We start from the raw sequence: 141,827 nt of genomic DNA on the forward strand, positions 1-141,827 counted from the left end.
TCTCTCTGTAGCGCAGTTTCCAGCCTATGGATCTGGCTGGCACAGAGAAGCAGCAGGAGAAAGGCTGTGATGGGTTGTTGGTGGCTCTCAGAACCACGTTGCCTTCTCTCTGTGTCAGGAGTAGCTTCTGGTTCAGAGAGAGAGCCTTGCTGTGGACGGAGCTTGCTCCCCTTGAACATGCTGAGTCTTGCTGAGTCCCCTTGAGTCTTAGGCCCCCAGAATTCTGCTCCGTGTGGACCGGACCTCAGGGACTGAGGACTCATGTACCGTGTGTGCCCCCTCTGCTCACCCACACCCTCCACTGCCCCACGGACTTCACTTACAAAACACAAGTTCAAAGATGATTCCACATGTCGAGATGGCAACGACAGCAGAGCATTGATCCAGGGTGTGATCACAAGGGGTCCCCACCCCTGAAGCCCCTCCTCCTTGAGCAAAAGCCTCAGACTCCAGGGCATTAAAGGGCGTGGATGCTCATTCCAAGGGCCAGGCTCTGGGGCCAAGGTGGGTATAATCACTATTCCCAATTTACAGATGAGCAAACAAAGACCCTGCAGGTTGTCTTGCTTAAGGCCCCACCTTCAAGAGGGATGAGCTTTCTCTGGTGGCTCAGTGGTAAAGAATCCGCCTGTAATGCAGGAGACATGAGTTCAATCCCTGGGTTGGGAAATGGCAACCCTGGAGAAGGAAATGGCAACGCACTCCGGTATTCTTGCCTGGAGAATCCCCAGGGACAGAGGAGCCTGGCAGGTTATCGTCCATGGGGTCAGAAGAGTCAGACACGACTGAGCGACTTTCACTCACTTAAGAGGGATAGAAACTGAACTGGAACCACTTGTGTCCAGAGGCCTCACCGCACTCCCCTGGCCCCCTTCTTCACACCTGAGGTGCCATCTTGAAAGGCCCGAGGTCAGAAGATATGCCTCCTCCCTCCCTCTCTCCCCAGCTTCCTCCTTCTCTTGCTTCCTTCTTTCTCGGGTCAGGACCTGGTGGGGCTATAAGGGGAGGGAGCAGAGCGATACCACAAGCGGCCTCAGCCATCCTGTCCCCAGGGACCCACTGACTCGTGTTTGCATGGCCCTGGGTTCACTCCTCCAGGCCTGGTTTTGCATCTCCTTTTCTCCTGCACCTCCTGTATGTGGGTGAGAGGCTTAAAGTGGAGCCTCACCCACTGTGTCACGTATGTTTAGTTGCTCAGTCGTGTCCGACTTTTTGTGACCGTTTGGACTATATAGCCCATCAGGCTCCTCTGTCCTTTGGGATTTTTTTAGGCAAGAATACTGGAGTGGGTTGCCATTTCTTCCTCCAGGGCATCTTCCTAACCCAGGGATCGAACTCGAATCTCCTGTGTCTTCTGCATTGCAAATGAATTCTTTACCCGCTGAGCCATCAGGGAACCTCAGCCCCTCCCCTCTACTAGCTCCCCAGGGACTCTTGCTGCCCTTGTCTGAGGAAGGGGCAGAGCCTGCAGGACGAACCTTAGGGCCCCGTACCTCCCCCATCTGCCTGGACCCCTCCCATGTATCACCCAGCTCAGAAGAGGCTGAGGCTTGAGCTCCCAGGAAACAAGCCCAGAGAGGTTACACCCTCGGTAGGCTGTGCCCAGCAAACTGGCTATGGACCCCCAAGTCAGTGCTCACTCCCAACCCCATGGCACCCCCTGCCACTTCTGTGGCTGCCCTCTGGGGTGAATATGATAAACTGGGCCTGCCTCAGCCTTTCACCTCCATAACGAGCTCCCGTGGACACAGATTCTGTTTCCACTCAACAGAGCGGGGAGCTGAGATCCAGAGAGTGAAGTCCGGTCCAGAAGCTCACAGCCGGGAAGTGGTAACGGGAGGCTCCAAACCGCTCCCTGTCAACAGAGGTGCACGGATCCACTTTCTTTTCTACACCGCATGCTGCTCCTACTTTTCCTGACTTGAAAAGTCCTAAAATCCTGTTGTCACAATTTCCCGTTGGCTGTTCCTTTTGCTCATCTGTTTTGAGGCTGTGTTAGAAAAAGAAATCCTTTTCATCAAAGGACTGCTATCCAGAATGCATATAAAGAAATTGAGCCAATAAGAAAAAGTCAACCAATTTGGGAGAAAATGGGCACAATATTTGGACACATGCTTCACCACAGAAGATACACAATTGACCAGAGTTAACAGCCCCTGTTCCCTTCTGTGGAGCAGGGAGCTGGCTTCTGGGACACCCATCATGTGGTGGGCCCCAAGATAGGGACCCACACACTTGACACACTTGGTTTAAGGCTCAGCTGCTACTGTCTTGAAGTTCTAAATAATTTTTGAGCAAGGCCCCCACTGTTTCATTTTGCACTGAGCTCTGCAAACTCGGTAGCTGTAGGTGTGGCAAGTTGTCTACAGTGGGAAAGACCTCCGTTCCTATCTGTGTAGGGAACGGCCCCAGGAATAATGATCTCTGCCTCTGACCAGGTCATAACAACTTCCATCTATTGGATTCACCACCTACCAGGCCCTGTGCCAACAGTCCTACAAATTCAATCGCTGCATTCTCACAACACCTCTGGGATAGATGGTATCCCTACTTATAGGTCAGGAAACTGAGTCTAGGTGGGGTGAGTAACTTGCCCAAGGTCACAAGGCCCAAGAGGTAGCAGGCAAGATTGGAACTTAGGTCTGGTTCAAATACAACAGGATTTAGGGTTTGTATTCCATCACACCATCAACACTCCTGATGAGATACTGAAAATTAAAAAACAGGACACATGGTGCAGGAATTAGAAAAGGAGTCCAGTGAGAGTGGGGAGGCAATCCCTGGAAGCCTGATCAAGCCATTCCTGAACTCCCACCCACACAAGTTATGCCTAGGAGGCTCCCCAGTCTTATTCCTCAGAAAAATTGCTCCCAGGCTCTCACAAAGGAAGCTGGCAGGGACAGATGAGTAACTTATCATGTCGGCTGGCACATGCTGGGCTCGGCCTCAAGCTCAACCCAGAGCCCAGGGCTCATGCCTTTATTTGGGGAGCACAGGGGAGAATTGCATAGAAGGCCAGAGCCTGGATCTGAAGCTGGCATAATCAGGGTTTGCATTTTGGCTTTAGACTCAAGTCTGTGGCTTGGGAAAGTTCCTTTACCTCTCGGAACTTCAGCTTCTTCATCTATAAAATTCACTCAGTCTTCCCTCGTGGATCCTTTGGGGAGATGAAAAGATTACAAACAAAGCTCTCAGCTCCTGTCTACCAAATTCGGATCATTCAATCCTATGCAAGTGCCCCCTGGGCCGTGGGAGCCACATTATTCTCATAGGAGCTGTCGGGGGCAAAGTTTCTCAAAATGGGAATGTGACACACCACATCCCTGATGACTGACAGCACTTTCCTGCTGACAGAAAAGATCAATTCAAGGCTCCAGGTGGCTCCTTACTCATTAGGATTCTTTTGTTTTTCTCTGCTGAGGAATATTTCACTTTTCCTTCTCTCTCCTGGGGGCAAACCCACTTCCCTCTCCACATCACAGGCCACAAAACAGGAGGGAAGAGAGAAGCATGCCTGGTCCTGAGGGGTCTGCTGTAAACGCATGATTTAATTATCTCCAGTTGATAACTAGCAAGCTGTCCAGGATTTTCCTGCACAGACTGCCTGGCGGTTTCCTTTGCTGAATGTTAATGATGTTATGGGAAACCTTTAAGCAATGCTCCCAAGGAGAAAATGTCTCCATGTGGAGGTCAGAGAAGAGGAGAGGGCTCCCTGGACAATGATGGCTGCAGGCACCATTATGGGGTTTACGCCCTGACCCTGGCTGAGCACTCATTGCCTGCAAGGCCCTCTCTCTGCTCCTGTCCCAAGCACCTTCCCACCCCAGGGCTTTTGCATGCGCTGTTCACATGGATACCGCACTCCGTCTCCAGATGTTCTCAGAGAAATTCATCGTCACCTCCTTGGGGAAGCCTTTCCCAAGCACCCTCTCTAATGATGACTCCCCTGGCCCCACCAACATGTTTGCTTATTTGTTTCCTGCAAAGCACTTAGCTCAACCCGCAACGATTGCACGTGCTTGACCTGTTTCTCTGTCTCATCTGCTAGACAGTAAGTCCATGAGGTCAGGGCAGGGTATTGGCCTCACTCCAGGCCCCTGAGGCCCAGCATAGTGCCCAGGTGGCAGCAGGTCCCCAGTGAATGAATGAAGGTTGAATGAACGAATAGAGGGGCTCAGTGTTTGGGAAAGGGAGCCAGGAGGCCAGGAGAGATTGGGTCCCATCTCCAGACCTCAGTGTCCCCTGGGCTCACCTGCTTTGAGCCCATGACTAGATTCCACACCAGCGTCCCCTGTTCCTGCATCAAACATCCTCACCCCCCTCTCCCCAGAGTGTGGTTGGATGGGCAGTTGGGTGGATCTGGGGAGGGGCAGGGGCACCTGAGTGGATACTGGCTGCCCCTTTCTGGACTTGGCTTTCACTGGAGGAGCTGGGTACCTCTGAGCCCAGGACAGTCACACAGCAGACTTCTCCCGACCCTCAGCAGCAGCCCACGCTCCCTCCCCTCCTCACTGCAGCCCTGCTCTTACCAGGACATGCTTTTACCCTCATTGTTTCCTTGCTGTGATTTAATGTCAGTATCTCCTCCAGGAGAATTTCACTTGCCTGGGCTGAGCCCCAGATAGCTCAGCTGGGAAGGGCTGCCTCTGGGCTTCCCTGCTGGAGCTGGGCAGAAATGAGCATTGTCAGGCCTCCAGGCCCTGTGAGGCCGTCCCTTGGTTACTGGTTCTCACTTCTCTCAGGTCAGAAACCCAGAGACGGTTTTCCTCTTCTAAGTGCTCAGTTGTGTCCGACTCTTTTGTGACCCCATGGAGTATAGCCCTCCAGGTTCCTCTGTCTGTGGAATTTTCCAGGCAAGAATACTGGGGTGGGTTGCCATTCCCTTCTCCAGGGGATCTTTCTGAACCAGGGCTTGAAAAAAAGTGCGTACTTGCTCAGTCGTGTCTGACTCTTTATGATGCCATGAACTGTAGCCTGCCAGGCTCCTCTGTCCATGGGATACAGGCAAGCACAATTTCTGAGAGAGCAGTCTGACTGTGGGCAGGGCTCAGTGATGTGACTTTGGGCTGTGAAGGTCTCTTTGGGAAGCTGTGAGTGAAGCTAGCTTCCCAGCTGAGTTATGCCTCAGTGTGAACTCTTTCTCCTAGGTTTTGTTCTCATCTTTGCAAAAACGTTGAGGTTTTTCTCTTTCCTGTTACAATCAAATAAAACCTTGGCTTCTGTTTTGCATTTTATGCATCTGATCTCCTGCACTCGGTCACTTTCTTCAAGCTTATGTCAGCTGCAAGGGAACTAGCAGGGACGAGGCCGGCATTCCCCCTCTGTGGCGTTACACTCAAGAGTCATGGATCCACAGGTGGTACCCACAGGGACCCCAGGAGAGGGGCTTTGCTGCCTCTGAGAAAGCACTTGGAGCCCCAGAACAGTGCCATGCGTGTGCTCAGCAGTATGCCCTTTCCAATCTGCTATCCCTGTCAACTCAGCTGCATCTCACTGCAGCCTGGGGAGAGAGGAGGGACATTACACGTGAGGGACACCTGGGGGCTGGAGGACAGGCAGGAAGCATTTACATCTGCTGTGCGCTGGCCCACCATGCCTCCGCACCTTTGTGGAGTTGTTTGTTCCTCTCGTCACCAAGCCTTCACGAAGCATCAGTTGTGCTCCCAGCCTGCCTGCCTGGTGCCGAGAACGTAGCGGTGAGCAGAGCAGACAAGACGAGAGTCCCACCCTGTGAGTATTCAGTCTCCAAAGGTAAACAAACCAGGAACAATACGAGGAGTTCCAGCAAATCAACAAAAATAAAGAAAAAAAATTCCGATGGGAAAACAGACAAAAGATGTGAACAGGCAATTTATAGAAAAGGAGACTCAAAAGCTGATAAGCACAGGAAGAGATATTTAAATTCATTAGCTATGAGAGCTCTGCAGATGAAAGCAAGGTCTGAGGAGAATTTACCAGGCAGCCAAGGGCTGGAGGGGCACGCAGAGAGGCCCCGGGGCACAGGGTGTCTGATACACTTGCTGGCATTTCAGCAATTCTGGATGTAAACACCAAAGAAATGCCCACCAAAGTCAGAGAATGGGTTTTTCATCACTGGGTCGGTGCGGGGACCCTGCTGACCAGCTGACATCCTTCTTGAAGGATGAAACCCCCGAACAGATAGGAAGCATTTAGAAGCATCAGCCTGGATGCACACATAACAACATGGACGGGCTTTAAAATAGGACGGTGAGAAAGAAAAGAAATTGTGGGACCTATAAGGCTTCTGTCATCTCCACGAAATAAAACACACAGAACAGCAAAGGACACACATCAACATTGAATGGCTACAGGAGGGGTAGGTTGGGAGCGTGGACTAACGGAAATAAAGAGAGAATGACAAAGATGTGAGTTGCTGTTGCACATGCACTCAGAGCTGGTCCAGGGCGTCAACTCACCTGTCTCCAAGGGGTGGGATTTCTAGAAAACCTTGACTTTAATGAGGAGAAATTGAGGTGGCAGGGGGCATTCTCCCCACCTCAGCCAGGCTTTGAGGGCCTGCACTGGGAGCCTTGGGGAAAGAAGAGAAGCCCCCTCTGCTTCCCATCCAGCGTGACCCACCTGATGGCAGCAAGTCCCCAAGCATCTTTCCTCGGTCCCCTCCTCTGTTCCATCTTTCCTCTTTCCTCAGGCCCTGGCATGCTGGAGTGGTGCATGAAATCGTATGCGTGGACCAGCTGGGCCTGGAGTCAAATGGTCCCTGAGCCTCCTGCCTCAGACTCGAATCATCACCTCCCTGCTCTGCCATTCAGACACGGGGTCTCGTCTCCCATCACCAGCTGTGGGGGCCCCATGGTGTCTCCGTTTCCCCTTTGGCGCCTCTCTTCCTTCCTTCTCCACTGATCAAGGGCTGAGTCACTGTCCCATCAGGCTCTGTCTCCACTTCATCCTCACATGGCCCGCACTCACTGAGCCCTGCTCTGTACCCCAGAAGCCTTACACTCGGCCGGCTGCCCCCACTCTGGGAGGTTCTTGCATAATGATGCCCACTTGGCAGATGAGAAACTGGGGTCAGGGGAGTACAGAAACAACCCCAGTTCACACAGCTGTGCAGAGGGGAGGCACAGCCTCTGTCATCTTCTGCTGTAGGCTACCAGGGGAGGGAATTTGTGGGGCCAGTGTGGAACTTTCCAGAAAAGCAGTCTCTTCTTCAAAGCAACGACCTGACAGAGCAACTCTGTCCTTTCCTGGCATCCCCTCCACCACCCTCTATGACTGATTCCATGTCTGAGCCACAAAAGCCAGTTCACATTCAGAGGATCTGAGGTTTTCCAAACACCCCTCTGGCCAGGAACTCCTTAAAGACCAGCCTGTGTCTCATTTCCCTTCTTGTCTCCCCACAGACAGGCCTGAGCAGAGGCAGGTGTCCGGCTTGGAGTCAGACAGACTGGGTTGAAATCCGCCCCCAGGCTGTGTGACGTGGAGCAGGCCCCCTCACCTCTCTGAGCCTCCCGGGTCATGGGAGTCATAACCTCTGCTACTTGCCTGCCCCCAGCTGGTGCCCATGTTGCACTTGTCAGTACAGATTGGACGTCACTCTGGAAGGTATCTGCAGATGTTTATTCATCCTGGACCAACAGCCTCTTGGGGAAAGGAAGGGAAGGGGAGGAGTGACATCTTGCGCACTGGCTGGGGTCCTTGGGGCCTGTGGTCTCAGTGAACTGGCAGGGCAATGCCCTCGAGGAGGGAGGGTGAAGCCAGGAAGGGGGCATGATGGTCCAGGGAAGAGAAATCCTAATTACAGCAGGCGCCATAGACCCGGTGAACGTCTCTCTTCTCCCAGTGACCCAGGCCCTCTCTGCAACCTTCAGTTTCTTTTAATTAGTCAGATTATTTCTACCACCAGCCCTGGAGGTCAGGAGAACTGAATTCCTATCACCACAGGCCCGGAGGGATGAGGTCCAGTCTGGCTGGAGTCACACAGCATGAGCAGAGCAGAAGCCAGGCCCCCAAGTTCAGCTCGGCCCAGCACCCTGCAGGCCCCATGCCCACAACCCCGAACTCCGGAGATGAGTTCGGCCAGTGCTGACCAAAAACCTGGCACCATGAAGAGCTGTGGGGCCAGGTAGACAGAGAATCAGGAGAGGGGCTCCCTGCCCTCACCCTCTCAGTCCAAGGTTGAGCAAGAGGATGACTGATGATTAAGAAGCCTGCTTAGTTGTAAGAGGAGGGAGTCTTCCAAGAAGGAGATCCTGGAGTGAGGGGAGATTTGAGGCCCAGACTATGAGAAGGCAACAGACAGAGAGAGGTGGAGGAGAGCACTCCAGGCAGAGAGAGCAGCAAGTGCAAAGGCCCTGGGGTGGGTGGGCCCAACTTGCTGAGAGAAGGGAAGGAGTCTGGCATGGGGGAACATGAGTGACGAGTGGGGAATGTGCTGTTTGAGAGAAGGTCCACAGGGACCAATCACACAGACCTCCCAAGCTGCAAGGAGGAATTTGTATTTACCCCCAAGTGCCCTTGGAAGCCACTGGAGGATCGCAAGCCCAGCTGCAACATGGTGTGAGTTTCCAAGGACCAGAGTGTGAGCTGTGCCAACCCAGGATGGAGACCACTCTCCCCCTAGGCTCTACACATCCATCCCCCCACCCCCAACTAGGGTCCCAGATAAGCCAGAGATGAGTCAGCCGGGTTCCAGGGCCTTCAGCTCACAGCTGGGATGGTGGGCTGAAGATTTGGGCATTTTTATCTTGTCCAGCCTCTTCTTCACTGCCCCCATAGGACTTTCAGCTCATCATAAACTCTGAAGGCCATTCCTGTTCCATGTTCAGTTCAGTAATAACTCCAGTTCCTCAGCTGCTTTGTGGGCCCTGAGAGGCTCAAATGAAATACTGGATGATGATAATGATAATGGTGATGTTGATGATGGTAGTGATGATGGTCTTGGAGGTGGTGGTTATGATGATGATGGTGGTGATGGTGACGGTGGTGGTGGTAATGATGGTGATGGTGGTGGTAATGATGATGATGGTAGTGGTGGTTGCGGTGGTGGTAATGGTGGTGATAGTGGTGATAGTGGTGGTAGTGGTGATGATGGTGGTGATGGTGGTCGTGATGATGATGGTAGTGGTGGTTGTGATGGTGATGGTAGTGATGATGGCAGTGGTGATGGTGATGGTGGTGGTGATGATGGTGGTAGTGGTGACGATGGTGGTGATAGTGGTGGTAGTGGTGATGATGGTGATGGTGGTGGTGATAATGGTGGTAGTGGTGGTGATGGTGGTGGTAGTGATGATGATGGTGATGGTGGTAGTGGTGGTGATGGTGGTGGTGGCAGTGGAGGTGATGGTGGTGGTAGTGGTGATGATGGTGATGGTGGTAGTGGAGGTGATGGTAGTGGTAGTGGCGATGATGGTGATGGTGGTGATGATGATGGTAGTGGTGGTTGTGGTGATGGTGATGGTAGTGATGATGGCAGTGGTGATGGTGATGGTGGTGGTGATGGTGGTGATGGTGGTGGTAGTGGTGACGATGGCGGTGATGGTGGTGGTGATAATGGTGGTAGTGGTGGTGATGGTGGTGGTAGTGGTGACAATGGTGGTGGTGGTGATGGTGATGGTAGTGGTGGTTGTGGTGATGGTAGTGATGATGGTGGTGGTGGTGGTAGTGGTGATGGTAGTGGTGGTGGTGGTGGTAGTGGTGACGATGGTGGTGATGGTGGTGGTAGTGGTAGTGATGGTGACGGTGGTAGTGGTGGTGATGGTGGTGGTAGTGGTGGTGATGGTGGTGGTAGTGGTGACGGTGGTGGTGGTGATGATGATGGTAGTGATGATGGCAGTGGTGATGGTGATGGTGGTGGTGATGATGGTGGTGGTGGTGGTAGTGGAGGTGATGGTGGTGGTGATGGTGATGATGGTGGTGGTGGTGATGGTGATGGTCGTGGTGGTTGTGGTGATGGTGATGGTAGTGATGATGGTAGTGGTGATGGTGGTGGTGATGCTGGTGGTGGTGGTGGTAGTGGTGACGATGGTGGTGATGGTGGTGGTAGTGGTGGTGATGGTGGTAGTGGTGACGATGGTGGTGATGGTGGTGGTGATGATGGTAGTGGTTGTTGTGGTGATGGTGATGGTAGTGATGATGGCAGTGGTGATGGTGATGGTGGTGGTGATGGTGGTGATGGTGGTGGTAGTGGTGACGATGGCGGTGATGGTGGTGGTGATAATGGTGATGATAATGGTGGTAGTGGTGGTGATGGTGGTGGTAGTGGTGACAATGGTGGTGGTGGTGACGGTGATGGTAGTGGTGGTGGTGGTGATGGTAGTGATGATGGTGGTGGTGGTGGTGGTGATGGTGATGGTAGTGATGATGGCAGTGGTGATGGTGATGGTGGTGGTAGTGGTGACGATGGTGGTGATGGTGGTGGTACTGGTGGTGATGGTGGTGGTAGTGGTTACGGTGGTGGTGGTGATGGTGGTAGTAGTGGTGGTGATGGTGGTAGTAGTGTTGATGATGGTGATGGTGGTGGTGGTGGTGATGCAATGATGGTGAAGATGGTGATGATGGTGAAGGTGGTGATGCTGGTTGCAACAATAATGATGATGGGAGTTTCAGTGTGGTGGCTATTCCTCTGCCCTGACCCCCATCACTGACTAGGGGCATCCACTCCCTGCTTCTGTGTGTAGATGCTGGCTCTTAATCATTCCCAGTTAATTCCCATTTCTGAAGTGACACCTTTCAAAGGGGCCAGAAATCTGAGACCAAAATCTGACTGACATTACTCCTTTGCCTCAGGGGAGCCAGCCCTGTTGCGCAATACACTCCAGGTTCCCTGGGGGATCCAGCTGAGGCTGGACTCAAGCTGAGACCACACCCATGCTCAGCAACTTCCCCACCATCCTACAGCACTCTCCTCCTTTCCTCAGAGAGCAGCCCAAGTCCTATCTCAGGACCTGCTTCTGGGACCTGGGCCTGAAACAAACTCAGTAGAACATGAACGCTTATCATCTCACAAAACATGTCCCAGAATGGGAGTCCTCAGGCTTGGAAAAAGCCTCTGCTTCCTCTGCCTGCCCATCTCTGTGGGTAGGTGATCAGGTGCAGCCATCGGAGAAGGCCTGCTGACCAGCTGAGACCAAGTGGCCCATGAAGCCTAAATAGTCACTGTCTGGCTTTCAGTGGAAAGTGATGGCTGATCCCCTGCTGCATACCCACACCTTCCCAGCTCTCTGATGAGGGAGGGAAAGGGGCAAAGGGTAGTGACTGAGGACCTACTGTACCTGGAGACTTTCATCAATGCTTTAATCCCCACACAGTTTCATGGAGGAGGCAATAATATTATCCTCATTTTATAAATGAGCAAAGTGAGTCTCAAGAGTCAGGATCTGAGCACAGGACTCTCGGGCTAGAAAATCTTTAAGGTTCTCTCACTTGACTGAGCAGATCATGGCAACAGGAGGCTGACTTTCACTTCAGGAGCCTCAGGGAGAGACACCCCACCCTACTCTCCCAGCCTTGGGAGAGGCCCTCTGCAAACTCTTGCCTGGGGTGGATGACTCATTTTTTAATCATGAAAACAGACTGGGTGTAAGGCATTTGTCTGGGTCCAGCAGCACCCTGGGGGAGGGGCAGGGCAAGGAGAGGGTGATGCCCTTGGGGCCTGAGGCAAGGGTCCTGGCCTGGCTGCTCTGTCCCCCTGCATCCTGCCACCCAGGCACCACTTCCCTCCCACCCAGACAGCCAGAGAGGTTTCTTCTCCAGGGTTTTCTGGTCCTTGGAGCAAAGCTTGCCGAGAGAAGCTCCTCAACATCATGAGCCTTGGCCAACCAGGGAGAGTTCCCACCTGGCTTCCCGCTGCGCTGGTCCACTCCAACTGCATGCCCATGGCGGCCACCTGATCTTTCCAACGCGTGGCCTGGGTCGTGCTGCTCCCAGCTTCTACCCCTGGGTCTGAGAATAAATTCCTTGTGTAGTCTGTAAGGCTCTACACATAGGATTGCTAGATAAACTACCCGATATCCTGTTTAATTAGAATTTCAGATAAATAATGAATATTTTTTAGTACAAGCTTGTCGCACACAATGGGGCTTCCCAGGTGATGCTATGGGTAGAGAACTTGCCTGCCAATGCAGGAGAAGTAAGAGACACAGATTTGATCCCTGGGTCGGTAAGATCCCCTGGAGAACGGCATGGCAACCCACTCCAGTATTCTCACCTGAAGAATCATAGGGCCGCAAAGAGTAAGACACAACTGAAGCAACTTAGCCTGCACTATCTCATGTTCCATACAATATTTGGGATATACTTATATTTTTAAAAAGTATTTGGCATTTATCTGAAATTCAAAGGTATCTGTGCATCTTCTAGTTTTACTTGCTAAGTCTCAACCATATTGCACACATCTCTAACAAATCCTCCCAAACCCCTGCAGCATCTCTCCCCACCCCAACCCCATATCTGTTCTGGAACTTACCGTGCTCCGCCCACCACCTGTGCACAGGCTGGTCCAGCCTCCCCCCACTTGGCTTCACTCTTGTTAAATTCCACTCATCCTTCAGATTTCAGCTGAAATGTTACTTCCCCAGAGCAGTCCAGCAGCCTTCCCGAGCAAATCAAGTCCCTGTCTTCTGCACACACATAACTCTGCGGTCTATCCACACCCTTTGCACATCTGTGCTTTATACATGGGGATGTGATGCTTGAACTCATGCCCAGATTTCTGACCAGACGTCCATCTGTACAGACAGGATCATGTTGGCCTTGTTTGCGGCTGTCACGCTGGCATCTAGCATAGTGACAGACACTCAGTGAAAAGTGTGCAAAACACAAATGAACCAGGTGGAGGAGGTCAAGTGAAAGCCCACCCAGGTTCAGTGTCAGATTCTGTTGTCACCTTATCCTGCACAGGCACCACGGTTTTATGCCAGCAGGCAGCCCAACCCCCTTCTTTGTGTGGACAGTATCTCTGGGGCAGCAAGCGTCTACGTAGCAGAGCTGGTTTGGGGAAATAGAAGGTGAAAATTCTGAATTATAACAAATTATGAATTACAACAAATTATGAATTACTGCAATGCATCATTTTTAAGTTTTCTTTTTCTGGCAGGAAAGAAAGATGCCTTTCCCAGAGTTTATTTGGAGGAACTGACGGGGCTTGAAAAACTGGCCAGCACCAACTTTGTGTTCTTCTTCAAGAGCAACAGAGAGATGCTTGTGAAAATAACCATGAGAACAACCTTGGCCATGGCACTGTAAAAACACATGTTTTCTCGTTTATCCAATGGTCCTGTATTGTAAGGCTCACAGATGAGGAAACCCCCCGAGACATGAAGCTAGGAAGTCTGAGAACTGGTGAGAATCCAGTGCTGGAAACATGCTCTCTTCTAAGAAGCAGGTAGGAGAGAAAGGACCCTGACATTCAACCTGGTGCCAGGGACCAGAGCCCAGCTCTGCACCTCCAAACAGGACAAACCCAGAGGCACGGTCTACACTGCAGCCTCCTGAGCATCAGGGGGCTGGTCCTCCCCTGAGGCTGCACATTCACACCTTGCTCGGCTTCTCCTCCTGCCTGTTCTTCTGTCCCCACTCATCACAGTCCCTCCTGGGAGCACTTTCCTAATAAATCACGTCCCTCCCACCTAACCCAGGTAGACGAAATGAAAGGTCAAGAACCTCCCTCTGCAATGCGGTCATCACTAGGCACATGTGGCTATTCACGCTTACATATAAATGACTCAGCATTGCATGAAACTAAATCTTGGGTTCTCAGCTGCACTACTGTGTGTGTGTGTATGTGTGTGTGTGTGTGTGTGTGTTTTAGCTACTCAGTCATGTCCAACTCTTTGAGACTTTATGGGCTATAGCTGGCTAGTCTCCTCTGTCCGTAGGATTCTCCAGGTAAGAACACTGGAGTGGGTAGCCATTTCCTTCTCCAGGGGATCTTCCCAAACCAGGGACTGAACCCAAGTCTCCTGCCTTGCAGGTGGATTCTTTACCATCTGAGCCACCAGGGAAGCCCCCAGCTGCACTACTGCAAGCCCTCAGTAGCCCCCCTGGCTGGTAGCAAGAGTGTCAGAGAAGAAAGAAGCGTTTCACTGTCAGAAGGTTCTATTGGGCAGCATCAGTCTAGCACTCAGGAAAGACGTCATGGCTGGGAGCGGGGAGGGGGTGCTCAGCAGGATCTGTAGATGGAGAATGAAGCCAAAGAGACAGCCTGAGTTCCCACATGAGCACAGCAAAGCACTGGTTGTCCCTGGTCATTCTGGATGCCCCATCCATCCACAGCACACCTTTCTCTCTGTGTGAGCTTGGAACTCCTGCTTGTTGCCAAGATAAAACAGACCACCGGATGCTCCGTGGAGAACCAGGAGGAAAGATGTATCATTTCCCCCTTCAGTCTGTCAGTCACATCATTAATATAGATGCGATGAATGAAGGCAACCTCTTTCTTGTTGTCTGTGAACTGCTCAAGAGCACACCCGCAAGCTGACAAGCAAGTGATCGCCCCCCACCCCATCTACATCCTGCTGATGCTGTCAATCATCACCCAGTCACAGTTCCAGCTGACGGATGACGGGCCAAGAGCTGGAGTCTCAGTGCTTGCTGATCTGTATCCAGCGGCAGTTAGAAGCCCAGGGCTGGAGTTTAAGGCAAACTGGACACAGGTCAGCAGCTACGATGTCGTGGGCTGATCACCTGAAGCCTTTGGGATTCTGTTTCTACTTCCCAATAGGGGAGAGGGGGTAGTTCTAAAAATCCCTGTGAGGATGATGAGATGAGATGAGGCAGGGAAAATGGTCTCAGTGCCTCCTGCAACGCAAGCCCTTAAACAGTCACTGTTGTCGATATTGTTTAAATAAGGCAGATGCTCCACACATGGCCTCCACACATCCCCTCCCAATCCCCCGAAATTAGAAATATAACAATGTTACTTCGAATCAACACGTTCAAATCTTGTAGATTTTCCCTCTACCCACTAGTTGCCAGTAGTGTCCTCTGTTCAGTTGTGATGATCAAAACTGTCTCCAGACATTGTCCAATGTCCCCTGGAGGCCAAACAACCCCTCGTTGAGGAGCACTGTTGTAGACAATAAAAAGAAAGAAGGACAGAAGCTCAGAAGGGAGGGAGAAGGTGCAATACTACATTCAAACACAAAACACATCTCCAAACCATTGTGTTGAGTAAAAAAAGAAGAAAAAAAAAAAGCTAGACACAAAAAAAGTGCCCAGAAGGCATGTGGTTCCACACACATGAAGTTCAAGAACAGGCAAAATCAACCAGTGGTGATCCCATCAGAGCAGTCGTTATCTAGGGAAAGGTTGCTGCCAGATGGATTCTGGAAGCTGCTTATACAGTGGACACACATGTACAAATTCATCAAGCTGTACAAATAAGAGTAATTAAGTTTACTCTAGGTTTGTTAGATCTCAGCTGGAAAGTATTTAAAAAATAGATGAGGAAGCCGTAGCCATCTGTCTCCTGGGGCCTCCTTGCCCTTCCCGACCCCACCACCTCGCAGAAAACCTAAGCATCAGCACCATCACTCGTCTCTGCTGCTCCTCCTCTTCCCCTTCCTCACTCCCATCTCCATCCAGACACAGCAGCTCAGGGCTCCCACAGACACGGGTCTCGCAGCAGAGAGTGGATCACTCTCTGGTCCACTCGAATTGCAACTCAGGCTGCAATTCTCTCCCAAGAACCTAACAATCTCTATAGAGCCCACCTTGGGCCTCCAGTTCCAATCTGCCCTCCTTTTTCATGTCTAGAGTTTTGTTGTTGTTTTTTTTTTTTTTTTTTCCTTTTTTTACTCAACACAACTCTTTGGAGATGTGTTTTGTGTTTGCATGTAGTATTGCAAATGCTACTTTGAATCAACATGTTCAAGAGTAATTTCTCCTCTCATTTCATAGTTCCAGACCAGTCCACAGCTGACTCTGACCCTGGTGGGATCCAGCAGTGTTGGCAAAGCCCCAAGCTGTGACCTGGGGGTTGGCAAGCAAGATGGGCCCTTTGTTTAAGGTCCTCTCGCAGAGTCTGGGATGAAGGGCAGACGGCTCTGTAACGACTCATCCTCCCTGGAACGTGAAGGGATCCAACCACTGTGCTTGGACGCCTGGAGTCACAGGAAGCTGTGTATCCACAGGAGCCTGGGGTGGACAGAGTACCAAGAAGAGCCCCAGTTTACACTTCCATCATTTGGGTTTCCCTGGTGGCTCAGTAATAAAGAATCCGCCTGCCAGTGCAGGAGATGTACGAGATGTAGGTTCAATCCTTGGGTTGATCCCTGGGTCCGGGAGATCCCCTGGAGGAGGAAATGGAAACCCACTCCAGTATTCCTTGCCTGGAAAATTTCATAGACAGAGGAGCCTGGAAGGCTACAGTCCACAGGGTCACAAAGAGTGGGACATGACTGAGTGACTGAGCACGCACACACCCTTCATTCAGCTGAGAGGTGTGGAGTCTGAGTCCATACCAGTCTCTGTAGGAGGCAGTGTGAATGCAAAATCAGGACCCTCTCCAAGGTTGGGATGCAAATAGCCAATGAGCACATGAAAAGATGCTCCATGTCGTTAGTCATTAGGTTAATGCAAATCAAAACCACAGTGAAATACCACTTTAATCCCACTGCTGCTGCTGCTAAGTAGCTTCAGTCGTGTCCGACTCTGTGCAACCCCGTAAACGGCAGCCTACCAGGCTCCCCCATCCCTGGGATTCTCCAGGCAAGAACACTGGAGTGGGTTGCCATTTCCTTCTCCAATGCATGAAAGTGAAAAGTGAAAGTGAAGTCGCTCAGTCGTGTCTGACTCTTCAAGACCCTGTGGACTGCAGCCTACCAGGCTCCTCCATCCATGGGGTTTTCCAGGCAAGAGTACTGGAGTGGGGTGCCATCACCTTCTCCCAGTAGGATGGCTAAAATCAGAAAAATGGACAAGAATATGTGTTAGTGACCATGTGGAAAAATCAGAACTCATATGCAGCACTGGTGGGAATGGAAAATAGTTCAACTGGTATGAAAAACAGCATGGCGATTCCTTAAAAAGTTAGACATAGAATTGCCACAGGATCCAGGAACTCCACTCCTAAGTATGTATCCAAAAGAATTGAAACAGGGACTCAAACACAGATGTGTACACCCACATTTATAACTGCATTATTCATGATAGCCAAAGGGTGGAAACAGCCTAAATGTCCATCAGAACAGAGAAGCAAAACATGGTGAATATACACAATGGAATATTCTTCAGCCACAGAAAAACTATGAAATACCGACCCAGGCTACATATGGAAGATCCTCAAGCACATCATGCCAAGTCAAAAAGCCAGCCACTAAAGACCACGTCGTGTGATTCCATGGATATGTCCTTGTGTTCAGTCACTCAGTCATGTCCAACTCTTTGCGACCCAGTGGACTGTAGCCCGCCAGGCTCCTCTGTCTGTGGGGATTCTCCAGGCAAGGATACTGGAGTGGGTTGCCATGCCCTCCTCCAGGGGATCTTCCCAACCCTGGAATCGAACCCAGGTGTCCCACATTGCAGGCAGATTCTTTACTGTCTGAGCCACCAGGGAAGCCTTCCATTGATATGAAATGCCCCAAACTGGCAAATCCATAGTGACAGAAAGTAGATTAGTGGTGGCCAAGGGCTGGGGCGGGGAGAGGGAGAAATGGGGAGCGAGTGTCTTCATTTGGGAGTGATGAGAATATCTGGGAATGTATTAGAGGCGGTGGTTATACAACATTGGGAATGTATGAAATGCTGCTGACTTGTAGGATTAAAATGGTTAATGTTATATTATGTTTATTTTGCCTCTGTTTTTAAAAATCAATGAGATAATCCTTGTTCTGAGAAATCCCAGAGGAGGCCTACTATTTGGACGGCAAGGACACATAAAAGCACATTATTCTGATTATTTATTGCTGAATAGCAAATTCTCCAAAATCCAGAGACTTCAACCCACTTTACTTTGCTATCAATTTATGGGTCAGAAACTTGGACAGGGCACAGCGGAGATTAATTGTCTCTGCTCCACTATGTCCTGGGAGTCCACTGAGAAGACTCAGACAGCCAGAGAGTCTTCTGGATGCCTCTTTACGCACCTGTCTGGGACCTGTGTGTGCATGCTCAGTCACTCAGTCGTGTCCAGTGACTTTATGGACTGTAGCCTGCCAGCCTTCTCTGTTCATGGGATTCTCCAGGCAAGAATGCTGGAGTGGTTTGTCATTTCCTTCTCCAGGGGATCTTTCCAACCCAGGAATCAAACCCATGTCTCCTGCGGCTTCTGCATTGGCAAGTAGATTCTTTACCACTGAGCCACTTGGGAAGTCTGGCACGCAGGCCAGAGTGATTTGTAGGTTGCGCTCAGCAGGGACCCAGAACACCATCACTGGACCATTCTATGTGACTTGGGCTTCCTCCCAGCATGGCAGCCTCAGAGCCTGGGCAAACCAGCCAGAAACACTCTAGACACTTTTAACCCCCATGTTGTCAGATAGAATCACTCCTGCCATACACTATTGGCTGAGGCAGTTACAAACCCACCCACCTTCGAGGGAGGGAAAGTGAAAGTGAAGTCGCTCAGTCGTGTCCAACTCTTTGCAAACCCATGCACTGTAGCCTATCAATCTCCTCCATCCATGGGATTTTCCAGGCAAGAATGCTGGGTTGGATTGCCATTTCCTTCTCCAGGGGATCTTCCGACCCAGGAATTGAACCCAGGTCTCCCACATTGCAGGCAGACGCTTTACTGTCTGAGCCACCAGGGAAGCTCTAGATCTTATCTCTCAGTGAGAGGAATGGCAGAGAATTTAGGGATGTGCATTGAAACCTCCACACCCATCACTATGGTGTTAAATAACTCATGCTCATCTATATAATGAAATCTGGCTTCCGTGGTGACTCAGTTGGGAAAGAATCCACTTGCAATTCAGTAGACCCAGGTTCTATCCAGGAGTTGGTGATGGACAGGGAGGCTTGGCGTGCTGTGGTTCATGGGATCGCAAAGAGTCGGACATGACTGAGCGACTGAACTGAACTGAACTGATCCCTGGGTTGGGAAGATCGTCTGGAGAAGGAAATGGCAACCCATTCCAGTATTCTTGCCTGGGAAATCCCATGGACAGAGGAGCCTGGTGGGCTACAGTGCAAGGGATCGCAAGAGTCAAACACGACTTAACGACTAAACCACCACCACCACATAATGGGATACTAAGCACCTGTCAGAAAGAATGAGGCAGCTGCATGATGCACTGATAGGCATGCTCATTTGAGGTACAGATTCAAGTGAAAATAGGCAAAGGGTAGAGAAGAGTGCAAAGAAAGGGGGAATGTGGTTATAGTAACGGCTTATACACGCACAGACTGTGAGGATGCACAGGAAATTAGTAACAGGCTTGTTTCTGGGGAGGCGAAATGGGGGCTGGGGACGCTGTCAGGAAATGGAGACATATCATTTCACTTTCTATCATTTTGCACAATTTTTTTTCACTATGTGTCTATATCACCGATTCAAGGGAAATATTTATAAAAATTGAAAATAAAGGAATAAGTTAGACAAGCACTGGTGTGGAAAGATGCCAAGGCATTGTTTTGAAATTCACTTGTTTTGCTTCATATGCATAGTACAATCACATTTATAGACAAAAGAAAGGGATACACATATACACACTCACAATCACCCTCGTGAAGGTCAGGAAAGACTCATACAAAACTGGAAGGAGAGACATAGGATTAGGCGGGGGTAAGACTGCTTCTTTTTACTCCCTTTGCTTCTGGATCTCTTTTATCTTTTATAATAAGAATGTTTGAAAACTATGAAGATGTTCTAAGTTTACAACTTTAGACAAGAGACTTCACCATACAGCATAATGTGTGTGAAGAAGGGAGCCAAGAACAGTAAAAGGATATAGGAGGGCAGCTGAAAGGATCTGGCAGTCAGGGAAGGCTTCCTGGAGAAGGAGGCATCTGAGCTCTCAGAGCCTATTGTCTCTCCCTGAATCAATGGATGAACAGTCCTAGAGAGAGCCCTTCTTCTTGGTCTCACCTCCTTCTTGGTTTCTTCTTGGTCTCACCTGCTTAATCCAAGAGGAATAAGTCCTGGTAGAACCTGCCTCACCCTCCTCTGTTCAATGCCATGAGCAAGTGCTGGGCCAAGACAGAATAACTATAAGTGTGGGAGCCCCTGCTTCTCTTTTCTCTCTTTTCCCTGAATTTTAAACTCAAGATCAATTGATTAATAATCACCACTTTGAGCCAGTTATTGCTGAAACACTTTGTCTTAACTTAGAGAGGAGTACTATGATGATCAGGGTTCCAGTTTTACAGATAAGAAAATGGAGGCTCAGAGGGGTTAAGTGACTTGCCCAAGGTCACACAGCTGGAAAGTGGTGAACTATGATTCTGAACTCCCAAAGTTTGGCTCCTCAATCCAGACCCTTATCCTCTCACTGGGCTGCCTGGCCTTTCGGGTGCTCTCTCTGCCCTCAGTAGCCCCCAAGTCCCTCTTCATCCAGTAGGTTTCTCCCTCTCTCCTTTCCTCTGCCCCCATCTCCCTTCCCTCATTTCTGCAGCCAGAGTGGCCTTAAGGAAGGTCAGCTTCCTTCAAAGACACAGTGCATTTCAGCCAGCTCCCATTGCTGAAGGCACCTCCTAAACTCTTTAAAATTTATTTATCTAATTAAAAACCTCTCAGCAGCCCAACACACTGGAAGATTTCATTTTTAACCAACACACAGTCAACCCAACCTGTCTGGGCAGGGCAGTCCCATCCCAGGAGCATCACCCCCACCGGGCCTTGGGAGGCCAGGGTGACCAGAACAGCCATCCCCGCCCACAGAGTCAGCGCCAGCCAGCTGCGTTTCCGGCCAGTGAACCTGCCACTCAAAGCCCCCTTTTTAATTAGCTCCATATCTCAGGCGGCCGGAGCACGTGGGCAAACTTCTGTCTGACTTCACTGCGAAGCCCAAGCACATCCCAGTTTGCTTTCTAAGAATAGAAGCGGGGCTGGGGGAGGGAGGAGGCTGGGATCTAAAAATGAATTTGCAACCCAGAGCAAAACAACCCAGCCGAGGAGAGGGGAGAGAAAGCAACACACATGCCCGCAGCCCGGCCGGGTGGGGGCTGTCTGCTGCCATCCCGGGTGTGAATCGCGGGCCTGGCAGTCTGCCCAACTGTCTGGCAGGGACGGGGGTGGGGGGCGGTGCGGCTCATGCCAGGAGCAGGCAGCTGGGGACACCCATGGGAGTCTGGATGTTTTCTGGGCTGCTTGGTTTTCCCCAGTAGACAGCAGTGACTCACAGGCTTGCAGGCTGGGCTCGAGGGTTCAGGAGAGCCCCAGATGTTGCATGAGGTTTCAGGCACCCAGGGGCCAGATGCCTGGGGGGCAAGGGGTGAGATTCCACCCTCACCCCGGTTAGGCTCCACTTAGGAATTGATGGAGGTGGCAAACTTACCTGCTAAACATAACAAAATCAGGAACAACAAGAATAATTATAACAGCTCCTGTTTATTGAGGTTTCACCCTGCCCATCACTGCTTTAAACACTTAGCCTGAAAAAGCCGATCTGAGCCTCATGACAACCGTGTTGGGGATGAGCTACTCTTGACCCCCTTCTACTGATGAAGAAACTGAGGCCTGGGAGTTTGTCTCATGTCCAAGGTTGGTCACATGCTCAGGAAAAGGTACCCAAGGATCGGAACCCAGGTGAGCCTCAGGAGTGGCCTGGGCCCTTCACGTCTCAGCAACAGCATCTCATTCCTACCCTGAGCGATGCCGCCCCAGCCCAGAGGGCACTGCTGTAGGCCAAGGACCACCAGAGGCCGACTACTGTCAGGGAGATGCTGCTGAGATGTGAAGGGCCCAGGCCACGCCTGAGGCTCACCTGGGTTCCGATCCTTGGGTACCTTTTCCTGAGCATGTGACCTTGGACGTGGAACAAACCCCCAGACCTCAGTTTCTTCATCAGTAGAAGGGGGTCAAGAGTAGCTCATCCCCAGTGAGGCTGTCAGGGGTCCCTGGACCCAGCATCAAGTAAAAGACTACACAGAGAGGGCTCTTCCCTTTCCATTGTCTCTCATCTTTTCTAGTGAGATCCGTTACGGACACACTCTCCGTGGGGTGTTAGCTTGTGGCTTGTCCTGAACACCACCCCCACTCAGCCCTTACTAGGCTCCCTCCGGGACAAAGAGAGCAGACTAGCACCCCCTAGATGTTGATGACGCTTTGTTTTCTTTGTATTTCTTTTTCCATCTTTACAAAGAGTGACCCCAAATTTCCTTTTAAGGTCTTGATACTGAAGTTCGCTTTTAAGATAAACTCAGTTTTGAAAGCAAGTCCAGTGTTTTAGAGACAGATACTGAAATATTTATGGATGAAATGACATGATGTCTAGGATTCGCTTCAAAATAACTGGGCATGAGGGTAGACTCTGAGTAAAGGTACATAAAGATTGGCCATGAGCTGAAGTTTTTTGATGCTAAGCTATTGGGTAGAATAGTATATTAAGTATAATTCTAAATATGTTTTATATATAATTTTAGATAAAATGTATTAAAAAGTTAATATACTAAAAGTTGGTAAAGAAACTGCCTGCAATGCAGGAGACTCCAGTTTGATTCCTGGGTCGGGAAGATCCGCTGGAGAAAGGATAGACAACCCACTCCAGATTTATAATAATATAATATTTATAGTACGCTAATATATTTATTATAACATCAGATCAGATCAGTCACTCAGTCGTGTCCGACTCTTTGGGACCCCATGAATCGCAGCACGCCAGGCCTCCCTGTCCATCACCAACTCCCGGAGTTCACTCAGACTCACGTCCATCAAGTCAGTGATGCCATCCAGCCATCTCATCCTCTGTCGTCCCCTTCTCCTCCTGCCCCCAATCCCTCCCAGCATCAGAGTCTTTTCCAATGAGTCAACTCTTCATATGAGGTGGCCAAAGTACTGGAGTTTCAGCTTTAGCATCATTCCTTCCAAAGAAATCCCAGGGCTGATCTCCTTCAGAATGGACTGGTTGGATCTCCTTGCAGTCCAAGGGACTCTCAAGAGTCTTCTCCAACACCACAGTTCAAAAGCATCAATTCTTCAGTGCTTAGCCTTCTTCACAGTCCAAACTCTCACATCCATACATGATCACAGGAAAAACCATAGCCTTGACTAGACGGACCTTGGTTGGCAAAGTAATGTCTCTGCTTTTTAATATGCTATCTAGGTTGGTCTTAACTTTCCTTCCAAGGAGTAAGCGTCTTTTAATTTCATGGCTTCAGTCACCATCTGCAGTGATTTTGGAGCCCCCAAAAATAAAGTCTGACACTGTTTCCACTGTTTCCTCATCTGTTTCCCATGAAGTGATGGGACCGGATGCCATGATCTTCGTTTTCTGAATGTTGGGCTTTTAGCCAACTTTTTCACTCTCCACTTTCACTTTCATCAAGAGGCTTTTTAGTTCCTCTTCACTTTCTGTCATAAGGGTGGTGTCATCTGCATATCTGAAGTTACTGATATTTCTCCCGGCAATCTTGATTCCAGCTTGTGTTTCTTCCAGTCCAGCGTTTCTCATGATGTACTCCGCATATAAGTTAAATAAACAGGGTGACAATATACAGCCTTGACGAACTCCTTTTCCTATTTGGAACCAGTCTGTTGTTCCATGTCCAGTTCTAACTGTTGCTTCCTGACCTGCATACAAATTTCTCAAGAGGCAGATCAGGTGGTCTGGTATTCCCATCTCTTTCAGAATTTTCCACAGTTTATTGTGATCCACACAGTCAAAGGCTTTGGCATAGTCAATAAAGCAGAAATAGATGCTTTTCTGGAACTCTCTTGCTTTTTCCATGATCCAGCGGATGTTGGCAATTTGATCTCTGGTTCCTCTGCCTTTTCTAAAACCAGCTTGAACATCAGGAAGTTCACGGTTCATGTATTGCTGAAGCCTGGCTTGGAGAATTTTGAGCATTACTTTACTAGCGTGTGAGATGAGTGCAATTGTGTGGTAGTTTGAGCATTCTTTGGCATTGCCTTTCTTTGGGATTGGAATGAAAACTGATCTTTTCCAGTCCTGTGGCCACTGCTGAGTTTTCCAAATTTGCTGGCATATTGAGTGCAGCACTTTCACAGCATCATCTTTCAGGATTTGGAATAACTCAACTGGAATTCCGTCACCTCCACTAGCTTTGTTCATAGTGATGCTTTCTAAGGCCCACTTGACTTCACATTCCAGGATGTCTGGCTCTAGGTCAGTGATCACACCATCGTGATTATCTGGGTCATGGAGATCTTTTTTGTACAGTTCTTCTGTGTATTCTTGCCATCTCTTCTTAATATCTTCTGCTTCTGTTAGGTCCATATCATTTCTGTCCTTTATCCAGCCCATCTTTGCATGATATGTTCCTTTGGTATCTCTGATTTTCCTGAAGAGATCCCTAGTCTTTCCCATTCTGTTGTTTTCCTCTATTTCTTTGCATTGATCGCTGAAGAAGGCTTTCTAATTTCTTCTTGCTATTCTTTGGAACTCTGCATTCAGATGTTTATATCTTTCCTTTTCTCCTTTGCTTTTCACTTCTCTTCTTTTCACAGCTATTTGTAAAGCCTCCCCAGACAGCCATTTTGCTTTTTTGCATTTCTTTTCCATGGGAATGGTCTTGATCCCTGTATCCTGTACAATGTCACGAACCTCATTCCATAGTTCATCAAGCACTCTGTCTATCAGATCTAGGCCCTTAAATCTATTATTTCTCACTTCCACTGTATAATCATAAGGGATTTGATTTAGGTCATACCTGAATGGTCTAGTGGTTTTCCCTACTTTCTTCAATTTCAGTCTGAATTTGGCAATAAGGAGTTCATGGTCTGAGCCACAGTCAGCTCCTGGTCTTGTTTTTGTTGACTGTATAGAGCTTCTCCATCTTTGGCTGCAAAGAATATAATCAATCTGATTTCGGTATTGACCATCTGGTGATGTCCATGTGTAGAGTCTTCTCTTGTGTTGTTGGAAGAGGGTGTTTGTTATGACCAGTGTGTTTTCTTGGCAAAACTCTATTAGTCTTTGCCCTGCTTCATTCCGTATTCCAAGGCCAAATTTGCCTGTTACTCCAGGTGTTTCTTGACTTCCTACTTTTGCATTCCAGTCCCCTATAATGAAAAGGACATCTTTTTGGGGTGTTAGTTCTAAAAGGTCTTGTAGGTCTTCATAGAACCGTTCAACTTCAGCTTCTTCAGCATTACTGGTTGGGGCATAGACTTGGATTACTGTGATATTGAATGGTCTGCCCTGGAAACGAACAGAGATCATTCTGTCGTTTTTGAGATTGCATCCAAGTACTGCATTTCGGACTCTGTTGTTGACCATGATGGCCACTCCATTTCTTCTGAGGGATTCCTGCCCACAGTAGTAGATATAATGGTCATCTGAGTTAAATTCACCCATTCCCGTCCATTTCAGTTCGCTGATTCCTAGAATGTTGACATTCACTCTTGCCATCTCTTGTTTAACCACTTCCAATTTGCCTTGATTCATGGACCTGACATTCCAGGTTCCTATGCAATATTGCTCTTTACAGCATCGGACCTTGCTTCTATCACCAGTCACATCCACAGCTGGGTATTCTTTTTGCTTTGGCTCCATCCCTTCATTCTTTCTGGAGTTATTTCTCCACTGATCTCCAGTAGCATATTGGGCACCTACTGACCTGGGGAGTTTCTCTTTCAGTATCCTATCATTTTTGCCTTTTCATACTGTTCACGGGGTTCTCAAGGCAAGAATACTGAAGTGGTTTGCCATTCCCTTCTCCAGTGGACCACATTCTGTCAGATCTCTCCACCATGACCTGCTCGTCTTGGGTTGCCCCACCGGCATGGCTTAGTTTCATTGAGTTAGACAAGGCTGTGGTCCTAGTGTGATTAGATTGACTAGTTTTCTGTGAGTATGGTTTCAGTGTGTTTGCCCTCTGATGCCCTCTTGCAACACCTACCGTCTTACTTGGGGTTCTCTTACCTTGGGCGTGGGGTATCTCTTGACCGCTGCTCCAGCAAAGCACAGCCATTGCTCCTTACCTTGGACGAGGGGTATCTCCTCACTGCCGCCCTTCCTGACCTTCAACGTGAGATAGCTCTTCTAGGCCCTCCTGCGCCCGCGCAGCCACGGCTCCTTGGACGTGGGGTTGGTCCCCCCGGCCACCGCCCCTGGCCTCGGGCCTGGGGTTGCTCCTCCCGGCCGCCACCCCTGGCCTCAGGCGAGGGGCGTGGGGCATCTCCTCCCGGCCACCGCCCCTGACCTCAGACGCGGGGTAACTCCTCTCGTTGCCGCCCCTGACCTCGGACGCTGGGTATCTCCTCTCGGCCGCCCCCACTGACCTCGGACGCGGGGTAGCTCCTCTCGGCCGTTCCTGCGCCGTCACAGTCTGGTACTCTCGGCCGCTGCCCCTGACCTCGGACGTGGGGTAATTCCTCTTGGCCGCCGCCCTTCAGGCATGGGGTCCTCCCGGCTTCTGCTCCTGACCTCAGATGTGGGGTGACTCCTCTTGGCCATGCTTTAGTGCGCCCATCGCAGCCGCCTGCACTTTACATTATAAATTACATATAAAACATTGAGTTATGTTATTGATTATATAATTAATAATTGTATTATATAACTGTGCCAAGTCACTTCAGTTATGTCAGACTCTGTGATCCCATGGACTATAGCCCGCCAGGCTCCTCTGTTCATGTGATTTTCCAGGCAAGAATACTGGAATGCATAGCCATTTCATTTTCCAGGTATATAAAAGTATTCATTTTATATAATATGTTATGTTACGTATGGTTTGTGTTTTATGCATTATATATTATGGGTATCTTATACAATGTTGTTCAGGCTACTCTTATAAGTATTTAAAATTTTCCACAAATACAAATGATTTTTTAATACTATATAAAAATGTTTTTAACTAAGTTGTTTTAAAGAAGAAGTTAAGTAAGAGCTACCCAGAGATAGGACTTCCTAGGTCACACTAGTGGTCAAGAACACCCCTGCCAGTTCAGGAGACTTGAGACGTGGGTTCGATCCCTGGGTGGGAAAGATCCCCTGGAGGAGGACATGGCAACCCACTCCAGTATTGCCTGGAGAATCCCATGGACAGAGGAGCCTGGTGGGCTACAGTTTGTAGGGTTGCAAAGAGTAGGACACAACTGAAAGCAATTTGGCATGCACTCAGAACTCTTGCCTGGAAAATCCCATGGACGGAGGAGCCTAGTAGGCTACAGTCCATGGGGTCTCGAAGAGTCGCACACAACTGAGTGACTTCTCTTTCACTTTTCACTTTCATGCGTTGGAGAAGGAAATGGCAACCCACTCCAGTATTCTTGCCTGGAGAATCCCAGGGACAGAGGAGCCTGGTGGGCTGCTGTCTATGGGATCACACAGAGTCGGACACGATGGAAGCGACTTAGCAGCAGCAGGAGCACTAAGAAATGACAAAAACTTTGACCAGGAAGAGCAAATGAGCAAGGTGTGAAGAACACTGGCACATGACTTATTGCTAATGTGAACAAGTTTATTTTCCTTCCCAGGAAATGGGGAGAGGGGGTGTACTCCTCCCCATCTCCCAGGACTTTCTCCTTCTGGCTGCAGACTCGTGGGCTCCTGGTGAGGCTGGTGGTCCAATGTCATCTTTGCAGATCTTGAGAGAAAGGGCAGGAAGGAAAGCACTGCCTTTTTTAATCTTTCCCTTTAAACAATATAAAAGTGCAATATTGCTAAAATGATCCCATCTGGAAATCCAAACACATTAGAAGCAAACAGGCCTGGCCCAGGGAGGAGGAGTGTGACGGGGCTCTGTGCCGAGGGCATTCACAGGCCATGCTGCAGGCCCCACCCAGAGGACCTCGGCTCAAAGCTCGAGGGGAACAGGCTGTCTGGGCCACCCAGAGCCTTGCCCCAGGGAGGGTACACCCCCTCAGCAGAGCCAGCCAGACCCTGAGCAGCTCTGGGCTCTGCAATTTGGCCCAGAGGGATCTCACAGAGCAGAGATTGTGAGCCCAACAGACAAAAGTAGGAGAGGCCATCCAGCCAACTTGTGGCTCATTCCTTTAAAGTGTGTAAAGGAAAAGTATTTGTTGTGTAGTCGTGTTCAACATTTTGTGACCCCATGAACTATAGCCCACCTGTCTCCTCTGTCCATGGAATTCTCCAGGCAAGAATACTGGAGTGGGCTGTCATTCCCTTTTCCAGGGGGTCTTCCCAACCCAGATATTGAACCTGGGTCTCCTGCATTGCAGGTAGATTTTTCACTGTCTGAGCCACCAGGGAAACCCACTCATTCCTTGGGTAAAGGGAAATGAAGAGGCTTAATTGGGAGCAGTTTATGATAGGCAGGAAGATTATTCAGGCACTTAAGAGGTTATTAACACCTTTTATGAACCTCATTGTTTAAAAGCCAGCCATGCTTAATCATTTTAGCACCGTTAAATCAGTATTAACAACAACCCCACGACTTGCTTTCCGAAATATCACCGTTTGATAACACTCATGAAACACAATGCTGTGGGAAATCTGGGCAGAACAGGTGAGTACTCAGCTTGCCTGTGAACTGTATCTTCAGTTTGGTAGACCCCAAGCTAAACGAGGGTGCCCCTGCTACTCAGGCACTTAGAATCTGTCCCCAGCCCAGCTGCTTCCCAGTCTTTCTTCCCATCTCGCGAGCAGGCCTGGGATCCTTCCCAGAGACCTCCCCAGTAGTCATACATGAGCCCCACTCAGAAGAAAACCCTGGGAGCTAGGAGAGAGCCTGAGATGCAGAGGGTACCTGATAGGAATTGTGTGAATTAAGTCACATTTTTGTCTTTTCCCTGCTTGCCCAGCGATATATACTTATGTAAAATAAGAAGTGTTTATCCTTCTCCCCCACACTTGAATCCCAGCTCTGCTACTCAAGTCCCTGATGCCCAGCAGTAAAGAAAGTGCCTGCAATGCAGGAGACAAGAGTTTAATCCCTGGGTCAGGAAGATCCCCTGGAGGAGGAAATGGCAACCCATTCCAGAATTCCTGCCTGGGAAGTCCCACAGACAGAGGACCCTGGTGGGCTACAGTCCATGGGGTCACAAAGAGTTGGACACGACTGAGCAACTAAGCATGCTACTGGAGAGCTGTGTGACCTTGGGCAAGCAACTTCACCTCTCTGTGCCTTCATTTCCTCATCTGTAAAAAGGGCGTCAGGATAGCCCCTACCTCCTAGTCTTGTAAGATTAAGTGAGAGACTCTTTGCCTTCAGCATAGTGCTTAGCACCTAGTTAACACTCAGTAAAGTACACAACCTCTTAAATTCCAGAGGTAACATTGTCAGTAGATAGGGATATCTCCTTTCAGACTTTTGTGCACCTATAAAATACTGATGCATGCCCTGCCCCGTGCTGTGCTCAGTTGTGACCGACTCTCTGTGACCCCAAGGACTGTAGCCTGCCAGGCTCCTCCGTTCATGGGGATTCTCCAGGCAAGAATACTGGAGTGGTTTGCTATGCCCTCCTCCAAGGAATCTTCCCAACCCAGGGACTGAACCCAAGTCTCCCACATTGCAGCTGGATTCTTTACCGTCTGAGCCACCAGGGAAGCCCACACATGTATGCATGTTTCTATAATTTTTGTTGTTTCATTGTTCTTTCACTCTTCTTTACAGAGTTAAAATCATTCTATTTATGCTGTGGTGCATCTTAGTTCAGGGCTTCCCGGGCGGCACTAGTGGTAAAGAACCCACCCGCCAAAGCAGGAGATATACGAGATGCAGGTTCCATCCTTGGGTCGGGAAGATCCCCTAGAGGAGGGCACAGCAATCCACTCCAGTATTCTTGCCTGGAGAGTCCTATGGACAGAGGAGCCTAGCGGGCTACAGTCCATAGGGTCACAAAGAGTAGGATATGACTGAAGTGACTTAACATGCATGAATGCACACATCTCAGTTTAGGTATTTTTCTCATATGACAGTAAGTCCTGGAGAGACTTCCACCTTGTTTTTGATTTTTTTTTTTTTTAATGTAGCAAAGTTTTTCTGAAAAATGGTCGAATAGTAAATATTGTAGGTTTTGCAGGCCATGTGGTCTCCATGGCAACTACTCAACTCCGCTATTACAGCTTGAAAGCTGTCATAGACAATATGTAAATAAATGGCGTGTTCCAATAAAACTTTATTTACAAAAACAGGAAGTTCACCATCCTTGGCCCTAGGGCTGTAATGAGCAGAGCCTGGCTTCAGCCTCACCCTTGTGGATAGTTCCCTCCACAGTATCCAGGTATCCCAGAGTGGCTGTACTGTTACATACTCAGTTCCTTTTTATAGGGAATTTAGGTCATTTCCAAGTCTCACTCCCAGATCCCTGCGGCACCTGTAGCTGGAGGCTGCATTCCTCCCACTGGGAATGCTGGGTGATGGAGGAGGTGTTCCTTGAATGTTACCAAGTACAGGTAGCATTTTAAATGCATGAAGCACACCCTTGGACTGCAAGCACATCAGGGGATCAATTGTTCCCACTCTATTGTTTTCTGAACAAAACTAGGGCTATTCTAAAAACATGGCTTCTTCAAGGTCACCAAGCAAGATGATGGGGAGTTAGATGATAGGAATCACCTGTCATGAGAAGGAATGGCCTGTGCTGCTGCACACAGCCCCCTCCTGGAGCTCTCACTCAGATAATTATGACTGACTCTAAGAATCCCACAAGGTAGGAACCGGTGTTGTCTGCTAAGAGCATGTGTTTCCTCCCTCCTGGTGCTCCAGAGCAGGCCTCTCCAGTTTCTCAAACTCACCAAGGTCTTGCCCTTACATGGGCCTGAGGGTTCCTGGCAACTCCAGCCTCTTTTCAAAAGGAAGTCCTTCTTATCTGGTCTTTCTGACCTCAGCACGGAGGTCTCATCCCCGGGGAGGCCCTCCCAGACCTGCAGATCCCAAAGCAGGCCCCTGGCTCCTCCTGCTCCCTTCTCATTCCCCCAGGAGTACCAGAATCTGCCATCATTCAGGGTCATTCGCTTGTTTGCTCCTTTACTCCCTGTCTCCTCCCATGTCTCCCACCCTCCAGATATTCAGCCACTCAGCACAGAGTCAGGATTTGAACACAGGTTCCTCCAACCACAGCAGTTCTCCTTTCTAATCCCAAGCACGCCCCTCCAGCATCAAGGTAGTGATGGAGGCTCCAGAACCACGCCACTGTGGAGTCCCAGTTAGTTCATCTTCCCCCGACTGTCAATGGGCGCTGGCACCCAGGTCCTGGGCTCCTCTGGGTATTAGATAAGTTCTTAAGGAGGTTCGAACAGTGGGCTATGCAGGAAACACCCACAGTGTCAGCTGTCAGTATGGCACTATGATTCGCCACTTCTAGGAAAGTGCCAACGTCCCCAGAATACCTTTCCAGGAGGAAATCCAAGGTGGTCCTGGCTTCCCCGAGGGGCCAGCCAACACAAGTCCTCAGTACTCTTCAACTCATGGACCCCTCCCAGCAGCTCCAGGAGCTTTAGATGTTGTTTAGTCATGCCTCTTTGCTACTTCATTGCCTGCAGCACACCAGGCTTCCCTGTCTTTCACTATATCCCAGAGTTTTCTCAAATTCGTGTCCATTGAGTCGGTGATGGCATCCAACCATCTCATCCTCTGTCACTGCCTTCCCCTCCTACTCTCAATCTTTCCCAGCATCAGGGTCTTTTCCTGTGAGTCAGCTCTTCACATCAGGTGGCCAAAGTATTGGAGCTTCAGCTTCAGCATCAGTCCTTCCAATGAATATTCAGGGTTGATTTCCTTTAGAATTGACTGGTTTGATTTCCTTGCAGTCCAAGGGACTCTCAAGAGTCTTTTCCAGCACCACAGTTTGAAAGTTATAACATTCAGTTATAATTCCCATTTTAGAGATGAGGAAACAGAGGCACCGAGAGGTTAAGGAACATGATCCAGATAAAATGGTTGGTGAGGGGGAGAGTGCAGATTTACCCTCATGCCCTCGATTCCAGGACCCATTGTTATAATCACACATACACAAGGCACTCCCTCTTCTGAATACAAACACCCTCTTCCAACAACATAAGAGAAGACTCTACACATGGACATCACCAGATGGTCAACACAGAAATCAGATTGATTATATTCTTTGCAACCAAAGACGGAGAAGCTCCATACAGTCAGCAAAAACAAGACCAGGAGCTGACTGTGGCTCAGATCATGAACTCCTTATTGCCAAATTCGGACTTAAACTGAAGAAAGTAGGGAAAACCACTAGACCATTCAGGTATGACCTAAATCAAATCCCTTATGACTATACAGTGGAAGTGAGAAATAGATTCAAGGGATTAGATGCAACAGACAGAGTGCCTGAAGAACTATGGACACAGGTTCGTGACATTGTACAGGAGGCAGGGATCAAGACCATCCCTAAGAAAAAGAAATGCCAAAAGGCAAAATGGTTGTCTGAGGAGGCCTTACAAACAGCTATGAAAAGAAGAGAAGTGAAAGGCAAAGGAGAAAAGGAAAGATACACCCATCTGAATGCAGAGCTCCAAAGAATAGCAAGGAGAGATAAGAAAGACTTCCTCAGTTATCAATGCAAAGAAATAGAGGAAAACAACAGAATGGGAAAGACTAGAGATCTCTTCAAGAAAATTATAGATACCAAAGGAACATTTCATGCAAAGATGGGCACAATAAAGGACAGAAGTGGTATGGACCTAACAGAAGCAGAAGATATTAGGAAGAGGTGGCAAGAATACACAGAAGAACTGTACAAAAAAGATCTCCATGACCCAGATAATCACGATGGTGTGATCACTGACCTAGAGCCAGACATCCTGGAATGTGAAGTCAAGTGGGCCTTAGGAAGCATCACTATGAACAAAGCTAGTGGAAGTGATGGAATTCCAGTTGAGCTATTTCAAATCCTAAAAGATGATGGTGTGAAAGTGCTGCACTCAATATGCCAGCAAGTTTTGGAAAACTCAGCAGTGGACACAGGACTGGAAAAGGTCAGTTTTCATTTCAATCCCAAAGAAAGGCAATGCCAAAGAATGCTCAAACTACCGCCCAGTGGCACTCATCTCACACGCTAGCAAACAAATGCTCAAAATTCTCCAAGTCAGACTTCAACAGTATGTGGACCATGAACTTCCCAATGTTCAAGCTCAATTTAGAAAAGGCAGAGGAACCAGAGATCAAATTGCCAACATCTGTTGGATCATCAAAAAGCTAGAGAGTTTCAGAAAAACATCTACTTCTGCTTTATTGACTATGCCAAAACCTTTGACTGTGTGGATCACAACAAACTGTGGGAAATTCTGAAAGAGATGGGAATACCAGACCACCTGATCTGCCTCCTGAGAAATCTGTATGCAGGTCAGGAAGCAACAGTTAGAACGGAACATGGAACAACAGACTGTTTCCAAATAGGGAAAGGAGTACGTCAAGGCTGTATATTGTCACTGTGCTTATTTAACTTATATGCAGAGTACATCATGAGAAATGCTGGACTGGATGAAGCACAAGCTGGAATCAAGATTGCCGGGTGAAATATCAATACCTCAGATATGCAGATGACACCACACTTATGGCAGAAATCAAAGAAGAACTAAAGAGCCTCTTGATGAAAGTGAAAGAGGAGCGTGAAAAAGTTGCTTAAAACTCAACATTCAGAAAACTAAGATTATGGATCCGGTCCTATCACTTCATGCCAAATAGATAGGGAAACAATGGAAGCAGTGACAGGCTTTATTTTTGGGGGCTCCAAAGTCACTGCAGATGGTGACTGCAGCCATGAAATTAAAAGACGCTTGCTCCTTGGAGGAAAAGTTATGACCAAGCTAGATAGCATATTCAAAAGCAGAGACATTACTTTGCCAACAAAAGTCCATCTAGTCAAAGCTATGGTTTTTCCAGTAGTCATGTATGGATGTGAGAGTTGGACTATAAAAAGTTTGAGCGCCAAAGAATTGATGCTTTTGAACTGTGGTGTAGGAGAAGACTCTTGAGAGTCCCTTGGACTGCAAGGAGATCCAACCAATCCATCCTAAAGAAAATCAGTCCTGAATATTCATTGGAAGGACTGATGCTGAAGCTGAAACTCCAATACTTTGGCCACCTGATGCAAAGAACTGACTCATTTGAAAAGACTCTGATGCTGGGAAAGATTGAAGGCTGGAGGAGAACAGAATGAAAGAGAATGAGATGGCTGGATGGCATCACCAACTCAATGGACATGAGTTTGAGTAAACTCCAGTAGTGGGTGATGGACAGGGAAGCCTGGCGTAGTACAGTCCATGGGGTCACAAAGAGTCGGACATGACTGAGCAACTGAACTGAACTGAACTTCTGAATACCCTTCAAGGCAGCAATTTCATGGGTGGGGAGTTATCCTGAGACAAGAATCAGATGACTACACAGAGGACAATGTTTTCTGCAGCATCAGGTACACAGTAATAATAATTAAAAAAAAAAAAAAAAAAACAGAAGCAACTTAAATGTCCATCCACTGGGGATTGCTCAAATCACATATAATGCACCCAAGCCTGGATGCTCTGCTGCCATGCAAGATGATGAGAAATCTATGTTCATTAGCATGGAAAGCTGTGACAGCTAAGTAGAAAAAAGCAAGCCACTCAAGAGCACTCGTAATGCGAGTCTATTTTTGCTTCAATATATATTTAAGTATATATTAAATATATATATGTGTGTGTGTGTGTGTGTGTGCAAATATGCATAGAAATGAGATTGGAAGAAAATGCATCAAGACGTTCGAAGTAGTGTTTCTGGGCAGTAAGATTCTGGACTCTTTCCACTTTCTTTCTCCTTATAATTTTCTGTTTTCCCTATTTTCTGCCATGAGCATGTATTGCTTTTATAATTGGGGGCGGGTGGAGATGTAAAACCCGATTTAGCTCTTTTTCATTTGGAAAAATGTACAACTTGCTTTCTGTACTTCAAGATAAATCGTGTGGGCACCTCTCTGGACCCACAGATAGAAATGAAAGCCTTCTTTATGACTACTGCATTTGCTCTGGAGTATGGAGGGGTTGCTACTTACTCAACCCTTCCCATTGGGACAGTCAGTGGATGGGGTATCAGCCCTGTGATGGCACGTGGCAAAGCTGAGGGCGTGTTACTGCCATACTTACCTTGTGCTCTGAGCACAGTCTTGCTATAATACCAGACTCCCTCCAAATGCTTGGTTCCCTCACTGTCTTTGAAGAAGCAAACAGCTCTGGGTAACATAGTCACAAAGGAATCGGTTCCACCAACAGCCTGAAGGAGCCCCGAAGCTGATTCTTTCCCAGTCTCAACCCTTGATTTCAGGTGAGACCGCAGCCCCAGTCAATACCTTGATCTCAGCCAGATGAGAACCTGACACAGAGTCCTGCTAAACCGTACCTGACTCCTGACACAGAGAGACCGTGAGATGATGAATGAGGATTGTTTTTTAAAGTATAGCTGATTTACAATAGTCTATGAATTAGTTTCAGGAGTACAACATTGTGCTTCAGTATTCTTACAGATTATCCTCCATTGAACATTCTTGCAAGATGATGGCTGTCGTTCCCTGTGCTGTACAGTGCATCCTTGTTATGTATCCATTTTATACACGGTAGTGTGAATGCGAATTGTTCTGTGCTGCTGTTTATGGGAAAATGTTATGCAGTAAAAGAGAACTAAAACAAACCGGGTAATTCACTCACCCTACTCAGCTCTGCTAGACAGGGTTGTCTGCTTTTAGCAAACAAAACATGGGATGCCCAGTCAAATTTGGATTTCAGTTAAACAATGAAGAATTCTGTGCTATGAGTTTGTCTTCTGTCATATTGGGGGCAGATGTACACTAATAAATTATTCACTGTTGAACTGAAATGCAAATTTGCTGAATGTCCTTTCCTTTATCTGGCACCCCTACCGCAGACCCCAACAGTGGACAGCTGGGTGTATACTCTTATCTTCTGCTGGAAAGGCCTGCACAGCAAACCCAGGAACACTCTGAGAATAGCCCTAAAAGATCAGACAGGTAAAGACAAGAACCTAACCCCAAGTTCCTCTTTTGTAACCCCAGATGTTCAATGTCACATTGATGTTCCTAAAGTGAAGCGCCCCTGTGTGTCTGCATGTCAGTTCTCCCCAGCCAGAACATACCTGGAACGTGCCTCCAGGGCTCCCAGCCACAACCACGAGGGCTGGTGTTTCACATGCAATGCCCTCCTGGGCAGTGGGGATAGCCCAACCCCCATATAACATGACTGAGGGTCTGTGACTCTTGGCACCAAGTTACAAAGGTAAGTAAGATATAGTCCTACCCCTCAAGAGGGTTGTGGCCTAAGAGGCAGAGGGGAAGAGAGAAAAAAAGAGGCAGGGAAAGAGAGGAGGAAGGGAGGAAGGAGGAAGGGGGCAGGAAGGGAAGGAGGGAGGAAAGGGATTCACATGAGCAAAGCTGGACGCAGATGCATCGTTCATAATGGCTGATTGCTGGAAACAGCCCCACGTGCTTCACAAGAGAAGGGACACTCACTGTGGTGTATTCACACGCTAGAGGGCTACTCAGCAATAGAAGGAACAAACTGCTGACACAAGACAAGGATGGAGGCTTTGATCATAATGTCGACTGAGAAAGCCAGAGACACAGGAAAGAACATCTTGTAGGATCCATTCACATGAAGCTCCAGGACCATCAGCTTATCTATGTGTCAGGAACAGGCTGGGACCCCCTGGATGGGAGGCAGGGGTCTTCCAGGCTGCTGCTCCTATTCTGTTTCTCCATCTGGGTGTTAGCTGCACAGGCGTGTTCACTGTGAAAATGTACTCATCTGGTCAAGTAGGATGTGTTACACTTTTCTGTATGTATTCTGTGCTGTGCTGTGCTCGGTCACTTCAGTGGTGTCTGACTCTTTGCAACCTGCAGACCGCAGCCCGCCAGGTTCCTAGGTCCATGGGATTCTCCAGGCAAGAATACTGGAGTGGGTTGCCGTGTCCTCCTCCAGGAGATCTTCCCAACCCAGGAATTGAACCCGTATCTCTGGTGTCTCCTGCATTGCAGACAGGTTCTTTACCCACTGAGCCACCTGAGAAGCCCCATATATATGTTATACATCAGTAAATAATCTCATTGTAAGAAAAGACGTAGGTTGATCAGCAGGTGAATGGAGCTCAGTCTGTCCACTTGATGGAATTTTACCCAGAAAGAAAAAGCAGTGAACTATCGCTCCACACAGCGACATGCATGAATCTCGGGCTAATTCTGTTGAGTGAAAAAAGCCAGACCCAAAAAAGCACATACTGTATGATTCTGTTTATATAAAACTCTAGAAAAATGCAAAGTAATCTATGGTGGTAGAAGCAGATCAGTGGCCGTAGAGCAGGAAGAGGGTAAGAAAGATAACCAGGAACTTCTCAGAGGGACAGAAATGTCTGGTCTCGACTGTGATGATGGTGTCACCAAGGGGTCCCTGGGTCAAAAGGGGTCAAGCTGCACATTTCAAATACTTGGAGTCTATTGTTTGTCAACAACGACTCAGTAAAGCTACTGTTTAGAATAGAGGTAGAAACCCAGGATTTCCCATAGACTGGAGGTGGGGATAAGGGACGAGACGGAGGTGTCAGAGTGACCCCAGACTTGTGGATCTGGAATGGGGGAGGTGAAGCTCCCCAGGACAAACAGTTTTCTGGCCCCAAATGTCAACAGTGACAGACCCCAGTCTAGAGGTAGACCTCTGTGTGAGTGTGTGTGTGTGACTGCTAAATCACTTCAGTCGTGTCTGACTCTGTGCAACCCTATGGACTCTAGCCCGCCAGGCTCCTCTGTCCATGGGATTCTCCAAGCAAGAATACTGGAGTGGGTTTCCATGTCCTCCTCCAGGGGATCTTCCTGACCCCAGGATCAAACCCATGTCTTTTATGTCTCATGCTTTGGCAGGCAGTACTTTACCACCAGTGCCACCTGGGAAGTCCCCTAGGGGTTGAAATTCTGGATCTGCCCCTTCAGAGTGAGAAGAGACAACAGAGGGAGACCTGGGTCAGCTTGTGCCTCCCCTGGGAAGCTCAGAAACCAGGAAAAGAGAGCACGCCTGCCCCCTCAACCCCAAAAGAACAGGCACATTGTCACGTGCCCTGAACGTGTGTGGCTGCCGGTCAAGCTTGTCAGGAGGGTGTGTAACATGATACACAGGGGTCTAAAAATAAATAAATAACTGGAGAGGCCCGAATTAGCCGTCTGATGGTTTTAGCATGGAGATTTGGTACAGCTTGCTCCAAGCATCCTGGTTTCCTTGGATACGTTGGCCACGCATTAGCTGTCTCAGGCCAAAAATAAAAGATTTGCGAGAAAGAAGCCACGGGACATTGTCGCTGCCACTGCTGCTGTCAGGATCACTCGTCATCTTAAAAGACATGACACCCCAGGCTCCAGGGACAGACAAGTGCCTCATTCTCTCTTTGTCCTGATGGCAGGACAGTGTAGCAGCTAACGAGGCTGGACGGGTCGGAATTCCAATCCTGACCCCAGGACAGATTTTAAGTGCACTATCTGACCTCCCTGAGCCCCTGAGAAGTTGCCTTCTCTGCTCAGCAAAAGGGAAGATGCTCCCATCTCATAAGGTGGCATGGGGTGTTGGCACAGAGCGAGGCCCCAAATCTAGAAACTGCTTGCGTCATCTCCAGAGTATCCAGGCATCAGCGGCCAGCACACAGACTGGGCGCCATTAAACGTGCTGTTGGCCAGCCAAGGAGACACATCCTGAACCAGTACACCCCCATGCCCACCCTGGCTGAAGCCAAGGGAGCTGCCCCTTAGATGGCCCTGCCATCCCCCGCTGCCCCAGGGCCCAGACTCTCCCGGGCAGCTGGTGCTGATCACAATTATTTGTGCAATAACTCAGGTAGAGACCTGAGAACAGTGCTCAGCACGTAGCAGGAACACAGACTGAATTCATAGTTGCTATTGTTGAGACTATAAGCCAGCCCGTCCAACTGCAGACCCCATACTCTTTCCACAATGCCATCTGCCCTTCTCTCTCTCTCCCTCCCAAGTCCATGTGACCAAAGGATGTCAGGACCCACAGGCCAGAGCAACAGACTGTCCTTGGCCATGAACCGAGGAGCACTGACTGGCCCTGTGGGCAGACACAGTACGGCTTCTACACTGACCAACTAAGACCTTCCCCAAAAGGAACCAGACCCTCCAGGAAAAGGAAGCCTGGGCTGCCTGCCTGTGCAGAACCAAAGGAAAAAAAAGCCCCCAATTGTCAAACCAAGAAGCAGTTTTTCTGCTGGTTGGATTCTAGACTTAGAAGCCTTCCAGGACTAATGGGCAAGGCTGGTTCCCTGCTGACCTCAGACAGGTGTTTCCCATCCCCCTACACAAGCTCCCCCAGTCATTTGAACCCTGGGACCTCACCAAAGTGGCCACAGCAAATGGCATTCCAAACAGGATGACCCATCCCCACAGGAAAAGGCAGCAGGCTCAGACATCCCCTCCGAGGCCAGTTTGCCTCCTCTCGAGTTCAGCTGACACACAGTCATTTGGCAGCTCTGCTTGGCCTTCTCCGTGCCGGGCAGGAAGCTGGGATCATGCAGCATGCAAGGCTGACAGGTCCCTTACAGTGGGCTTATGGTGTGAGGCAAAGATATGAACAGCAAAGACACACATCAACACTCAGGGATTCTTGCTGGTGGTCCAAGGGAAAGAAACAGGGTGATGGGGTAGGACATAACCAGAGGCCAGGGGAAAGCTTCCAAGAGGAGATGATGTTTGAGCTGCACCCCTGAATGACAAGAAGGAGCTGGCCATGAGAAGGCCATGCTCATCAGAGGGGACACAAGAGCCAAGACCTCGGGTTGGGGTGGGGCTTTGGGGGTCATGTCCAAGGTCACATAGCTGTGGATACTCAGCAAGAAGCAGCAGGAGGAAACCAGGCAGGGCAGGTGATGGGGCAGGTCACAGGCAGCTTGAGTGCCCAGCTCTGGATGCAGACTTTGTAGAAATGCGAGAAGAAGCGTCTAAACACTGCAGCGGCCTCTCCCAAGTGACTCCTCACCTGGTGCTCCTGGAGGCCCCTGGCAGACAGGAGGCTTCATCTGTCCCCAAGATTCAACCTGGGGTGGGAGAAAGGTGATCTTCTCATCCACAGGCAATGCGTTTGGAATCTGATTGCATTGTCTGGCTTTGGGTGAGGAGGAAAGGGTGTAAGATTTGAAATCTGGTCCAGAATGGGCATTTGTGTTTTTGTGTTTCCCTGACATCTGCTCTCGGAGGCATTAGCAGAGTCGGGGGAACTCAGGAGTCCTTTCTGATCGCTGGACCGTGGGTTGCATGAGGTCAGAGACTGCATCTGCTCCATTCAGAACCAAATCAGCAGAGACCCGGACATGGATGAACAAACGAAGGGAGGAACAGTGGATTCTGGTGTCTGCTGTGGCCGTGCAGGTGGTCTGCAAAACAAACTCAGAGGCTTTCCCACGGAGCGAGCTACATGCCAGGAATCCAAGAACACCTTCTCCAGCAAAGGGAGCCCTGCATGACAGTGCATAGCCACGGCAACTTGTGTTCCATTTCAGAAACCAAGGGCTAGTCTCTTAAGAGAAGGGGGTGGTACCAGGTTGAATGGTGGCCCCAAATTCATGTCCACCTGCAATCTCAGAATGTGACCAAATTTGGAAACATGGTCTTTTCAGATCTTGTTAGCTAAGATGAAGTCCTACTAGATTAGGAAAGATTATGAGCTCAGTTGTGTCCGACTCTTTGTGACCCCATGTACTATAGACCACCAGGCCTCTCTGCCCATGGGATTCTCCAGGCAAGAATATTGGAGTGGGTTGCCATTCCCCTCTCCAGGGGATCTTCCCGACCCAGGTTAGGGTGAGTCCTAAATCAGATGACTGGTGTCCTTATAAGGCCACTTTGGGACTTCCCTTGTGGGCCAGCGGTTAAGGCTCCCCACATCCACTGCCTTGGGCACAGGTTCAATCCCTGGCCAGCAAATAAATAAATACTCAGATAACATTTTTTTTAATCCTTTAAAAAAAAAGAAGAGAAGTCCACCTGAAGACAGCAGAGATTGGCGTGGCTTCTATAAACGAAGGACGCCAAGGGGTGTCGGCAATCACTGGAAGCCAGGATAAAGGCCCCTGAGCCCCAGAAGCACTCTGCTGCTGATGCCCTAATCTTGATCTTCTGGCCTCCAAAGCCATGAGAAAATATATTTCGGTTGCTTTCAGTCCCCAGAAGCAAGGACTCTTTTGCATGCCCTCACTCCTGCCCACAGTGGCTGATGAAATACAGAGGTGTGTGGTCCAGCATTGGAAAAACAGCATTCCAAACCTTTCGCATTCATTTCCCGGGGCTGCCCGAACAAATTATCACAAATTTGGTGGCTTCCAGTAAGAGAAATTCTTCCTCTCACTGCCCTGGGGACCAGAAGTCTGAAATCAGTAAGTATCACAGGGATGAAACCAAAGTGTCCTGGGGGCTGGGCTCCCTCCAGAGCCTTGGGCAAATGGGTTCCTGCCCTTCCAGCTTCTGGTTGCCATGCTGTGCTGCAGCTTGTTTCTGAATCACTCCAATCTCTACCTCTGAGGTCACATGCATTCTCTCTGAGTGTCACCTCTCCCTCTGCCTCTTGTGACACCTGTGATTATGCTGGGCCTACCTGGATAACCCACACTAACTATCCCATCTCGAGATCCTTAACTTCCTCATATCTGCAAAGAGTGGATGGTTAAGTGACATGATTTCCAACAAGGTGCATGGCTGGCATCCCTTAATCAGATGACCATCCTGGAATCCCCCACAGCCACATTCTAGGACAGATCTGTGAGGGGCCCTACCCCAAAGGCCTAGGAAGAAAAAGTGATTCCTGGGAGCCAGCAAAGGTCCACTTGGAATAGAGAGCTCACTGCCATCTTCCACCAGGAGACCTGATGGGCCTTGGGAATGTGGGGAGTGGGGAACACGAGGCAAGCTAGGCGTCTTCGCCCCTAGGACACAGCACCAGCTCAGCTCTTACCCAGGATGGTCTCATCTTTTGATTTATCAGGAACAGTCAGAAATGCAGGTTTGTTAAGGTGAAATATCCTCATTGTTAAATAAGTAACTAACTTAAAAAAATTTAAAGCGTCTGTAAATCAAGCAAGACACATCCAATAGGTAGCACCAGTTCCCAACGTCTCGTGTTGACTGGGTCTATTAGAACCCAGCCAGCATTTAGGAAGGTCATCTCTGGAGCAGTCCAGGAGGAGAGTTAACAGCTGAGGCCTTGGCGACAGATGGACTCAGGTTCAAATCCATCTTTCACCAGCTGTGTGAACCTCAGGCAAGCTACAATTTCCAAGCCTCAGTGTTCTTATCCATAATATGGGGTGATAAAATGAACCTCCCCAGGATTGGGATTAACATATACTCACTACTATATATAAAATAAGTAACTAATAAGGGCCTACTAGGTAGCACAGGCAAAGAAGGAAATGGCACCCCACTCCAGTACTCTTGCCTGGAAAATCCCATGGACGGAGGAGCCTGGTGGGCTGCAGTCATGGGGTCGCTAAGAGTCGGACACAACTGAGCGACTTCACTTTCACTTTTCACTTACATGCATTGGAGAAAAAAATGACAACCCACTCCAGTGTTCTTGCCTGGAGAATCCCAGGGACGGGGGAGCCTGGTGGGTTGCTGTCTATGGGGTCGCATAGAGTCGGACACGACTGAAGCGACTTAGCAGCAGCAGGGAACTCTACTCAATACTCTGTAATGGCCTATATAGGGAAAGAATCTTAAAAAAAGAGTTGATATAATTTTATGTACAATTGATTCACTTTGCTGTACAGCAGAAGCTAACACAACATTGCAAAGCAGCTATACTCCAATAAAAAAGTTTTTAATTAAAACAATTAAAATTAATTAAAAAATAAAATCAACCTCCCTGGGCTGTTGGAAAGCTCACATTGATATGGTACAGGTATAAAGCCCCCAGCACAGGGCCTCCCACAGTGAATGTGCTATAAGGGTTAGGAGTAATTGTTGTTGTGTTTCTGAGATGCATTCTTTTGCATATTTTAATCATTCATAGCCTGGGTCAGGAAGATCCCCTGGAGGAGGAAATGGCAACCTGCTCCAGTATTCTTGCCTGGGAAATCCCATGGACTGTGGAGCCTGGCGGGCTACAGTCCAGCGGGTGGCAAAGAGTAGGACACAACTGAGCAACTGAGCACACACACAATCATTCACACATTTGGCTGCAACCTACAATCACTGTGTACATTTAAAATCTGATCTGAACCCCTCCACTCCCTCAAAGATGTTCTTCAATAGTTTGTGTGACTTTAAAAAGATCGGATACCTTCCTGTTCAAGATGTGGAAATGAAGATCATGTTAGGAGAGATCAAGGACTTAAGACCCAGCTGGGGAGACGAGTGTCCAGGAAGAAGCTGGGGCTTTCCCTGCTCTGAGATCTGTCCTGTTCAGAGTCTCAACAGTCACTCAGATGAAGTTCATGCTTGTGAAATCTGCAAGTGATCCCAAGGGGGAGGGGAGCTCTGGGACGGGTGTGTGAACGTCCAGGGTTCAATGTCAGTGGTCAGAAAGGAACAGCAACTGTGAGTTCTGGCACTCAACTTCCTTAGGTCAGTTCCAAAAGTCAAGCGTGACGTCACTAGGAGAGTGCAATTAAAACAGCGGCAATGTGGAGTGTCGGCGTGGCTGTGAAATCCCGGCAAGACTCATGTGACTGCTTCTGGGAGTACACATTGGTACAACCAGCTCAGGAGACTGTTTGGCAATAAACACAGGCCCACCTCTGACCCACATCCCCACTCATGGCAATGACCCCAGGTTAATGAGTGCATGTATGCGGTGAGCACACGGAGACGGTTCCAGTTCCCCACAGCAGCCCTGCCTGTAATGCCAACAGCTGAAAACAACCAAAATGAACAGGAGAATCAACATGAGAACCGTGGTGTGTTACAACTGCTACAGAGCAATGAAAAGAAACAAACCACGATTACACCAATGAGGATGAGGCTCCCAGACTTAATGGTGAGTGAAAAGGTCAGACACAAAAGAGTGTGTACTGAAGGATCCTGTTTATATGATGTCTGAAAACAAGTGAAGCATATCCTCAGAGGAAGAAGGTAGAATGACCGCTACCCCTGCAAGGGAGTGGGGTGGGTGGTAACCAGGATGGGACTGAAGGGAACTTTTTGAACTGGTGGGTGGTGGTTACATGAATGTGCATGCTCAGTCTCTAAGTCGAGTCCAACTCTTTGCGATCCCTTGGACTAGAGCCCACCAAGCTCTTCTGTCCACGGAATTTCCCAGGCACGAATAATAGAGTGGGTTGCCATGCCTGGGTTGCCGTGCCCTCCTCCAGGGGATCATCTCAGACCAGGGGTTGAACTCCCGTCTCCTACAGATTCTTTACCACTGGGCCACTGGGGAAGAAGTGTTTACGTAGGTGTACACAACATAAAAGGTCATTCAGCTATAGACTTTGGATCTGTGCACTTTGCTCTAGATATATGTTCTATCATAACAGACAAAAAGTTAAGTGTGGAGAGCCAGCAGATAGATGTAGAGCACGCAGCTGGGTAGGATCTGTGAACCAGAACTCCCAAGGAAGTATAGACCATGCCTGTCGGTGCCTTCCCCTGGGTGCAGCTGGAAACTCTTCTTACTCTGTCCTGCAATAGGAGGCAGACCTCCTATTGCAACATGCAGATCTGCAGGACATTACAGGACTGGGGACCACCCATGGGAGCAGGGCCCACTCCATGGGGTGTGTAGGAGTGCAGTTAGAAGGAATTTTTGAACTCTGCAGTCATCCCCTTGACACTCTCACTAAGTTTTGAACCAGGGGCACTACATTTTTAGTTTGCACTGGGCTCCACAAATTATGTAACACATCTTGAATGGGAAGCTGTTATGTGTATCTGGGTCCTTGATTTCTGAAGGGCTGTTCCATGGAAAGAGAAGCACACATTTGGTGTCAGGAGTATGAAGTTAAGGAAGTTATAGAGCAACTGAGACTCGGCTAGATGTAAGGAAGAACTTCCTGCCAGTGCCAGTGCCTCCTAAAGAAAGATCAGCAGCCTGTTTGATGAACACCGACTGAGTGCCAAGCATCTTCCCTGCATCATCTGACTCTTCACAATAACCCTGTGATCAGGGACTATTGTTATCCCCATTTTGCAGAAGAGGAAACAGAAGCAGGTTGTTATGGTTGAGCAACACTCAGTGGTTGGCAGTGAAGCTGGGATTCAAATCCAGGGTTAACTAAGCCAGCGTTGGCATTCACTGCCAGAGTTTTCAGAAATTCCAGCTGAGGGCTGCACAACCTCAGGAGCCAGTGGAGGGCCTTTCAGCTTTGGGAGGTGCAGAACTTCAGGGCTCAAGGTGGAAATTCCCACCTGAGTGCCAGCCGAGGGAGACTGGTCTTCAGGTGCTGGGCCTCATCTGGGGCCTGCCTTCATGGTTAAACAAGGGGCTAGAGACTCAGATGCTGGTAGGGACATGTTAATAAAGGCAGACACATGTGATACAATATAGAGGGGTGGACACCGTGGCAATTTAGAAAATTTTAGAAAAATTGTAACAAACATTAGGCAGGCAAAACCTAAAGCACTTCTGCAGGCTGCCCACAGATCACCATTTAGTGGTTGCTGGTTTAGACTACCAGCCCCATGAGGGTCTGTCATCAATGTACCCATGGCCCAGCCCAGCACAGGGCCTGACATGCCCCAAAGGCAGCCTCTCTGTTCACCCCTCTCTGACCTCTGCTACACAGCAAAGCTGGGCTATTCTGCACAGGGCAGGATGCCAGCTCACCTGGCTATGCCACGCACACCTGATTGCTACTTCCTCCCTTTTCTCTGGATTCCCAGGAGCACAGGGATGATTTACGAGAATTTTCTTAGGAAAGAAAGACAAGTACTGGATAAATACTGGGATGGCACAGTGGTTAAGATCAGGGCCTCTTGAATCTAACCCTATCACCACCTAGCTATAGGATCTTAGAAAATACCTGGCCTCCCATTGCTTTGGTTTTCCATATCTGTAGAATGGGAATAATAATAGTACTTAACCTACTTTTTTTATGACATAAGACATGTAATTTTGTAACCATTAAATGAATAATACATAGCTAGTGCCCAGAACGCATTTAATAGTCATTTAATCAATGATAAAATCAATTGTTCTTTATTCCGCAAATAGCTACCATTTGTCAAACCGACTACGTGGCAAGCACTGTGCCAAAAACTGGTCTTTGAAGTAATTATTCCACAAGTACAGACTGAACATGAACGTGGGGCGAACACTTCACAAGGCACAGGGTATCTCCTCATCACTCACTGTCCCGTGAAGCTCACATCTTCTTAGAGGAACAGAGTAAGAGCTATGGAGAAGAGCAGCATGGAGGTAGCGATAAACCACTTGCTGGAAATTACACAGAAGCGTGGATTTTTTGGGTGTCTCTCATGGGCCCTGCCTGGCAACACGGTAGATGGTAGCAAACATCAGTCCAGTGAACGAATACCACTGGATACTCACAAGATCCTATAAGGTACCTGCTGATACAAACAGCTGCGGTGAGGCTGAGCACCAGGCCCACGTCGCAGGAGGCATGGAGGGTGGCACCCATGCACACCCTCCAGGGTAGAGCGCTCTCTCCCCTAAGGCTCAGTCGCTGCCACCGCCCTTCCCTTGTGCCACCACGTGGATTTAAAACCCACGCGGCCACCCGGCTCCTGCCCCTCTTCCGCCATTGGGCAAGGCCGCCCGCACTTGTGTCCAATCGAATAGGGGCCCCCAGAATGCAAACTTGGGATTGGCTCGTCCGCTGTGTCATTTCGTGCTGCTTCTGACGTCAGCGGTGTCTGGCACCCCCGCCTCTTCCGCGTCTTAACTGGAGTTAAAGGAGCCGCACGGGAGAAGACGTGCATGTTGCTTCAGAGGCACTTTCAAGTAACCTTTAAATGTTTTTTTAAAAATAACGTTAATTGTAAAAAATACAGCAAACCATATAAGAGAAATGTTAATTTCACTTAATCCATTACATAAAACTAGCTGCTGTTAACATTTTGGCATGTATCATTTAGTCTTTTTTCCTAATAATATAATTTTATTTGTACAAAACTGGGATCAGTTTTGAAGCCCATTTTAAAATTTACTTTAAAAGAAGTCCAAGAAGGGCTTCTTTCTATATTGTCAAATAATCTTTGAAAGCATGTTTTAAACAGTTGTGTTATATTTGATCTTCCTGATTCAACCAATCCCTTATATTTTTTTCTTAATTTCATTGAATTTTGCTTTTCCAAATGAAAATAAATAGGATCAAGTTCTCTGATTATTTCCTTAAAATATGTTGTAGAAATGGAATCAGAGGGTGAGGACATTCATCCTTTAAGGCCTGATGCATATTGCAAAATTGTCTTGCATACATTCATTCAGCAGGTATGTACTGAGCCATCATACCTGCCAGTTCCTGCTGTGGATACAGCAAAGAACAAGACATACGTAACCCATACCTCTTTCAAAAGTACTGTGCCAGTTTCATCACCTCTGAAGCCAGCATTGTGTTCCTAAGCCATGTGTCTGAGCCCAGGGCTCCCTGTGCAGAGGGGAAGAGGTTCTGTCTCCAGCTCCAGCACAGGGTCTGCAAACGGAAGGTTTAGAGCATTTTCTGGGTGCCACATCCTTGGGTGGTGGGGGCCTGTTGGGGTATAATGATGCCCCATTCCTCTGGATTCCAACGGTTCCTGTCTGGTGTTCTGGAGGTCTTGGGGACCTCTGAGTGTCCCTTCCTGGGACCAAACATGGAGGACGTGCAGGGACAGTCCAGCGAGAGACACTGAACAAAGCAACTCACAAATTCATTTAAAAATTACAATTTGGGCTAACTTCTCCAAAGGGAAGGAGGGTATTCTAGGGTTCACTGGGGTTTTGTATGGAACAGGGAGTTCCTGCAGCGCAGAGCATGAAGTAATAACAACAATTAACTTTGGGGGACTTCCCTGGCAGTCCAGGGGTTAAGACTTTGCCTTCCAATGCAAGGGGTATGGGTATGATCCCTGGTTGGGGAGCTAAGATCCCACATGCCTCATGGCCAACCCCCCCCCCCCACCCTCCAAATCATAAAACAGAAGCAATATTGTAAGAAAATCTCAATAAAGACAAAAAAATGGCCCACATTAAAAAAATAATAATAAACTTTTTTCAAGAGCCTCTTCCCAGCCAAGCCTGGGAGTTTTCATATTTAATCCTCCCAATAGTGTTATAAGTTCCTTGATGGTCTCCATTTTAAAGGTGAGGAAACTGACGCCTGGATTCATTAAGTAATGTTCCCAATCAAGGCCTTGCAGTTAGCAGCGGTGGCCTATACCTAATGTGACCCCAGTTTGGGCATGCAGAGTTCAGTCCTTGGGGAATGAATCACTGAATGATTGAGCCCCCAGAGGGTGAACTCTGCCCAGGCAGAGCCTGGCTTGCCATGGGCACCTTGTGGCATGGTCTCTGTGTGCCAGGTAGGGTGCCCATCGTCAGCCCAGCCCAGCCAGGCAGACACAGTCTTCCTGGCACCCTCTGCAACTAGCCTGGCCGATACCCTCACATCTGCTTCCTTCTTCACCAGCCCCCACCCCCCAAACCCAGCAGCAGAATGCCACCACCCAACCTGGCACAAAGGCCTTTTATGCCACCAAGCATCACAGGTTTACATTATTAATCACTCCTGACAACAGTGAAATGTATGGCTCTTGAGAACAGAGACACAGAACATTTCTGCTCCGGTATTTCTGGTCCATGAAATCAACTTGAATGACAAACAGTTCTTTCTGAAAGTGTTTCAGACATGAGTTGAACATCTGGAATCTTCCAAACCCCTCTCAGGCACAGCCTGCAGCAGGGAAGTCGATATACTAAGCTATTTAAGGTAACCAAAGGTTCTGCAGGGCTGGGAGTTGGGAGCAGGATGCTGGCTCAACCTGGCCTTGCTCCAGCAGCTTGCCCTTAGCCAAGTCATGTCCCTGCCTGGGCCTCAGTTTACCCACCTATCAGAAGACACAATGTAACTCAAATGTTTCCTTCTGTCCTTTCCTTCAAGCCCACACCTCATCTCCTTGCCTTGGTCCCAAAGCCCTGCCTTCTCTATGGAAACTAGTTCCCTGTGGGAAATGAGAAACTGGACCGAAGAGAAAGACTCCTCTAGTTGCATCTGTGACCAATTTAGCAGGGCTCCTTTGGCTTGTTGCTTGAGAGCTCAATGATGTGACATCTGTCCAGGAGCTGAACTCCTGTATCAGCAGCTAAGCACACAAACCACAACAAAACATACAATACACACACCCATCCTAGCACGAGTATGCACAGGGATACACCCCACACATGTGCAACAAATACAAACATGCACAACACACAAACCACACAGATACACACACACCCTCCTCACATCTTTTTTTTCTTAAATCTTTATTTTTTTATTTGACTGTATTTAGTCTTAATTGTGGCATGCAGGATCTTCTCTGAGACATGGGGCTTGTCTCTAGTTGTAGTGCACGGCCTCCAGAGCATGCAGACTCAGCAGTTATGACATTCAGGCTTAGTTGCCTTGTGGAATGTGGAGTCTTAGTTTCCCACCCAGGGATCGAACCCGTGCCCCCTCATTGGAAGGCAGTCCCTTAACCACTGGACCACCAAGGAAGTCCCTTCACATCTTTATGGTTACCACATCAGGCTCTGGTACCAGGCAAGCACTCTTTCTTGGTAGGCGCAGACCAGGTTTCTGGCTTCCGGATGCTAAGTTAGAAGCTTGCAGTAGGTGGGCAAAAGGAGACTGGGAGTGGAGTGGGTGAGCAACCTGAGGAGATAGCCTGTCAGGAAGGGGGCCTCACATGTGACTTATCTGTTTACATATGCAGGTGCCTGCATGCGAGCTAAGTCGATTCAGTCATGTCTGACTCTTTGTGACACTATGGACTGTGGCCCTCCAGGCTCCTCTGTCCATGGGATTCTCCAGGCAAGAATATTGGAGTGGGTTGCCATGCCTTCCTCCAGGGGATCTTTCTGACTCAGGGATCAAACCCGAGTCTAGTCTCCTGCATTGGCAGGTGGGTTCTTTACCTAGTGCCACCTGGGAAGCCCCACAGGTGCAGATACTGCTCATTTACTCTGCAGAGATTTGCTAGCTGCCCACTGCATGCCAGACCCTGACCAATGGACTCACCGGAGTCACATGGGGGACAAGCCAGAATGCCCTGCCCATGTGGCATTGCCAGTGAACAGTAAGCAGTTGCCAAACAGTGAACATGCAAACACATGTCCGATGTTACTGGTCACTGTGCTGAGACCTTGAAACACTCCCCAGACCCCTATCCTATGAAATCCTGTTCCTGCCCTGCTTAAGGGCAGATGAAACGTGGCTTCAGTGAGGAGATGTGGGCTGCAAAGTTCATCCAAGTGGGATTTCGGCAGCAGGCAAAGGAAGCCTGTATGAAGCCCAGGGAGCAGTGGTGACCCAGTCCAGTGGGAAAGGCAGGGCAGACCCAGGCAGAGGTAATGAGGATGGGGCAGGGGAGCAGAAACACTACCTGCTGAGGTCAGTCCACAGGCTGTGGGCCAAAGTCCCTGAATTCACATTCCGCTCCACCTCCCTCCTAGGTCCACTAGCCTCAGTGTCCCCACCCACCCAATGGGAATGCCATTAACTTATACTTCACGGGACTGCTGTGGGGATCCAGAGGACTGAGTCCTGGCTCCCTGTAGGATTCTGATGCATATTTGTCGAGTGATTAAATGGACAAATATGAAGTGCCCAGAAGAGGTCCTGGCACACAGGCAGTTTCCAATAAATGCTCTTATTAGTGTTTAAAAGCAAAACAAGACCAAAAAAATCATAAAAATACAAAGTCCCAAAATACTAATTTGGGAACATCAATAGGCCCCTTAAACCACCAGCAGGACTAACGGGTAGGGAGCTGGGGGAAAAAGTGACTCAGCCGGAAGGGGTTTCCAAAGGTGGTAAGTTGGGAGTAGAAGTGGTTAAACCACTTCAGGCCGTTGGAGACTGCTTCTGAAAAGGCAGCTCTGTCCCACAGGCCTGGGGGTAGCAGGAGGTGAGAGGGCAGAGCTGGACCGCAGAGGCTGGGATCTGCCTTGTCCCCTCTGTCCGCTGTCAAAGCAGGCCCCAGCAAGCACAGTCAGGACACGGCCAGCCACCCTCAGCCACAGCCAAAACCCACGCTGGCTTCCGTGGTCCCCGACTGGCTGCCAACCTGGGCTTGGCACCTAAGCAGGACGTCTGCAGGATTTGCTGGGCCCTTTGTTCAAAAATGATCAGTTATGAAGAATTTCAAGATGGTGACAATAGAACATCAAACCAAGCACGGGCCCTTCTGAGCATAAGACACTGGCACCTGGCTGGGTTGCACACCCGTGAAGCTGTGTGCACGAAGCCCAGCCCTGTAGTGGGAGTGAGGCGTCCTTACTGGCCTGGACCACACGGTTTCTATCTGAAAACCTCCTTGTGGCGGATCCAGCCCCTGCTCAGGGCAGACAGCAGCATGTGCTGTTTGGAGGCCCTGAAACACCTGTGCCCAGCGGCTGTCTGGGAACACACACCCATTTCACAACCCCACCACCTGTAACTGGGTTGGGAAATGTGTTCTAAGTCCCAGATTTCCTTTAGTTCCTCTTCCACCAAGAACTTTGGCCTGGGCACTTGCTGTCCCCAGCCTGGGGTTCCTTCCCTGCTGTCCCACTCTGCTGAGGGGCCATCTGACCCCTTGGGATCCAGCTGCATCCAGGATGAGTCCTTTTGTTCCTTTCCGACTCTTGTCCCTCTGAAACCATTGCCTGGACTTATATGTTTACAAATCTGTTGTCTGTCTCACCTGCAAGCATCTGAGCCTCAGGAGGCCCCTAGGAAGATGCTCCATAAAGATGAGTTGAATGAAACTCCGCCTCCTCTGAGTGGGCTACTCTGATTACTAACCCGGCCTCTATCTCACTGTTACCATGTCTGATGTAACTTAGTTTAGCTATGGGTTTGCATGCCTGTCTATAGTCTCTCTTGCTCACCGCCCCCCACACCCACAATGTCACATGAGAGTGGGGAGTTTGTTTTTCTATTTTTTTATTTATGGCCATGCTGGGTCTTTGTAGCTATGTGAGCTTTTCTCTACTTGGGGCGAGTAGGGGCTACTCTTAGTTGCGCTGTGCAGGCTTCTCATTGTGGTGGCTTCTCTTGTTATGGAGCACAGCCTCAAGGATAAGTAGGGTCAATAGTTTCGGCTCCCAGGCTTTAGAGCACAGGCTCAATAATTGTGGTGCTCAGGCTCAGTTGCTCCATGGCATGTGGGATCTTCCCAGACCAGGGATTGAACCAGAGGCCCTTACATTGCAAGGTGGAGTCTTTAACCCCAAGCCACCTGGGAAGCCCCGGGAGTTTGTTTGGGTAGCTGCCCTGTGTCTACTAGACCCAGTACAGTGCCTGGCACTGAAGAGGGGCACAAAGGAAGGAAATTCTTTCCCCAGCTTTCAGTCTTCTTCCCACGGACTCAGGCTGGTCCCACAGAGGTGGGCCACCTCCCGCTTCCAAGAGGGCAAGTTCTCCCACCCTGCCCACATCACCTCATCCCCTGACTGGTCCAGTAGTGGGCTCTGCCCTTCCTCATCACTGAATTCCCAGCATTACGTAGGGCTGTGCCTGGCACACATAGGGTTGCCAGATTTAGCAAATAAAAACACAAGCCATCCAGTTAAATTTAAATTTCAGATAAGCAACACATAAATGTTTAGTGTAAGTATGTCCCAAATACTGCACAAGATACACTTATACAACAAGCTGTTCATGGTTTGTCTGACATTCACATTGATCTATCTGGCAGCCCCACGCACACAAGAACTTCCGTGAGTGTGGGTAGTCAGGTGCTTGCTTCTTCCAGAGCACCTCTGTCCCTGCCTGCTTCCTACTCAGCCAGGGGCCCTGTCATTGTGGGAAGACTTTCCAGTTGTCAATGCCCTCATCTGTAAAAGAGAAAATAATATCATACCAGTTCCTCCCCTCCCAAGATTCTATGAGGATTAACTAGCCTAACTGCTAATATATACATTGCTGGTGGCTCAGACAGTAAAGAATCTGCCTGCAGTGCAGGAGACCTGGGTTCGATCCGTGGATTGGGAAGATCCCCTGGAGAAGGAAATGGCTACTCACTCTAGTATTCTTGCCTGGAGAATCCCATGGACAGAGGAGCCTGGCGGGCTACAGTCCATGGGGTTGCAAAGAGTCAGACATGACTGAAGTGACTGAGCATGCATGCATGCTAATATATATTCAACCCTCTTCTTACCAACTTCCAAGCCACTGCCTCCTTCACCTCTTTGGATCACCCCAGGCAAAGACACTATTAGCATTCCCATTTTGAAGAGAAGGAAACTGAGGTCGGAGAGATGAAGGTACTCACCGAGGTCACATGACTGTGTCCCACTCATCTTTGGAGGTGCAGTTGCCACCATCACACTGACATCCTGCATTAAGGCCTCCAGGCAAAACTCACTTTGCAAACAGGACGGAGACCAATAACTCGTCCCCGGTGACACCATCAAAACAGCATGTCCACAGTGTAGGTGCTCATTAAATGTTCCCGTGCTGTTGTCCCAGACAGATCAACCAGAGGTTGGTATTGTGGATTTGTTTTTTTCATCCACTGAATTAACTGGTTATTTTTGCCAGCCAGAGGTTTAACCTGGATTGTATAAAATGCTGCCCCATTTCCAAGACAATCAACCTGTGTGATTCTTGTGGTCGGACAGATCAGCTGCAAGACTTCAGGAGAGTAGAGACAGCCGCTCCTGGCCTCAGCCAATTCCTGGCACTCAGGGCTCGCTACAGCTCAGGGAATGTCTGTTGTTTGAATGACTCAAGGAATGGCTTAAAGGAGGGGAAATGCTGGTGACCCCCTGTGGCCTGACACGTGAATGGGGCTCAAGGTCATTCCCAGGCCCTGACAACATTCTCACTACCTCCCCCCATAAGCCCTGTCTCCAAGGAATGCTCAAGACTCTCCTGTTTTTCCTCTAAACTGCTGAAGTTAAACTGCAGCAAGACCTTCCCCCTCCTTCCTTAGACGTGTTGGTGAGACCTGCCTCTTCTTTAAGGGAGGGGCTGAGACTGCCATGAGTCTGTGACACGGGTGCCCTCCATGGTAAGTCCTGAGCAGGCCCTCCCTTCCAGGGCCCTGGGCTTGGCTTCCTCACCAGCAAGTCACCCTGAGCTTGAACCCTCTAGAAAAAGCTTCCAGCTTGTGCTAAGAAAGCAAGAGGCATCACTGTGCCCAGTTGCAGAACAGAGCTCACCACTTCCTGGGCTGGCTTTCTCTGAGTTCTGCGAGATACAGCTATGGTTCCATAACTTTTAAGCCTCCCCCCACCAAGCTGCCCGCCTGGTCCCTGCCCGCCCTCGCCTCCCCCACCCCCCACCCCCGGGCCAATGCAAAAGTTGTCTCTGCCTATTAAAAAAATTCCAGGCAGTACAGGGATATGTGGAGGATATTTCAAGAACTAAAAATATCTGGGGTAGGGGGTCTGACCTGGGTTCAGCTTAGAACTCCTCCATTGTGTGACACCCCCACCCCGCCAGTTTCCGTGTCTGTAAAATGGGAACAATAATATACCTGCCCCTCAGAGTAGGTGTCTGATTGCCTTCTTGTTTGGTAAGTTTCTGGCACAAGGTAGTAAGTACTTGTTAAATAAATAGAGACTCAGGGCAGGGTCTAGGAGAGGATACACCGAATTGTTGAGAGGATGGAGGTGTGCCAGGCAGGGGGGCCTCTTACATAATATTTTAATATCTTTTTAATTCCAGGAGACTGTGTTCTTGCAGCACTTGTGTAATTAAAACTTGAAATAAAAGTACACCCCCACACTTCCTCCCCCGTCTTTAGAACTCGGGAGCCGCTTCTTCCCCATCGCCCACCACAGGCCAGTGGCCCTTTGGGCAGCAGACGTAGGGTGTGGATTCGCCCCGGGCCTCGCTGGCCGGGACCGTGCAAGTCCCCAACACGTATTTACATGACAAGGGTTCCCGGGCGTTTCTCGGAGCAGTCCGGGGCGTGTCTACAGGAGTTCTAGTTTTCCCCAGTCGACCTCCTCTAGGTCGAGATAAATTGCGCGGGGGGCGCAGTGGGCTTGGGGCCTCTTGGAGCTGCAGATCTGGAATCGGGGAGTTGACTGCGAAATCAGGTAACGGATGATCTGAAGGGCTCCCCGCCTTTCCCTAATTTCCCTTGACCTGAGTCCGAGGGACCTCGTGCTCCTCTGAAGGGGGACAAGCTTCCCCCCAAAGCCTCGGTCAAGGACCCCGAGGTCCGGGTTGTGGGGAACGCACCCACAAAGGCTGGGACCCAATCCTGCTCTCCCGGGCCTGGCCTGAGAGGGTCAGAGCTTCCAAACTGACCGCCGTTTGGGAGGGGACGCTGCACCCTTCTTTCGCTTCGCGGGTCCCGGGTCTACGCGGACCGCCCTGCTCTGGCCCTTTAAGAGCCCGCCCCCTTCCCCGTCACCCCGCCCCGCGGCCCGGGGAGGGGGTGCGGGAGAACCTCGGCGGGGATTGGCGCAGCGCGCGCCCCCTCCCCGGCCCCCGCGCGGTGGGAACCGGCAGCCCCGTCTAGCGCTGACGTCAGACCGTCTGCCTGCCTCCGACCGCGGTCTCGGAGCGAAACCCGATCTCCTTGGACTTGAATGAGGAGGAGGAGGCGGCGGCGGCGGAGGCGCTCGGCTGGGGGAAGCTAGCAGCAGAGGCTCAGCCCCGCCGGCAGCGCGCGCCCCGGCTGCCAGCCCATTTCCCGGACGCCACCCGCGGGCACTGCGGACGCCCCCGGGGCTGCGGAGGGGCAGCCGGGGGAGCGCAGAGGAGCGCGGCCCCGAGCACTGAGTCCCACGGCGCCCCGGTAACTTGGCAGAGCCCGGAGCCCGGCTAGCCGGGGCGCGCCTTCCCCGCCGCGCGCCTCCTGCATGCGGGGCCCGAGCGCCGGGCGCCGGCCGGAGCCCCCCCCGGCCGCCCCCGAGCCCCCTGCGCCCCGCGCCGCTCCGCCGCGCCGTCCATGCACCGCTTGATGGGGGTCAACAGCACCGCCGCCGCCGCCGCCGCCGCTGGGCAGCCCAATGTCTCCTGCACGTGCAACTGCAAACGCTCTTTGTTCCAGAGCATGGAGATCAGTGAGTGACCCCGCGCCCCCTTCCCCGGAGGCCCCGTCAGGTTCGGACCCCGAATCGAGATGCAGATGCGGGGCGGGGGCCCGGGCCGTGCGCGCCCCCTCGGGCTGTGCGCCCTGCGCCCCGGCTGCGCCCGCCGCGCCCCGGGCGCGCCCTCCCGGCTCGCGGCAGCTGGCGGCCGGCCCGGCTTTGTCCCGCGGCGCTGAGAGCCTGGCACGGCCCCCGCTGCCCGCGCCCCGCCCGCCGGGACTCGGACCCGAGGCCGAGCAGCGCAGAGGGCGGCAGGGCGCCGTGCGCGGGAGGGCTGGGGCGGGTGGATCCGTGAAGTTTCCATTTTATTTCCCTAAGGGGCAGTCGCAATGGAGCAATTAGGCCGGCTCTTTATCAACTTTGGCTTGGGGGCAGCGGGGGAGTCCGGCGTGTGAGACACTGTCTGGCCTGCGCGGTGTCTGGAGCTCCGGGTGTGTGTCTGGAGTGTGCGTGGCGCTGTGGGTCTCGGTCTATGGGAGTGGGTTTCCGTGCCGTCCGTGGAGTGTGCTGTGACTGTGTGTCTCTGTCTGGGTCTCGGCTTCCCTCTCTGTGTGTCTGGCTGCCCCAGGAGTGTGTGCCCGAGTCTTCTTGGTCTCTGAGTCCCTCTGTGTCCGGGTCTGGGTACCTCTTTTGAGTGTGTGCGTCTCTCTGAGGGTCTGGGGACCATTTGTGTCCAGGTTTCCGAGTCCAGGGCTCAGCGCTGGCGAGACGTGGATCCTGAGTGTGTGTCATTGTGTGAGTGTCTGTGTCCCCGACGCACCTATAAATAGCCTCTGTCTGGACAGCTTGGCTCAGTCTGGCTGGGACGGTGGTTACAAATGAGTCAAAGTTTGGGGCTGTCTGTATTTGGGACTGCCTTGCTCCGAAAGGGGGAGGTAGACTTAGGGTGGGGAGGGGAGTGTTTGAAGCTTGATGCTGACTGGCCCTGCACTCGGAGGAGTTGAGAGGGGAATAAGCCTGGAGTCCCAACATCCGTAGCCCACCCATGTGGGCTTTGGTCTAGGTGGTGAATTGACTGCCACTGCCAGGGGACTGCCTTCTAGCCTATACTCCCTACCCCTGCCCATCCTTTTGGGGACCTCTTGCCTCTCTGAGCTTCAGATTCCCAGTCTTTGCCCCCAGTCACTCCAGGCGGGGGTGGCACACAGCCCTTCCCTGCAAGGGCCAGCCTTCCAGCTGGGACCAGGAGTCCAGAGTCAGCCGCCACCAAGGCGAGGGCAGTCACTGGGTGACTCATAAGCCAGTTTCCGCAGGCGGCTGCCACAGTTTTCGGCCCCTGAGCCTGTACAGTGAAGCGCAAGAGGTAAAAATAACCCGTGACCGGCCAGGCTGGGGCAGGCTGGCTGGCTTTGGTGGTAGGTCCTTCCATCTGCCCGTGCCCCCCTTCCCCGCCCTCCAGTCCTGGAATTGAAAGCCTTGCTCCGCCCCCCCCACCCCTCCCAGCTGCCCCACGCCAGGCCAGCGAGATGCCAGGAGAACCTGCCCAGAGCCAGCGTTTGCGGAATTGAGTTGCACTAAACCACATTGCTTCCAAAGGCCCTTTGTGAACTTGGGAGGCTAATGAAATGCACGAGGATATTATTAAAATATGTTCGCACACGTTTGGAGAGCTTCGTCCCTCTGTGGTGCTTTATTTCTCCCCCTCCTGTAAAGCTGCCTTAGGGAGCTCCCCCTGCCCCACCAGGGGTCGGCGGTGTCAGCCAGAACTTATCCATTATGAGGGCTGGGCACAGTCAGACATTCCACTCTTCTTCCTTTGTGTTCAGGACTTTTTAAAAAATTCATTTTTATTTCTGTGCCTTCTTGGGCTAACTAGCCCTGACAGTATCTTGGCTGACACGGAGGGGCTGTTAAGTCCGTTGCCTGTTGTGACTGCTGTGCATCGGCATCCGAGAGGGACCCTTGAGGTTAGTGCGCCTGGAACCCGGGCCTGCTCCAGCTGGCCCCGAGGTGGCCCATTAGTCACCATATTCCGTGTATTTTTTACACATGGCCCCTGCTTCCTGGAAGAAAGCCCAGGGCAGGGAGGGAAGCGGTCTCTAAAGCGCAGGTATAATATAATAGTTTGTTGCAAGTGCTAATCAGGTTTCCCGGAAATGGTCTGATGAGGAAGCCTTTAAGGCCTGGAGTTTCTTTATACAAAAAGAAAGAAGGAAGGATGAAAGGAAGGAAAGAAATGGACAGTGGCCACTGTGCATTTCCCGTGGCCTGAGTTGGGGGTTCAAGTAGGTCAGAGTTGGATTTGGAAGTGGGCTGAAGGGCAGTGTCCAGGTGGCTCCTCTTCTAGAGATGAAGAGATGTCCCTTGGCAGTCCCTTAAGTTCTCTGGGCCTCAGCTCTCTCATCTGAAAAAGGAGACCATGATGGTTGAAAAAACAAACAAACTCTACCATCTTTTAAGATGAGACCTCTCCCCTCCAAAGTCTGGCTTGAATAGTGCTGGGCCCTGGTGTGGACGTCAGTGGCACCAGATTTCACAACCGGGGTTCATACCCTCAATTTAGAGATGCAGGGAAGTGACAATGAAAAGCTTTGCCCAGGCCCCCAGTCAACGCTTAGACGTAGGTGCTCGTGGAATGCACACACCATCTTGATTATGGAATGGGGGCCCCAGAGTAGGGGTCCACCTTCACCTTGTGGGCTGGAGATCAGCAGCATCTCCTTTGCCCCCGGGAGACTGGGAATTGGGTGGGCTCTGAGGATCATCTTGACTTTGACAAGACACTGCCCAGACTCTCCAGGGGCCCCCATCTTTTCTGAGCCTTGAGGGGTGAGGGCTGCTGTCTGATGGGAATTCACTGTTCCCAGAACACACCCCTTGAAAAAATACACCCGTTTTGTAAATGAGCCAGGGGTCTTAGAATCAGACACAGCCAGCTCGAGTGACAGCCCACTGGAGATGATCGCTGAGGAGTCGGATGCACTGACTTTTGAGGAAAGGATTCCTCCTGGTATACGTTTGCATTTTTCTTGGCATTCTTTGACCTCTTTTTAGTTCTTCTGCGCCTGTTAGAAATCACCCCCTTTCTCCTCCAGCTTCTGCTTGAGACTTTTGGGGGCAGCCAGGTGCCCACTCTGCTTTCTGGACAGGCTGAATTGTGGGGCCAGACAATAACCAACTGTTGGTTCTGGTGGCAGTATTTCAGGAGGATCCTGGGAGGTGCCCCTGCCCTAACCCTGCCCTGCATCTCTGCAGCAGTGTCTAATGTGGGAGCGTTTATTTTTTAAACACTGGCATCATAAGTCCCTGATTCCTCTTCTCTGACCTCTCCTCCGATCCCGAAAATCTTCTTCAGCACTAGAGACTCAGAAGCTCACAGGACAGCCCAGTTTTCTGGCAGTTTGTGTGGCACGTGTGCTATGCATGTGTAACACTTGAATGCCGGGGAATGTCAACCCGGGCTCTAGGATGCCTGGGCCAGACAGTTCCTTGCTGGGACGAAGGGGACGGTTGTCTTGGGTGTTGGCGTTTTACTCAGCATCCTGGCCTCTACCCTTTAGAGATCAGGAATAGGATTGTCCTTCCCCCACCAAGTTGTAACAACCAAGAATGTCTCCAGACTTTGGCAGGTGCCCTCTGAGAGGCACATTGTCCCTGGCTGACAACTACTGTTATAATCAGTTACTGGCTTTTCCAAGGGGACTGGGTGGGGGAAGAGGACAGAGATGATCATCAGTTCCCTTCCGAAATCAGTCCCTGTGAAGCCCAAGTTGGCATCTGCCACTCATCCACGTAGCCTTTATTGAGCACCTGTTGTGTGCCACACAGGGAAGATTGGAGCTCCTTCTTGATGAAATTTCCGGTTTTCGCCTTAAATTTGCTTTTACCACCAGGAAAGACGCAGGCACCCATGAAAACAGATATTTCAGGTTTCTGGTTAAACTATTGATTCAACATCAGCTTTTACACCCGTGGGCCCTCTCAGTTGGGACTTCTAACCCACATGTTTTCTGCCTGGGTTTTAGGTTGAGGTGCTGTAAGAGGCTGAGTTTTGACTGGATCTCAGGTCAGGCCCTTGGCCATGGCCTCCCAGGAGGCCTGGGTCAAGCCAGCTACATCGCTTAGTGTGATCTGAGGTCAGGGGTGAGCTTAGTGTTTGTCCAAACACAGAACCACTAGTGGCTCTTGTGCACACATGCATACACAAGCACACACGTGCGTGTCCACACACACCCCTCGGCATGCAAACACACACGCACACATATGGGTTCACATAGTCAGCTGCTAGCCCTTTCTGCCTTTCCTACCAGCTTCTCTTGGTGTTGGGAATGGTTACAGCTTCTTCTGGGCATGTGAGAAAAATAAAAAGGAAAAAAAGTGCACACACACTTCCTCCCTGATGAGTTGTGCAAATATATGCACTCTCCCTTCGAAAGAGAAGGGAGATGGAGCTGTGGGTGAGGCTGCAGAGGAGAGGAGGCTGGAGGCAGGGAGTGGGGCAGGCACTTCTTACGTTTGGGACTGCAAGATGCGAAAGATCCATTTGCACCCCAGTAATCCCAGAGCAACCAGCTCAGGTGTGCCTAAGTACCCGCCTCCATGTACCTGCCCCACCTCATCTAGCCCAGGGCCAGGGTTTTTAAACGCTTATGGGTCTGGCAATTGTCAAATCATAAGAAAGTGTTGGAGAGGAGGGTGCTGGTGGTGGACCCCCACCAGGAAGGCCTGCGTGGCATTGTCTCCTCTGGTGTTATCACCCAGAGAGAAGTTGGCAGGCAGCTGGGCACCTGGGATCCTGAACAAAGAGAAGGAGCTCTGACAGGTTGAGTGTTGGAAGCTATACTCCTGCCGGCCTTGGGCACTTTGGTGCACGTGCTGAGTAGCAGATCAAGGCTGAGGACCCATTCTGTGCTTTTTAAAAGGTGTTGTATGCACGTGTGCCTGTGTGTGCGTGTGAGGTACCCTTGGTTGGGGTAGGGCTGGGTGCTGTGTGTGCCGCATGCCCGTTCATCTTTGTGAGCCCGTGGAGCAGAAAGGATGTACCCGCTGCTTGGGGGCTTCCCGAGGCCCGAAGAGGACAGCTCAGGGTGGCAAACTTGTTGTCCTCGGGGTGGGGGGGGCGGAGCTGCAGAGAACCAAGGGCAGAAGTGCCCCATGAGGCCAGATCTCCCAGTTTCAGGGGACCGAGCTAGATTTTGTTGTAAAACTCCTGGATTTTAAGTACAAGCTATTTCTTGTTTTCTCACCTGCTTGCAGACCCTTTCCAGCCCGAGGACCACAGTGCGTTCAGAGCCAGAGGGATGGAAGCTCCGCCCCCGTATCAGCATGCTGGCTATGTCCCATGTCCCTCGGCCCATCTGTCAGGCTGGGTGACAACAGCTCCCGTGTGCTGGGGTGTTGTGAGGATTCTCGAGGAGTCTGGCCTGCTGTTTGCACTGTGTGTTTCTGGGGGTCGGCAGTGACAGTGGGTGGACTTGGCCTGATGACCTACTTGTCCTGTCCCCAGCAGTCACACTCTGGCCCATCACCTGTTGAGAAGACCTTCAGAAGAGGGTTTCCCCACTCTGAGCCTGGGGTGCCAGAATTGGCTGGGAATGTTGGAATGAACAGGCCCGTGCGGGATCATGACCTTGAGAGTGGAGGTGACTGAATATTTGTGTGTGTCATTGTCCCTGGCTGGCAAACCCCCAGCACATCCGCCCTTGGTCTAGAAGCTCCAGACATCTCTTAGGGTCCCCTGCTGGGTTCCTGGAGCCCACAGCCCACTTTGGAGGCAGAAGCTGGGCTCTGGGGCTGTGTGCAGCCCTGAAGTCAGCACCACCCTGACCTCAGATACCCACTGGATCCATTCCTTAAGATGGGAGCTCACAGCCCAGAGACTCAGAATGTGGGTGTGAGGCTCTTGTTTTGAAAATTCATTTCCATTTTTAACAAGTGACTGTATGGGGGTCGGGGGGTGGCCATCATATAGATACTCCATTCTTCTTTTCCGGGGGGTGGGGGTTGTCTCAAGTCTCAGCCTCTGAGCCACCAGCATCTGAAGTCATGTCAACTTCTCTTTCTTTTGGGTGACACCACAAAGCCAAACCCTGACACCGCAGGGTCTCGCCAGGGCCTCCTCAGGCATCCGTGAGGTGTCTGTCGGCAAGCTGGGAAAGGGCCCGGAATGGCTTGCCAACAGGAGCTGGGGCTTCAGCACCCCAGGAGAGGCCGAGAAAGGTTTGGGGCATCCCCAGGCTTTCCCAGAGCCACAGAGCAGCTTCTGTCTTCTGTTTCCAGGGTGACTGATGGAGTTTTGTTTCCACTCCCTTTCCTAGCTGGATATGGAGAGCTTATTGTGTGCCAGGCACTAGTGACGCATTTTTCTCCATCTTCAAAACAACTCTGGAAGAGAGCTGTTGCTGTCACCAATTTGCAGATACAAATAGTGGGAATCAGAGAGGGTAAGACACTTGCTCCAGGTCACACAGCCAGGAACTGATGTTCTGCTGGGATTTCACATCTCAGTGCCCTGACCCTGCAGCCCATGCTCCTGTGATTTCTTCCCCATGACACCACAGCAACTCCCATTCATTAGGGAGAAGCACCAACAAATCTCAGGCCACAAAGTTGTGTCCTTTTCACTCTAGCAGTGCGCTGGCTGACTGTTCATTGGAAAGGTCTGCATCAAACATGTATCTTGCATCAGGCTGTCGCTGTCTCCAGCTCCTTCCCCCACCTCCAAACTACCACCATCTGATCTGGTGTCAGGGGCTTGGAAAGTCACCCAGGACTGTCCCTGGAGGGGCCATATCTTTACTTTTCCAGGATTTCCAGGTCGTCCGGGGTCTGGGCATGCCAGCCTTCTGGCCTGGTGAAATGATGATTATCTAGACTTTACAGGGGACCTGCGTGGAGCAGAGCATCCCAGACTAGTCATTCCTGTTTGGGCTCTGCGAGCCCTCTCTGGGTCTCTCCTTCCAGACCTATCCATAGTGTTGAATGTTGTGTAATGAGTTGTGTCATCTCTCTCTCTTCTGGTTGCCAAGTGCCAAGAGGTTGGAGATAGTATCAGTTTTGTTCATTATATTCTGAACCTGGTTGGTACTTTGTATATGAAGGGGGATGGAAGGGAAGGACAGGCAGACTCCTAAGAGATTCCAGGCAGGACAGGATGTGGTCAGGATGTAGATCTGCAAGACCATCCTTTTGGGGTTCCATCCTGGGCCTCCGCTTGCCCCTCTGCAGAACAGCGGGGAGGTTAACACCCACTTCAGAAATTGTCAAGACAGTCTCCCAGCAATCAAAAGCACCTCTAGCACAAAATGCCGTTTTGAATACTAGAGACATTTCCACTGTTTGGGGCAGGAAGCTGTGTGCCCTCCCATCCTCCTCCCACCATCTCTCCTGAAGACCTCAGAGCCCTACGTGAGGGCGGGTGCAGAAGCCCACGCAGACACGCCCCTGCCACCGCCGTCTCGCCCAGGGAGGTTGGGGGTCGTGAGGGCAGGTGCAGAAGCCCACGCAGACACTCCTCTGCCACCGCCGTCTCGCCCAGGGAGGTTGGGGGTCTCTCAGTGTCACTTTAGTGCCACTAGGCTTCCCAGGTGGCGCAGTGGTAAAGAATCCGCCTGCCAGTGCAGGAGACTCAAGTTCAATCCTTGGGTCAGGAAGATCCCCTGGAGAAGGAAATGGCAACACACTCCAGTATTCTTGCCTGGAGAATCCCATGAACAGAGGAGCCTGGCAGGCTACAGTTCATGGGGTCACAAGAGTTGGACATGACTGAGCACACACACAAGAGCTTAGAAGTGACAAAGGCACATCACCAGGACCTGCCCCACATCCCCAGAAGGAGGATTTCTAGGGTAACTCTTTTCTGCACACACTTGCTTTGGTTGCCCTTTCCGTTTGGCATTGGCTCCAACGTAACTGTGAGACCCGTAGATTGGAAGGGGTGAGGCAGCTACTGTGAGGTTCCAGGTAGTGAGTGGATCTTCCTAATTTTCCCGCACAGTCTGATAATGCATTTGTTTTGGGGTAGGGGTGGAAGGAAGAAGGGGTAAGTCTCTGGACTTATTGTCGGAGCCTCTGCAGTGCACTTGCTCCGATGTCGAAAGCTTCGGGAAATGTGGAGTCTGATTTCTCTTCTTTCCCTTCAGATGTATTTATGGAAAGAAAAAGTGAAAGTGTTTGTCACTCAGTCATGTCTGACTCTTTTGTGACCCCATGCACTGTAGCCCACCAGGCTCCTCTGTCCATGGGATTCTCCAGGCAAGAATGCTGGAGTGGGTTACCATTCCCTTCTCCAGAGATCTTCCTGACCCAGGGATCAAATCTGGGTCTCCTGCATTGCAGGCGGTTTTTTTTTTTTTACCATCTAAGCCACCAGGGAAGCCCTCAGATATATTCGTAACTACAGTCATGCACTGTTGTATCAGTGGGCTTGGGAAACGGCTCTCCTGGCCCAAAAGAGAGCTTTACTTATTTAGTAATGAGTGTAAAATCTGAGTGACTCTGACCTCCACAAGCCAGCTCTTAATGTCCCACTGTCCACTGTCCTCTAGAAACACCTCCTGGTGCTCCATGCGTGGCGCCAGGGCTCGGCTCCCCGGGGCTGGACAGATACAACTGAACCGTTAAGCAGTCACGTGGGTTTGAGACACCAGCTTCCCTTCGATGTTTGGAGAAGTGGTCCCATATCTTTTGTCCCTGATATGGCCTTTGGTGGTGATGGGGGCTGGCAGCAGTGCCACATTCTACTTGGGATGGATACCACTTCTGTGTGATACTGGCACAGAGTAGATGTTCAATAAATAATGAAACAGTGGGTGAAAGAGTGGATTATGGTGTTCCTTCATTGCCCCCAGGGCTGCTGGGAGCCCACAGTGAGGTTTTGTAAACTCCGGGCCCTTGGCCTGCCTGCCAACCTTGACCATACAGATGGGGAAACACGTGCAGGTCACGTTGGGCTTTAGGGACAGGAGAGTCTCTGTTGGTCCTTAAGGTCTATAGGAGCTGGTGTTTCCATGCCTGGCTTTGCAGGTGGGGACAAAGTGACACATTCAGCCATGAATCTGTTTGGGTGTCAGTGGTTAAGGATACAAAAATATATGCTTTAATATATAAAACCATGTTCATGCACGTGTGCTCAGTTGCTTCAGTTGTTTCTGACACTTTTTGGCCCTGTGGACAGTAGCTATCCAGGCTCCTCTGTTCGTGGTATTCTCCAGGCAAGAATACTGGAGTTGGTTGCCATGCCCTCTTCCAGGGAATCTTCCTGATCCAGGGATCAAATCCACATCTCCTATGTGTCTTTCATTGTAGGCAGATTCTTTACCAATGAACTACCAGGGAAGCCCATAAAACCATGTATCACTGGATATAAGAAATATACATACATGTATTGATAGTATAAAACATGCAGAAAATTTTAAGATGGGTACATTCCACCCAAGACTAGGAGACATCTCTGAGATCCCTCTACTCAAGGCCATGGGAGGACCTCCCCACCTCTGCCTGCAGGCGTGCTAGGACTGAACCTGAGGCTTTCCTTGGCTTTACCCTGGGCTCCCTTGCAGATGAAACCTTCGGAAGCAATAGAAATGGGTGCTGAGTCCGTTTTCCTGCACATGTGTGGCAAAGAAACCGCCCTTTCTCTGAAGAGGTTTTCTCAGCCCCACTCGTCTTGGGTACCTGGTTGCCAACTGCTCATCCAGAGTGGATTTGGCAGGACGGCCCCGCTGCCCCCTTGTTCTGCATTGCCCGAGTTGGTCCAGGCAGCTGCTGGTAAGACAGGCTGCCGCTGAGAGTATCAGCCAGGGGTGAGCTCAGATTTGTTCTCACTCATGGGACTTTGCCCACCAGAGTCAGACATTGCTGAGGGGGATGCTTTCTGCTGTGCTCAAGCTACCCCATAAGGTTCAGATGCCTGGCCCACAAGTGTCAAGTCACAGGTTCGATCCCTGGGTCAGGAAGATCCCCTGGAGAAGGAAATGGCCACCCACTCCAGTATTCTTGCCTGGAGAATCCCATGGACAGAGGAGCATGGCAGGGAGCCACAGTCCATGGGGTCGGAAAACAGTCAGACATAACTTAGCAACTAAAGAACAACAACAACAAAAGGTTCAGATGCCTGGTCAACAAACATCAACCCAAGCCCTGTGGGGTGGTCGGTCCCAGAGGCCACACTTCCACTGGCGAAGCTCAGAATTTGCACGTGGCCACCACAAACTGTTTCTGAATCAACCTAAATTTTATACCAGGTAGAGTAGCTGATATTCCTCCAGTGGATGTCAGTTGAGAAGTGACAGAAGAGTTTGGTGACTGTAGGTCATGTGTTTCAAAACCCTGATCAGGGAAAGGAGAATCTGTATGGTCTGTTGTGGTTGCTACGCTTAGATAAATGAAATAAACGTTAATACCAAGACATTTGGTAAGACTCAGTGCATATGTGCTTACATCCAGACACTGCTCATGTGGCTATACATTTTAAGGTCTTAAATAAATGTCCAAAAGAAAGTAGAAAGTGAAGCGGGGGCATGGAGGCTCCTTTCAGCCTGGAGAGCCCTGCAGGAATTTGGTGACTGCCAGGGCCCCCATTTTGCAAATTCCCAAGTCTGAGAATTCAGGCTGGTCATAGGTCTAATTGCCTTCCTGAAAACAGTTTAGTCGGTAATAATTCTGTAAACCTATGAATCAACTTTGCGCAAACACCCTGAGTAATTTCTTTGTTCTTTTCTTTCTCCTTTGTAATTGGTGTCTGTAAAAGCCAAAGGTTTGGTCCTGGGGAAGGCATGATTCATTTATTGGTGTCTGTGTCGCCCCGTTATCGTGCAGTCATTTCAGAATGCCGTCGCGGTGAGCCCAGGCTGATTCATAAGGGGCTGAACTGAACAGCCAACGGGGGTCACGGCCATAGGGAAATGATTTTTCCTCATCTGTTTATGATATGGGAGAGGGAGGTGGCTGTATCGTAGTGATGGGAAGGGTGTCAATTACATTGGTGAGTATAACCGATTAAATAACGCCGGCCAGCCCTTTGAGCATCCCTGCATTTGCTACTGTTGATGGTCCTTGATGGACCACAGCTAAATGCACTCCTATCTCGGGTGTATCTCTCCCACATTTATGGTTGCCTATCTCTGAGCAGGCTGACATGTAAGGACACCCCCATCAAGCCTCAAGCAGAGTTTTCAACCCAAAAGCCACAAAGGCAGAGAATGTTGCCTTTTTAAAAAGTCTCTGCACTGGGTCCACCATGGAACAGTTTAAATATCCAGGCTTAAGGGGCTTCCTACATGGCTCAAGTGGTAAAGAATCTGCCTGCCAGTGTAAGAGAGGCAAGCTCAGTCCCTGGGTCAGGAAGAGCCCCTGGAGAAGGAAATGGTAACCCATTCCAGTATTCTTGCCTGGAGAATCCCATGGACAGAGGAGCCTGACAGGCTACAGTCCATGGGATCTCCAAGAGTCAGACACAACTTAGTGACTGAATACACACAATACACATTCAAGGGCCAGGGGCCACGCCTATCCCCTCTCCATTTCTCTAACAAGGATAGTTACTAGCTGTTTGCGGTTGTCAAGGCTTTGCATTAACCTTAAGTATTTGGAGACTTACATGTGGAGCCACTATTTTGTCTAGTTTTATTAGTTACTTTTGGCCCTAAATAAAAATATCACTGTCCTCCCATCTGGAGAGTGATTAGAGTCACCTGCTACTTGGCCTAGAGGTACAATTAAGATTCCAACCTCCAATCGTCCACATAAATCTAGGCCCTGGCTGCTAGTGCATAATCCAGAAGTTGGTCTATTGAGATAAGGAATATTTCTTCCTGCAGCCCTTTCTCCCGATGTCCTCTTGTCCGGTTTCTTCTGTCCGTGTGACTTGCTCCATTGTTTCCTGTCCTCTGCATCAGCTCAGGTATCTGTGGATTCCCAGCTCCTCTATGTCTTTAACACAGTTAGAAGAGAATCTAGCTGGTACTTACTGAGCTGCTTTGCGACTTTCACCGTGTGGATCAAGAATGAGTACATGGCATTTGAGGCAGCACTCCGCTTGTTGCCCGTGGCAGACATTGCTAATCAGTCCCAGCACGGGGAAGCATCAAGGGCTGCGGAAATCCTGGAAGAGGAGGAATCAGTCCTGCACGCAGCCACCGAGACTCCCCATCTGCTCAGCATGTTACATGGAGGCCCTTGGGCTGCCTGACAAGTCAGGAACCGTCCCTACTGTCAGATCTAAGGCTGTGCCGCCACCTCGATGTGACCCAAATCCCAGCTTCAGCTGTCAGGCCTGGGTTCCTCACAGTTCTCTGGACTTGTTCCTGATGAGATCTGGAATAAGACCCCTACCCATGTTACTCTTGCCCCCCCAGACAGTACTTCAGTTGTCTTTCTTTACAGTCGGGGTCACCAACTCAAACGTCACAGAAACCTCTGTTTTCCCCTTGAATGTGCGTTGTGGCATTCCTTTACACTCTAGTGAGAATGAGCTCTGGATGGGGATGGGGTTAAAAAAAAAGAGCAGGAGAGGAGAGAAGCTGGACAGTCAGTATCTGGGGGCTGAGCCCCCAGTGACTTTGTTTGTTTTATTTTCTTGGCGATCTCCTTAGTGGTTTTGTGGCTCTCAGATGCTCACCAAGCATCATGCACGCCCTTGTGGCAGCCTCATTGGCATGGAGGAGGCGGAGCCAGGGCATGTGCCAGGGTGCAGAGATCGCCAGCCAGGAGCAGAGCAGGACTTGATCTTGGGCCGCAGGGCTCCAGAGTCTCTCCCCCCAGCTTCATAACCACCTGTCACCCGTGTGCTGGTGTGGCTGACTCCAGGCCTCCTGCCTTTGCCCTCCGGCTTTTGCAGCTGGCCTGGCGTCCTGTTCCTCCCTCCTCTGCGCACTCTCCTTCTTGGAATGGTCATGGGCAGTCATCCCGGGGCTCGGGGCCAGCGGGAGCAGAGCTCTGTCCTGGGTCGGATTGCCGTTGACAGGAGAAAGGAGTCATGATGACCTGTGGGGTACTGGGCTTCTGGCGAGGTTGCTTGGCAGAGGGGTGAGAAGAGGGTCCGGAGACCATTCCACTGAGGATCCTCTCCAGTCCCCTTCTCAACCCTGCCCTTCTCCATTCTGCTGACCGTGGAAGCCACAGCCACAGTACCTCTGCAACCCTGACCCTCAGACGCACCCCAGGGTGCGAGCGGAGCTTCTTTAAACTTCCCAGGGAATTCCAGGGTGCAGCAAATCCCGCTGGGCTGGCCCCCACCCGGCAGTGCTTGCAGATAGAGAAACTGAGATCCAGTTGAGGAAGTACAGGAAACCTGGGCACGAAACCCTTCTGTGGCTGATGGGAGCACTGCCACTAATAATGTCATCACCGTGAGGACAGCGGGCTGGCGGGACTCTGCGCGAGCCAGGCTGGAGCAACGCTTGCAAGCTGCACCGTGAGTCGGGCAGCCGGGCCCATGGGGCCCGGGCCTCGCCTTCCAGCACCCGTCTGACGTTCTGGGCCAGGTGCTTGAACAGGCGGGCAACACCTGAGGCCTCTGCCCGCCATGGTGCAGGGGGATGGTCTGGGGCCTGGTGGCTGGAGTGGTAGCCAGGGGCTGTATGTTATTGTCTATTGGGTAATGGTGGGGCACCTGGTTTCGCCAGGATGAGGACAAGCACCTGGTGTCCTGGCTTCCTCTTCTGCTTCCTGTGGCTGCCAGCCACGGCCTGAAACCTGGCCTTCGACTGGATCTGCCCTCTCCTTTTGCCTCCGGCATTCTTGGTTTGCCTCTGTGTGGCTTTCTGCTTCACTGGGGGTGGCACCTTGCTTCTTGAAGGGACATCACTCACACAGGGCACTGGTGGGCTTGTAGCCAAAGGCAGAATGTTCCAGACTTAAGGCTTTCCCATCACTGAAGCCCCCGATGAGCCCTGCTCCTACCTCTGTCCCCTACCATCTCTCCCCATCTCCTTCCTTCTTAATTTTGTTCTCTGTAAAACAGGCTTAATTGAAACCCGGGGTTCTTGTGAGAAGGAAGATACTGCAAAGGCCCAGTCAGATCTCACCAGCTGCCCCTTCTCTTCCCTTCAGTTGTTAAACATCCTTTTGGAATCTGTGTTTTCCCCTGCTGTGATGTGTTTATTGAGGTATAATTTATACGCACAAAGTGCACAGACGTAAGTGTACACTGTGATGAGTTTTGGTAAGTGTCTGTGTCTGTGACAACCATCCAGGTCAAGAGGAAGGTCCTTCCGGCTCCCCACAAGCCCCTCTGCCCCTTGCCCCTCCCTGCCCCTCCGAGGCAGTCACTGCAGATTCCATCACCAGAGATTAAATGTTCCGAGTGGAGAGCTTTGCATAAATAGAGTCACACCGTATGTTCTTTTTGCTTGCTTTCAGTCAGCCTCCTGACTTTGAGATCCATCCGTGTTGTGTGTCTCAGTTGTGGTTCCTTTTTATTTCTGAGCAGCTCTCCATTGTATGGATGAACCACAGGGCTGCTGTTCACACAGGGGAAAGCCTCGTCAAAGGGGTACATGAACCCAAAGGAATGACAGTTTAACGGTGGAATTCCAGGAGCCTTCATGGGGAAGAGGTTTTATAACCTGAATCTGAGCCCCTGAACGGGCATCGAGGACCTGGGCGTCTGTCCAGCTCCAGCACGGGGGGCTCAGGATAGTGGCAGAGGCGTTGGAAACTCAGCAGTCCATACCTCTGCCGCTGCCTGGCATGACTGCACCAGCCGCAGAGCCCAGTCCTCCAGCCTGCTTCACCTGGCCCGCATTCCTCTGCCAGGAATGAGGATGTGGGTGACCCCAGACAGGTGTGAATCATGTCTGGGGAGGTGGTTACTCAGAGGCAGAGAGCACTGAGGCTGAGTTCCTGCTGGCTGATGCCGATGGACAGCTTGGACCTTGGGATAGAGCTGTGTGGGCATGCCTCATTGGAGAGTGTGGAGCTGGCAAAAGGGGTCCTTGACACTTGGACTCGAGTGTTTACTGAAGAAGGAAAGGACCCTCGCGAGTAGCTTTAGAGACAGAACGCCAGTTTAGAATCACGGCTCTGTCACTCCCCAGGCCTCAGTTCTTCATCTGTAAAATGGGGATGCTAGTAAGTGTGCTGACTCTCTGGGCTGCATGTGACAACACAGCTCACTTATAGGTATTTACTGAATGCCAGGCACCATGCTACCTGCAGCTTTGCAGAAGCTGCTGTTACTAGACCTGTTTTTCGGATGGGCAGCCAGACTGAGGCTCAGAGGACAGGAATCACTTGCCCAAGGACACACGAGGATACTTGGCTGAGTTGGATCTGGGACCCCTTGACACCACTTGAGTCATAACCTCCTGACTTTGTAAGTTCAGAGAAGTTGACAGACCCAAAGCCGACTGGCAGCCCGTGAGAAAACCTTAGATGGCATGTGGACGGGCATTTTAGATTTAATAGTTATGTCCTTAGGTTACAAGATGTTGAATGTAAATTAGGAAGGATGGGACAAGCAAAGTGCATCATTGATTTCATGAGTGTTGCTTAAAACAAGGCTGCGTAGTCAAAGGGACTGAATATTTACTTTTTTTTAAATATCAAGAAATGTAAATTCCTGTAACAGGGTATTTGGAAATGGCAAAGCTCAGAAAGGCTGGTTGAAGTGATGTTTAAGGTGCACTTCGCAAGGAGTCCTCAGGGGACTTTAATAAGCAATTATAGGCTCACAGCACTTTGCTCTTTGCCCTACTAGGGTCAGCCGGCCGTTTGAAGGTCGGGGTCAACTCAGTTCTAATGAAATCAAGGTCGCAGGGTCATGTCAGAGGCAGGAAGCCAAGGGGATAGTTCATGGGCATGGAGTTATGGATGGAGGGGGAAGCCCCCATCCTTCCCCTAGACACACAGCTCCAAGCAGCTTCCTGCAGGTGACAGGCTTTGGCTTTATGCTCAGGAAGGTGGGGAGAAGCCAACCCATTGCCCTGGCATCCATGACCTGCTCCACACAGCTGTGTGTCCTCGGATCTCTGTATGTGTTGGAATCAAGATTTCTGTGTTCTTTCTTTGTAAAAGAAAAAAAAATTCTCCCTAGCTTAATTGCCCTCCAGTGCCTGGAATGATGTGGTATTTTGCAGAATAGACCTGGTTTATTGTGTAGGCGCCTAATGCACCTTTTTGGCTTTGGGGAGAGGCAGGCATAAGGGAAGTACAGAGTCCCATGGGTCCCAGCTCCGTCCTGGGCCTCACACGGGGGCATGGGCTCCTGACCGGCCATCTGCTGCACTGCCCCCACCATCCCCTGATTATGTCTGGGTCACGCCCCTGCGTTGGAGGAAGTCCTGCCGCCTGTCTGACTTGGGGGTTGGCAGAGCTGTGTTCATTTCAACTATTTTCAAAACAGTCAAAGCATGTGACAGATGGTGGAGAGAGCTGTTTGAAGACCCCTTCTGAGGCTGGTATTGAGTGTCTCGGCGGTGTCACAGCTCCCTGGTGGGCCCCACTGGAGAAGCTGGTCTGATGGGGAGAACCAAGCTTCCTTCCAAAGAGCCTCAGACTCAAGGACCTTCCTGCCCCTGCACTCCAAGTCTCAGATCCCAGGCCTGGGGCCAGCCGGAAAGATCTGAGAGGAAAGGGCAAAGAGGCCGCTCTTTCAACCCGCTGGCCTTACTTGTGGGAGCACACAGCCCCGGCTCCCCTGCCCTCTGCTCATCCGGGCCTGCCGCCTCCCTGACTACCTGTCTAGGAATTTTTATTGCAGCCCACAGAGGCATTGCAGCTTGGCTGGAATGTGGAAGATCCTGGGCGTGTGGCAGGCGTCAGACCCATGGGTCCTGGCCCCTGGGTGGGAATGCAGGCTCAGCGGCCCCTGGCCTGCTCACAGGTGAGCTGGGCCAATGTAGTTCCACTGCCCGGGGGCCTGTCTGGCCTTTGCACCCCCTGGTCCCACCTCCTTGATTCTGGGTAGATTTTGGTCTGATCACTTCCCCTGAGACCTTAACTCATGCCAGGGGCTAAATCAGGAGCTGATTGTGATCAGGTGTGAAAGCCAGGAAACTAGTCCTATGAGTAAGAGCTTTTAGGCAGCCGCACTGTGTCCCAGAGAATGAGGGCCAGGGCTTGCGCTGTAGTGTGGAGTCCTCCCGGCGCCCCCGGCAGGACTGTGATCTCTAGGTCCCTTGTATAGACACGCACAGGCTGAAGCTGGGAGGGCGCGGCCTGAGGGCTCATGGCTGGTGAGTGGTGGGCCGGGCCCTGAACCCTAGCAGTCTGGCTCCCACACTTATCTGTGTGGGCTACGGGCTTGGCCAGGGAATGGTTATGGTCCTTGTGGATCTGGTCAGCCTTGCCATTCAGCGCCAGGAGGGACTGGCCTGGCCAGTCCAGGGTGGCCTGGGGTCGCAGAGCTCTGCCCTTTCTCTCGACTGTGAAGAGTGTCCAGGTGAGGTGGCAGTGGGCAGAGGGGCCCCAGACTCCAGGCTGACTGATTCCAGCTTCCATGGGTCACCCCGTCAGTGGGTTTCAAGCCAGTGGTGCTTGCCAGTGTGGGAGAGCCGTCCTGCCTCTTCTCCATCTGGCAGCCTAAGCCCTCGAGGAATTCTGTGACCAGGACTGGCCGTGTCCATCTCTTCCCAGCCTTAGGCCACATGGACACCCAGCTTCCCTGAAGGAGCAGAGGAGGGGGGCTTCTGGGGGAGGGACCAGGCCCTTGATCCTGGCTGCCCTGTGGGTATCAGCCCCACCCTGTGGTTCCAGGGGCACATCTGATGTGCATTGAAGGGGAGCAGCCTTCAGAGTCCTTGTGAGGCCAGGCCTGGTGTGCAGGGAGTGAGTGGGCAGAGGATCCAGATCCAAGAAGAAGAAAGCCAGGTTCTGACCTCTGAAGCTTAGGAGAATGTCTTTGGGGCGGCTGCTCTCTGAGCTTCTGTTTCCTCCCCTGCAAAATGGGGGTGGTGAGAGCCACCCACGTTATGGGGTCACAGTGAGGACTTCGGGAGAGAAGACCTGCTCAACTGAGTGATGGGTGCCTTGTAGATGCCCCACCAATGCGGCCTCTCCTATGGTTAAGACGTGGCCAGTATTGAGGGAGAGATGGCTTTGGGAACCCTAGGACCTGCCCGTGAGAAGGGAGGAAGGAGTGGCGTGGAAGCCCTTGGCTGTAGTGGGGAAAGTTAGACAAGGCTTTGAGGCATGAGTAGGCGTTCTACCCAGGGAAAGTTTTCTCCCGTAAGGTTAGAGGTACCAGCCCCTCCCAGGCACATTCAGGGTTCTCTTCACCCCGCTGTCCACAGGAAGTAGAGGCACAGTGGGGGTGGCATCAGTACTGAGGCTGGGTACCAGCGAGGTGGTCTGAGCCACCTGTGGTAGGTGTGTCGTGGACAAGACCCAGACCTGGAGTTGTGGACCTGGCCTCAGCCTGCTCTCTAGCCTCAGGCCAGTGTCTTCCCTGCTCAGGGAGGGATTGAGGGTGCTGGCATCTTCCAGTCTCCACTCTGACCCATTCCATTTTCCACCGCAGACGAGTGCTTTCTTCGGGGGAAAGTTCCTTCTCCCCTCCCCCCAGGGGCCAGGAGAAGAGTTCTGAGGGATGGGAGCTGCTGCCTAACAGGGGGCCCCCCTGCAGACCCTGCCTTGCTTACCTGGGCTCCCCGGGCACCTCCTTCACCCTTGTCCCATCCTTCCCAAGAGACCCTGGTGACCCAGCCCTGCGGCACGGTGGGGGACCTTGACCCCCGTGAATCTGCCCCTTCCCCTTCAGAGCCTGCCCCAGGCCCCTGCCCAGCCCCCGACTCAAAGCTCTTCTGTGGGTGTAGGAAAGGAGCCCTCAGCCCATCCTAACTAACAGGTGTGCTGGAAGGCTGGGTGGGTGTGTCATCTATTATTTTGTGCTCATGTAGGAGCCTCACTAATGGGTAGTTTGCCTCAGTATTTCATTCGTGAATTCAACACATTTACTGAGCACATTAACTTCCCACGTGGCTCAGCTGGTAAAGAAAGTGCCTGCTAATGCAGGAGACCTGGGTTCGATCCCTGGGTCAGGAAGATCCCCTGGAGAAGGGAACAGTTACTGAAAAATCCCATGGACAGAGGAGCCTGGCGGGCTACAGTCTGTGGGGTCACAAAGAGTCAGATGTGACAGAGCACGAACACACAAGGTGCCATGCTGAGCACCTACTGTGTGCTGGGTCTAATGCTCTAGAAGTTCACAGCCACGAGAAGGCAGCCCCACTTGAGTGGGGCAGACAGGAAGTAAGGGAACCAGTGAACATGAAACAGCTTTCCCCAAGTCCCACAGGAAGAGACTGGGGAGAGGCGGGCCTGAAGGCTGGGGCTGGCTTTCTCTGTTTCCTCTGCTTTTCCATCAGCGTTGTAAACGCGGGTGTCCCATAGGACCAGTGCAGCCCGTTTTATCAGATGCATGGGTTCTTAACTCAGACATGGAACTGAAAAACAGAAACTTCTGGACTTGCCCACTGGGGCGCTGATCTGGAAACTGGGGGTGTGCCCGGAGTCAGAATTTTTATGTTTTCTTGTAGGAGATACAGATTCGAAACCCCACGGTCTTGGATTCTGATGAGCAGGGTCCCCAGCAATGCCGGCGTCCAGGGCCCACCCCCAGGGTTTGTGGTGGGTCAGGACTGGCCTTGAAGCCCTTGTGCCCTCTCTGAGCATTTCCTAGGACAGAGGCCCAGCAGGGGAGTTACCGGCTAGCCCAGCCGTGTGCTTGCTTTTCAGGCTTCTGCCTTTCCATGAAGACCTCTTGGAATGCCCAAAGCAATGTTTACCCGCCCTAAAGAGATAATGATAATTTCACAGTGAAAATAGCCTGATTCTTCTGATAGAAAAAAAGTGATACATGCTCCTTATTTGAGAAAAATTCAAAGAATTTGATAAATGACAGAGACAGACGTCTAAATGCTCACAGCCTCGTCACATGGAGATTAGTTTGTTCCACAGGCCTGTCTCCAGGCACCTGCAGTGCAGGCTGATAAAGGGGGGATAGCAGTGGCTGGAGAGATGGGTGCAGGGCCCCCACCACGCCCCCGCAGTTTTGGGGAGGGGGAGGGAGACGTCCCCTCTGGGTGCCCTGTCTCCTCCCTGAGACGTGGAGTCTGAGACTGCCGTGGGGCCTCCTGCTCATCCTGGCTGCCTGGGTAGCAGCCTGTGCCTCTACGTCTCAAACGGGCTGATGCCCATTGGAGAGGCTGGGCCGGTGCCCAGAATGAAGAGGGTGTCTGATGGACCCCAGTTGCTATGGGGGGTGGTTGTACAGTCTCTTACCTCCAGGCCTCACATTGGCCAAGCAGTGCTGCCTCTGCATCCATTCGATAGATCAAAGCTCCTGAGTCAGACTTCTATTAAAGCAGAGGTCTTCCTGGTAAAACATAGTCTGAGAAACCACAGATCTTACTCTAGCCTCTTTTTACAAAGGTGTCCTAGAGGCCCAGAGAGGGTGAGTAGGAAGGTAGAGTCACACAGCCAGTGTTTGCCGCCCAGATGTCCAAGAACACATCCCCTCCGCTACTCGAAGCAAGTCCTTCCAGATGCAGGAAGACACTCCTCACCTCCAGGGTCCCTGCTAACCCAGCCTGGTCACCTCAGCCCGGAACGCACTTGAAGCTTCTAAACTGGTCATGATAAACAGCTGACTTATGTGCGTGTGTTTACAGGCTCAGTCACTTTGGTCATGTCTAACTCTTTGCAACCCTGCAGGCTGTAGCCCACCGGGCTCCTCTGTCCATGGTATTTTCCAGGTGAGAATACTGCAGTGGGTGCCATGCCTTCCTCCAGAGGATCTTCCTGACCCAGGGATCGAACTTGTGTCTGCTTGTGTGTCTGCATTGGCAGGCAGATTCTTTACCCACTGAACCACCTGGGAAGCCCCTGACATTTCTGTACGTGCCTGCATTCAGGCGCTGCTCCTAGGGCTTCCTGTGAATTAGTTCCTCGAGTGAATTAGTTTTTTAGCGATGGGCCGAGGGATTCCCTGCATTTCATTTGGAGATGGCACATCCAGCCTTGGCAGCCACCCAAACCGGATCCTCGGGACTGAGCTCTGGCCACATCCCTGTCCCCCAGGAGGGCAGGCAGGGGGACCCCAGAGGTGTCGGGCCCTCACACACCCCTCCCGGCCCCTGCTGTGCCCCGACCTTTCCACCCGGGAGGCAGGCCTCCGTCCCTGTTATACAATGCCCTCTTCTCACGTTCAGACCGGCGGTCTAGACGCTCACGCTCCCTTTTGTTCTGGAGGGTCAGGGGTTGGAGAGAGGCCCCAGAGAAAGGGACTTGGGCCGAATCTTCCCCCAGAGAAGAAAGGGGAGGGGAAGGGTGAAGGGACACCCATTTCAGAGGAGGAAGCCCATTGTCTCCCCTCCTCAGCCAGTGACCAGCCTCCCAGCAAAACACGCACTGATTTGTAATGCTGGAGGCTGCTCCCAGCGGAGACGCGCCGTGAAACCTGATGGAGCTACGCCCACTTGGGCCTGTGTGCCCAGAGCTGCCCAGCGGACACCATCTAAATAAAACCCCACAGCCCGTGCCAGGAGATCTGGGCCAGGCTGCCAGCCGGATCCCAAGGGTAGCGCTTGGCCCAGCCCAAGCCCAAGAAACCCCGTGGGAAGACATGTGTCCCTACCACATCCCCCAGCCTCCAGGCTCTGTCCGCCCCGTATTCTCCCCATGTCTGGGTGCTTCATCCGGGGTGGAGTAGACCAAAATGTCCCTAAGACGCCTTGTCTGTGACCACTGGTGACAGGAAGCTCAGGGCGTCTCTGCCTGGGAGCTGGCGCTGACCAAGGAGAGAGACAGTTGGAAGCTCTAATTCTAGGCCTGGTTCTTAACTAGTGAGGTCTGTAGGCACTAAAAGCCTCAGCTGCCTCATCTGTAAATTGGGGCAAACATGAGCTAACCCATCAGCTAACCCACTCAGCTCCCTGAGTGCCATCCCTCTTGACCTTGGTAATTGTGATGCTGTTCATCTTGGGATAGAGCCTCCTAACCCCCTGGTGAATTCAGAGCCAGTAGACAACCTGGGCAGAGGCCATGGCAGTCATGAAGAGAAGCATCTTAGGGTGCAGGATGGCATTGGGAGGTGGGGGTGGCTGGGGAAGCCAGGGGCTGGGTTTGGGGTGATGTGCCCAGGATGAGAATCACCCCAGTGGGGCTGGGCCCTGCCAAGGACTTGCTGTGTGATGCAGCCAGTTGCTTGCTCTGAATGACCCCTCCCAGCTCTGCTGTGCTGGGGAGAAGCTCCTAGAATGGGGATGCCACACGGTATCCATCACCCATTCAAGCCACAATACCTGTTGGTACAGCCTTGCAGAAGGAGAAGCAAGATTTCATCCCAGGGATGAAGAGTTCCTGCAGAGGTCAGAGAGCCTGTGAGTTGCCTTTGAGACCTTCAAAGCCACGAGGATGGCTGGAGCTGAGGGGTGAAGCGGGGGCCCTTAGAGCTTGGAGGATGGGGTCTGATCTCACCAGGTTTCAGGGGAGTTTGGAATTGATGCTGGGGTAATGGGGAGCCTGCAAGGGTTTAGAGCTGGAGGGGGAGGGGTAACAGAGGCCAGTGGACACCCATCTCCAGCTGCAGCGTGGAGAATGGGGTTGAGACAGGGCAGAGGTGGTCCTGCCATGTTCCAGGGTACCAGGGACGGCAGTTGGACCTGGTGTAAGGGGAGGGAGGGCAGGGTCAAGGTTATGGTGAAGGCCCTGGACCACCAGCTTGACCTCGAGGTGGTCACAGCTGAGAGTAAGACAGAAGGACAGAGGACCTGGGATGGTCAGGGTCAGTGGCCGTGGTGAGGGGAACTAGGCTTCTTTCCCTTGGACACTTTCCTCCACTCATGGGAAGAGCTGCTCCTTCTCAGGAGCCATCTGGGAGGCCCTGAGGGTCTGAGATGTGTCTGGGAAAGTGGAACGGGATGGAGAGGCAGGAGCCCACACAGCAGGAGCCTGTGTGGGCAAAGGTTCGGAGAGATGTGTCTGGGTGTTTGTGATAATCCCTGGGGTCAGTCCATCAGTGGTCCTCCCAGCTCCCTAGACCTTGTCCTTCAGGACTTCTAGTTACTCCCCATGTTTTATCATTTCCTTTCAAAGACTCCCTACATCTATGTTTGGAGAAGAGTTTGCAGAAAAATGTTTCACTTAACTTCCTGGGACTCTGGGGACAGGAATCTCCCCAGGCCTGGGCTGGGGGTAGGGGTTGGGGGGGAAGCGCACTCATTGATTAGTAATGTCTGCTGTGGTTGCGGGATGAGACTGGCAGCAGGTGTGTGTAGGAGGAACTCACAAGTGCAGGAAGCGTCTGGGTTCTCTCTAGTCCTGCATAGGTCACCCGGCCAAGTCACATCGTCAGTAGCCTTGGAGTCCAGCTGTTAGACAGCAGTGCTGACCAAGCGCTGGCCCTGCCCTGGGCACAGGAGACCATGGGCTCCCATTTCCTGTTGCTCTGGTTGAACTCTTGACCAGAGAGAACACTGTTCTAAACCCCAGCATCGTATCCCCCACAGCAGTGGGTGTCTTCCAGAACCTTCACATCCGTGTGTCTGGGTGAAACCAGGGGTTCTGCCCACAGTCGGCGGAGCCCGTGGGCTGTTCGCTGTGGGAAGAGCAGAGATTAGAAGCAGCCTCTTAAAAGCAGTTATTAAAGATGAGTCTGGAAACCAAAAACAGAACAGGGGGAAGTGCTTGTCATGAGTCCTCTGACATGTAGCCCACAATCAACACCCCCCCCCTTTATTTGAGTGGATTGGGGTCCCTGTAAGTACCAGCAGGGGAGGCCACTGAGGCTTTATGTCATCTGCACACTGTCCCCCCAGTGGATGGTATAGACTGTGGGACCCCCGATCCTGGTGGTATTCTGTGTGTTCCCACTGCCTCCCCCTCTCTGCCTACGAGTAAGGCTGTACCCACTTCCCAGGTGAGGGCAGTGAGACCCAGACCAGGGAGTGGGCCTGCGGGGTGTGGGGCCAGTGGTGGGGGCATTTAATACTCAGGACGGCCCTTCGGGTCAGGTGGCCAGGACCCCCTTTCAGAGGTGGGGAGACTGAGGCTCAAAGAGACCAGAACCCCAGCACCCTGGCAGAGAAGGCAGTGAGGGTTGATGGAAAGAATGACTCTTTGTTGGGCTCCCAGCAGGCGCCAGGCCTTCCTCTAGAAGTTGGCAAATCTGAATGGAAGAGACCAGACACCCCATGTTGGGGACCCCCCCACCCCACATCAGGCCCCCCCAGGTCCTGCCCACACCCTGGGCGGGGGCCCAAGACCTCAGGTGCGGTGTCTCCTCTCTCTGACGCAGGCTGGCCGAGTAGAAACACGTCCCCTGGCTTTTGGAGGTGTTTGGAGTACCCTGTGTGCCGGGCATGCGCCCCTGTGGCTACCCCACCCCCATCCCCGTCCCAGCATGGGAAGGGAGGACGTTTTGCCTTTGCCTGACTCTGCGGTGGGGCAAAGGCGCACCTGCACAGCGCAGTCAGAAGTGCTCCAGATCCCCGCTCCCCCTACTTCTTCTCAGTGTCCCCCAGAGGCGGGTGGAGACAGGCTCTCATCCCACCGCCTCCGGCCCCCCAGCCCCACCTGGGCATTTCCACGTTACCCCGTGTTTCTGCCACCCTTCCAGCGCACAGAATCTGCCCAGCCTGGGTGTAGACAGATTTTAGCAGCCGGCTCCTTCAAACAAGATCGAGAATCGTTTGCCAGCGGGCCGCGGACTGTCAAACAGTCCTCTTTTCTGCGCAACCTGGAGGACGGCCCAATCAGACAGGATGCGTTTTCTATTTCTCCTGGGGCAGCCTGACCCCGCTCCCCGCCCCGTCCACCCGCAGACCCCGAACCAGACCGTTAACTTAGCATTTCCATTGAAGTCCATCTGACAAATGGTTTCGACGGAGAAAGCAACACTGCATCTTTAAATGGCGACTTTGTCAGCGCGTCTCTGGGCGCCGTAAAAAGTCCTTTGTTATCTGTGTCTAGACAGCACGCCAGCGGGATATTTGGTCTGCGTGAGGGAGAGAGATCTGACAAGGTTGAATTCATTTACCGGCTTATTTAAAGCAGAATTTCAAAACACTTGCTCATAAACTGTTTTCGGCCCAGACTCCCCCCTTTCCCCCCACCCCACTCGCCCTAGCCTCCCCCTCGCCCACGCTGGCTCTTCTTGTTTTTATAATTTTTCGCCTGTTTGGGCAGTGAGCGGGCTGCAGTCGGGTGCCCTGGAGAGGAGGAGGCGAGGGGTGACTGGGGCTTGCAGCTTTTTTCTTTCTTTAATTGTCCTCTTTATGACCGTCTAGACGCCCTGCAGATGTGCGCTCCCGGGGTGGGGGGTGGGGGGGGGCGGCGGGGGGGAATGGCTTTTCCCTCTGGTTACGGGACGCTGAGTAGGAAGGTTGTAGACGCCACCCCTCCCACCATCTGACCGACCTTCTCTCTCCTACCCCCCACCCCCCTTCCTCACCCCCCTCTGCCCAGAACCTTCTTCTTCCGCCATCTTCCCTCTCTTAAATTAAGGCACTTCGCCTTCTGGCAGCGTCTTTGTGTTTATAACACATTTACTTGACTGTGCTAATTTTATACCATCACCAAAAAAAGAGAGAAAGTGACATCCAGGTTTTCTCCTCTCTGAAGAGTGAGCGGAGACCCCTCCCACCCCCTCCCTACAACTTCCCCCACTTCTTATCACTCTTTTGCATTCTTTTTTTTTTTTTTGGTGGCACATACAGACTAATGAAACACCAGAGGTTAGCTTTTTGAGGATGAAAACATTAATATCAGGGCAACTTGAGTGGGGTCCCGGGTTTTAGTTATTCGAAATAGATGCATGCATTAACCTCGTTGCCATAGTGACTAGGTGATTGTTGCCTCAGTGAAGTGGGGGCAGCCTGTGAAGCGGAGGGTCTTGGGCCCCCAGACGCCAATCGCCAGCCCTGTAGGACCTGAACCTGCAAACAGACATTGTCCTGCCAGTGGTTTGCAAGTGGCCGCTCTGGTTTCCTAACCCTGCCGTGCAAGTTGGGGTGTGTTTTGAGGAGTCTTCTCAAGCGCTCCTCCCCTTTGGGGCAGCCACAAGGCCCAGGAGTTAGGAAATGGAGTGTAACTGCCATCCAGCTGAAAGTTAGGCTGGGAGGGAGGCAGACTCCAGAGCTCCCCTCTAGAGTGGGAGCTGCTGGACGGAGAGCCCGCTGCCCTGCCTCCCGCCCCTCCCCCATCCAAACCCAACTCCCCCCACCTCCAGAACTATTGTCATCACTGTTGACCTGGCTGCCAAGCTGTAAATTTTCACTCTCCACCCCGCACTCATCAATCTGCCCTCTGGGGTTTACATGTAGGGGGCACAAAAGGAGGGGGCTGGGGCCGGCCAGCCGACCAGATGTCTCCTGGGATCCCTAAACTGCATCTCATTTTTGCCAGGCCAAGCAGATCCAGCACATCGATCTACTTCTTTGGGCAGGTTGGGGAGGGGGCGGTGGGTGGGCCTGGACATTTCATCTGCAAGAGATGGGAGATCTGGCTTCTTGGCCCAATCCTTTTATTTCTTCCCCCAAACAGACAGAACCCACAGGCAGGAGTGGCCCGTGACACGGCATCTCCCTTTGTGCCTGGCACTGGTTTATTACCGGCCTTGTGGGGGCAGGTGAACTGAGTGCCGAAGGGGAACAAGAGGGCCGTCTGTCCTGTGTGTCACCTCACCCTGCAAGTCTCTGAGTCCCGATCTGTAAGTTCTGATTTGCGGCTGAACTGTAATATTTTTAGTTATACAGTCACTGGGGTCTCTACCTGCTCCCACATTACTATAACATCCATCTTGAAGGAGAACGATCCAAAAGGAAGGTCAGGGGCCTCTTAAAAATAAGAGAGAGAGAGCCCAGAACAGTATCACCAGTCTGTACTGCCTGCGAGCACACTGCTGGCCCCACTCCCCTTACCAAGCTTCTGAGCAGGAATGGTCCTTAAAGAAGGATGGGCTATTAAATATCGGATCCTTGGGCTGGCAGACATGTCTGCACTTAATTGGGTCTGTCTTGGAGTAATTAAAGGAAAATGATGATATTAACCCAGTCACCAAGCCAGCGTGGCATAGAGAAACAAGTGCCCCCGCTATTGATGTACGCTCCAAAAATTGGCCTTTTCCAGCACATCAAAAATGCACTCTTGGCTTGAGTTTGGGGGGACTTTTTTTGTTGCATTTCTATACTTGATCATATGTCTCCTGGTCTTCTTTTTCTTTTTAAAGAACAGCGGGAACCCCATTCCCTCTAATATAAGCAGCTTCTGTTCACACTGGGAGATGTGAGCTTTGAAAGCCGAGTTTAAGGATGTGCGCGTGGCTCAGACGCCCCAAGAGCCTGCAGCTTGAGAGACGAGATTGAAAAAAGTCTCGTGTCGGAGTCTCAAATCTGGGAGGCCTGGCCTTTTTTTTTTTTTTTTTTCTTTTTCTTGGGGAAGCTGGAATTTCAAGACTGCCTTGGTGCGCGGCTTTATTTAGGACGCGAATCGCTGCTCATTTGTCAGGCAAAACAGATGTGGCTGGGAGACAACATCTATTTTCATAATTCGAAACAAATCTGGTGGGCCGCCTTTCTTTTCAGTGGGGCCTGCTCAGCCAGAGAGCCCAGCTCCCCAGCAGAATTGAACAGAAATATTTATAGCTCGTCAATTGAACTTTTCTTCCTCCAGAAGTTGGTTTCTCCTGGCGACTGGCAACACTGACTCTTGTAGGCAGTGGGTACTTTGTAAGGAATTTTTTTTTTTTTTAATGCAGGATGGGGGGATGCCAGCGTGGCACAGCAGCTGTACTTCACCCCATCATTGGGTCTTCTCAGAGTGGGCTGTTTGCTAAGGAACCCCATTTTGCTGTTGCTGTTTGCAGCTCTTTGTCAGAAGGGGCAGTTGGAGGCTGGTCTTGGGGGACCCATCTGGGCAAGCAACTGGCATTAATATGAAGACCTTGGATCTGGACCTCGTACCAGTGGGGAGTTCGTGCTTAGGTTTGTAAGGAAACATGGGTGTCCGTTCCCCATTTTATGGATGCGAACACTGAGGCTCAGAGAGAAGCAGCTTGCCCAAGGTCAGGTGGTAAATTGATGGTGGAGCTGGTCCCCTGGCTCTGGGGCTGGTTCCAGAAATGACCCAGATTGTTCAGACTCTACTCAAGCATTCATTCCCAACTTCAGCCTTCCACATACCATTACTCCCAGCCAAACATAGCCTGGTGCCTGTGTCCATGCGGCTTGTGGAGGGAGGTGGGGGGCAACCCCAGTGTCTGGGGCACTGAACACTGTGCGTTCATCCATCAGATGGTTGAGCTCCTACTGTGTGTGCCCCTGAGGCAGCTATAGATGGACAGTGATGACTGAAAAGCGTCTGTGCCAATGCTCAACGGAGCTCAGGCTCTAGTGGGAGAGCAGAAAGTAGTTATTTCAGACAGTGGTAATGCCAGGAAGGAACTAAAACAGGGTCACATGACCATGCCAGAGGTTGTGCTGGACGGGAGTTGAGAGGCCTCTCAGAGAGGCTGACATGTGTGCTGGGACTTGAAGGGTGGACCCAGCCAGCAATGGAAAGACGTGGAGCAGAGAATCTCAGGGAAAGGGTGATGGTGAGGGCATGGGGATCTTCTGGCTGTGAAACCTGGATCGGGGAGGAATCAGGGTTTAGTCCTTGCTCTGTAAAACAAGGATTGACTAAAAGGTAGGGAAGTTTCTGATTCACCTGGGAAAGCCACAAATGATGCCGTTCTATAGGATGAAGAAGAAAAGAAGAAGAAAAAAAAACTTATGTTCACCTGCAAATTGTAGAGTCTAGAATTAGAGGCTCAGGGCAGCTTGCCCACTGCCCCTTACTGCCCTGGCAGGAAGGAGACCCATGCCAGGGTCAGGGTGCCCTTTGGGTCTCAGGTAGGCAGCAGGTTTGGAGGGCATAGTAGATCCCAGTGAGGCAGCGTTTCTTATAACCACCAGAAGTTGGAACCAGCGTCTCTTGTGTGTCCTGCCAGGGGCAGACATCACTAATCGATCACGGCACACTTTGTTGTAGGCCTGGACACAGCCTCACCCCATTGGTGGTAGAACCTGGGATGGATGAGTAGGAACTCAAGGCTCAGGAAGATGGCCATGCCGAGTTCCCCAGCCATCAGGGGCCCCTGCTTTACATCTGAAGGCTATACCCCAGGCCACCCGGGGCATTGCAGCTCTCTGTCAAGACTGAGTGAAGACACTGGGTTTCTTAGAGGCACCGGGGCTTACAGTCTCTCTGTGTTTGGGTAAAAGGGCTCTCAGATAGTGACTGCTGTTTGTGTAAAAGGCAGAAGCCAGACGTTGTCAGAAACCCTGGTTTTCCTACGGGTTGACATCTCATCTAGAGATCCTTTTTATCACTGATACAGGCCCCACATATAGTTGGTTCATTCTCCATCCTCCAGAGAAGAGCCTGGAAACAACATGGGCTGCTTTCTCTCATGCTCACTCATGTACTCTTTCACAGGGCTTCCCAGGTGGCTCAGTGGTAAAGAATCTGCCTGCCAGTGCAGGTGATGTGGGTTCGATCCCTGGAGGAGAACATGGCAACCCGCTCCAGTATTCTTGCCTGGAGAACCCCATGGGATCACAAAGAGTCGGCCACACCTGAGCACACATGCATCTTTTACAAGCGTTTATGAAGCACCTACTGTGTGCCTAGGACAAGAGGGAGTTGCTCCATCTCTAACCCTCAGAAACGTATAATCCGGGTGTTCATTGAGCAAGGGCTTTTCCATCATTTGTCTATTTTCACATCAGATTTACAGACTGAGCTGTTGTTAGTCCTTAAACCAGCCACGTGTAACTCGCGTCCTTGCCACTGTCTTCATGCTGAGCCTAAACGAGGACTCTTGTGCTGCCTGACTGCTGTTTAGGGAGCAGGTTTTATGTACCAGGCACTGTGACTCCAGAGTCTCTGGACCTCGGCACTAGCAGCATTGGGCAGGATAATCCCTCTCTGAGGGGCTGTCCTGTGTGCTATGGGGTACTCAGCAGCATCCCCGGCTCCTTCCCCCCCGTGATGCTAGCAGTACCCCTTCCAGGTGGGAAGACCAGAGTGTCTGCAGGCATCGTCAGAGGTCCCTTGGTGGCAGAATCATCCCCAGTGAGAACCACTGCCTTTACCCTCAGAGCCTGCCCTCAAGGTAGTGTGTGATTGTGGGCAGGCTGGCGGTCTCTGCATCTGTCCAGGTAGGTGATGACAGAGGACATGTGGCTGGTTGGGAGCCTTGATTGGCAGATGGACAGACAGATAAATGATAGATGAATAATAGAGATAGATGATAGATGACTGAAAGGCATAGACATGATGGATGAATGATAGATACGTATAGATAATTAATTGATAGGTAGGTAGATAGGTGAATGATAGATAGCTTGCACTTAAAGCTTATAGCACAGCCCCGCCAAGTCATAGAAGCTAAAATGCTCCCCACTGGTGTGTCTGATGGGCAGAAGTCATGCCTACCATTTATTCATCACACCAGGCTTCCTTGGGGCTTTCAGTGAGTATGAGGCAGGCTCATGGAAAGACAGGCAAGATCATGTCCCTTATTCTCTGGAGTGGTGCATCGTGCTGACCCCAGCCAGGTATGCCAGTGTGGGCAGCTGATATCTAAGGGACTGGTAAGCCTATGCTGGCCCCACCCCCAGCTTTGCCCAGGTAGCTATGTGACTCTGAGTAACCCTCCTCCCTCTGTGGTCTGTCGTTTCTGTGTCTGACCATATTGGGGGTTTCCAAGCTGCTGCCTCCCCCAGAGGCCCAGCATCTCGTAGGTTTGTTTTCAGCCAGCCTCATTCATGACCCCCATTGCTGCAAGGTTCTCTGAACCACTTAGGTGTCCACCCCTTCCTCTCCCTGTCATCATAATTAGTTTAAATATTGTGTACTCAGACCCATGGACTATAGCCTGCCAGAATTCTCTGTCCATGGAAATTTCCAGGTGAGAATACTGGAGTGTTCTAGCTTTTCCAGAACTACCACAGGGCTGGACTGAACCCCAGGTGAAGAGGGACCAGTGCTCATGACAGGTCAACTCCAGATCCAGTCCAAGTTTCCAGAGAAGACAGGTGAACAGTATTTGAGAGGACACTCAGGTGTCTCCCAAGATGCCCTGGTCTGTTGTTCACAGACCCCTGTAGTTCCTGACTGCTCTGTGCCTGAGGTGGTGACTGGCAGCAGAGCTTGCAGGTACTTCGTCATTAGCAACACATTGACACTTAGCGGTGCTTCTTTACTTTGGGGACATGTGACACTTTGACCTGCAGAATTGGGGTCCTGGGTTGTATTGGGGATGTGGTGATACTTTGGGGGAACTCCAGCTGCTCTCCCTCCCTTTGGGAAAGAAGTAGGAGGTGCTTTGCTCTTTGCTGGGGGGAAGACAGGGCTTAGAGGTTACTTAAAATCTTTCTTCGTTTCTAAATTTTAAATGGCATGTTTAGAATTTAATCTTCAAACCTGGGAGCCAGACCTGCAAGTTGAAAGATGACAGCCGAGAGATGGTTTCGTTTGGCTGGCTGCAACAGCCAGATGGCAGATGCTGTGAGCGGGAGACGGAGGGAGGCTGGCGGGGTAGGGGGAGCGGCTTCTGTTTCGGCTCCTAACCCCCCATCCACAAGTAAACCACTCGCCCAGCACCAGGCCTGGGCTGTGCACACCCCAGGGGTGGCTTGAAGTAGCTGGTGTTGCCCTCTACCGGACGGGGCCCCAATACGGCCTCACTTTTCTTTTTAAACTTTTTGAGATAACTGTAGATTCGCATGCAGTTGTGAGTAATGATACAGGGAGAACTCTTACATGTATCGTCCGGCTTCTCCCGGTGCTGACGTCTTCCATAGTGATAGTTCAGTATCCCAACCAGGAATTGACATGCACTGACCTTGTTCCAGTTCCCCCCGTGCACATTCATTCATCCGAGTGAGTGAGCATGTGTGTGCGTGCATTTGTGGATGCCTGTGTGCATGCTCAGTTCTATGCAATTTTATCAGATGAACCACTGGCAACCAGTAATCTGTTCATCTCTATAATTTTTTCATTTTGAGACTGTTATATAAATGGAATCATACCGTATGTAACCTTTTGAGATGGGTTTTTTTCCCACTTGGCATGACTCTAAAGATCTACCCAGGTCATTCAATGTATCAATAGTTCATTCCTTTCTGTTGTTTCTGTGCCACGGAGATACCCAGGGTAAGTTTGACCATTCACCTGCCCAGGAGCATCTGGGCTGCTTCCAGGTTGGGGCTGAGACAAATAAAGACCCCATGAACATTCACGCACAGGTTTTTGTGTGAACATAAGTTTCCGTTTCTCTGGGCTAAAAGCCCGGGAGCGTAATTGCTGGGTCATATGGTAGTTGCAGATTTCGTTTTCTGAAAAGACCTTCCACGTTTCATCAACACCCGTCTATCCCCTGGCCTCTGGGAGAGAGATGTGAGTCCTGGAGAGTGGACCTTGGACGTGAATTCCTTCCTCCTTCAATTATTAATTGAAGGCAGCATATTGTGCCAAGCATGGTGTTGCCCTCCAGGGATTCAGTGAGAACAAGATAAACAAGGGTCTTTGCGTGGAGCTTTCCTGCTGCTGAGGTGAGATCAGCAGTCAGCAGGCAGGCACGTCAATAAAGACAGTTACTCTTATCAGGCACTGTCCTACACGCTGGGCACTCTGCAGCTGCATTACTGTCCTCGAGCAGACCAGGGAGGGACTGTCCTTTGCCCCTAGAGCCATGGTGCATGTGTGTGTGCCCAGTCATATCTGACTCTGCAGTCCCATGGACAGGGAAGTGTGGCGGGCTACAGTCCATGGGGTTGCAGAGTTGGATGGACTGTAGCCCGCCACACTCCCCTGTCCATGGGATTCTCCAGGCAAGAATACTGGGGTGGGTTTCCATTCCCTTCTTCAGGGGATCCTCCTGACCCAGGGGTCTAACCCGCGTCTCCTGCATTGGCAGGCAGATTTTTTACCACTGAGCCACCTGGGAAGCCCTGTGGGAAAGAGCAGACAATCCAGGCTCCTAACATACACTGCATTGCCCCTCGTGGCCAAGACTGGCCATTGGGAGATGCAGAGTGAGGTGAGAGGTGAGTATGTTTGGGGTGGGGCCACTGGGAGGCCTCTCTGAGGTGCTAGTGTTGTTGTTGTTCAGTCGCTAAGTCATGTCTGACTCTTTGTGACCCCATGGATTGTAGCACACCAGACTTCCCTGTCCTTCACCATCTCCTGGAGTTTGCTCAAAATTTCAGAATTTGCTGACAAAACATGGTCCACTGGAGAAGGGAGTGGCTAACTGCTTCAGTATGCTTGCCTTGAGAACCCCATGAACACTGGCTCAGGTAGTCCTCAGTCATCCTGGCAGGTGACGCTGTTACTGATCCGTGCTTTACGATAGGGAAGCAGAGCAGGGGGCCAAGGTCACACACACAGGAGGTGGGACGTCTGGACTCAAGTCTGAAACCAGGCCGCTTGCCTCCCACTGCCCTGCTGGTCCACATCTCAGTCCTACCTTGAGCCTCTGCGTCCCTCAGTGAACCTTGTTCTTCCCATTGTTTGGGATTTCTCTGCTGCTGGAAGATGTTCAAGAGGAAATGATACAAGGGCTGGAGTAGCCTCACCCGTGGGGTGGAGACCATGGAGCGGCAAACCGCTTTTGGGGAGGCGTCTGGCGTCTGAGAGGCTTGTCACTGCCCTCTGGGGATTTGCTTCGTTCATCATCCAAAAAGGAAAGAGGAAGGGATTCATGAGCACCACAGGGAAAGACTGGACAGATTTAGACACCAGACAATCTTAAACACACACAGAAACACACGTGCACACATGCACCCACAGAAGACCCTCAGAAAGACAGAGAGCTCAAAGAGAAGGACATATGGACACAGGAAGTCAACAGTGGGAAACAGATGCACAGACACCCTCAGACAAACCCTGACCTGTGGGCCCTTGGAGAGAGGCAGAGACAGACGCTAATACTTCCACCTGCTGGAGTGTGGGGGGCGGGGTTCTGCAGGGGTGCAGTCACCCCCGCAACCTGAGCTCCTCTCAGCCAGGGGGTCCATGCAGTGGCCAACTGTCAGTATATCCCTCCTTGGTTCCTAGAGCCCCCACCCAACCCCCCAAGCCTATAAATAAACTCTCCCCCTGGGTCCGGACGCTCCCTTGGACCTCCATCCCACGTCCAGGCGATGAGCCATCCTACCTCCCTGACCAGCATGTGGTGCGTGTGTCACTTTGTGGTCCAGTCTGGCCCCTGGTGGATCGGCCTTTGCCGGCTGCTGCTCTTGCTACGAGACCAGAGGAAGTGAGCCAGAGTGAGGGACCACTTCAGCTGGGGCTGCTGGGAGGTGGTGGTTTGTGCTGCGGCTTTGTGTTGAGTTTCTGGTCCAGAGGACAGCAGTTAGGATACCAGGCCCCACGAAGAGATCTGTGTGAATTCCAAATCTCAGGTTCCCTGTCCGTGTGACAAGAGTGCCACAGGACTAAGCCCCCCAACCCTGGAGCTGCTGGGAAAGGTCCGTGAGATGACAGCTCAGACCTGGGAAGCCCTGGGAGCTGGGGCCATGCCTGTTGTAGGTGTGTTGTTAGAATGAATGGCCTTGGGAGAGTCCAGACCATCAGTTATCTGTACCAGAAATAAATTTAGCCAGGTTTCTGGCAGCACAGGTCTGAACCCTTTTGCTGTGGAGAGCAGGATTTATTTATCACCCTGGGAAACCTCAGCTCCCAGGGTCTGGGCCCAGCACATAGCAGATGCTTGGTGAATGCGCTCCTAGAATGATCGTGTGGGACAGCAGAGTTCCTGAGGTTGGAAGTAGACCACAGAAGAGAACATCCCTCGTGGAAAATAAGATCACAGAGGCCCTGGGCGTCATGCATGGGCTTGTGGGCAGGCTGCTGCTATCCCCACAGGTACATTTGTGTCTCCACAGACCCACCCCCTACCCCCCAGCCATCTGCCCCCCACGCAGGGCAGGTTTGCCACTTCCACAGCTTGCAGCCAGCCAGTCTCCCTACATCAGCTCCTACTATTAGTTAGTGAGCTCATGTCTAAGTTCAGGGTGCCAGTGAGGGCTCTTCCTCAGGCATACACGGCTGCCTTCTTGCTATGTCCTCAGATGGGCTTTCCTTGGCATGTGTGCAGAGAAAGTGAGCTCTGTGGTCTCTCTTCCTTTTTTTTTTTTCTGTTGGCCACATTCTGCAACTTGCAGGATCTTAGTTCCCCAGTGCAGTTCACAGTTCAGTCACTCAGTCATGTCTGACTCTTTGCAACCCCATGGACTGCAGTATACCAGGCCTCCTTGTTCATCACTAATTCCCGGAGCTTGCTCAAACTCGGGGATTAAACCCAGGCCCCAGCAGTGAAAGCTCCGAGTCCTAACCACTGAAGCACCAGTGAATTCCCTTTGATGTCTCTTTTCATAAGGACACTAATCCTATAGGACCAGGGCTCCACCCTTGTGACCCCAGTTATCCTTAATCACTTACTTGGAGGCCCCATCTCCAAATACAGCCACATTTGGAAGTTATGGCTTGAATGTATTATATGGGATTGGGTGGGGAGACAGATTGAGTGCGTAATACAAGGTACCCTTCTGCTCCAAGCAGAGGATTTGGGAAGGCAGGTGAGAACTGCCACTCCTTGTTGGCTGATCTTAGCACCAGCCCCCCACTGTAGGTCTACATCTCGAGCCCCTGCACTGCTCTGGATGTTCCAGGCTTCTGGCTGCTTGCCTGACTGTGTGTTGACCAATGCAAGTTTCTTTGCTGCCTGAGCACCAGGATAGGCCAGATACCAGAGAGAGACCAGTAAAGGGGATGGCCTTCTTCCTTGGATCTGGGAGTCCCACATGGTGATGGCCAGGGTTCGGCACTGTAATAGTATGTAAAAGTTGCTCTGGAGTAACCATAGCTGGGCTTTGAGGGTTGAAGAGGAGTCTTTCAAAGACTGGGCAGAAAGGCTCCTGCTTGCCAGTCTCATGCTGGCTGTGGGGAGGCGGTAGGACAAGGAGACCTCGTGCTGATGGGCAGATGGACAGTGACAGTAAGACGCAGACCAAGGGATGGCTAAGTCATGACATGCATTTTCCTGGAAGTCATAGCAGATAAGCTGGGTGATCTTTACAAAAGAAGCCTCCAGTTACATGGGAGAGCTTACAACTGCCAGAGAAAGCCAGAGAAGGAAGTGGCCGCAGGGGCAGTTGGACCTGGGATCAGAAGCTGGATTAGGAGGAACAGGAGGCGAGAAGGTGTCCCGGGCAGGTGGATCAGCCTGGGCAAAGGCCCTGCCAGACGGAAGCAGAGGTTCTGCTCAGAGGGCAGCTGAGATGCTGCCGGGCCGAGAGGACCGTGCAGGCTGTCAGGAGGCAATTGTCGTGAAAAGTGGGAGGCCTGGGTCCCAGGAGAGTCATGCAAGTCCTTGAGGATAACAGCTGATGCTTATGGGCTACTTGACATGTACTGGGCACTTGATAAGGAATTTAGCCACGTCCTTAGGTCACACGTCTGGCCACGGGTAGATCTGGGGTTTGGGCCCAGGCAGCCAGCTCCAGGGCTTCTGCTCACCCTGCTCCTGGTGTTTGCTGAATCCGATTCCGTTCCAGAGAGCCCAGGGGTGCAGGAGAACCCATTCTGCCCTCGCAGTTTCTCCGGCCTCTCCTGCCATGTGACCTTGACCATCGTTGCATCTCCTGCCTCTGCCCTGGATGAGACCTAGAATAGCTGGGCTGTTCGTGGTCCTAATGGAAACGGGCACCCCCAGCTGGCGCTGAGACCCATCCTGACCAAACCGGTCCCGCCGACCCCGAAGGCCCCCAGCACGCGGCCGCCGTTTTGATGGAGGAGTTATTGAGAAGTGGCTCAATCCCGGCCGCATTGTGGGCCAATTCAGAGCGGAGCTCTTTGTCAGAGAGGCTTGGAGACCAAGCCCCCTTCACATCCCCTCTCCTGGCGCTGCCCCCAAGCCCCTCTGAGCTCATGTTGGGAAACACCAGGCTCTTGAAAATCAGTAATTGAGAGAAACACTGCTGGTTTCCAAGGAGCACACGGTGACTCCCGAGTGGCGAGGGCAAGCCAGAGTCACGTTGTCACCATGTTCGGAAACTCACACACACACAAGCGCACGCTCCCCGGTCTCTTTCGTATGTAAATTAGGATTGGTGAAACTAAAGCTGTCCGTGTGTGTTATAAAAAATGCAACCAACATAGAAATACAAAAAGTATAAAGGATAGATGCCTTCTTTCATAGTAGTCATCATGAACAATTTGATTTTTATCCTTGTTTTTGCTATAAAAATGGGTGCATATTATAGATACTGTTCCAGTTTCATTATTTCTGCTCGGCAATAATTGCAAAAATAGCCATCCATCCTCAAACCTATATAGGTCAGCTGTTCTCAGCCAGGCATGGTTCTGTGCTCCCCAGGAGACACTGGGCAGTGTCGGCAGACGCTTTTGGTTGTCACAACTTGACCGTGATGGTGCTACTGGTTTCTAGTGGGCAGAGGCCAGGGATATTGCTAAACATTCTGCAGTGCACAGGCCCCACCGCAGAGAATTATCCAGCCCCCAAATCTCAGTAGCACCAAGGCTGGGAAACCCCACTGTAGGATTTACCTGTCTTTTTGTGTGCGCGTAATTTTTATTGGAGTTTAGTTGCTTTACAGTGTTGTTAGTTCCTATTATACAGTAAAGGGAATCAGTTATACCACTACACATATCCACTCTTTTTTAGATTTCCTTCCCATGGAGGTCGCCACAGATCACTGAGTAGAGTTCCCTGTGCTAAACCGTAGGTTCTCATTAGTTATCTATTTTATGCATAGTGTGTGTATGTCCATCCCGGTCTCCCAATTCGTCCCACTCGTCTTCCCACAGTGGTACACATAAGTTTGTTCTCTACAGCTGTGACTGTGTTTCTGCTTTGCCAGTACGTTCATCTGTACCATTTTTCTATATTTGACATATAAGTGATACGGGCTTCCCAGGTGGCAGAGTGGCAAAGAATCTACCTGCCAATGCAGGAGACGCAAGAGACAGGGTTTGATCCTTGGGTTGGGAATATCCCCTGGAGGAAGAAATTGCAATCCACTCCAGTATTCTTGCCTGGAAAATTCCTTGGACAGAGGAGCCTGGGGTCATACATGATTGAGCATGCATGCATGCATAAATGATATTTCTTTTTCTCTTTCTGACTTACTTTGTATGACAGTCTCTAGTTTCATCCAAGTCTCTGCAAATGGCACTGTATGTTCCTTTTTGATGGCTGAGTAATATTCCATGGTATGTATGTAGCACGCCTCCTTTATCTATTTCTCTGTCCATGGACATGCTTCTATGTCCTGGCTGTTGTAAATAGTGCTGCAGTGAACACTGGGGTGCATACATCCTTTTGAATTATGGTTTTCTCTGGATACATGCCCAGGAATGGGATTTGGGGGTCATATAATGCCCAGACAGTGAGATACATATATACGAGGGTTAGCGTAGTGGAATTTAGATGGTCTCTGGTTGGTCACCGTCACAAGAAACCCTGCAGAAGTGTCCTTATACGTGTATGCTCTCAGGTCCTTCTGCGGATTTTTCTGTTGGGTACAATCTTAGAAGTTAAAATTGCAAGCTGGAAAGGTAGCGTGCCTTTTAGATTTTGATAGGTCCTGCCACGACGCCCTCCAAGCTGATTACGGTCATTGACGCTGCCACCACAGACAGCTCACTCACCCACTCCTCCTCTCCTCAATTAACAAAGCACATTTGATTTATTTTAAATAACTTTCCATTGCAGCTCCGTGTCCATTGACAGAAACCGCTCTCTCTCACCGCAAATTCACTCCATTCCGCCAATAACTCTCGAACGGTGATTGATATTTTGCTGACAGTGGGTGTTTAAAGATGTTCAATGTCGGTGACAATAGGAAAAAAAATCCCATTAGTTCTTTCCATTTGGGTAATAGCAAGAAAGATAAAAGGCACGGCTTTGTCTTTCCTTATTGAAGGAGCGTTCAATCACGAGGCTCTAAAATGATTACACAGGCCCTCTGCTCGCCCTGGAGTTGATTTTACCTCCCCATTCCCACACACACACTTTGAGACTCAGGGCTCACCCATCACCCAGCTGCAGCCCTCTCTCAGGTGACCTCCTGCAAGGTGACCTCGGGATGTGTGGGCTGAAGCCCCAAAATGAGTGAAGCTCTGCACACTTTGCCACTTGGGTTCAAGAAGGCAGTTCGCCTACATGCAGGACTAGGTGTCTTACTAGTTAAAGGAGATGCACAGCACAGAAGGGTATGTGGGACTGAAGACTTATCGTTCACATCCTTTAAACCTGGCCCTGTATCTGCTGGCTATTTAGTGCACCTTGACTGTATGGTCCCCTGGGCTTCCGAATGCTTCCACCGACACCGGGACAGGCCAGTGTGGAGCCTTCTCTGTTAGGCTCCACTGGACAGGCCACAGAGCTGACATCTGGTCCTCCCATCCTGAGATGCTCTTGAGCAGAGTAGAGTAGACAAGAGTTGAGAGAGTGATGCCCGCATGCTGGGGAGCTCAGGGAGGGGTCAGGGGGAAGCCCAGCAGAAAAGTGTGTGTGTGTTCATACATACCTGTGCACGCAGGCCCAGTCCAGTGGGGGAAGAGGGAAGGGAGGGAAGGAGTCAGCCAGGGGAGGAAAGGCTGGAGGTGGCTCAGGTGGACGGAGGGAGAGGTGTGAGTGTGGCCCATCTTCTGTCGTCCCATTTGCTCTACAATACAACACTTTCATCCCTAGAGCGGCTGTCAGTTCAGCCGATGCTGGAGAGAGTCGGGAGACACAGTCTCACAGGGCAGCTTTGTGTTCAGCCACACTTGTCTCCCCTCTCCAGGTGAGGGGACTAGACAACCACCTGGCACCTGGTTATCACCTTGGGCTCCTCAGCCAGGGCACCTCGCCTGCCCCACGAAGAGCAACCCTAGTTCAGCACCTAAACTCCCAGGGCCCATCAGAGGCACCCGAGGCCAGGGCTCCACTGCCCTCAATCCCAGGCTGAGGGGCTTGACCCAGCCTCCCCCAACCCCGAGAAATGCTGCCAGACCCAAGATGAGAGCATCTTTGCCAGGAGACCTCTGGGAAGCCCCATTCCAGGGGCCAGCCACCTGGTTTGGAGATCGACAGATGCTTTGTCTGTTTTACTGTGAATGTAATTGCACGTGCTCGAAGGTGAGTGTGCAGGAGTGTGTATTACAAGGAAGGAGCCATCCCCTCTCGGGCACCCCCAGGGTAACCATGCCTGGCCCTTGGGCCATGTAGCTGCATGTAGTCACTCACAGAAGTTCATATGCCTCACCCGAATCACTTTTATTTAAAAATACACGTCTGTGCTTTTTTAAACAAGGATGGTCCCGTCTCATTGGATAGCTTCTCTTGCTCAGGAAGAAGCACAAATCTGCGTGTAATTTGTCACTGTACACAAATCTGCTAGCAGCGCCTTCCTAGGTTGTGTTAGCCCCTTGGAGGGGGCAGGACTTCAAGTGGTTCCCAGGGATTTTGCCTTTTCACCTGCAGTGGGCCTTCCTGCGCTCCTCTTTATACTTGAGAACACTGTAATCCTTTATGCCATGCATTTCTTGTGTGCCTGCCCTAGGGAAGGTGCTGGGGACACAGAGAATGAGCGATGGACACTGGCGTTCTGGGAGGGAGAGGCACAAGCCCCTGATGAGGGCTACAGAGAACCGTGAAGCAGGCTTGGGACATGGGTCCCAGAGACCAGGGCAGACATTGATGCAGACAGGATGCTCAGCATGCTTCCTGTATAAGTGACACTGGAATGGAGACCAGGAAGGAGGTGAGGGGGGAGCAAGCACAGGCTCGTGGGTAAGATCATTCCAGACAGAAGGAGGGGCTCATGCAAAGGCCCTGGAGTGGGCTGTATTTGGTCCTCTTACAGAGCACACGGGCTTCCCTGCCTGGTGGCTCAGATGGTGAGGAATCTGCCTGCAATGCAGGAGATGCTCTGGTCAGAAAGATCCTCTGGGGAAGGGAATGGCAACCCACTCCAGTACTGTTGCCTGGAGAATCCCATGGACAGAGGAGCCTGGTGGGCAACAGTACATGGGGTCGCAAAGAGTCAGACATGACTAAGCGATTCACACTTTCACTTTTTTTTTTTTTCACAGAGCACAGAACAAAACCCTCACTAGAGCAGAGAGCTAAAGGCAGAGAATCCCAGGAAACCTGCGTGTGGAGATAAATACCCAGGAGGTGATTTGTCTGGTCAGGAGTTCTCGCTTGAAAGTTTTTAGAGATTGTTACTTTGCTTTTCAGAGATGCTCCCAGCTTGCACCATCTGTCAGCTACGGTGCTGGCAGAGGGATCCACCTTGCTGGGCCTTCTCCAGCCACTGTGATTCCACCGCCCAGCTCAGGTCTGTGTGGGGCAGAGGATAGGTGTGGCCCAGGGCGTGGGGTTCCGGATTCCACATAATGAGGCTTCCCGGGTGTTTTCCTCGCAGAGGCGCTGCCAACCTGAGTCTGTGGCTGCAAACTGACCCATACAGTTCTCACCACAGCCAGATGGGATGGGGACTGGGTCAGCCCTCTGTGTTTTCTCCCCCAAATGAGGACACTAAGTGATGTGCCTGAGGTCATAGTTAAAGTGGCAAAGTTGGGATTTGAACCCAGGAATCTTGGGGGCACACTTCGTGTTCTGAATCAGTGCTCCGAATTCTGCCGTGAGCAGCAGTGCGGGGAGCCCCAGGCCCCAGTGCAAGGCTTTCCCCCGCCGCCCTGCACCCAACACTGGACAGCGTCGTGGACAGTACTCATGGTTACGTGCTCCGCTATCAGGCGCCTGGCGCCCAGCTGCATGCTTGGCACAGAGTAGGGGCTGGGTAAGCGTACAGTCTGTCTTTAAAAATGAGAAAACTGGCCTAGATTTCTGCCCACCTCCCGAACCTTAAGAGAAAGATCCGTTCTTTTACTCACAAACGGTCTTACCCTAAGAAATCAATGTACCGTCAGGGGTGTTTGAAATGGCACCAGGAGTGATCAGAAAGTTATTCCTTTGACGTCTGGCTCAATTTTATTTGAAATTCCAGGGGGGAAAAGGAGCTGGGTTCTTATTCAAATGCGGTGGGGGGGAGGGGCAGTAAATGAAATGGCAGGAACCCCAGGCTGGCTGGGGCTCCTCAGAATGACAATGAGGCCTGCCCCGGCCAGTCTCATCCAGGCAGGCCTAACGAGATTAGATTTTCATAAATTTCAGACAGTGCCAATTCCTAATTCCTCAGTGTGCGGCCAGGAGGCCAGACAGGGCCGCCTGCACGGACTGCTTGTTAACCAGGGAGCACGCCGGCTGCCCCTCCGCCCCGAGCAGACACAGGGCGGGGGGCGGTAGGGGGGGTCGTCTGGTCTGGAAACCTCCTGTGGGCTGGCAGGAGCTGGGTGGACTCTGGCCCAGCTCTCTAGCCAAGGAAAGAGAAAAGATCTCCAACATCCGGCTGCTTTTCCGATGATTAACTGAAAACCCAGTGACGGTTGTGCCCACACGTTGCATGGCAAATTCTGCACCAGCCCTCTCCCCATTTACAGCCGGGAAGCAGCCAGACAGGGGTTTGAACTGAGGCTCCTGCGTTTGGTTTTGGTCTGGCTCCATCACTCAGAACAGGGAGCCATAAACTTGGTTGCAAAAGAATTGCATCTTCACCTTAACCACCCCTAACAGGAACACAGGTACCAAACCACAGGGCATCAGCAGCTACTTGCAATCCGGTCGCCAGTAGAAACCACAGACTTCCTATCCATGGAAACCTGCCTGGTCGCATTTAATGTGCTAGTATCCCAGGTCACTTGTGTGGTCCTGTATGTTCTTTATCGAAAGTCTGGTTGAGAGTTTGAGAACTACATTTTGATAGAGTTGGGTTCCTTTTAAAGCCTCACATGAATTTTTATTCAGTTTAATTTTATTTTAAAATACGCATTCTGAGAGCTCATCCTGGCTCCCCCAGCTGCCAGGGAAGGAAGCCATGGGGTCAGGACTGCTCTCTGACTCCTGGCCTGACGGGACCGACACTGCCCCTCGGGGGTTTGTGGGAACTAAGTGGGGAAGGATGTCCTGTCCTGGACAGGCGCTTGGCACTCAGATAGAGACAGAGGAGAAGGCAGCTGTGTCTGTATGCAGTTTCGTGGGAGGTGCCCAGAGCTCCCCCGAATGCATGGCATGAGGCCTTTCTAACAACCATCCTGTGGCTTTCCTCTGTGCTGGTGGGGAGGTGGGGACCACTGGGCAAGATACTGGCTTCGTGGACCACATGGCAAGTGATCCTCTAGGCAGTCTCGATCTACCCTGGAAACCAGTCCCATTCCACACAAGCGCCTGACTTGAACCAACACTGTTCCTGACATTCTGGGACCACGGTACCCAGGACCATTGGGTGTGGGGCTGTTGGCCTAACCCATCCCTGAAAGCACAGGCTTGGGGGTCTGGGGTCTTGAACTGTGTGGCCTTTGGCCAGTCATCTCCCGTCTCGCAGCCTCAAGTTTCCTCATCTGTAAAGTTGGCGGCGGGGGTCATATTAGTGTCTATTTCACAGAATGCAGCTGAGGATTCAATATGATGATACCCAAAGAGATTCGGGCCACACCTGGCCCTGAGGGGGCTCCCAGACGCTACCCCTCACTAGTGTCAGGCGAGCTGGAAAAGGACCAGAGACGCCCGTATGCACACCTCAAAGTGACTGCATCCGTCTCTGGAGGAGGAGACACAAAAGCAGTCAGGCTGCTCCAATGAGGCGGACGAAGCTGTTAATTTGAAGTTATTCATGAGGAAAGAAGACCCTCAATTAAATAAGAGTGACCTTACTTTGCATGTGGAAGATGGGCTTGGCCACCCCCAGAGAACCTGCTGCATCCATCACCCGCCCCAAAGGGGAAATTACCAAGAAAAATGACAGGACCGCTGCCCCATGGGAAGCGGACCTGACGCCCAGATCAGAATGAGGGAAGTGTGATGCTTCCTCCCCAAAGACTCCTGTTCTCTGCACAGGTCCTCTAAGCCGGGACTGGTGCCCCTAAGTCCAGCCACCACCCTGGGTGACCTTTTCTGACTGACCCTGGGACAGAGGCCCATGAAAGCATGCTCAGTGTTTCCAGGGCATCAGCCTGGATGAGGGGAGCCTGCTGTCCCAAAGGCATGTAGGGGTTGTGACGGTGGTGATAGTGGATCACCCACTGTCTCCTGCCCTGTTCTGAGCCCTTGACATGTACTTTTTCATCTTTCCTGGAGCTCTCAGGGATGCATATGCCCAGGGTCACACGGCCAGCAGCTGGCAGATGGAGGGATAGGCAGCTTCTGAGGTGTTCCCACATAGGCGGGAGAACTGACAGATACTTTGGGAAAGCTGGGAGCATTTATCAGGAGATAAAGGCCCTTTCCCCTCTCACTCCTGGATTTGGGACCGGCCCTGCCCTTTGATCTGGAGGAACTTCTGTCTGTCCCCTGGTTGGCTTGTCTACACAATAGCATGGTGATGGCGCTCGTAGACCTGGGGGAGGTGGGCTCAGCGCAGGGTGGTGCACGTGTTGTACATGTTAGCATCCTGACTGTAGTCCCAGTGAGTGGTTGCTATGACAACAGGGAGTTTGGGCTGGGGACCAGCCCGCCACCCCCTCCTGCTCTGATTCCCCTTTGTTTGTGACCAGGCTTTGCTGTGAGCCCCGTGGTCACAGGAGACTTGAACTGAGTGGAGGGCAGCAGTTGGACCTATGCCTTCCGCCAGTGTGCTGGGCACCTGGTCCCACGTCCAGGTAAAGGGAGCCTGTGAGATTGAGGACGCTGAGGCAGGATCAGTGTGGCTCTGTGTCTTGGGGACTCCTCTCTTGGCTGGAAGTCTAGAAGCCACCCATCCTGCAGACTTTGGCCTCTCGTTGCTTTTAAAATTCTTTGAATATGCTGCCGGCGTTAAAGGCCAGGCAGCTTCACCAACTGTTTCTAGGTTCTGGAGAGATGGGGAATTATGGCTGCACTGACCCAGCCTGCCTGGGAGCTGTCTGGCCTGCTGGGGTTTCAGCTAGCAGTGCATGTCTGGAGCACCCTGTGGACCTGATGAGGAGCTCTTGCTCAATTAGTGTATTCCTGCAGTGGGAGCAGGAGTGAGGAGCTGAGCACGAAGATCCAGAGGGGCCAGGCAGATGAGGTCAAGCAGAACTAGGGCCCAGGTGGAGCTTGGGGCAAGTGGACAGCACAGCCTGTGTTAAGAGGGTGGCCACCCACAGCTCTGTTTGTTGCTTCGGTGGGGACGGGACTGTGGATGCAAATGCCCTCAGGCCCCCATTTGCCCCGTATTCCAGCAGATGCTTTCTGATGCATGTCCCAAAGAGGTGAGTTCATGTCCCCTGAAGGCAGAGTCTCTAGGAAGGAGCACCCTGAGTGTGAAAGTTCACTGTGCTATCCAGGGGACCAGAGCCCCCTCACCCCATGGCCAAGGTCAAGACACCCAGCCTAGGCTTATTTTTGCCTTATGGGTTGGGATGTATCACCTGTTGGCTGGGGGGCCTCTCCTGACCCCCTCAATCCCCCTGTCCCCATGTCTCCATGTCTTTGCACATGCTCAGTCGCTCAATTGTGTCCGACTCTGTGTGACCCCATTGACTGTAGCCTGCCAGGCTCCTCTGTCCATGGGATTCTCCAGGAAAGAATACTGGAGTGTGTTGCCATGCCTTCCTCCAGTGGATCTTCCTGATCCAGGGATTGAACCCATCACTTACGTCTCCTGCATGGGCAGGTGGAGTCTTTACCACTAACACCACCTAGGAAGACCCCGTGTCTTTGCACACCCTGGAATATCCAGCTGGGTCCTGCTTGACCCTCTGTCTTCAGACATATGGGTTTGGACTGTCTTTGTTTGCTTTGGCTGGTGTGCTGGGGAGCCCCTACTAACCATGGTCACATTGAGGGAGTGTTCCCTGAGTGCTGACCATGTGGGCCCCACACAGCCTCTCCCTTCCATGTGGGGAAAGCGGGATGGACTCAGAGTGAGTGAGGGTCACAGAGCCAGCCTGGGCGTCCCCATGGAGTGCTGTGCCGGCCCTGGAGCCACCTCAGGGACTCTGCAACCCTTAGGAGTCTCCCTTCCCTTCTGGCCACGACCCCAGGCCTCTGGCTTCCAGAATAGAACCTGGAAGCACTTCGTGGTCTCCTGAGAATTTCGCCCCATCGTCCCCCATGTGGATTTGTGTGGGGTTGTGGCCCAGGAACCAGTGCGGTCATGTTAGTGTCTTCAGCACCCTGGGCTCCTTTCTGGGGGTGATTCTCTCACTCTGACACTGCACCCCAGAAATCAGGTCCTCCCGCCCTTTGGGGGTCGGGAGAGCTGTGGGCTTTGTTCACGCCCACTCAGCCCGTGGGGCCTCATCTGTTGCCCCAATAGGACACCTCCAGCCCTGTTACCTCCTCACTGGATGTTACCTGGAGGAGGGCAGCGACCTGGCCAGGAGCCTGCAGGCCACCAGGCCTGGGACGGAGACGCAGACACCTCCCTTGCTTCAGGCCAGGCGTGGGCAGGGCCCCTGGAGATGGGCGGAGGAGGGCAAGGGTGCCTACCCCCAAGTCCAGGCTGGGGTGAAGAGTGCACGATGTTGGAGGAGGGGTTGCAGGCCCCTCTGAGGAGGGGGTGTGGGTGTTGCACAAAGCCAGCCTGTGTGTCCCCTGAATGGGCAGCTTTATCCCAGGCCCTAGCGCACAGGCCCCAGACCAGCCTGTCTGGGGAGGCAGGAGGTGTGGCCACAGCCACTGGGTTCCAGGCCAACGTCCTGGCCTTTGCCAGCTCAGGCCCCACACCCTCCTGGCGGGAAAGGGAACGAGTCCCTCTGAGGGTCTGAGGCTTGTCCTATTTCCCGCCAGGCGGGGCCCAGCCTACTAGGGCATCAGGAGGGACTCACCGAAGTCCCTGTCTACTTCATCGTCCCTCCTGGTCCCTCCCAGGGCAAGATAAGGATGTGGCTCCCACCCCCATATCCAATGAGGGAGTCACCAGCGAGCAGTCTGTCACGTGACCTGAACCTGGGTCCCCTCACCTGTGAGGCGGGATGATGAAAAGGCAACCGTATATAGGCTCAGCGCTGCACAGACGCTGAGCCCCGGCACATTCTTTGTCCCTGTGGTCTATGGACTGTAGGCTGTTAAGCAACACCCTGGCTCTCACCCTCTAGATTCTGGGAGCGCCTTCGGTTGTGTCACTAGTGTGTCACTAGTGCCACCAGTCTGAGCCACTAGTGTCCTCAGACATTGCCACGGGTCCCCCAGGGGGCAGACCCACTCAACTAACAGCATCAGGCAGACTTTGGCACGTCTGGGCAAAAAGGCTTAACATGGTGGGAGAAGGTGGGTGTCCCGCAGAGCTTGGGTAGGAAGAAGGGGTGGCCAGGGCTCCAGAGAGGGCGGTGGGCGGGCTGCGTGCGGAGGGGTTCTGCTGAACCAGCAGGAACGTCCACCCGGGATGCGTCGATCTCCCGCTGGAAGCAGAGGCTGGTGGCAGGAGGGGCTGCCCTCCCAGGCCCCGGCCAGGGCCCGAGTGAGCGGCACATGGCACACGGGACACAGCGCACCTCACTGCCTGCTTTCCAGGCCCCCCTTCGCCCGCCCCCACTCCTCCAGCTTCCTTGTGTCTGTCTGAAAAGAGGAAGCGCTGAATCAGTGGCCCTGAGCTTGAACCTGTACCCCTGGGGAGACCTCAGCTAATTGCTTGTCAGTGCCAAGGGGCAGGGGGGCGGGGAGGGTCTTCCTGCCTGCCCTCTGGGATCTGGGGAGACACATTTCCTGGCTTGTCCGTGGGCAGCCTCGGACCAGGGGAGGCTGGCTGTGCCCCCCAGCCCCCTGCAGCCAGGTCACTGCCCGGGCCCCCAGCCTCTCACCTGCCACTGCTGGGGGCTCTGCTGGCAGGGCGCGTGGCCAGCTGCCGATCGGCCCCGACACAGACCCGCTCGAGTCAGCAGAAACCGCCCCGACTCTGGCAGGATCAAAATAACCTCTTTCCTTTTCCAGCACTTGAGGGTTTTTCCGCTTTCTGGGGGAAAAAAACAAAACGACCCAAAAAAAAAGAAATGAGAGTTGCAGTGTTTGCAACCTCCCGGAATGTGGTTTTTCTGAGGCCTCTTCCTGGAGGTGGGGGTGGCCCTCATACCCTCCCGTCTGAGGTGGGGGTGGCCCTCATACCCTCCCATCCTGTCGAGGGTGGTGTCGCTGTGCGTCGTGTGTGTGATAAATATGTCTGTGCGTGGGTGTGTTATCTGTGTTTGTGTTTGTGGGTATGGGTGTGGCAGAGTGTTGGGGGCGTATAGGGATGTTGGGGTGTGTGTGCTGGTGTGTGTGTGTGTGTATTGGGGTGTATGGGTGCTCAGGAAAGCTGGCCCCGAGCCCCTGCCTGCTCTGGGATCCCCAACGTCTCACATGTCCCCTTGGTCTTGCAGCGGAGCTGGAGTTCGTTGAGATCACCATCATCGTGGTGGTGGTCATGGTGATGGTGGTGGTGATCACGTGTCTGCTGAGCCACTACAAGCTGTCCGCTCGCTCCTTCATCGGCCGGCACAGCCAGAGCAGGAGGAGGGAAGATGCCCTGTCCTCGGTGAGTGCCTGAGCTTCCAGGGCCCTAGATGCCCCCATCAAGTGCGTGTGGTGTTGGGGTTGAGTGCTCACAATTGGGGCAGACAGAGCGGCTCCCAGCAGGATGGGCCCTCGCCCTCCCCCAGATCTCAGCACCCACGTCCCCCCTCATTCGCCTGCGCCTTCGGGCCACCCCTGCCTGCCGGTGGGTGTTGCTCAGCAGATGGACCAGGAGGCGGTGCAGAGTCCATTTCTAAACAGTTTCCATCTCCACACCTGTGAGGTGGAGTGTAACAACCTGGACAGGAGCAGGTGCGTGACTGGCAGGCTGCAGATCACAGAGAGGGCAGCCCTGGGGCTCTGCGGGGAGCACGTCCCTGAGCCTGTGTTGGGGGGGCAGTGACAGAAGCAGGCCGGGGCGGCCAGCGTGGCCTCTCAGCTCTGAGGGACGTCTCTGGTCACGTCGGGCTGGCAGGCCTATCCCTGGCGGGTTCGGGCATCTCTGCTTGTGTACGTCGCCAGGCTGCCAGGGCAAGAAGCACGTCTGCTCAGGTCCCTGAACCGCAAACACGGGGCGCCCCAACCCCCATGCCCAGTGTGCCCGAGGGCACTGCGCTTCTGCTCAGAAGCATCTGAGGCTCACCTGTGTGTTTATGTGCTGTTGCCCAAGGGACGGAGCCAGCAGCTGCACTGCCACATCTGCACTTAGTGATCTGCCCATCTTAGGAGAAACTGGGGCTCAGAGAGGCGGGAACATTTGCCTGAAGCTACACAGCTTCTATGGAGAAGGAAATGGCAACCCACTCCAGTGTTCTTGCCTGGAGAATCCCAGGGACAGGGGAGCCTGGTGGGCTGCCGTCTATGGGGTCGCACAGAGTTGGACACGACTGAAGCGACTTAGCAGCAGCAGCCCCAGCACACAGCTTCTAAGCAACAGCTTGAGGCCTATTTTACCCCTCTCAGATCCTGGTGCAAAAGAGGGTATTCTGGACAAATGGGAAGACTGCAGCCCGGTAGCTGTGCTCCAGGGCGGGGCATCTCACCCCTTCTGAGCCTCAGTGTGCACATCTGTAAAATGGGAGGGGCGAGCCTCTCTCCTGCCCACCCCCCCTGCATGGTCACAGGAAGGGTGATGTTAGTGGTGAGAGCTGGGGAGATGGCAGAGGTTCCCATGTGAGGGATCCTGGTCACCATGGAAAGGGGACAGCCATGTGGGCAGCACTGGGACTTCATGCCCAGATGGAGGCCAGGATCCAGGTTCTGGTTCCTGAACATCTGAGGCTAAAAGAAAGTACCCCTCGACATCTACCAGCCACCTGCACGGGCCCCTGGGGATGCCCGGCTGGGTAAACACAGGCTTGTTAGACCTGAAATACGTGTAGCGGTCCCCTGGGGCTCCTGCTAGACAGGGCACATCTGCACAATCTTGGGGCCCCATGACCTCCCAGAGAGACCCAGAGACAGCCGTTGTCTGCTTGGCACAGGGGCCACCCCTGCCATAGCTGTCCTGCTGTGGCCTCTTTTCAGGGCGACCCCTGGGAGTTCATTTCCTCATCTGTCAGAGGGTGGGGTTCATGTTCAGGTAAGCCCTGTGCCCTGAGACCGCACGTCCCAGCTGGCGCTGCGCCAGAGAAGCTAGAAAATACCGCATGATGATGACAGCGGAGATGCCAGCCACTGCAGTGACAGATCGCAGCTCGAAGTCTGCAGCTGAGGGCAGGTCGGAGGCCACCTGGGTAGAGACAGACCTGGGCCGATTGCCCGCTCCATCAGATTCTCCTGGCTCATTCCCTTGGACTCTTACCGTGGCTGCTTTCACCGGCAGCAGCCGTGTTAGTGGTGTGACAGACCCCCCAGCCCTTGATGGAGTCAGCTTTAAGACCCCTGATCTAGATGGAGAAGCCATGAGCAGGCTGGACAGGCTTTCAAGGGATGCTTTTAGGAAGAGAAGGAAGTGTTGGGGAGTGGAGGGGGTGAGAGAAGGAGCTGCCAGAAGCAGCGCGTGGGCCTGGCACTGGGACCTGGAAAGGTGTCAGGGCCATTCACTGAGTCAGGGAACCGGGTAAGTTAAGACTCAGCCGGGGGCAGGTGCAGGGCAGCAAGCTGATGCCGGGTTACTCACAGCGGGGCGGGGCTGGCACAGGAGCAGAGATGCTGTGGGAGCCTGGGGAGGGGCCTCTGCTGGGTGGGTGGTCCTTGGAGGCCTCCCTGGAGGAGGAGGTGACCTCCAGGTGCACAAGTTGGGGTTAGTCAGGTGACAAGGATGGCGGTGATCCTGGGGTCTGCAGTGGGGCCTCGCAGCATTGACTGGTGTATTCCTAAGCTCCCTAGTGGAGACTCCCTGGGCTAGTGGGTGGGCAGACATGGCTTGAACCTTGGATGGAGGGGTTCACAGAGGGGTTTTAGGCAAGTTCACATTGATCCAAGCTGACCTTGGCTGCTTGCACCTCTTTCCAGGGCTCCCAACTTAAATGGGGAGCAGGTAGGTGTGCCCTCATCTGTCTTCCTGATGCCCATGTGGGCTGTGCCAGGGTCCCACCCGGGGGCCACAGAGCCTGCCAGGGCCGGCTTGAGTTGGAATGAGTCTGGAGGCAGCAGAAAAGGTTTGGATCCCAGCCCTGCCTCTTAGCAGCTGGGCAGATGCCGTTCAGCTCCATGGTGTTTTGTCGGTAGAATTGAGTTAGTACTTTAAAGAGCTGAGCTCAGTGCCTGGCACCAAGGCATTCCTAACATCAGTACCGAAAGGGCCCTGGGTGACCATATTAACAGTAACAGTATGTATCTGCTCTCTGTATCCACACGCCGGGAATAAACTAGACCCCAGTGAGTCTGTGTGGGGTAACTGCTTTCCTGATGGGATGGTGTTGAGACTCACAGAGCCCCCTAACGGCCATATCAGAAATTACAATCTTCCAGGCGATGCCCGCCCCCCCCCCCGCCCCGCCCCCCGCCCTCCACCCCCCAAGACTGCAGGTGATAACCGCCTTATCTGGGGATCCTCAAGAAAACAGGTCCCCAGGGAAACTCTGGGGTGATGGATATGTTCATTATCTTGATTGTGGCCTTCTACCCATACAGGAAGGATGCCTCTGGCCTTCAGAGAGCACGGTGTCAGGCAATGGAATTCCAGAGGTGAGTCCTAGCACTGCCTACCCTCCATCACTCTCCCAAGTGATGGAGGGGGACTCCCTCCGTCCCCTGCTCCCGAGGCCGCTGTCGTGGACGCCCCTCTGCCCAGTAGCTTCCCTTCCCCAGGCCGGAGGCACCTCCCCTGTTAGTAGAGTGGCTGCTCGAGGCCCACACCTACTCTTCTCTGAAGAACCCTCCTGGGCAGCCGGGATGGTCCCCGCCAGGACATTGTGCGGTCCCCAGACCCAGCAAGCAGCCCTTAATCTCTGCGACACCGAAGGACTCGGGCTGCCCCTCTTTCCACTGTGTGACTCTCCAGGCATCAGGCGCTGGACTCCGGGCTCCGCTCCCTACCCCCATTCTCACTCCCCAGAGAGCAGAGTCATAGGCAGCACCCTCCACCAACTCCCCAACACCCCCACCCCCACGCTGGGCCCTGCTGCACGTGGGGGAAGGACCCTCACTTGGCTCTTGCCCTCCAGCCGCAGGTGTATGCCCCACCCCGGCCCACCGACCGCCTGGCTGTGCCCGCCTTCGCCCAGCGGGACCGCTTCCACCGCTTCCAGCCCACCTACCCGTACTTGCAGCACGAGATCGATCTGCCACCCACCATCTCGCTGTCGGACGGGGAGGAGCCCCCACCCTACCAGGGCCCCTGCACGCTCCAGCTGCGGGACCCCGAGCAGCAGCTGGAGCTGAACCGGGAGTCAGTGCGCGCACCCCCGAACAGAACCATCTTCGACAGCGACCTGATGGAAAGTGCCATGCTGGGCGGCCCCTGCCCCCCCAGCAGTAACTCGGGCATCAGCGCCACGTGCTACGGGGGCGGCGGGCGCATGGAGGGGCCGCCCCCCACCTACAGCGAGGTCATCGGCCACTACCCCGGCGCCTCCACCTTCCAGCACCAGCAGAGCAGCGGGCCGGCCTCCTTGCTGGAGGGCACCCGGCTGCACCCCGCACACATCGCCCCCCTGGAGAGCACAGCGGCCTGGAGCAAAGAGAAGGATAAACAGAAGGGACACCCCCTCTAGGAGTCCCGAGGGCGGGCCGGGGCCGCAGTAGGTAAAAACCGTAAATCACTCCGCACTTCTTGAAAGAAAAGAGAGAGGAGGCCGGGGCGACACACAGAAAATGCGACGCGTAACCATCCTCCTCCCCCCGTCCCCCACCTCTCTGTGTATAAATATTTACGTGTTCTGTCTGGTCTGAATGCACAAGCTAAGAAAGCTTGCAAAAAAAAAAAAAAGCAAAAAAAAAAAAACAACCCCACGTTTCTTTGTTGAGCTGTGTCTTGAAGGCAAAAGAGAAAAAAAAATATTCTACACTAGTCTTTTCTGTTTCTAGTTGAGCTGCGTGCGTGAATGCTTACTTTCTTTTGTTTGTTTATGATGATTTCACTTAACTTTAAAGACATATTTGCACAAAACCTTTGTTTAAAGATCTGCAATATTATATATATAAATATATATAAAATAAGAGAAACTGTATGTGCGAGGGCAGGAGTATTTTTGTATTAGAAGAGGCCTATTACAAAAAAAAAGTTGTTTTCTGAACTAGAAGAGAAAAAAAAAATGGCAATTTTTGAGTGCCAACTGAGGAAGTGTGTATTACCTTGTAAAGAAAAAAAAACTACAAAGCAGGGGTTTAGAGTTATTTATATAAATGTTGAGCTTTTGCACTATTTTTTAATATAAATATGTCAGTGCTTGTTTGATGGAAACTTCTATCCACGTGTGTCAAGACTTTTAAGGGAGAAATGTCGGAATATCCCGGTCGACTTCAGGCAGAGCGTGGGCTCCACGCTGGGGCTGGAGAGAGGCTCCCCAGGGCTGACCTCCTGCAGAGTGGAAGCCTTCATATAGTGATAGGTAATTACCTCGGTCTACATTCCCTCCTGAAGGAGACCTGTTTAGCCCTCCTCTGGGCCAGGACAGCCTTTGGATCGCAAATGAAATAGGAAAAGTTAACTCCAGGCCCCAAGTTCCAGGAAGGTGGGCTTTGCTCTTCCCGAAATGAAGACTAACTGTTACTGAAGGAATCTTAGTTTTTGGGTGTTTTTTTTTTTTTCTCTTCTTTTTTGAACCATGAAGGTCCCCATAGGAAGGGGCTCGCCAAGGTGCTCCCTGCCTGCATTGCCAGAGCCCTGCCAGAGGCAGTTAGGTGGCTCAGGCTTGCAGGATGCTTCGGCAGTTCAGCCGGCTCCACACTGCACCAGCTGAGTGGTGCAGCCTGCTGGCATGTAGGAAAGGCCCAAAGGACTAGCCGCATGACCTCACCCCTGTCTTTATATCGGTTCTCACGTAACAGGCCCATAACCAGAAGACCAGAGACGAAAGAGCGGTATGCCCAGGTTTCTCCCAGGACACTGCGAAAGGGTGAAAATGAGAAAAACTGTCAAACCAACACAAACTCAAGCTTTAGGACGTAGAAGCAGAATTCTTCCCCTTCTCTCTTTTCGCATTTTCATTCCCTTCCCCGTGGAAACCATCGTTTTTAGTGTCTTTGTGTGTCTGTGTTTTCACAAGCGTCTTTGTCAGACACAACTCTTGTTTACCAGGATTTTACTGCTTAGATATTGGTGGGACCCCTCGCTGGTGGCGTGCGTGTGTGCAGATGGAGATGACCGGGAGAGAGTTGAGCAAATGAGAGTCCTTCCTGCCACCAAGGACGGGCTAATATTCCATGGGGTGACACCCCTGGCAAGAGAGTAGCACCCCCCCACCCCGCCCATCCTGCAGAACTGTCTCTTCATTTTCGACAGAATCCCAACTAGCCGGTTAACAGAAAAGAAAAGGATAAGAGGCAATAACTATTGTTTTAAACAACCTTTTTTATTGCTTGAAAAACTTGAGAACAGTTTTGAAGTTCTGACCATTTGAACTATTTCTATTATATACCTTGTAAGAACATGGTGACCAATAGGTGACTGAGGTGTCTGAGTGCCCGCTCACCAGCCTGGCAGAAAGTTCTGGTCCCTTGACAATAAAACCTGCCTCTCTGTGGGGTCTTCAGCCTAACCTCTGCCTCTCTCTTGAAGATTCTTTGTAAAGATCATTCATGCAGAGACATCCCTAGAGTTTGTCCTGAAAGGTACAGGGACACATTTATAAAGTTTTTTAAAAAAAACGTATCTTTCCTTTATGTGAAGCGTCTCCCTAGTGCCTTACTGAGGAAGCGGTTGACCCCTTCTGTCCCCTGGCAGCAGTGTTCCAGGACAGCGCCCCTAACTCACCCAGGCCTGCCTTTCCCACTCGTGGGCGACAGAAGTGACTGCTTTAAAAACGCCCCCATCACCCTCGTGCCGTGTCCCACCCACCCTCCCTCCACCCTGGCTGTGCCTCCCTTGGTCAGGCCACCCCTCCAGCCTCCTGTCAGTACTTAACTCCCATCTGGGTCAGAACCTAGATGCAGACCTTGTTTCCAGCGTTAGATGAAGGCCAGACCAAGGGGTCCCCGAGGTCCTTCCTCTTGAGCTAAAACTTGCATCTTGTTACTGGGGTTGTAGGGGGGAAGGTGTGGTCTGCATTTGCCAGATGGGCAACGAATTAGAAAAGGAAGCAGGGGCGGGGGTTACTGACCTCAGCTGGCTTGAGGGCAGAGCATCCTTTCCTTGTTGTGCCCCAGTATTGTAGTCCAGTCCTCGATGCCACAGTATCATGCCAGGGCTCCGTGCCCAGCAAATGACAGTTGCAGAAGTTCATGGTGGAGCAACTTGTCAGGGCCAGGGCACCTCCCAAGAAGACCATGGGTGCGTTTCTGCAGAGCTCTTGGTTTCCCTGCCGAACCCAGAGCCCTGAGGATACAGCCTTCCTCTGGGTGTTGGCTGTCATGCTCTTATTCTTGAAAGGCCTTTGAGCATCCCTTGGGAGGGCCCACTTTTCCAGGAGAAGGTTGAAGAGGAGGGGTCCTCGGCAGTGGCTGGTTGGAGGGGGACCAGGCTGCGCTCAGAGAAGGTGGCAGAGCTCAGCTTTTTCTACTCACGTTATTTCCCTGTATTTCCATCATCACATTTCCTCTGGAGGAAACGTTTCCCCCGCAAAGCCCAGGTCTACACAGACGGCCTTAGCAGAGTGCACTCAGAGCCGTCCGCGTCCTCACGTTTTTGCCAGGAGCTGAAAGCGACTCCCCTCCACGTCTAGCGAACACCGGGGCAGGCCAAGGACCGAACCCATTCCCCTCCTTGTCTGTCTGCTCTGTGAATTGTACGTTTCAGAGAATTTGTTTTTTTTTTCTACATGCAACACCAAGCTTCCAGATCCATAAAACATCCTGGTGATAAAGGAGAGAAAAATGTTCAGTTTGGTTTTCCGGAAACTGCGCTTCACATTTTGCTGTACTATAGAGCTCAGAAGGACCCGCTGCGCTCTCATTTGCCTGCCTGATTCCACGGTGGTTGTGCTGATGGCGACGCTTTTACGTTGCTCCCTTGGTGTTGGAACCGCTCTCTTTTGCAGCCCCGTTTCCCAAGTTCTGTTCAAGTTACATGTGTGTAAACTCCGTGGCACGCTGGGTGCAGTGCCCACGTTGCTGCTGCGTAAGACTCTGTATTTGGATGCCAATCCACAGGCCTGATGAAATCGCTTGTTGTGTATCAGTAATCATTAGTGGCAATGATGACATTCTGAAAAGCTGCAATACTTATACAATAAATTTTACAATTCTTTGGAGCCAGGCTCTTCCGCTTTCTTGAGCTGCATTGCTTTCCCCTGTCCCTTCTGCCGCTCTCAGCACCAAACCCTGGATGGCTTTCGAGGGCAGGAAGCAAATTCTGCTGGGCTGCTCTGTGGCCTTAAGCAATTCCATTGACCTCTCTGTTTTAGTTCAGGCATCATTCAGGGCACTCAGAGAAAGCACTTGCACAGGCAGGGAGTACATTGGGCCTCGTGGGGGTAAAGAGTTTACAAAACATTGTATATTTCCTCTTGGGATATCATCTGCCAGGACATGATGAAGCTCTGATAAGGGCTGCAAGAAACTGTCTCAGGTGGGGCTCTTCCCAGAGGCGTATACTTGTGTGAAGGCACATATCCAGGTTGTGCTCCCAAGTGAGACAATGAAGGGAGTCAGGAAAAGGGCAGAGGGAAAAGTTGTGCAAGGGGGACTGTTTTAGGCAAAGCCCCAGCCTCAGGCTGATCTCCAGGGGGTCTGTGGCAAGCTCTGCAGATCCACCTCCCCTCCCCCCAAGAGAAGCAGGCTCTCAGATGCTCCCGGTTCTTCCTGCCTAAGAGTGGGGCAGAGAGGGGTCCCCCAGGTCCCAGGGTGGCCCCCTGAAGACGTTGCCAGGTGCAAGCCCTTAGCAGCCACTCACGTGGAACCAGGGACAAGATGCCAGAGGGTCTGGCTGAGGCAGTGCCCACTACTACTTCTTATTACTTCCCTGGTGGCGCAGATGGTAAAGAATCTGCCCACAATGTGGGTAGACCCAGGTTCAATCCCTTGGAGAAGGGAATGGCAACCCGCTCCAGTATTCTTGCCTGGAAAACTCCATGGACAGAGGAGCCTGGGGGGCTATAGCCCATGGGGTCACAAAGAGTCAGACACAACTGAGCGATTAACACTTTTCATGTCTAGTCAAAGTTTTTTTTTTTTTTTTAATCTGCCAAAACTGAGTCGATCTCCAGGGATGAACACTTTGGCCTCATTCCAGGGTTTTGTAATCTTCTGGGCCATAGAGCCCTATGATCAAGCCAGAACACACCTCTGCCTTACCTGTTCCTCTTATCTAGTGAAGATAAGCCTCAGATTATAAAGAACTGGGGAGACACCAAGAGAACTCATTACTCTCGGCTGGTGTGAGCAGGGACCATGGTGCTGTGCCCAGCCCAGCTCTGGAACCCAAGTGCCTCTCTCTGGTGGCCACTCCCCTTGCTGACCCTTGCTCACCTGGTCTGCAGAATGGGTTAACAGCAGTGCTTGTGAGGTGGAGTCTGATTGGATAATGCCAAAGGGCGCCTGGAAGACGTAAGTATTAGCCACTTATTAATAACAGGCTCTCTGGGACCGTTTTCATATCACTGAATATCCCTCGAAGCTTCTGGATTAGGTTTCAGGTCCCAAGCACACAGACAACACCACCTCCCCAAGCTATAGTGTCAGAGTAGAGCTTGTCCCCCACCTGAGAGGGGAGTCACAAGTTCTAACCAAAAAGATGACACTCCTCCCCACTTTGAGTTTAGCTAAAGCAGACATTGTTGTATTGGCCCAATAATGGCCGAAACCTCTATAGCTGTTACTTACTGAAGGGCTTCCCAGGTGACTCAGTGGTAAAGAATCTGCCCGCAATGCAGGGGACCTGGATTCTATCCCTGGGTCGGGAAGATCTCCTGGAGAAAGAAATGGCAATCCACTCCAGTATTCTTGCCTAGAGAGACCCATGGACAGAAGAATAGGTCTATAGCCCATGGTGTTACAAAAGAATCGGACACAACTTAGTGACTAAACAACAGCAACAATACTAAACAAAAACAACAACAGCATCTACAAGCTGCCAAGCATGATGCTAAGATCTGAATGAAGGGAGCAGCTTCACCTTGCACTCACTGCCCTTCGGCCCCTGCAAAAAGAAAAAAAAAAAAAAAGCATTTTCTGAGCCCTGCTGGAGGCTGCTGGTGCATCAGATCCAATCCTGAACTCAGTGAGCTCACCTTCTGGTTCTAGAGACAGAGTCACAGCCTAGGATCATGGCCCAGGACAGTGAGGGCAAGAAGACTGGACTGTCCGGAGCCAGAAGAGTTTTATGAAGGCTGGATTTGGAGCTTAGGGACATGAGAAAGGAAGACCAGGATGGTAGAGACCAAACCAGGTGACTGCACGAGCAGAGGCAGCAAGGGGATTCACCAGGCAATGTGATGCCTTGGAAGGGGGGAGGCTGAGCACCGGACAAGGTGGACGTCGGCGCACAGAGAAATCCAGCAGGGTTAGAACACCAGGTGGACCACGTGACCAAGAGAGGAGTGAAAGTTTCATTTAGAGACAATCTGATAAGCAGATATTTCACACCTTCCGTGTGCCAGGGACACGTGACAAGATACCTCCTGCCCTCTGCACCCCCAAGGCTGGTGTGTGCTGCAGGAAACAGGAAGAGCCCCTCCCTGGCCTCCAGCAGGTCTCACATGGACTTGAGATGGGGCGGGGGCAGGCAATGGGCCCTCCTAGAGACTGGAGCCTCAGCAGTTACCTAAAAATCAAGTCAACTGGTCGCCTCATCACCCACCATCCTCATGATCCAAAGCCAGTGCCTTCTACACTACTATGATCCAGGGATCAAATCCCTAGCTGCCTGGTTTTGTAATAAAGTTTTATTGGCACACAGCCACATCAGTCTAGTTACACATCATCTTTGGCTGCTTTTGTGCAATTGAAAAAATTGACCAGTTGCTACAGAGACTAAATGGTCCACAATGCCTAAAATATTTACTATTTCGCCCATTACAGGAAAGTTTTCAGTCTCTGCTTTAGAACGTCACATGGCTGCAGCTCCAGGCATCACACTCAGAGGTGAAAAAGAATCCCATTCTCCTTTGCATCTTATTAAAAAACATAAAGCTAAACATAAGCCTTATTTTTATAACACTTTTATGTTTATGGAAAAGCTGATAAAATAGTAGAGTTTCCATACATCCAGCTTCACCTATTATTAACATCTTGTACAGCATGGTATACTTGCTACAGTTAATTAATGAATGTTGATATACTATCATTAACTAAAGTCTAAACTTTATTCAGATTTCCTTAGCTTTTCCATACCATCCTTTTCCTGGTCCAGGATGCCACCCGGGACACCACATGACTTTTATTCATCACGTCTCAGGCTCCTCCTCTCACTGTGACAGAGCCTCAGACTGTCCTTGTTTTTGATGATCTTGACAGTTTGGAGTGCTAGGCAGGTACTTTGTAGGATGTCTGATGTATCAGAATTTGCCTGATGTTTTTCTCATGGTTTAGACTGGGGTGATGGTTTTTGGGGAGGAAGACTCCAGAGGTAAAGTGCCCTTCTCATCACATCCTATCAAGGGTCACATATTTCCAAAGAAACGGTACTTAGGTCAGCACCGTTTCCCCCAACCCCTTGGTCACACATTTCCAAAGATACTCAGGTCAGCACCACTTCCCCCAACCCGTTTCCCTGAGGCCCTGACACACATTTGTCAGATAGTTACATTGTCTTGCCATGTTCTGCCATCCTGGGATCCTCTGACCTCCTAAATGCTTTTTTAATTTACATACCTCAAGATTCATTCTTTATATTGTCAAGCTTTGACACATGCATGGTGTCATGTATCCAGCAGTACAGTATCATACACAAGAGATTCACTGTATTGAGAAGCTCCCCTGGGCTTCTTTCACCTGTTCCACCACCCACCCCCCAAGGTCCTGCAGACGTGGGTTGTTTTATGAATCCGAATCCTAGTTTCGTCCCGGAAACAGGCCTGGGCGGTGAGTCAGTGAGTCCTGTCCCCTCACTGAGAGCCCCCCTGAGATCAGCAGGATGTTGTCCCTTATCATCTGTAACAGGCGAAGTTATAGTTCTTTTAAATTGTGTATATTTTACATTTTTAATCAAAGTAAAACAGCAAGCCCAAAGCAATGGCCCATGCTCCATCTTTCCCAAACTCACAGCCCAGTTCTTGGAGGTGACGACAGTCCTTAGACCTCTTCCTTCTGAGAATGACCACTTTGTCATCAAAACAATAATCTTCTGCCTCTAAGTCTGTGGTTTTCCAAAGTCTAGACATTACCTACTGGCTTCTTGCTTTGACAAACGAGGATCTAACACATGGGCACATCTCCCTACTTCCCATAAAGATGTTCTTATTTTGGGTTCCTTTCATGATTGTCTTTGTGACTTCAACTACTGTTATCTACACTATTTTGTGTTCCCTCTAAGGGGACAGGATCTCTGGACTCCCCACCTGGCAAGTTGAGACTGTGCTGCCGCCGGCCTGGTCTTTAGCTCACCCCCTCCTCCCAATCTTCTTTCACCTCCTTTCTACCTGCCTTCTCTCCATTTTTACTTCCAACTTATCAAGACAGGTGACATTCCTATTCTGCCCTGTATCCTAATTCAGTCCTCTGTGCTTTATTTGTGAGTTGATCCTAAAACTGAAACTCAGTAAATGCTCTTTACATTGTTGTGACTACATGTATATTGTTCATTGTGTTGCAAAGTCTCATTCAGTAAAAAGGACTGTTTTGTTATTTTTTATTACAAAGAGCTATGGACTAAATTTTGTCCCCCACCTCCAAATTCAAATATTGAGCCCCTAACCCACATAAAGAAGGCAGAGTGCTAAAGAATGATGTTTTCAAACTGTGGTGCTAGAGAAGACTCCTGAGAGTCTCTTGGACAGCCAGGAGATCAAACCAGTCAAACCTAAAGGAAATTAACCCTGAAAACTTGGAAGGACTGATGCTGAAGCTGAAGCTCCAATACTTTGGCCACCTGATGCGAAGAGCCGACTCACTGGAAAAGACCCTGATGTTGGGAAGGCCTGAGGCAGGAGGAGAAGGGGATGACAGAGGATGAGAAGATTGGATGGCATCACCAACTCAATGGACATGAACTTGAGGAGAAGGTGAGGAGACGGTGAGGGACAGGGAAGCCTGATGTGCTGCAGTCCACGGGGTCACAAAGAACAGGACACGACTGAGCGACTGAACAACAACCCCTGAGATGAGGCCTTTGAAATGCAATTAGGTTTAGGTGAAATAGTGATTGTGGAGCCCCCAGGATGAGATTAGTGTCCTTATAGGAAGAGACACCAGAGAACTCCCCCAAACTCCCACCTTGTGTTCTCTCTACCTCTTTCTCTCTCACTCAATCTTCTGAGGACACAGGTGGAAAGCAGTCATGTGTCAGCCAAGAAGAGAGAGTTTTCACCAGAACACAACCAGGTCGGCACACTGATCTCAGACTTCCAGCCTCCAGCACTGTGAGAAAACAAATTTCAGTTCTTTAAGCACCTCCTCCCCACCATTCTTTTGCATATTTTGTTATGGCAGCCCCAGAGGACAAGACATACAAAGCAATCCACATGTATTGTAGAAAAATATTGGAAAATATGGAATACAAATCATCTATGTTTTGCTAAAAGATAATCCATACTCTCTAGGCACTTTTCTGTGTTATATGTAATCACATGTATTTAAAAATGGAATCATACTCTAGTTTTATAAACATCTTTCTTTAATATAATATGAACACTTTTCTCCATAAATCAGTTCTATATATCACATTTTTTCATATGTCCAGAACATTCTATTGCACAGATTTCCAAATTAACTGGTCCCCTTTGGTTGGACATCTAGGTTTATAATTCCTTCACCTTTATATATATATAAAGATATATATATATATATCTTGCATATATATATATATGCAAGAAGATCAAACCAGTCAACCCTAAAGGAAATCAACCCTGAATATTCATTACAAGGACTGAAGCTGAAGCTCCAATACTTCGGCCGCCTGGTGTAGAGAGCTGACTCATTGGAAAAGACCCTGATGCTGGGAAAGATGAGGGCAGGAAGAGAAAGGGGCAATAGAGGATGAGATGGTTGGATGGCATCACTAACTCAATGGACATGAGTTTGAGCAAGCTCTGGGAGATGGTGAAGGACAGGGAAGCCTTGAGTGCTACAGTCCATGGGGTTGCAAAGAGTCAGACACGACTGAGCGACTGAACAACAATACCTTTATAAACTAAATTGTGATGAATAGTTCATGCATACAATAGGGAATATTATCTCATCAGGGTAAAAGAAAGAAGCACCTAATATTAATGTTGTTACAGAACAGAGTGTTCCAAACTGAGGGTGAAAAAGCTGAGGCCACATACCAAGCATGTGGCAAAAGGGTTCTTGTCCTCTCTCTCCTCCTTCAAAAATGCTTTCCATCTCTAGATGCCCACCAAGTGGCCTTGAATCAGGTCCTCCAGTATTTTAGCTTTCTGTCTGATAATAATGTATGCTCTCATTAATTCTTTATATAATAAGTGACCCAGGGACTTCCCTCGTGGGTCAGTGATTAAAACTCTGACCTTCCACACAGGGTAGATAGATTCAATCCCTGGTCTGTGAACTGAGATCCTGCATGCCATGCAGGTGGCCAAAAACAAGTGACTCAAACCAACTGCCACTGTGTTCAGCAGAAGACGGAATTGTTGACTCTTGTAACTGGCTGGGAGCAGGGCTTAGACCAGGTCCAGATGTACACACCATGATGTTAGGAAGGTGTCTGTCTCCATCAAACTGGTCATCATCTCTCCCAATTTCTTTTTCAGGCAGATTATCCTCTCACTGCCTTTTCTCCAGATTCATTTCCTTACAGCTCTAAGTCAAGTGAGAAGAAATTTGTTCCCAATCTTCCATCATAAGTCCCAGAATAGAATCCTATTGGCTGGCTCAGGTCATGCACCGATCTCTCAGCCAATCACTGCAGTCACAAGAAGAGAGTGCTCTGATTGGCCTGGTTTGAGTTGTACGCCCTGCTCTGGCCCTGGAGCTGAGGTCAACTTACTCCCATCTTTTGTGGATGAGATGGGAGTGAGGGAATTCACCAAAGGAAAACTGGAGTGATTGTGTCAGAAGAAGGGGGCTGGGTGCTGGACAGTCGAAACCAGTAGGTGCCATTACACTGGACAAGTAAATGCATGAATAATGAAAAAAGAAAGCATTTTATGAACATGGCAACATTCTTGCCTTGTGTGGTCCATGCTGTGTCCTTTGCACCAAGCTGGGGAAGGCAGCAGTGCCTGAACCAGCCCTGCCATTTTGACTGCTTGAAGTTGGTTTAGAGTTGATATTTGTTGAAATTATTTCAGCATGTGTGTCTGGCTTCCTGTCTCAGTCGCAGGCATAGACGGAACGTTCAGAGTGAGGAAGAGTGTGTGAGCCAACGGGAGAGACAGAACACACAAGAAGTCTGTGCCAAACCAGCATCGCATTTTCTTTAACACTTTGTTCAGTTGTCCTGAAGTAAAAGAACTTTTTCTAAAAATAAAACAAAATATTATAAAAGCTATACAATCAAATGATTTAGAGCAGATTATAGGTTTAAATGTGCAAATAAAATTTTAAAATAAATATCCATCCGTGTGTGTATGTGTGAATGGTGTGTGTGTGTATGTTCATGCCCATGTGTGTGATATGCCCCTCTCCCTCTCCACGTCCCTCCACCACCTGTCTCCCTCCCCTTCGTGCCCCGTCCTTGCCATGACTGATAACCCTGAAAGCAGAAGGCTGAAACTCTGATGTTCAGCTTATTAAAAGGCTTTTATTGAGCTCAAAATAATTAAATTTGTCTTTAAAAGCATCTAACTTGATCGAGTGAGCAAATGCAAAAATGAATTTTTAAAATTCATGGAGTTAGACTCCTGCCTGTTCTTTTCAGGCGTGAGCAAATGCAGGGGAAGCTGCAAAGGATGGAGTCAGGGTCTGGCTCTATAATCATCTCATCTGCCCTTTGTCCCTTTCCAGTAGTTAACCCACTGGGGCCTCAGTCCCTAGAAAAGTGACTTGTCCAGAGAACTGTAGCAAATGCCACTGGTTTCCCCATCGTATGGAAAACTGCTTCACCAGTTCCATGTCTGTCCACGTGGGTCCAGCTTCCAGCCAGTGCTCCTTGGCCCTGGTGCCTGAGGCTTTCTGTGGTCCAGAAGCTTCTCTGCCCACCATACTGCAGGCCAGATAGCCTGGGGGACTTACACGGTTGTGAGCAGCCTCCTCCAGGGATGGGAGTGGAGGGTAAGCACGTCAGCTTCCCCGCCCTCTGTGGGGAACCCCAAGAAGATGCTCCCCATGTGCCCAGTATTCCTAATGCCCCCAAGTGTACCCAGGTGGCTTGCTTGTTGGCAACTGGTCCATTGTTCCCCTGCCCCAGGTTCCCACTGCCCTCCCAGGGTTTCTTGGCATCACCTCCCAAACAATTACTTGCATTCAACTCTGTGCCTCAGGGTGTGCTTCTGGGGCTCCCAGGCTCAGACAACAAATTGTAAAGTGCTGGCAAAAGACACCAAACTATAATGTGAGGTCAGAGCACCTTGGCGAGACGGGTCCCCTGTGAAGAAGGCATGGACGGACCTGTGTGTGTGTGTGTGTGTGTGTGTGTGTGTGTGTGTGTGTCTGTGTTCAGGGCTGTGTGTGTCTGCTAGGTGTGGACATACAGTCACCAAGTTTTGTTTTCAACCAGATATATCCAAAATACCATTTCAACATGGAAAGAATGTAAAAATTGTTAATGAGAACACCAGTCTTAAATATCAGACTCTTGCCTACTAACGTGTCAGGGTTCTGCCCCTCTAAGGACTTAGGACAGTGCTCAGCTCATATGGACACTATACAGTGGAAATGAGAAACAGATTTAAGGGACTAGATCTGATAGACAGAGTGCCTGATGAACCATGGACGGAGGTTCATGATGTTGTACAGAAGACACGGATCAAGACCATCCCCATGGAAAAGAAATGCAAAAAAGCAAAATGGCTGTCTGGGGAGGCCTTACAAATAGCTGTGAAAAGAAGAGAAGCAAAAAGCAAAGGAGAAAAGGAAAGATATATCCATCTGAATGCAGAGTTCCAAAGAATAGCAAGGAGAGATAAGAAAACTTTCTTCAGCAATCAATGCAAAGAAATAGAGGAAAAGAACAGAATGGGAAAGATTAGAGATCTCTTCAAGAAAATTAGAGATACCAAGGAAACATTTCATGCAACGATGGGTTCGATAAAGGACAGAAATAGTATGGACCTAAGAGAAGCAGAAGATATTAAGAAGAGATGGCAAGAATACACAGAAGAACTATACAAAAAAGATCTTCACGACCAAGATAATCACGATGGTGTGATCACTGACCTAGAGCCAGACATCCTGGAATGTGAAGTCAAGTGGGCCTTAGAAAACATCACTATGAACAAAGCTAGTGGAGGTGATGGAATTCCAGTTTAGCTATTTCAAATCCTGAAAGATAATGCTGTGAAAGTGCTGCACTCAATATGCCAGCAAATTTGGAAAACTCAGCAGTGGCCACAGGACTGGAAAAAGTCAGTTTTCATTCCAATCCCAAAGAAAGGCAATGCCAAAGAATGCTCAAACTATCACACAATTGCACTCATCTCACACGCTAGTAAAGTGATGCTCAAAATTCTCCAAGCCAGGCTTCAGCAATATGTGAACCGTGAACTTCCTGATGTTCGGGCTGGTTTTAGAAAAGGCAGAGGAACCAGAGATCAAATTGCCAATATCCTCTGGATCATCGAAAAAGCAAGAGAGTTCCAGAAAAACATCTATTTCTGCTTTATTGACTATGCCAAAGCCTTTGACTGTGTGGATCACAATAAACTGTGGAAAATTCTGAAAGAGATGGGAATACCATCTGACCTACCTCTTGAGAAACCTGTATGCAGGTCAGGAAGCAACAGTTAGAACTGGACATGGAACAGACTGGTTCCAAATAAGAAAAAGAGTATGTCAAGGCTGTATACTGTCACCCTGCTTATTTAACTTATATGCAGAGTACATCATGAGAAATGCTGGGCTGGAAGAAGCACAAGCTGGAATCAAGATTGCCGGGAGAAATATCAATAACCTCAGATATACAGATGACACCACCCTTATGGCAGAAAGTGAAGAGGAACTAAAAAAGCCTCTTGATGAAAGTGAAAGAGGAGAGTGAAAATGTTGGCTTAAAGTTCAACATTCAGAACACAAAGATCATGGCATCTGGTCCCATCACTTCATGGAAAATAGATGGGGAAATAGTGGAAACAGTGTCAGACTTTATTTTGAGGGGCTCCAAAATCACTGCAGATTGTGATTGCAGTCATGAAATTAAAAAACGCTTACTCCTTGGAAGGAAAGTTATGACCAACCTAGATAGCATATTGAAAAGCAGAGACATTACTTTGCCAACAAAGGTCCGTCTAGTCAAGGCTATGGTTTTTCCAGTAGTCATGTATGGATGTGAGAGTTGGACTGTGAAGAAAGCTGAGCACTGAAGAATTGATGCTTTTGGACTGTGGTGTTGGAGAAGACTCTTGAGAGTCCCTTGGACTGCAAGGAGATCCAACCAGTTCATCCTAAAGGAGATCAGTCCTGAGTGTTCATTGGAAGGACTGATGCTAAAGCTGAAATTCCAATACTTTGGCCACCTCATGTGAAGAGTTGACTTATTGGAAAAGACCCTGATGCTGGGGGGGATTGGGGGCAGGAGGAGAAGGGGAAGACAGAGGATGAGATGGCTGGATGGCATCACCAACTCAACGAACATGAGTCTGAGTGAACTCCGGGAGTTGGTGATGGACAGGGAGGCCTGGCGTGCTGTGATTCATGGGGTCACAAAGAGTCAGATACGACTGAGTGACTGAACTGAACTGAACTGAAGTGGGAAGTGAAATGTTTGGTTCCCCTCAATAAATTCATTTGTTGGAGCCCTACCCCACAACGTGATGGTGTTAGCAGGTGGAGACTTTTAGAGGTAATTAGGATTAAATGAGGTCATGAGGGGGTAGCTCCCACGATAGGATTAATGTCTTAAAAAAAAGCTATTCATTTCATTTATTTTTTTGACTTCTCTGTGTGGCATGCAGGATGTTACCTCCTCACAAGGGATCAAATCCATGCCCCGCCCCTACAGTGGAAGGCAGCATCTTAACTACTGGGCCACCAGGGAAATCCTGAGACTAGGGCCTTTATAATAGAAACACAAGAGAGCTTGCTCCACCTCCCCCGCTCCTGCTGAAGGCATATTGAGAAGATAGCATCTAAGAACCAGGCTTCCCTGGTGGCTCAGATGGTAAAGAATCTGTCTGAAATTCAGGAGACCCAGGTTCAATTCCTGGTTTGGGAAGATCCCCTGGAGGAGGAAATGACAACCCACTCCAGTATTCTTGTCTGGAGAATCCCACGGACAGAGGAGCCTGGTGGGCTACAGTCCATGGGCTTGCAAAGAGTCAGACATGACTGAGTGACTAACACTTCACTTCACTGTTTCATGGGATGCTGGGGAAGACTAAAGGTAGGAGGAGAAGGAGGCGACAGAGGATGAGATGATTGGATGGCATCACCGATTCAATGGCCATGAGTTTAAGCAAACTCAGGGAGACAGTGAAGGACAGGGAGGCCTGGCATGCTGCAGACCGTGGGGTCACAGAGTTGGACGCGACTTAGTGCCTGAACAAATACAACAATAAGATAGCTAGAAAAATTGAAAAAAATAATGTAAAACACTGGAAATAAGGTCCATAATAAGCACTAATAAATCAGTTGCTATCCAGTTGCTAAGTCTTTTAAGAAACATCTTTGGGTCACATTGTAGAGTGTGGTTTAGTCACTAAGTCGTGTTGACTCATGACCCTATGGACTATAGTCTGTTAAGAATTCTTTGTCTATGGGATTTTCCAGGCAAGAATACTGGAGTAGCTTGCCATTTCCTCCTCCAGGGGATCTTCCCAACCCATGGATGGAACGTGCCGCTCCTGAATTGGCAGGTGGATTCTTTACCGCAGGGCGGATTCTTGAGCCACCTGGAAATTTCAACTAAGCCGCCTTTAAAACAACACATTTTTAATTACTCATTCTTTTAAAAAACAATATTCTACCTGCATATTTTCCACATATTCCTCCCATTTTTTTAAAATGAAAAGAAGTCATGAATTAACATGTAAAAGATTCTGCCGTTGCCCCATCTTCCATCACATGCTTGACAACACCCCAGAGCACAACTCTCCTGGGGCCATGATCCCCCAAAGACCAGGAACCCTGGCCCTCATGGTCTGTCTCTCTGAATTTCTTCATTTTATTTTATTTTTTAAAGGTGAAGGCCTTTTAAAAAAATATATTTATTTATTTGGCTCTGCCGGGTCTTACTTATGGCATGTGGGACCTTATTTGCCCCAACAGGGACTGAACCCAGGTCCACCTACATTGGGAGCATGGAATCTTAGCCACTGGGCCACCAGGGAAGTCCCTGCGTTTCCCCATTTTATCTTCTAGGTATAGAAGTCTTAGTACCTCAGACCTATAGAAGCTTCAAGAGCCCATGAAAATGCTTGAGCTCCAAAATATGGGGGAAAACCTTGCAAAATCAGACTCAGTAAATGTTTAATTAAACATCTAGAAGACATAGCATTATGTCAGGTTCATGAATTGCTCCATTTAATCACCATAAAAATTTCAGGATACTTCATTATGTCTGAAACGAATTTATAGGTGAGATCTCTTCATTGTGCAAGAATGCCTAGGAATACTGACCCCTTGGTGGAGGAGTTGTGGCCAATTATAATTAAATGAATTTCTTGTAGGCAAAGCATTTTAGAAGCAGCATTATCAAAAAAATCTTTTGATTATAAACAAGTTAGATGATTATATATGAGTTAGATGTGAATTCATTTCAATCTATTTTGGGGGGATGTGGGGAAGGACTTTCTAAAAAGAGTCAGGGCAGGGGGAAGAAGGGGAGAAGAGCCTGATGCTGGCTAAGCCCCCTCCCCTGGACTCATACAGCCTCCTCAAGGTGGCAGCCCCTCCCCTGCTGACCTCCTGCCAACACTCTCCAGCACCCAGGCGACCTCTCCAAATCCCCCGCTCACCTTGGATGAACACCTTCCAGTGGGGCTTCTTCTGCCCTCAGGGAAAATCACAAGTTGCAAATCATAGCCTTCAATGCCCTGATCCCTGCCCACCCCGTGACTTGTGTTCTCCTGCTCAAGAGTCCGAAACGCAGTACTTGGATTCAATCTCAAAAATGACAGAATGATCTCTGTTCATTTCCAAGGCAAGCCATTCAATATCACAGTAATCCAAGTCTATGCCCCGGGCAATAATGCTGAAGAAGCTGAAGTTGAATGGTTCTATGAAGACCTACAAGACTTTCTAGAACTAACGCCCAAAAAAGATGTTCTTTTCATTATAGGGGACTGGAATGCAAAAGAGGGAAGTCAAGTGGGCCTTAGGAAACATCACTATGAACAAAGCTAGTGGAGGTGATGGAATTCCAGTCAAGCTATTTCAAATCCTGAAAGATGATGCTGTGAAAGTGCTGCACTCAATATGCCGGCAAATTTGGAAAACTCAGCAGTGGCCACAGGACTGGAAAAGGTCAGTTTTCATTCCAATCCCAAAGAAAGGCAATGCCAAAGAATGCTAAAACTACCACACAATTACACTCACCTAACACACTAGCAAAGTAATGCTCAAAATTCTCCAAGTCAGGCTTCAACAGTATGCGAACCATGAACTTCCAGATGTTCAAGCTGGTTTTAGAAAAGGCAGAGGAACCAGAAATCAAATTGCCAACAGCTGTTGGATCATCGAAAAAGCTAGAGAGTTCCAGAAAAACATCTATTTCTGCTTTGTTGACTATGCCAAAGCCTTTGACTGTGTGGATCACAATAAACTGTGGAAAATTCTGAAAGAGATGGGAATACCAGACCACCTGACCTGCCTCTTGATAAATCTGTATGCAGGTCAAGAAGCAACAGTTAGAACTGGACATGGAACAACAGACTGGCTTCAAATCGGGAAAGGAGTACGTCAAGGCTGTATATTGTCACCCTGCTTATTTAACTTACATGCAGAGTACATCATGCGAAATGCTGGGCTTGAAGAAGCACAAGCTGGAATCAAGATTGCCGGGAGAAATATCAAGTGAAGAAGAACTAAAGAGCCTCTTGATGAAAGTGAAAGAGGAAAGTGAAAAAGTTGGCTTAAAACTCAACATTCAGAAAACTGAGATCATGGAATCTGGTCCCATCACTTCAAGGCAAATAGGGAAACAGTGGAAACAGTGACAGATTTTATTTTGGGGGTCTCCAAAATCACTGCAGATGGTGACTGCAGCCATGAAATTAAAAGACGCTTGCTCCTTGGAAGAAAGTTATGACCAACCTAGACAACTTCTTAAAAAGCAGAGACATTACTTTGCCAACAAAGGTCCATCTAGTTGAAGCTATGGTTTTTCCAGTAGTCATGAATGGATGTGAGAGTTGGCCTATAAAGAAAGCTGAGTGCTGAAGAATTGATGCTTTTGAACTGTGGTGTTAGTTAGAAGAGCTCTTGACAGGTCCCTGGACAGCAAGGAGATCCAACCAGTCCATCCTAAAGGATGGATATTCATTGGAAGGACTGATGCTGTAGCTGAAACTCCAATACTTTGGCCACCTGATGTGAAAAACTGACTCATTTGAAAAGACCCTGATGCTGGGAAAGATTAAAGGCTGGAGGAGAAGGGGACGACAGAGGATGAGATGGTTGGATGGCATCGCCGACTCAATGGACATGAGTTTGAGTAAATTCTAGGACAGGAGTGGACAGGGAGGCCTGGCATGCTCCAGTCCATGGGGTTGCAAAGAGTCAGACACAACTGAGCGACTGAACTGAACTGAGCTGCTCAACTCCTCTTACCAGGCAACACTTCCAGGAGTGGTAGGGGACTCAGGACTTGGCCTTAGTCACCCATCAATACCTCGATTGAGCAGATTGGCTTTTTCTGCAGTTGAAATGAGAAGTGGAACCAGGAACTAGCAAGAGGACTAGCAACCCCCACTCCCTCCCGGCTCTAGCACCCAGCACATAGCCTGGGATAAAGGAGGCACACGGAATCACTTGATGCAAAACCAGATGAGTGAATGGGACTTCTTTGTCATTCAGAGAGGGACAGATGGGGGTCACAGTATGAAGACACAACAGTGCCTGCTCTTGGAGCACACACTTTGCTCCCAGTGCTCTGCTGGGACCTTCCGGGGGATGATCTTAGGGAAGCTTGCAAAGAAAGACCCCTGGCAGAGCTGCTACGATCCCCTTTCTCCAAGGGAGAAATTGAAGCCCAGAAAAAGTAGTGAGGGGTTCAGGGCATAGAGCCACGAGATCAGAACCCCGGATCAGAATCCCAAGTCTGTCCAACTCCAGGAGACAGTGATGGCCCAAGGAGCCTCCCTGACCTGTTCCTGAAGGGCAGTGAATGTAGCCTGGGGAAGACGCCTTTAGGGGCAGAACCTTCGGAAGCTGCACAGAGAACGTGCTGCCTCCCGTAGCCCCTGGTCTGATCTTTGTTCCTCGCCCTCTACCATAACTCTTGAGATCTTGCGTAATCTCTGTCTCCCTCTGGCCACCTCTGGTCCTCTGACCTTTGCCCCTGGACAAAGGTAGTAATTTTTGTCCCCACTTGGTGCCTTCAGACCTTTCCACTCCCTCCCCCTGAGGTGAATTCACAGAGAAACCATGATCATAACATTCAGGCTGCCTGGTAGAAAGGAGACTGCGTTTTGCCAACAGAATGTGCAGCAAAAATATCTCTCTTTTAAAAGGGAGAAAGAGAGAGAAATTTAAAGACTCAAGATCAGTAACATGTAATTATCATCTGGTTGGGGCGGAGAATTCTAATAGTTTCCAGAAAAACACAAGCAATGAAAAAGGAGTGTGCTTTTCAAGGCAAAAAGGGACCTGGGCTCCAGCAGGCAGTGGCGCCATTTTGAAATTCCTGTGGCCTTTGAGGTCCTTCCCAGGGAGAGCAGGGAGCCCCTAGCATCCTCTCCCCTTTTGTCTTCCACCCTGGATGGGAGTCTCTGAGAGTGTAGGAACTACCTGTCAGCCAGCCTCAGACCTGCTCAATACAGAAGCTCTGCTGAACAGATATGCTTCAAAGCATAGAGGAGGTTTCCCTGCTCCTTTCTTGGGGTGAAAACAGCTTCAAAATGGCAGGGACAGCTAAGTATCTTCCAATATCTTATCCCCTATTTGGAAGTTAATCAATCCCCCAGTGTTAGCTAGGTAACATTGTAGCCCAGAATAAAGACCTTTCCCAGCCTCCCTCTTGGGCTCTGAGACTGAGGGATGTCAGGAAAATGTCTGTGCAATTCGTGAGTGTTCTTAAAGGAGAGATATTTATTCTTCTTCCCTTGCTTCCTTCCTCCTGTGAGGAATGGAGTTGTGATGGCTGGAGCTTGAGCAGCCATCTTAGAACATAAAGCCCACAAATGACAGAGCAACAAAATAGAAGGGGCCTGGGTCTCAACACTGTGGTGCTGGGCTACCTACCAGACTGTTATAGGAGAAAGAAAGAAGTTTCTGTATAGTGTAAGTCACTGATATTTCAGTGAAAGACCATCCTTATAGTCAAAATTACCTTGAAACTCTCTTAAGTAGAGAAGAGGAAATGCAACCTAATTAAAACTTTAAAAGTAAGAACTCCATTCAATGTGGTAAGATGTTCACAGCAGGTTCATGGTTTCCATTCCAGGTGTACCATGGAACGCAAAGGAAGGAGGACCCATCTATATTAAATTGTTTTTTTTTTCCTTCCTCTTTCTCACTTGCTTTTTTTTTTTTTTTTTTTTTTGCGTAGTGTCTAAACTTGGGCTCTCCTGGCATCTCAGCTTATAAAGAATCTGCCTACAATGCAGGAGACCCTGGTTCAATTCCTGGGTCAGAAAGATCCCCTGGAGGAGGGATAGGCCACCCACTCCAGTATTCTTGGGCTTCCCTGGTGGCTCAGACAGTAAAGAATCCACCTGCAATTCAGGATACCTGGGTTTGATCCCTGGGTTGGGAAGATCCCCTGAAGGAGGGCATGGCAACTCACTCCAGGATTCTTGCCTGGAGAATTCCACGGACAGAGGAGCCTGGCAGCCTACAGTCCATTGGGTCGCAAAGAGTCAAACACGACTGAGCAACTAAGCACAGCACAGTGTCTAAAGTTATGTTATGGAGATCTATCAACCACATGGCACTTTCTAAATGATGCAAATTTTATAAACACCTACTAAGTGACAGATAAACATGCTTTTTCTTATCTGTTATTTCTGTTTTATAATTAAACCAAGGCTCAGAGAGGAAGCGACACACTGTTAGGGAGAAGAAGGGTTGCAGCTCAGAGGTGGGTGATGGGGACACAGGGCCACCCGAACATGTGCATACAGACACACACCAGAAGCAGCTGACCCTCAGATCAGACTCTAGTGTGACCTGCAAACCTCCCAGGCACCCAGGTATAGGCTCAAGTCGGAGTGTCCACACTAAGGACCACATGGCTGAGAAGCCAGAATATGGTCAGATGGGAGTTGGGGTTATCCTAGGATGGGGGCAGGTGAGAGCCACCCCCGCTAAATGAGAGGAACTGGGCAAAGGGAGCCGGGACTCAGTGAACGGGCGCCACCTAGTGGCCAGTCCCGGCGTGGCGCCTCCCAGCCGCCCACAGTGACTCAGCCTGAGCCTGAGTTCAGAAGACACCTGACAATCTCTCCCAAAACACCCAATTAATCCTCATTTAAAATGAACGTTGTCAACGCACATAGAGACACACGTTTCTTCTGTTTTACATTCAGTTCCGTTCAGTTCAGTTCAGTCGTTCAGTCGTGTCCGACTCTCTGCGACCCCATGAATTGCAGCACACCAGGCCTCCCTGTCCATCACCAACTCCTGGAGTTCACCCAGACTCACGTCCATCGAGTTGGTGATGCCATCCAGCCATCTCATCCTCTGTCGTCCCCTTCTCCACCTGACATTAAAAAGGAGCAAAAACATCATTGCGGCTTCCTATTTTTATTGAGTTGTCCAACACTTCACCTCTGGTTCAAGTGAAGTCCTCTAGGACTTCCAGCCCTGCCTCCCAAGATGGGGACTTAATTGGTCTGAGAGTGGACAGGGCATCGGGATTTTTCTTGCTTGCTCTGCAAATGTTGCAGGAATAAACCACTTCTGGCGCCACGTTGGAGCTGTTTCTAATTTGCTCTCTGTTGCTTTTGTTGTTACAATCACGCATACTGGCCTGCCTCAGAATCCTGCCCCCTCTGCCTGACTGTTAAACTAGAGTGCCTTTGTTCAGAACCCTGTCCACCTGTAGATGGCAGGAAGGAAGAAATAAACACATCCCCTGCCTGAGGCTTGCCATTCTAGGAGATGTTTGCAAGATTAGTGGCCTTTTTACTTTTTTTCCTCATCTCCCTCCACCTCTGATCTGTGAAAGAACCCAGCATCCAGACCCCATAAGATGGTTATTTTAAGACAATTGTATGCCGTCTTTTCGGTCAGCTGGCTCTCCAAATAAAGTTGTATTTCTTGCCTCAACACCTCATCTCTGATTCATTGGCCGGTTGTGCAGTGAGCCGGGAGAACTTGGACTCGGGAACACAAAGACAACTTTGAGATAAGCCTTCGGGGCCCTTTCCATGGCTGTACTTGTTCCCAAGTGCCTCCCTTTGCAGAAATGCTGGGGATGGTGTCCCCCTGGCACCCACTCCTTGGCCTCAGCTGAGACCCTGAGCCCTTGACCCTCTGGGCTGCCTCGCACAAAGCTCTTCACCTCTGTTGGCCTCAGTTTCCCCTTCCGTCACCTGGACTGAGCAGTGTCTCTGAACTGTTTGGGGAGATCAGTGGCCCCTGTAAGAAGTTTCAGAAGCGATGGGTCTTTTTTCTAGAACCAGGTCAGTGGGTGCCCAGCTGTGTTCATGGCTGTAGAGGTGCCTGAATTAACCCTTTTAGTCCTCGCCACCACCTCTTGAGGTCACTCCTTTTATTAGCCCATTTCATAGATGAGAAAACTAAGACATAAATAGGTAAAATAACCTGCCCAAGGTCCCACAGCCAGTAAATGGTGGGGCTGAGTTAGAACCTGAGCATCTCTGTGACCTTGGACAAGTGGCCTCATTGACCCAAGCCTCAGTTTCCTGAGAAAAGAGACCCTAACTAGACCCTAACCTGTAGATAAGTCAGGGGCACATGAGGTTGGAAAGTACATAATAGGTACTCATTAAAGAGAGTCTTCCTTTTTTTTTTTAACTAGAGGGTAATTGCTTTTCAAAGTTGTGGTCTCTGCCATACATCAACACTGTTGTCGGTTTGATATGCACACACTTGTGTGGTTTTGATGATCACAGGTGCTCAGCCACCCACCCACCCACCCAGGTATCTTGGCCTGTGGCTAGGGGAGTCAAGGTGGACAGCAGTGGGAAACCCCTCATCCCCAGAAGAAGCTCTGGTCTCCTCCATCTCAGCAGCTCCCTACCAATATCTAGTAGAAGGCCTGTGTCTTGCTCAATTCAGCTTTCGGTTTTGTTTCTCTGAAAAACCACACATAGAAGTTTCATTTTCATTTTCTCCAGAGACTGATAAGGTTGGCTGCCTAGGGCCCCATTTCCGGGGTGTGAACAGCTGACAGCCGACAGCCGTCCGGATGAAGCTGGAGTGTCTTCACAGCTGCCAGAAGCACCAGCCTGGCCCACAAGAGTACACCCAGCCTTGACCGGACCCACCTTCTGCAGGCTCCAGGGTCAGAGCCTGCTGCTGACTCCAAGTCTCCCAGGCCCCTCGCAGCTGCTGCCAGAATGGCCGAGGTCCCTGCTGACCCAGGAGACACAGGTACTTTTTTCCCTCTAAGGACCCATGGGAGTGCCCGGGTGGGACTTAAATTTTCTTCTGGTTCCTTTTCTTGGTTCAGATGACAACCACGATAGGCTAATATCTGAAGGCACAACCGTAAGAAAGAGAGGGAGAGAGCATTGCATCGGGTTCAGAGCCTTGCTCTACACCAGGCATCTTGCAACACGCTCCGTGTGCGTTTTGCAGGAACCCTCAGGGGAAGCCCGCTGAGGTTCCCACCTCACTCCTGAAATCACAGGCGGCACAGGTGAAATGACTCAGGGGACCACGGCTGAGCTTGGGGCCTGAACACCCGTCTTCACTTTCGTTTTGAAGAAGGAGAGAAGTTGCTTTGCTAACAGTGGCAAGTGCTTATACGTGGCTTTCCCCCTGCTACTGTTCTTTCATTGAACAGCACACATGCAACTTAACTGGCACTGAACAGAGCTGTTTTCTAGGGTCCCCACTGAAAGCATGTGGGCTGGGGGCTGAGGCGGTTTTTGTCTGTCTTTGTTCTGTGATCAGTAACTATCTGAACCTCACCACAATCTGAAGTAGTCACGAATCTCACCATTTCAAAGAAGGGGAAATGGAGACCCGAGGTCACACAGCTGGTAGGTGGCAGAGTTTTGGCTCAAACCCAGGAAAATATGCTGTGTCAGGGAGGGGGGTTAACTGGGAGTGCCCAGGATCCCAGGCTGGTTGGTTCCCAGGTTCCTGTTATATTTTCCAAAGGAGACATGTCAGGGGCACTGGGTAACTGAATTTAACTTGTTCCCCAGCAGGTTTTCCTTTTAACTGATCCCTCATCCCATTTTTCAATTTCTGGTTCAGCAGCCAGAAGACTCAGTGGGGGAGGCAAGCCCAGCCTTCACTGCATGGACCCCATTTCCTCCTTGAGGTCAGGGGACTGCAGGAGGAGGAAGAGAGAGGCTCACCCAGGAGCAGGTTTTTCAGGAATCAAAACTCTTTTCAAGGCTAGGCAAAGCATCAGTGGGTTGGATGGGTATGACAGTCTCGGGGGTAGTGTTTAGTGAGTGAAGTTCAGGCTGGGTGACCCCAGGGGTTGTAATACCCATCACCTGCCCCGAGAAGGATGCAAACATTCCATTCATAAGAGCAAGCCACACTGCCCAGCGCAGAGCTGGTAAACAGGTCATCCCCTAGTGCTGCCCACTCAGAATCCAGCAAGAACCCAGAGGTCAAAGGGTTGGGCTGCTGCCCTGGAAGGGTAACTTGGTCTTCCCAAGAAAGGCCCTGCTTTGCATTCCCATGGTGTTCTCAGGGGCAGACACTTTCTCTCCCAGCTCCATGCACTGCTGGCTCTGCGTCCACCAGTTCTTTCACTCCCCGCAGGGCAGCTGGCTTGGGTTTATGGGAGCCTGCCTGCGAGGACTGGGGCCATTTGGAAAGTTCCTCTTTGAGCCTCGAGGCATCCTGCTTAGGACCATTAACTCTGGCAGAGGGGAGGCAGAAACAGAGGCCTTGGAGGAGCGCCCATCCCCTGCCCAGGCCATCTGAGCACACACCTACCCAGTAGTGGACACTCACTCTTTCATCCAGTCCCTCCTCCACTCAAATGCTGTTAATAGTTCCTGAGACCCTACTGCATGCCTGGCCCATGGCTAGACACAGAACCACTACAGTGAATCTGGCAATCACAGCAGCAGATCCCTGGGGACACTCTGCAGGGGACCCACACAGGACCAGCATCCCACCTGATCAGGGAACTCAGGACAGCCTTCCAGCATTGGAGTCTGAGTGAGAACTCACAGTGGACAGGTGGAAAGGGGGGGAAGAGCACGCCTGGCAAAGGGAACGGCATGTGCAAAGGCCCAGGGGTGAGTATGGCTGAAAGGAATTCAAACAGGTTGGCACTTGAAGGGCAGTTGAGGGTGGGTAAAGATGAGGCTGGCAGAACCCGTTCTGCCAGCCAAGAGGAGGGTGGACTGGAGGGAACCTGGAGTTGGTGGAACTGCTGTCATTGAGGGGATGCTGACAAGGAATGGGGAGTGGAGGCAGAGAAAAGGAGAAGAAGGGGTTGAGAGAGTCTGGAGCAGTACCACCAGGACTCCATGATTGGGCAGCAGGGTGAAAGCTCTGTTTCTGAACGCCTGCTGGGTTTCTGATGGGGATGAACAGTGACATCGCCCCTGTGGATGGTGAGCCCAAGGAGTAGATTCCACAAGGCAGGGTGGATGGGGGATGGAGAGCACCAGGGACAGGCCTCACTCCCCCCGCTCCTCTGCTCCGCCCTTACCCTCCTGCATCCTGCGGCCTCCACTCTCCTCTGCTCTGAGGACACCTGAGAGCTGACCGTTCCCAACTGTCCTCCAGTGCTCACACAGGCGGGGGACACTCGGAAGGCCTGGCGGCTCCTCTGGCCACCAGACTGTCCGGCCCAGGTCATTTCTGAGCAGCCCACGCACCCCTCCCTGAACAGAGATACTGATGGATGTCTACTTTGACCTCTGTTCCTCCGTCTGCCCTGGATCCCTCTCTGAGGGCTCCCGACGGCCCAGGCTGTGTCGTGGGGACCTCAGTTCTGTCTCTGCCCCTGTCTTGCTCTCCCAGACCTTGAGCAGAGGATTCTGGAGGTGTTGAGGGATGCTGGCTCCCCTGTGAAGACCGCCCAACTGTTAAAGAAATTCCAAGTGCCCAAGAAGAAGCTCAACCAGCTCCTCCACAAGATGAAGCAGGAGTCAAAAGGAGTTATGCTCACAGGCCCTGCGACGTGGTGCTTGGGCGACGGCGGGACCAAAGAAGTGGTTCCCACAGAGCGGGGTAACCTGTCACCGCGGGCGGGGGAGGTGGGGGTGCGGGACCCAGCATGAGCGGTCCTGGTATCGGCCAAGCCCAGATTTGGACCTGGGTTCAAGTATGGGCTCTGCCCTTGAGGGTGCATGCAGTCTTCTCACTGCATCCTGATTTCTTTCTCTGGCCAATGGAGGCGAGAGGATTTGATGCAAAGGGCTAAGCCCATGCCAGCACATAGTAGATGCTCAACAAAACTTTAATAATAATGGTTATGACACTACCAATGACACAATAATAATTGAACAGTCTTAGCATCGCATGAGATCTACTTCTCTGGTTCTGCAGCCCATGGACCTAAACAGCTGACATGTGTCAAGTACTTACAAAAAGCTGTTGCAGGACCAGGGTTGGGGGAGGGGGGGCTGAAAGTGAAAGTGTTAATCACTCAGTCATGTCCAACTCTTTGCGACACCATGGACTGTAGCCCACCAGGCTCCTCTGTCCATGGAATTCTTCAGGCAAGAATACTGGAGTGGGTAGCTGTTCCCTTCTCGAGGGGATCTTCCCAACCTAGGGATTGAAACCAGGTCTCCCATATTTACAGTCTGAGCCACCAGGGAAGCCCAGAAGTGGATGGGGCAGGATTTGAAGCTAAGTTCCTTTAACTCTAGAATCTGAGTTTGGAGACCCGTGTGCTGGGTCCTCTACAGAGCAGCCTGCCTTTGTTAGGCAGAATCCACATCCCCTCTCCCGTTCCTTCACCCTCTGACTGTCTTTCTTTCTCCAGCAGAGAGGCCCCAGCAAGATACAGTTGCAATTCCAAAGAAGCCAGGCCCCCAGCTCAGTAAACAGGGTAAGCATCCTGGTTTCATTCAGCACCAGTTCCCTCTGCCCCCAGACTCTCACGGTCATTCAGGAAGCTACACGTGTCCAGCGACAACCATCACACCCACTGAAAGGTCCCTCCACTGCACACAGTGTTCAGAGGCAAGGCTCTGTCTCTTGGGGAGAGGCTAAGTGACTGAGAAATCATTTGTCTGATGAATGGTTAGCGTTTGCTGTGTACCTAGCGTGGGCGGGCACTGTTCGGAGCCCCTGAAGAGAATTCCCAACCCCCAGAACGACCTCTGTGGTGCAGTATTATTATTGTGTCCATTTCACAGATGAGGAAAATGGGCACAGGGGCTGGTAAGCAGGGGAGTAGATCCAGCCTCCAGGGTCCTCTTTAACCACTGGCCTCCCACCTCCCAGAGGAAGAGATCTACCAGTTTCTGGAAGCCCATGGGCCCCATAAAGCCCTGATGATCGCCAAGGCCCTGGGGATGAAGACAGCGAAGGAAGTCAACCCAGACTTGTATGCAATGAGGGACAAGCACCTCCTGGACTTTGACCAGAAATCAAACTCTTGGACAATTTATCGATCAGGTAGGCCCTTACTCTGGACAGGGTAGAGGGCAGAGCTGTGAAGAGAAATTGTAACACTCAAGCCCTGGTCCTTGCCGGGCTCCTGCTAAGTACTCTGGCTGCCCCACCTTGTCAGAAGCTGGAGTCTTGCTGACCTGTCCCTGGCAGGGGATTCCAGGAGGGAGGGGAATGCTGGTGGGAGTAACCAAGGAGGGTTTCCTGGAGGTGGGGTCCACCCCTGACTGTATCAACCCTGGGACACAGGTCTCAGTTTGAGTTTGCAAACAGTTTTCTGTAAGCATTTTGCCCAACTTGGAGTTTTAAAGTTGTTGAAGGAGTCGGCTAGGCTGGGCTTACATTCCCACAGGTGGAGTCCCAGAACTGACTTAGGCATTACAAACAGCAGGCCCAAGGCCTAGAGACTCCAGTACTTTTAGGAGATCACCAAATGCTCCAATTTCTCTTTAAATTGGAAGAAAAAAATGGATATCATAGTAAGAATGAATAGCTAATAATTCCAGCTGATTTATATTTGCCTTTATCCAAACACAGTCATTAAATGCAATTTTAAATACTTTTTATGGAGTTGAGGGCTCACAAAGACACAAGAGCTAAGGGCCCACGAAGGTGGGAATGTGGCCCTTTGTGTGGAGCCCACGTGGAGCTAACACCCCCGCTTATGGCACCCAAGGAGGGTCTTAGCATCTTAAATGCTAGATGTTAAACAGTGGTGACTACTCCAAATTATTAAAAATGCCTTGTGAACCAAACAAAGCTTTTCCCATGGTTAGAAGCAGCCCGTGGACAGCTCCCTAAAGGGAGAGAGGAAAGGTCCCGAGAGGAAAGGTCCCTATAGGAAAGCGGAGGTTAGAGCTGTGGTTTCCTTGCAGTGGGAGGGGGCAGAGGGTGCAAGCAGGCACCAGCTGCCCTGCGGCAGTGGCAGAGGACACATGGGTAGGGTGGCCTGTGGGACAAAGTACAAGTTTACCTGCAGCGTTTGGTAAACACTCTGGCTCCTGGGGCCCACTTGGGTCCACTGACTCAGAACCCCAGGGTGGGCCCCTGGGAATTCGTGTTTTAACCAGCCCCACCCCCCACCCCCGCCCCACCCACCCAGGAGATTCTGGTGCTGTAGACTAGTATTTGGAACTTCCGTCCCCTTGAGAGGTACAAAAGGATTGAGTGGAATATTATTTTGCAGAAGGTTCTAGAAATCAGTCCACCCCAGTTATTTACCAGCAAAATCCAATCAACATGATCTGTCAGAAGGGACCAAACAGCCACATTTCCATCCAGAACTGTGAAGATATCCAGATTGGACATGGGAATCTCCTAGTGAGACAAATGGGCTCTGCGGAAAACGGTGAGTCCTCTGAGATGCCTGGGAGAGGGGTCCTGTCCATCTGGGTGGGGTGAGGAGCAGGGGGTGCATGTCTCCAGAGAGAAAGGGCAGCTATCAGATTTCCAAGGTCCTTTCTGGCTTCCCCAAGAATCAGGCTGTCTCTCCTTGTGCCTGGATCAAACCCTTCCTGCATTCCCTTTACTCTGCCATCTTTTGCCACATTTTCCACAAGAAACAACTTCATTCATTCTCTCTCACTAAGATGGCACAAGGCATCATTGTAACATTGTGTGTGTTCCAAGACACTGTTTCTTCCCTCATGTTAACATTTCACAAACTGGGATCCCTCTTACTGGGTGCATCCTGGCTTTGATGAAATAACAGTAAGCAAGTGAGTACCTACTCCGTACCAGGCACTGTGGGGAGAAGGGACAGGGCCACCTCTCAGTCCAGCTATGGGACATGAGTGAAAGCATTGACCCCAAATTTGGGACACCCCCTTGACCTCGAGAAAGCCCTTCCCCACTCTGGGCCACAATTTCCCTAACTGTGAAATGAGGACTTTGTTCTAGACTCTAAATCAACCTTTCCCCCACCTTCAGTCCTCTGAGCTCCACCTTCTGTAATTTTGGCCGAGTCCCTGGCTGACTGTTTACTTGGTGTTGCTAAATGGTTTACCTTTTATTCTACTCAAATTCATTTTAAAGTAAACTTTTACAGCATTTCCTTGAAAACCACGAAGGTCACCCCAAGGAGACTTTTTCCCAATAGGCCAGAGGGTGAGAATGGCTAGGAACAGAGGGCGAGCTCAGTATTTGGGTTTTCAATGCCCCATTGACACCCCAGGCATCCCAGTTATAAAACCCTGGAAACCCATGCTAATTGTTCTGCCGATCCACCTGCTCTTCAATTCAGAGCCTAAAGTAGTCACTTCCAGTCTGCTGGTGTCCAGAAAGAATTCAGAGTCTTGTTTCCTCTGTCTGACTAGGATTTATCTGTGTGCATGGTGGGGAGGGGGTGGGAAGAGCGGTATCAGAGGGTGGGGGTTAAGGGTCATGTTTCCGTGTCCTCTACCAGGCTCCACGGCTCCCTGCTACCTCCCTCCAATGGCTTCTGCTGATCCCTCAACTCTGGATTCCCAGGCTGGATCCTGGGGGCCCCAGGACATCCAGATGGAGAAGTCTGTGCTCAGGCGAGTTCAGATGGGACATGGCAATGAGATGAGACTTCACAGCAACCCAGCCAAGGGCTCTGCCCACAGCGCCTGTGACAGCCCCCCAGGTAACAGGACAGTGGGCTGCCATCCTGCCCCCACCCCACCCCATCTGGCCTCCTCGATACATGGGACTTGAGCCAGTCCTTGTGGGGAGAGAGGCATGATGGGAAATTCTTTCCATCCCACCAGGAGGCTGTCCACAGAGTAGAGCAAGGGGGTCTGGCAGAGTTAACACTAGGGTTCCCATTCCTGCTACCCACCTAGGAAACCTCGATGTCTTCATCTCTACAATGGGCAGGGATCATTTCCTGGGCCAGATGAAGCAGAGACAAAGGAGATGGCTGGGCTGGAAAGGCATCTAAGGAGCCACCTAGGTGCTGTTGACCAGAGGGCTGAGGCGAAGTCCTCGCTGGCACTGGGCATCCAGGCTGGGGGAGATGCAGCAGAGAGGCCTGGGAGAGGAGGAGCCCTGGGGATGCTAGGGCACAAGTTTCCAGAAGAGAAGAGGCTGTGAGATCAAAGGAGGGTCACGGGATCTGGCAACAAGGGGTCTGCAGTGACCTGAGGGGCCAGAAGGAGTGAGGGCAGTGGAAGGAGGTGAGACAGAGCGTGGCCAGCTCTCTTCTGAAGTTTGGCAGGGGAGGCAGGAGCAAGATGGCAGGGGCTGGGGACTGGGCGGGGGGCCACGTGAAGATTCTAACTGAAGATGGTGATGGTGTTCCAGAGTTGCCAGAAGGCAGACAGCAGAGAGACAGGGACAAGGATCCGCGGGGGCAGTGGTTGAGTGCCCAGGGAGGCACAGAGGACCAGGTCAGTGGGGATGGGCAGCAGGAGGAGGGGAACTCAAGCTGGCAGACCCAGGGGCCGAGAGAACTGGCAGCCCAGGCACATGAAAGGAACATACAGAGGCACCACGTGAGGCCACGTGTCTGCCCATGACAGAGCACGGCACGGACCACTGCAGGGAGGCTCCAGGAGGATGGTCAGCTGTGCAGGACCTGGGAGCCAGGTCGGAGGTCAGGCCTGCTGTCCAGCTGCTCACAACCCCTCCCCAAATCCCTTTCTATGACTGACCTGCAGCCTCTGTCCTGGGCACCAGCCCAGACGCTTCCATCGAAATTCAAATCCCTGAACCAGGACCTCAGTCCGAAGGGGTCACGTCCCAGAGAGTCCACATTCGCTCCTGCTTCCTCGAGGACACCACCGTCGGCAACAGCAACAGGATGATGGTCCACCCAGGGGCAGCTGATGTCAAGGGAGTCAAAAGGCCTGGGGAAACAGGAGGGGACGCAGGTGAGCCTGGGGCAGGGCGGGGCCCCCATGCTCTTTCTCTCATTCACTCAACAGTCATGAATCTCCCGTTTCCTAGAGTCTGGGAGGCAGGAGAGTCATGGCAGAAGTGGAGTCCACCTAACCCATCACTCAGCTGGGAGCCTTTGCTTCCCCATCTATAAGTTGAGGGTTAGAAGAGCCCATGGCCCCTGGGCTGTGGGGAGGACTGGATGCACTCCACTCACTGCTGCGGCACCTGGACCAGACCAGTGACATGTATGTGGGGCCCGGTGCGGCAAGAAAAAGCAAGGCCCCTTGTTTAAAACTTAGGAAGAATTTCAAGACAAAGACACGAGAGTGGTAAGCCGAACACAGGCCCGTCTGAAGGCCTGTGTGGCCACCCAAGCCACATGCCATGAGGCTGGGCTGCCTTGGAACCTTCTGGAACACGATCCCTCCTCTATTCTTAGTCACCCAGCTCACTAATTCTTCCCCACAAATAACACTGTAGCCACCTTACGCTTCTCCCACGTCTTCAATTGTTAGGAAGAAGTCATTCATTCATTCATTCATTCACCCACTTTGGCCCCACTCCTGCACGCAAATTCTCCCCATCCCTGGAGATACAGCTAAGAGCACAAAGAGACCAATACACCCCACTCATGAGATAAGAGTCCAGTAGCGAGTAGAGACTAGCCTTTTGAGACCAGCACTAAAAAGAACTATAAAACGGGAGGCAGCAGTGTGACCTAGTAGACGTGCCTTAGCCAGGCTGACAGAGAAGCTCAGGATGAGGTGGCATCTGTGCCCAGGCCTGCAGGAAGGGAGGAACCAGGCAAGCATAGATGTGGGAAGAGCACTGCAGGCAGAGGGAACAGCAATCGCAAAGGCCCTGAGATGGGAACAAGGTCCAGAACCACACACATGAGCCCAGGGAGCAGAGGGATGTGATCCAATGGGCAAGGCTGGGTCTCTCCCTGCTGGGAAGCCCAAGAAAAAGGTCTGGGTCCTATCTGAAGTAAGCTGGGGTGGCCTGGGGGGTTGGAGCAGGGGGCAACATGATGTGGGGCACAATTTAAAAGTCTGACCAAAGATAATCTGAAATCAAAGGGGGCAGAAGAAGTGGGAGCAGTGGTCTGGGGGAGAAAGGATGGGGCTTCGGAGATGGGGACATGAGGTCATCCACGCATGAAGCCTGCACCCCAGGCAGCGGCTTCAGCAACCATGAACCAAGTCACCTCGGTTGTTCAGTTGTTCATGGGGAGGCGGCTGACATGTTCCTGGTGTCCCCTCTCTTCCCCAGAGCCTCCCCACCGAGATGCACCATCCAGAAGCGAGGTCCCTCCTGTTGGCAGTCAGGCCGACCCCGTCAGCGCTGAGACGCTCATCTCAGAAAAGCTGACAGCTATGACCCTTGAGAGGCATGACTCCGAAAGGACAGAAGACACCTGCTGAGTGATGGACCCGAAGAGCTGGTCTCCCCCAGGGTTGGGGGGGTGGGACTCAGAGCAAACAGCCTGGAGGCAGACTCACACAGAAAGAGCCTGGGGGCGGGTGAGCTCTCTGCTGCCATAAATGTCATTTTTTACCTTCTAGCCTCCGGACACACGACCAGTGTGGGTCAGCATTTGGGCTGGACCCGGCGTGGTGTGAGGGCTATGTCGAGGCAGTCTGAGTGCGGCTTGGAATAGAGTTTCCAGACCCAGAGTACTGCCGAAAGGAGTGAGTTTATTAAGAACA

At 51.1% G+C, this 141,827-nt stretch overlaps 3 protein-coding genes and 1 long non-coding RNA gene across 8 annotated transcripts in view; 3 read left to right on the top strand and 1 right to left on the bottom strand.

Moving 5' to 3' along the window:
- Positions 1-23,917: 23,917 nt before the first annotated feature.
- LOC132346939 (craniofacial development protein 2-like) lies at positions 23,918-26,518 on the bottom strand. The gene has a single exon (XM_059892999.1). It carries the CDS (start codon positions 25,593-25,595, stop codon positions 24,456-24,458), a length of 1,140 nt encoding a protein of 379 aa, XP_059748982.1. The 5' UTR covers positions 25,596-26,518; the 3' UTR covers positions 23,918-24,455.
- A 17,260-nt stretch (positions 26,519-43,778) lies between these two features.
- On the top strand, positions 43,779-47,278 carry LOC107133073 (uncharacterized). Its single transcript, XR_001501722.3, has 2 exons — positions 43,779-43,970; positions 46,146-47,278. It is a non-coding gene; the product is annotated as an uncharacterized lncRNA (long non-coding RNA).
- Positions 47,279-55,601: 8,323 nt separating this feature from the next.
- On the top strand, positions 55,602-112,418 carry PMEPA1 (prostate transmembrane protein, androgen induced 1). 3 transcript variants are annotated; one of them, NM_001078078.1, is made up of 5 exons: positions 55,675-55,731; positions 56,067-56,141; positions 104,490-104,644; positions 107,701-107,754; positions 108,234-108,997. In NM_001078078.1, exons 2-5 carry the CDS (start codon positions 56,132-56,134, stop codon positions 108,780-108,782), a joined length of 768 nt encoding a protein of 255 aa, NP_001071546.1. In that variant the 5' UTR covers positions 55,675-55,731; positions 56,067-56,131; the 3' UTR covers positions 108,783-108,997. The 3 variants fall into 3 exon arrangements, with proteins under 3 accessions (XP_005214914.2, XP_005214913.2, NP_001071546.1); XM_005214857.5 differs by having other exon boundaries at positions 55,602-56,181; positions 108,234-112,418; XM_005214856.5 differs by having other exon boundaries at positions 55,602-56,141; positions 108,234-112,418.
- Positions 112,419-131,939: 19,521 nt separating this feature from the next.
- The window catches only part of ZBP1 (Z-DNA binding protein 1), a 13,883-nt gene continuing 3,995 nt past the window's right edge, over positions 131,940-141,827 (top strand). Inside the window, exons 1-8 of one of the 3 annotated variants that reach the window (XM_059893000.1) lie at positions 131,940-132,710; positions 134,671-134,880; positions 135,641-135,706; positions 136,105-136,278; positions 137,459-137,620; positions 138,677-138,880; positions 139,896-140,108; positions 141,391-141,827. The exon at positions 141,391-141,827 is cut by the window's right edge and continues 3,995 nt beyond it. In XM_059893000.1, coding sequence (XP_059748983.1) covers positions 132,686-132,710; positions 134,671-134,880; positions 135,641-135,706; positions 136,105-136,278; positions 137,459-137,620; positions 138,677-138,880; positions 139,896-140,108; positions 141,391-141,542 — 1,206 coding nt within the window. In that variant the 5' untranslated portion in view covers positions 131,940-132,685 and the 3' untranslated portion in view covers positions 141,543-141,827. The remainder of the gene's footprint in view (positions 132,711-134,670; positions 134,881-135,640; positions 135,707-136,104; positions 136,279-137,458; positions 137,621-138,676; positions 138,881-139,895; positions 140,109-141,390) is intronic. The other 2 variants (XM_015474249.3, XM_005214953.5) reach the window with 2 other exon arrangements.

The sequence above is a fragment of the Bos taurus genome, chromosome 13 (genome assembly GCF_002263795.3).
Source record: "Bos taurus isolate L1 Dominette 01449 registration number 42190680 breed Hereford chromosome 13, ARS-UCD2.0, whole genome shotgun sequence".
Taxonomy (NCBI): domain Eukaryota; kingdom Metazoa; phylum Chordata; class Mammalia; order Artiodactyla; family Bovidae; genus Bos; species Bos taurus.

What these genes read in the sequence shown, in the direction of transcription:
- LOC132346939 (XM_059892999.1), bottom strand. Translation starts at nt 25,595, where the DNA reads ATGGAGCCAAAGCAAAAAGAATACCCAGCTGTGGATGTGACTGGTGAT.
- PMEPA1 (XM_005214856.5), top strand. Translation starts at nt 56,027, where the DNA reads ATGCACCGCTTGATGGGGGTCAACAGCACCGCCGCCGCCGCCGCCGCC. An exon ending in GTTCCAGAGCATGGAGATCA is followed by an intron (nt 56,142 to 104,489) that starts GTGAGTGACCCC and finishes TTGGTCTTGCAG; the next exon opens with CGGAGCTGGAGTTCGTTGAG. An exon ending in CAGGCAATGGAATTCCAGAG is followed by an intron (nt 107,755 to 108,233) that starts GTGAGTCCTAGC and finishes CTTGCCCTCCAG; the next exon opens with CCGCAGGTGTATGCCCCACC.